The 144,179-nt window shown below is 48.5% G+C and overlaps 1 long non-coding RNA gene across 1 annotated transcript; it reads right to left on the bottom strand.

Annotated features, from left to right (window-relative positions):
- Positions 1-46,459: 46,459 nt before the first annotated feature.
- On the bottom strand, positions 46,460-130,264 carry LOC135178409 (uncharacterized). The gene is made up of 3 exons (XR_010303507.1): positions 130,182-130,264; positions 75,908-75,991; positions 46,460-46,711 (listed from the first exon to the last, which is right to left on the bottom strand). It is a non-coding gene; the product is annotated as an uncharacterized LOC135178409 (long non-coding RNA).
- Positions 130,265-144,179: the final 13,915 nt, after the last annotated feature.

Below are 144,179 nucleotides of genomic sequence, written 5' to 3'. Positions count from 1 at the left end.
TGCTGGGGGCTCCAGACCTATACAGCAGGCTGTTAATTTTCTGACCAAAGGACCATGTAATTCATACATTCTTTTTAAACACAGGACACCAGAACTCATTTGTAACTGCTTCACTCCTGAGACCCCACATTAGCACAGAGGTAGTAGAGGCAGACAAGGTAAATGCATGAGGGCAGGCAAAGCTAAGGGGGAAGAGAATAGTCCTTAAAGCCATATTGATTTTTTCCTAGAAAGCAGAAGCTTACCTATTAGCTACATTAGCAATGCTTTTATCCACTGGATCAATGACAAATACCCACAGATTAAAGTGGGCAGTTAACACCGTGTCTGCATAATGCTGCTGTTCACAAGCACATGACAGCAGGGACAGCACAATGAGGTAGCATCCACTTGACCTTTTCAACAACAAAAATTGCCATAGATGTCATTTATTCTTATTACTGCATCCAGTTCTGGAGCCCCTGGGACAAGAGGGATGTGGAGATGCTGGAGTGTGTCCAGAGAAGGGCCAAGAGGATGCTGAGAAGCTGCAGCAGCTCTGCTGTGAGCACAGACTGAAAGAGTTGGGGCTGTGCAGGCTGGAGCAGAGGAGGCTCCCAGGTGACCTTCTTGTGGCCTTCCAGGATCTGAAGGGGGCCTACAAAAAAGCTGGGGAGGGACTTTTTAGGCTGTCAGGGAGTGATAGGACTGGGGGGAATGGAGCAAAGCTGGAGGTGGGGAGAGTCAGACTGGACATGAAGAGGAAGTTGTTGAGCATGAGAGTGGTGAGAGGCTGGAATGGGTTGCTCAGGGAGGTGGTTGAGGCCCCATGGCTGGAGGTGTTTAAGGCCAGGTGGATGAGGCTCTGGACAGTCTGCTCTAGGGTAGAGTGTCTCTGCCTATGGCAGGTGGGTTGGAACTGTCTGATCCTTGTAGTCTCTTCCAACCCAGATTGATTCTATGTATATATATTTACCCCAAAATACCAAGTCAGCTTAGAAGAAAAAGGACTACAGAAAACCTCCCTGTTATTAGCTTATTGATCAGCAGATTGGTGCACATCATGAATTAGAATATATATATATATATATATACACACACAAAGTTGTTTTGACTAAGCAAAATGGAAGGAACTGCTCAATGAGACCTATTAAAGATAGGCAGCTGGACAGGAGAGAGACAAGTTAAGCTGGTGATGAAACAGGAGGTAGCAGGGACTATGTGTGCAACTGCAGACAATATTGCTACATGAACACAATATGAGAGTTTTGTTACTGTATTATTAACAACAGACATGGCTGTGCTCCTCTACCTTGAATACTATGTCCAGTAATCCTCTTTCTTTAAATAGACAGGCACTGAGTGGTCAGAGATATGGATTTTATACATGGAGAGGCTGAAAACTTCTTCTGAAACATGTGATTGTTATCTGCTCATTAGCTCAAACTTTGTAATACAGCAAGAATCAGAAAACCAGAATCACACAATGCTAGGTTGGAAAGGATACCTGGGGGTACTTGTAGACAGCAGCTGAGGATGAGGCAGCAGTGTGCCCAGGTGGGCAGCAGAGCCAATGGCATCCTGGCCTGGCTCAGGAGCAGTGTGGCCAGCAGGACAAGGGAGGTTGTTCTTTCCCTCTACTTATGTCTGGTCAGGCCACAACTTGAGTGCTGTGTCCAGTTCTGGGCTCCTCAGTTCAAGAGAGATGTTGAGGTGCTGGAAGGTGTCCAGAGAAGGGCAGCAAAGCTGGGGAGGGGCCTGGAGCAGAGCCCTGTGAGGAGAGGCTGAGGGAGCTGGGGGTGTGCAGCCTGCAGAAGAGGAGGCTCAGGGCAGAGCTCATTGCTCTCTACAACTGCCTGAAGGGAGGCTGCAGCCAGGTGGGGTGGTCTCTTCTGCCAGGCAAGCAGCAGCAGCAGAAGGGGACACAGTCTCAAGTTGTGCCAGGGCATGTCTAGGCTGGATGTTGTTAGGAAGTTGTTGTCAGAGAGAGTGATTGGCATTGGAATGGGCTGCCCAGGGAGGTGGTGGAGTCTCTGTCCTTGGAGGTGTTGAAGCCAAGCCTGGCTGGGGCATTTAGTGCCATGGTCTGGTTGACTGGATAGGGCTGGGTGCTAGGTTGGACTGGATGAGCTTGGAGCTCTCTTCCAACCTGGCTGATTCTATGACACCAAGGATCATTTGGGCCAACCTTTTGAGGTAATGCTAGAGCTGAAATGAGATGGCCCAGAGCCCTGGCAGGCTGAGTCTTAAAACTGTCCAGAGCAGGAGAATCCACTTCTTCCCTTGGGACATGATTCCAATCTCTGATCATTCCCATGGTGAAAAAAATTCTTCTGGAGTGCAGTTGGAATCCCCCTAGCACTAACTTGTACTGATTTAAAACCCCTAACTTGTGCCCATAAGAAAGAAAGCGCAAGAAAAAGACCTCTCAACTGTTTCATTTCGAAGCCCTGCCAACCCACAAAGCAAACAGAGGAGTTCATGGAAACCTTAACCACCTATCAGAAGTTTCAGCAGCATTGAGAGGGGATGGCCTGTGTTCATTTTGATGCATGCTATTGTAAATAGACCTCATTAAATACCCAACTTCTGCCTCAGAAGAGGGTGAATTGACCTTACTGTGTGTTTAGAAAGCAGAGAAAGGGTTTGGATGAAAACTTCTCAGTGGAAAAAGAGTTGGTAAAATTGCTTTTGTCAGATGCACCAAGGCCTGAAAAGTAATCTGCTAACTTCAAAGATGCACATAAGCACTCTACCAAAACACTATCAAAAGATGACTCTGGAAAAAGCTTAATGGAGTAAGATCATTAGCCTGGCATCTTCGAGTCAACACCACAAGAGTAAGAGGGGGTTTGTCATCCACAGAGCTGAGTCTTGTCAACATTGATCTGAATTTATGAGGCAGCAAGATAATCCCTCATGATTATCTGTCCTGTTGTTCACCATTACTGCATCTTCAAGGAGGCTGTTTTGTTGTGTGCTCTTTGTGTCGGGGCTTAGCTGAAGTTTAATTGACTTGAAGACCACCTATGCTTACAGCTTATTCATACACAAATTAATGGATGCTGGTGGAGCTGTACATCCACTCAGCAGAACATTAGCTTTTGTGGCATTCATTTATCTATCAAAGATCCTTTGTTTATCACCATTTTCCTGAAAGCTTCTTTGCCACTAAGAGGCCATGCTGGCAGCAATACTGCTGCCATCTAGGAATTCTATACAGAAAGTTTGAGAAATAAAAACTCCTAACATTGGCCTTTGCTTTGGTACATGATGGCCAGGAGCTAAGGGCTTCTCTAAGCTCTACTAATGAAAAGAAAATAGTTCAAAACACCTTGGTTGGATCCCTTTCTGGTAGAAAAAAAGGAAAAAGCACAGAGCAAAGCAGTCTCAAGCTGTGCCAGGGCAGGTCTAGGCTGGATGTTAGGAGGAAGTTGTTGGCAGAGAGAGTGATTGGCATTGGAATGGGCTGCCCGGGGAGGTGGTGGAGTCACCATCTCTGGAGGTGTTGAAGAGGAGACAGGATGAGGCACTTAGTGCCATGATTTAGTTAATTAGAAGGTGTTAGGTGATGGGTTGGACTGGATGATCTCAAAGGTCTTTTGCAACCTGGTTCATTCTGTGTGATTCATTCCCTGCTGTTACCTTGTCTGCTCTTTGCAAAGATATGCAGGACTGGAGGCTTGCACTGTAAAGCATTTAATCCAAAACATTCAAATAGGAAGGAACTGTACATATGCTCTCAATTGCTCATTATTTTTAGCTGATTCACTTCTCTGGACACCTGTTTCTAAACAAATTCACAACAAATATTCTTCCCTGTAAATTGTCTTTCACTGACAGATCAATGCTCAGAGGGAGGTGGTGGAGTTGCCATTCCTGGAGGTGTCCAAGTGGAGACTGGAAGAGGCACTTAGTGCCATGGTCTAGTTGACTGTATAGGACTGGGTGCTAGGTTGGACTGGATGAGCTTGGAGGTCTCTTCCAACCTGGCTGACTAGATGATTCTATGATGACTGGGGGACTTGCATATTCCTCCTATGAAGAAAGACCAAGAAAACTGGGGCTTTTTAGTCTGGAGAAGAGATGGCTGAGAGGGGATCTTACTAAACTCTATAAATATCTGAGGGGTGGGTGTCGAGCTGAAGGTGATGCTCTGCTTTTGGTCGTGCCTGGTGACAGGACCAGGAACAACAGGTACAAGCTGGAACACAGAAGGTTCCACCTCAATGTGAAGAAAAAAATTCTTTACAGTGAGGATGGTGGAGCACTGGAACAGGCTACCCAGAGAAGTTGTAACTGGAAACTTTCAAAGCCTGCCTGGGTGCGTTCCTGTGTGGGCTGCCCGAGATGATCCTGCTCTGGCAGGGGGGCTGCAGCAGATGATATCTGGAGATCCCTTCCAATCCCTAACAGCCTGTGATTCTAATTCCACTTGTAAAACCTATTCTTGCACTATACAGAGATGTCTCCCCTGCCTGGACACAAAATCACCAGAAAGATCAATCTTTAGAAACATTCAAGCTATCAGACTGTAAGCTCTCATACTGTCTTGAAATCTGCTCCAAGCAGCAGCTATTTTACTAAGTACTCATCACCTTTATTGATAACTACATGCTCAGTGAGTAGAGTCTGGAGAAGTGCATTTTACACAGGCTGATGTGGAATGGAGAGTTTATAGCAGATGTTCTCAATGGATCTTGATATATTTTATGCTTTGCAACGCTGTCTCAGTAATATCAGTAATACCTTACTGCCAGCATTCTCTAGCTAGAGACCAGAGAGAGACAGATAAGTCTAGTACTGAGGCACTATTATTTAACAAAACAAATCTATTATGCTTGCCTTATTGTAGATTTGTGGAATTAGGTGTAAATCTCAAGGATTTAGGTTCAATAGCTCTCTTGTGACCAGGCAGTAACACGAAGTGGTGTAGATATTCACAGATATCAGATCTTCTCTAGGCTTCGGGAGTTCATGGGAATGGGAAAACTAGACTTCGTATTTGGCAATGATCTTGTGCCCTGCAAAGACTGTGTTGACATACTCCAACCAGGTTGGAAGAGAGCTCCAAGCTCATCCACTTCAACTCAGCACCCAGCCCTGGCCAAGCAACCACACCATGGCACTAAGTGCCCCAGCCAGGCTTGGCTTCAACACCTCCAGGCACAGCAACTCCACCACCTCCCTGGGCAGCCCATTCCAATGCCAATCACTCTCTCTGACAACAACTTCCTCCTCACATCCACCCTAGACCTCCCCTGGCACAACTTGACACTGTGTCCCCTTCTTCTGTTGCTGCTTGCCTGGCAGAAGAGACCAACCTCACCTGCCTACAGCCTCCCTTCAGGTAGCTGTAGAAAGCAATGAGCTCTGCCCTGAGCCTCCTCTTCTGCAGGCTGCACACCCCCAGCTCCCTCAGCCACTCCTCACAGGGCTCTGCTCCAGGGCCCTCAGCAGCTTCGTTGCCCTTCTCTGAACACAGCACCTCAACATCTCTCTTGAACTGAGGAGCCCAGAACTGGACACAGCACTCAAGGGGTGGCCTGAGCAGTGCTGAGCACAGGGGCACAAGAACCTCCCTTGTCCTGCTGCCCACACTGCTCCTGAGCCAGCCCAGGATGCCACTGGCTCTGCTGCCCACCTGGGCACACTGCTGCCTCATCTTCAGCTCCTCTCTACCAGCACCCCCAGGTCCCTCTCTGCCTGGCTGCTCTCAGCCACTCTGTCCCCAGCCTGTAGAATCCCTGTTCATGTTTCTGGAACAGAGTCTCAGTATGCTTTACATTCTGAACTGGTTTAGAAAGAACTCAGCACTCCTCAGTATTTTCTGGAGTGAATGGTACCTGTTTACACTGGCTCCTACTGAGGTCCACAAGAGTCCCACCACTGATGGCAGCATTAGCACATTGTTGCTGTCTTTCAAAGGTGTTGTGTGAAAGAAATACGCAAATGATCACAGGAACGTCTAAAATCCATGTCTCAAAATCTTGAATCCTGATGGTTACCTGCTCATCCTGCTTATTTTTTTTCCTTTTAGCTCCTAAAGTCATGGTGCATTTAAATGCACACAGTCCCTGGGTTATTTCCAGGTAGCTCCTCGTAAACATTGCAAAATATTAATGAAGTTGTTAAGAAAGCACAAGGCACGCAGCACCAACAGTCATCACACATTTAAATCACTGGGTTTTTTTTTGTTCTTTCCCATTACAAATGCACTAAATGACAATATAATTATAACCTAAAGCTGTTAGTAATTATATGCAAAGTGCTATAATAGCAATGAAACCCTAATGCTGAGAGAGAGAAAGAAAGAGATCGAGGGAAGCCAGAGCCAAAATAACCATTACTCACTGTACTCCTGGGTACCCCCTAAACTGTTTGATTCTGATGGGTTACCCAACCTGCAAATTACCTGCAAAAAAATCAGGTCAGGTATAGAGAAAACAAATTAATTATCAGGGAATTACTTGCTGGTGTTCAGCTGAGTATTAGCTCATCAGCATTCAGCACCAGCAAAGGAGAACAATGTCGACTTGTATTAGGAGCTGAAAGCTGAGAACAGTAACCAGAAAAGTCTTACTGGAAACTCTACTTCTAATGTGATCACCTTTCTTCCAGCCAACTCTGAACTCAACATCCAATGCCAGGTTGTGAGCTACCAGCAAATCATTGTTCTTCTCACCTTCCTCCTTATTTGGACATCACAGTATCACAGGATATGAGGGGTTGGAAGGGACCCGAGGAGATCACAGAATCATAGAATCGACCAGGTTGGAAGAGACCTCCAAGCTCAGCCAGTCCAACCTAGCACTCTGCCCTGTCCAATCAACCAGACCATGGCACTAAGTGCCTCAGCCAGGCTTTTTCTGAACCCCCAATCCCCTTGCCAGAGCAGGACCATGCAACTTAGGAGAGATCACAGAGGAACACATCCAGACTGGCCTTGAGAGTCTCCAGAGAAGGAGACTCCACAACTTCTCTGGGGAGCCTGTGCCAGTGCTCTGTGACCCTTACAGCAAAGAAGTTCCCCTTGTGTAGGTAGAACCTCCTGTGCTGCAGCTTACACCCATTGCTCCCTTGTCACAGGGAACAAGTGAGCAGAGCCTGTTCCCCCCTCCTGATCAGCTTTCAGGTGTTTATAATAAACATTTATTAAATCCTCTTTCAGTCTTCTCCAGACTAAGCAGCCCCAGGTCCCTCAGCTTCTCCTCCTCAGCCATGTCCTCCAGTCCCCTCATCATCCTTGTAGCCCTCTGCTGGACCCTCTCCAGCAGATCCCTGTCCCTCTTCAACTGGGGAGCCCAAAACTGAACACAGTATTCAAGATGAGGTCTCAGCAGGGCAGAGTAGAGGGGAAGGAGAACTTCCCTTGACCTGCTGGACACAGTCTTCTTAATACATCCCAAGATCCCATTGGCCTTCTTGGCCAGAAGGGCACATTGCTGTACCATGGGTAACTTGTTAGCCACCAGGACTCCCAGGTCCCTCTCCACAGGGCTGCTCTCCAGCAGTTCACCTCCCAGCCTGTACTGATGCAGTTTATTATTCCTTCCCAGACACAGGACTCTGCATTGGTCCTTGTTAAACCTCATTTGGTTCCCCTGTGCCCAGCTACACTAACTGCCAGAAGCCACCCTCCATAGCACCTAGGGTGAGCCATCCTAGTGGGGACCTTCTCTGCATTATCTGGTCTCTGACAAGGCCCAGAGGATCCCACCTGGCAAAAATGATCCTTTAGCACTTGGACAGATTGTACCAGCAAACCAAGCAAGATCAAGCAAGTCTCAGAGATGAGCTGCATAGTAACCTAGATGTCTCTCATCTTAGCTAAACTCATTATTTTCTGGCAAGAAATGAGAGCTGGGCTCATACCATTTGTCAAGGGAATGTTTGACTTGTGCTTATTCTCTGTTTGCTGGAATGGGAAGGATATGCCACACAGCTATTGCTTCATTAGCAGATCAGCAATATGCAGCAGTATGCCCTAGAGATGGAACTTAATTGACATAAAGCACAGGAAAACTGTGAAATACTGACAGGTGGAATTGGCAGTCTCTGTTTCTCTGTAGTATGTACAGTATGCTACAGCTGAATTCAACATCTACAAATACAGCCAGAAAAGTCACAGCTCCTCCTACCTTCCTTGCCCTTGCAGACCTACTATCATGCTTGAATTCCTCCTGCCAAAACATATTTAAAAGAGGAAAAAAGCCCCAGAATCTGCAGCAGAACAGAGCAAAAAGCAGCACATGACTGGAAAGATTTTGTTCTGACCTGTCTGTAACTGTGTCTGAACTGACTCCTACTGTACTATGTTAGATGATTTAAAAGATTACTACTAGAATGGTTTGGGTTGGAATACCTTAAAGATCAGCTAGTCCTAATCCCCCTGCTCAAGGGCAGGGGCACCTTGCATTAGACCAGGTTGTTTAAAATCTCATCCAGCTGGGCCTTGAATACCTCCAGGGAGGGGGCACGCACAGTTTTGCTTGGCCAACCTGTTCCAGTGCTTCACCACAAAACGTGAAACAGTTTGCAATGCACAGTGCACATCTAGGTTTGTGTTCAGAAAGCACAGTCCAGCTCTTCCTAGTGGTGCTTTGAATCCAAGCTCCGGTTTGGATAACTCAGAAGATGCTCCTCTGTTTCTCAGTGGCCTCTCACCAGCTGGCAGCCACCAGGCTGAAATGACCAGCTACAAAGTGCTCTTTTCAAACCTCTCTCTCTTTCCTATGCTGAGAGCTCACAGCCCCCTCCCAGTCTCACCTGTTGAAAGGGCAAATGGCAAAACACATAGAGCCACTAGCTGACTGTGCCCTGCATCCGGTGCAGCACTCGATACCCACCCAGCACCCTGTGTCTGTGAGCTGCAAGCATTTCACTGGTGCAACAGATGGCAAACGGAGCTGTGCAGCAGCAGACAGGGAGAGAACATCACTAACTCCTTTATATTGAGCAAGTTCCTCACAACATGACTGCCACAGATTTTTGTTTAAGAGTATGAGAGACTTAGGTCATAGATTCATAGAATGGTTTAGGTTGAAGGGACCTCAAGGATCATCCAGTTCCAACTCCCTGCCACAGGCAGGGACACCTCCCACTAGAACAGGTTGCTCAAGGACTCATCTAACCTGGCCTTGAACACCTCCAGGCAGGGAGCAGCCACAACCTCCCTGGGCAACCTGTGCCAGTGTCTCACCACCCTCACTGCAAAGAACTCTTTCCTAACATCCAGTTTGAATCTTCCTTCTGCCACTTTAAACCCATTACCTCTTGTCCTGTCATTACAGGCCCTTGTCAACAGTCCCTCCCCAGCCTTCCTGTAGGGCCTCTTCGGATACTGGAAGGCCACTCCAAGGTCTCCTGGAAGCCTTCTCTTCTCCAGGCTGCAGAGCCCCAACTCTTGTAGCCTGTCCTCACAGCAGAGCTGCTGCAGCCCTCTCAGCATCTTGGTGGCCTCCTCTGGACTGGCTCCAACACTTCCATGTCCTGCTTGTGTTGGGGGCTGCAGAACTGCCCCCAGGACTGCAGGTGGAGTCTGAGGAGAGCAGAGCCAAGGGGCAGAATCCCCTCCCTTGCCCTGCTGCCCACACTGCTCTTGCTGCAGCCCAGCACAGGGCTGTGTTTGGGCTGCACTCATACTGCAGGCTCCTGTTGAGCTTTGCATCACCCCAGAGCCCCAGGTGCTGTTCCTCAGGGCTGCTCTCAGCCATTCCCCATCCAGCCTGGAGCTGTGCTTGGGATTGCTGCCACCCAGGTGCAGGACCTTACACTTGGCCTTGCTGAATGTCATGAGGTTGGCCTGGGCACACCTCTGTAGCCTGTCCAGGTCCCTCTGCATGGATCCCTGCCCTCTATCAAGTTGACTGTGCCACACAGCTTGGTGCCACCTGCACACTTGCTGAGGGTGCACTGATCCCTCTGTCCATATCACTGACAAAGATGTTAACCAGCACTGGTGCCAGCACTGACCCCTGAGGGACAGCACTTGGCACTGGTCTCCAGGTGGCCTTTGTGCCCTTGATCACCACTCTCTGTGTGCCACCATCCAGCCAGTTCCTTACCCATCAGTGCTCCACCCAGCCAGTCTGTGTGCTTACAGTTTGGTGAGCAGGATGTCCTGTGGGGCAGAGTCAAATGCCTCACTCAGGTCCTGGTAGATGATGTCAATTGCCCTTCCCTTACCCACTGTTGCCGTGACTTCCACAACAAAAAAAGCCACTAAATTATACATGGCTATCTAGACAAGGATCCTTCTGGACATGGAATGGAAAAGGGAGCAAAGAGAATAAACTGACCTTGCTGCTTACTTTCAAAGTATTTGCAGGACAACAGGATTGAAAAACAAACTTTATGATATCCAGGGACAATCACAGAACAGAGAATCAGAGAAAACACCAGGTTGCAAGGGGCCTCCAAGATCAGCCAACCCCAGCACCCTCCCCTAGCCAGTCAACCAGACCATGGCACCTCCAGGGACATGACTCCACCACCTCCTTGGGCAGCCCATTCCAATGCCAATCACTCTCTCTGACAACAACTTCCTAACAACATCCAGCCTAGACCTCCCCTGACACAACTTCACACTGTGTCCCCTTCTTCAGTTGCTGGGTGCCTGGCAGAAGAGACCAACCCCATGTGGCTACAGCCTCCCTTCAGGGAGTTGCAGACAGCAATGAGGTCTGCCCTGAGCCTTCTCTTCTGCAGGCTGCACCCCCCCCAGCTCCCTCAGCCTCTCCTCACAGGGCTCTGCTCCAGGCCCCTCACCAGCCTTGCTGCCCTTCTCTGGACACCTTCCAGCACCTCAACATCTCTCTTGAATTGAGGGGCCCAGAACTGGACACAGCACTCAAGGGGTGGCCTGACCAGCCATAAGTAGAGGGAAAGAACAACCTCCCTTGTCCTGCTGCCCACACTGCTCCTGAGCCAGCCCAGGATGCCACTGGCTCTGCTGCCCACCTGGGCACACTGCTGCCTCAGCTTCAGCCTACTCTCTACCAGCACCCCCAGGCATCTCTCTGTCTGGCTGCTCTCAGCCACTCTGGCCCCAGCCTGTAGTGCTGCTTGGGGTTGTTGTGGCCCAAGTGTAGAACCCTGCACTTAGCCTTGTTCAGTCTCAACCCACTGGCCATTGCCCACCCATCCAGCCTGGCCATGTCCCTCTGCAGGGTTCTCCTACCCTCTAACAGCTCCACACTTGCTCCTAGCTTGGTGTCATCTGCAAACTCACTGATGCTGGACTCAATCCTCTTGTCCACATCATCAGTAAAGACATTGAACAGAACTGGGCCCAGCACTGATCCCTAGGGCACACCACTAGTGACAGCTGCCAATTGGATGTGGCACCACTCATCACCACTCTCTGGGCCTGGCCTTTCAGCCAGTTCCTGACCCACGGCAGAGTGAATCTGTCCAAGCCAGCAGCTGCCAGCTGTGCCAGAAGCTGCTTGTGGCAGATGGTGTCTAAGGCTTTGCTGAAGTCCAGGTGAACTACATCCACAGCCTGCCCCACATTCCTCAGGTGGGTAACCTGATTGTAAAAGGAGATATCCAGGGACAACCAGTCCCTCCTCTGAGATGTTTCTTGGTCTCCACAGTTTTCTCAGGGAACATGGAATAACCTGGAACCCCTCAAACCACCACCATGAGGAACTGAAACAGGGTTATTTTTTAATAAAAAAAGCCCATGGGCCTCAAATTCATTTTCAACTAAAATCACTTCCTGCATTGGAATGCCAAATACTGATTTGTTTGCCTGTGTGCTCACTTGGTATGGTGTACAGGGTAGAGAAGCACTGAAATACGTGACCATGAGTGCAGAGCTGCTGTAAAAGATGACTGAATCCGAAAGGTTGTGGCAGATACCTGCTGTGCACTAATTTTGTCCTGGACAGATTATTATGTATGAGTCATAAATGCTTAAACCAGGAAATAGAATTACAGTCACCAACTCTGACTGCCTTCATTTTAGAGGTAGGTTTTCATCCAGTGCTTTCAGCTACATGAGAAAATATTTTTATTAGCCATGGATTTTGCTCAGAAATGCAAATAAAAGACAACATTATTTGAATAGGTTTAGGGACCTACCCAAAAATGAACATGCACAAGTAAAAGGAATATGTGTTTGAAAAGGCAGGACTCTAAGAATCATAGAATCAACCAGGTTGGAAGACACTTCCAAGCTCAGCCAGGCCAACCTAGCACCCAGCCCCGGCCAAGCAACCAGACCATGGCACTAAGTGCCCCAGCCAGGCTTGGCTTCAACACCTCCAGGCATGGAGACTCCACCACCTCCCTGGGTAGCCCATTCCAATGCCAATCACTCTCTCTGACAACAACTTCCTCCTCACATCCAGCCTAGACCTCCCCTGCCACAACTTCACACTGTGTCCCCTTGTTCTGTTGCTGCTTGCCAGGCACAAGAGCCCAACCCCACCTGGCTACAGCCTCCCTTTGGGTAGTTGCAGACAGCAATGAGCTCTGCCCTGAGCCTCCTCTTCTGCAGGCTGCACACCCCCAGCTCCCTCAGCCTCTCCTCACAGGGCTGTGCTCCAGGCCTCTCACCAGCCTCGATGCCCTTTTCACATTCAAGTTTTCTGGGATGAAGACACATTCAGTCCTTCAGGCTGTCTGAGAAGTGGCTGCTAACATGCTGAAGTGGTAGAGCAAGGAACTGTCCATCACACACTCAATATGAGGTAATGGACTTTTGCATAGGCTGCTGAGCTGCTGTCACCTATTTAGTCCCTCTCAACACAGGCTGCCTGGTGCCAGCACTGACCCCTGAGGGATGCCACTTGTCACTGTTCTCCAGGTGGACATTGTGCCAGAGAGAAGATTTTTACCATAGCCTGTAGTGATGGGGTAATGGCTTGGAACTAAAAAATGAAAGCTTTACGCAGGATGTTAAGAAAGAATCTTTTAACAGTAGGGTTAGTGAAGCTCTGAACAGGTTGTACACAACGTTTTAGACACCTCATCATCCGAAGTGTTCATTGTTTTGTTAGATGGAGCTTTGAGGAACCTGGTCTGGTGAAAAGTGTCCATGTCCATGGCTCTGGGGTTGGACTGGATATCTTTAAAGATCTCTTCCAATCCAGTATCACAGCATCACCAGGGTTGGAAGAGACCTCACAGATCATCAAGTCCAACCCTTTAGCACAGAGCTCAAGGCCAGACCATGGCACCAAGTGCCACGTCCAGTCCTGCCTTGAACAGCTCCAGGGACGGCGACTCCACCACCTCCCCGGGCAGCCCATTCCAGTGTCCAATGACTCTCTCAGGGAAGAACTTTCTCCTCACCTCCAGCCTAAATCTCCCCTGGCATAGCCTGAGGCTGTGTCCTCTCGTTCTGGTGCTGGCCACCTGAGAGAAGAGAGCAACCTCCTCCTGGCCACAACCTCCTCTCAGGTAGTTGTAGACAGCAATAAGGTCTCCCCTGAGCCTCCTCTTCTCCAGGCTAACCAATCCCAGCTCCCTCAGCCTCTCCTCGTAGGGCTGTGCTCAAGGCCTCTCCCCAGCCTCGTCGCCCTTCTCTGGACATGCTCAAGCATCTCAATGTCCCTCCTAAACTGGGGGGCCCAGAACTGAACACAGCACTCAAGGTGTGGTCTAAGCAGTGCAGAGTACAGGGGCAGAATGACCTCCCTGCTCCTGCTGGCCACACCATTCCTGATGCAGGCCAGGATGCCACTGGCTCTCTTGGCCACCTGGGCACACTGCTGGCTCATGTTCAGGTGGGTATCAATCAGCACCTCCAGATCCCTCTCTGTCTGGCTGCTCTCCAGCCACTCTGACCCCAGCCCAAACCATTCTGTGACTCCTCAGTGGTAAATATTAGTGAATGTAATTCCAGATTGCTCAAACACAGTTGTAGATCCTGCTTTGAAAAGTGACTCCACAATGGTAAATATAGAGTCATAGAATGGTTTAGGTGGGAAGGGACCTCAAAGCTCAGCCAGTTCCAACCCCCTGCCATAGGCAGGGACACCTCCCACTAGAACAGGTTGCTCAAGGCCTCATCCAACCTGGCCTTCAACATCTCCAAGGAGGGAGCAGCCACAGCCTCCCTCCCAGTAAATGAGGGAGTAAAATCACAGCAAATGTAATGTTGGGTCCCCCAAATATAGTTGTAGACTCTGCTTTGAAAAATAAGATATTGGGTAAGGTTGTTTCAGTTTTCAAAGGAGAAAAGCAAAATGCTTAGCCCACAGTCAGCCTAAGACATCCCATTAAGCCCAAAATAAAGCACCATGTAACAAATGTAAGGTCATTTAACTTCTTTCTGTTTGACTTTGAAGCTCTTCATGTGACAATGAAAGCATTTTATTGCTCAGGAGTTTAGGGAGAGCTCAGTCAGGGCCCCTGAGCAGTGACCACCTATGTCACTCTGGATGCAGTAACCTTTCCAGCCTCTGCCAAGCACATACAGTTCTCTGAAGGGAGCTTGGCTGGGTACGTGGGAGTTTATGGTCTGCCTTTTTGAGGTCACAACAGATGTGCTGACACAGTGAGACCCTGGTCACCTTTACCTTGATAAGGCCTCCAGCTGCAAATGCTACCCTTTGTCACTCTGACAAAAAACACTTCAGGTATCTCCCTCCTCCTTAATCTGGCTCCCTTTCTTGCAGGCACCTGTTTATATGCAGGGAGGGCATCACAAATCACACTGTTAGGCAGAAGCACGATTTACACAAAGCTAAAGTGGGAGTCTCTAAACTTAGGTAAATGGAAAAGTTTACACAAGGGATCAGTGCTGGGCGCAGTCCTGTTCAACATCTTTATTCACAGAATCAACCAGGTTGGAGGAGACCTCCAAACTCAGCCAGTCCAACCTAGCACCCAGCCATTGATGATCTGGAGCAGGGAATTGAGTCCAGCATCAGTGAGTTTGCAGATGACACCAAGTTAGGAGCAGCTGTGGAGCTGTTGGAAGGTAGAAGAGCCCTGCAGAGGGACCTGGCCAGGCTGCATGGGTGGGCAGAGGCCAATGGGATGAGATTGAACAAGGCCAAGTGCAGGGTTCTGCACTTTGGCCACAACAACACCAAACAGTGCTTAAAGGCTGGGGCCAGAGTGGCTGAGAGCAGCCAGGCAGAGAGGGAGCTGGGGGTGCTGGCCAACAGGTGACTGAATGTGAGCCAGTAGTGTGCCCAAGTGGCCAAGAAGGCCAATGGCATCCTGGCCTGAATCAGGAATGGTGTGACCAGCAAGACCAGGGAGGTTCTTCTTCCCCTGTACTCAGCACAGGTGAGGCCACACCTTGAGTGCTGTGTTCAGTTCTGGGCTCCTCAATTTAAGAAAGGTGTTGAAGTGCTTGTCCAGAGAAGGTGTTGTGGAGTCAGGAACAGATATAAGAACAGAACTCTTTTATGTTCCCCAAAAGCTGCCCCCAGAACTGTACACAGAAACTGACTCAGCTCTAACTGGCAGAGGCAGTGTGAGAAGAGCTTACAAGGACACCCCAGGTGAATGTGACCATTTCAGCAGCCAGGAGCGGGAGCAGGCTGAGCACTCCCCAGCACCAACCAGGCCGAGCAGAAAGCTCACTCCCAGCGAGCCAGGCTGGCTGAGAGAAAGGGCGGCCCAGGCGCCTGGCCCTGCTCTCTCGCCACAGGCTCCCAGGCTCGCCAGGGGCTGCCAAGCTGCACAGAGCAGCGCTTAAGGCGGGAGCCGTCCAAAGCAGGAGGCTGCTGCCCCTCAGGAGCTCGTCCTGCGCAGCGCCAGGGCACTCTCTGCAGCAGCTCCCCAGGCGTGGGGCACTCTAAGGCGGGCAGCCCCCCACTGGGGATCCCTTCCCCAGACGAAGGGCCGAGGCAGCGCTGCCTGGGCGGGAAGCACACAGCCAGTGCCAGCCCGGCCCCAGCGGGCACCGCATGGGCACCCTCCTGCCGGCAGCGCCCTGTGCCCCCTGCGCGCCCGCAGGGCAGGGGGGAGCAGGTTTGCCACACCTCTCCTCTCCCATCCAAACCCAGGAGGGAGAGGATTCCAGAGAAGGGCAACAAAGCTGGTGAGGGGCCTGGAGCACAAATCCTATGAGGAGAGGCTGAGGGAGCTGGGCCTGTTTAGCCTGGAGAAGAGGAGGCTCAGGGGTGACCTCTTTACTATCTACAACTACCTGAAGGGGCATTGTAGCCAGGTGGGGGGTGGCCTCTTCTCCCAGGTAACCAGCAACAGAACAAGGGGACACAGTCTCAAATTGTGCCAGGGTAGGTCTAGGCTGGATGTTAGGAAGAAGTTCTTCACAGAGAGAGTGATTGGCATTGGAATGGGCTGCCCAGGGAGGTACTGGAGTCACCATCCCTGGAGGTGTTTAAACGGAAACTGGACGAGGCACTTAGTGCCATGGTTTAGTTAATGGGAAGGGCCAGGTGACAGGTCAGACTCGATGGCCCTAGAGGTCTTTTCCAACCTGGTTAATTCTGTCAATTAGAAGGGTTTGGTGGTAGGTTGGACTGGATGATCCTAGAGGTCCTTTCCAACCTGGTTAATTCTGTCAATTAGAAGGGTTAGGTGGTAGGTTGGACTGGATGATCCTAGAGGTCTTTTCCAACCTGGTTAATTCTGTGATTCCGTGGAAAATGAAGTGAAACTGTATGAGGCACAGTGCCCCCCCACTGCCTCAGCCAGCTTCAGGGCATCCTTACAGGAGTTTCCAGGTGTAGTTGGCAGGAGGTTCCATGCCACCCCAAAGGTTTCTCTCACTTTGAGCTAATGGCAGCACTCCCCATGCAGCTCCCTGTTCCAAGCTTGGAAGAAACCTTGACTTTTCACAGCCTGATAGAGGCAAGCTGCCAGTCACTCAGCCTTGCACTGGATGATCCCATCACTAGGTAACCATCCATGAAAGCCACTTCTCCTTGAGGATGTTCACTTTATTGTTTAAAAGTATTTCATTTCACCTGACAACTCTCTTCTGTTAACCTTGTGCTGCTGGCCTTAGAATTATTTTCTGATGTGGAAGGAAGAGAATGACAGAAACCTGGCTGCATCATCAAAATGAAACTGTCCATTTGAATAAGAGTGCTGTAATCCAAACAGCCTACATAGCTGAATAATCCTACTGGTAAGAGTTACTGGGGGACACCAAAAGGCACAGAGCCTGGCCACATTTTCACTGTAGGTCTACACTGGTGACAGAGAAAATATTTTTTATGATATACTAAGCATTATAACTAAGCATTGTAAACATAAGTCCCATTTTCAAACAGGTTAGGAAGGAGGAGCTGGGGACCTCCAGGCCAGTCAGTCTCAACTCTGTGTCCTGTAAGATCATGAAGCAGATAGAATCATAGAATCATAGAATCAAACAGGTTGGAAGAGACCTCCAAGATCATCCAGGCCAACCTAGCACCCAGCCCTAACCAATCAACCAGACCATGGCACTAAGTGCCTCATCCAGGCTTTTCTTGAACACCCCCAGGGACGGTGCCTCCACCACCTCCCTGGGCAGCCCATTCCAATGCCAATCACTCTCGCTGTGAAAAACTTCTTCCTAATATCCAGCCTAGACCTACCCTGGCACAACTTGAGACTGTGTCCCCTTATTCTATTGCTGCTTGCCTGGGAGAAGAGGCCACCCCCCACCTGGCTACAATGTCCCTTCAGGTAGCTGCAGACAGTAATAAGATCACCCCTGAGCCTCCTCTTCTCCAGGCTAAACAGGCCCAGCTCCCTCAGCCTCTTCTCATAGGATTTGTGCTCCAGGCCCCTCACCAGCTTTGTTGCCCTTCTCTGGACACCTTCCAGCACCTCAACATCTCTCTTGAATTGAGGGGCCCAGAACTGGACACAGCACTCAAGGTGTGGCCTGACCAGTGCTGAGTACAGGGGAAGAATAACCTCCCTTGTCTGCTGGCCACACTGTTCCTGATGCAGGCCAGGATGCCACTGGCTCTCTTGGCCACCTGGGCACACTGCTGGCTCATCTTCAGCTACTATCTATCAGTACCCCCAGGTCCCTTTCTTCCTGGCTGCTCTCCAGCCACTCAGTCCCCAGCCTATAGCGCTGCTTGGGGTTGTTGTGGCCAAAGTGCAGAACCCTGCACTTGGCCTTGTTAAATCTCATCCCATTGGCCTCTGCCCACCCATCCAGCCTGGCCAGGTCCCTCTGCAGGGCTCTCCTACCTTCCAACAGATCAACACCTGCTCCTAGCTTGGTGTCACCTGCAAACTTACTGATGCTGGACTCAATGCCCTCGTCCAGGTCATCAATAAAGATATTGAACAGGACTGGGCCCAGCACTGATCCTTGGGGAACACCACTAGTGACAGCTGCCAACTGGATGTGGCACCATTCACCACCCCTCTCTGAGCTCTGCCATCCAGCCAGTTCTTGATCCAGCACAGAGTGAATCTGTCCAAACCATGAGCTGCCAGCTTGGCTAGGAGCTTCTTGTGGCAGACAGTGTCAAAGGCTTTGCTAAAGTCCAAATAGACTACATCCACAGCCTGCCCCACATTCACCAGGCAGGTAACCTGGTCATAAAAGGAGATCAGGTTGGTGAGGTTGTCTTGGAGACAATACTGAGACAGGAGAATAGTGAAGAGGTGATTGGCTACAATCAGCATGGCTTCACCAAGGGCAAATCCTGCCTGACAAACCTGGTGGCCCTCTGTGAACAGGTCACAACATTCATAGATGAGGGGCGAGCAACTGATGTTATTTACCTGGACCTGAGCAAGGCCTCTGACACTGCGCCGCACCACATCCTGCTCTCCAAGCTGCTCACACATGCGTTTGAGGGGTGGAGCACTGGATGCATAAAGAACTGGCTTGATGGCTGCACCCAAAGAGTGGCTGTCAATGGCTCCATGTCCCAGTGGAGGCCTGTGACAGGCAGAGTCCCTCAGGGATCAGCCCTGGGACCAGTCCTGTTAAACATCTTTGTGGGTGTCATGGACAGAGACACTGAGTGCAGCCTCAGCAAGTTTGCTGACCACACCAAGCTGTGTGGTGCAGCAGCCAGGCTGGAGGGCACGGATCCATCCAGGGAGAGATGGACAGGCTGCAGAGATGGGCACAAGCCAAGCTCAGGAGGTGCAGCAAGACCAAGTGCAAGGTCCTGCAGCTGTGTGGAGGCAATGCCAAGCACAAATGCAGGCTGGGCAGGGAGTAGCTGGAGAGCAGCCCTGAGGAGAGGGACTTGGGGGTGCTGGTGGATGAGAGGCTCAACAGGAGCCAGCAGTGTGCACTTGCAGCCCAGAAAGCCAAGCAGAGCCTGGGCTGCAGCAGAAGTGTGGGCAGCACTCTGTTCACAGCGGGGTTGGAACTAGATGATCCTTGTGGTCTGTTCCAACTCTGACAGATTCTACCATTCTATGTTATCCTCAGACCTCACCCAGATTCCACCAAGGGAAATAACTGTTTCCTTCAGGTGAACATCTCCTATTTACAATGTTAACAGAAAGAAACATCCTGACAGTGCCAGGAAAACTGCCTTGGCAGCATGTCTCCCATCCTGTACAAGTTAGGACAGCTCCACTATGCTTGATGCTTCACTTCTGTCAAATGCCAAATAATGCAGGATGCCTGACTCAGACAGTGGCCAGATCACCTTGACAATGCAGTTGCTGTGGTGCCCTTGGGCACTGTGCCCTGTGTGCCCTGCTGTAGGACTGAGGATGCAGAGTCTAGTGAGAGATGGAGATGTGGACATTGTAGAAGTCCTCACTGGACAGAGAAAAGGAAGAGCCTTAAGGGCCAGGAAAAACAGTGAATGATTGGCAGCAATAGGCATAGTCTAATTCTAATTGCTGAGTGAGTTTGGATTTGATAAAATTCAACTCTGGCTAGAAGCTGCCTGTTTGTTTTTATTGCACATTGTTATTTCTTCTGAAACAACTTGCCTGAGAGTACTGCTTTCACTTCTAATGACTTCTATGTTAGCAAATAAGAACATATCAAGTCAGAAATCATGAAGGCAATGGCACTGAAACTCCTTTGCTGATATTGATGCTGCTGGAACCTCAAAACTGTTCTAGAACTTTCATCTGAAAAAGCAGACAAACCAAAAAGCAGTACTTGCAGCAAACTGCAAAGAAGATCACAGAAACAAAATCAAGCAGGTTGGAGGAGACCTCCAAGCTCAGCCAGTCCAACCTAGCACCCAGCCCTATCCAGTCAACCAGACCATGGCACCGAGTGCCTCATCCAGGCTTTTCTTGAACACCTCCAGGGACGGTGACTCCACCACCTCCCTGGGCAGCCTATTCCAATGCCAATCACTCTCTCTGACAACAACTTCCTAACAACATCCAGCCTAGACCTCCCCTGGCACAACTCAAGACTGTGTCCCCTTCTTCTGTTGCTGCTTGCCTGGCAGAAGATCCCAGCCCCACCTGGCTACAGCCTCCCTTCAGGTAATGGTAGACAGCAATGAGCTCTGCCCTGAGCCTCCTCTTCTGCAGGCTGCACACCCCCAGCTCCCTCAGCCTCTCCTCACAGGGCTGTGCTCCAGGCCCCTCACCAGCTCCATCCCCTTTCTCTGGACACATTCCAGTATTTAAATGTATATGTGAGGCTGATTCTTGCTCTATGTAGAGTCATTTCCTTTCACCTTAATGCAATTATAAGCAGTGGTCTTTCTTCCCAGACAGAATAATTAAGAATCAATCACATTTTGCACTGAAACATAGACTACCCTGTAACCATTATGTAATTGGGAAGCAGCTATATTGCCATTTTGATGTAGTTACACTGAATTACACAATCATTACAGTGGACTTCTACTGAGAAATTACATGCAAATGTGTTCATATTAAGTTCTGCAACTGGAGGACTCCAATGCGAAGTAGCTGCTCACTTCAAGCAGGCTCTGTGTCTGATATGTACAACCCTGTGACTCAGAAGGGAAAGAAAAGGTCCCTCAGTAAGTTAGAATTGCTATCATTAGTATCTTTCAAGGTAAATGATTACATGCCAGTGAATTATTTCCCTCTATTATATTGCTGAGCTAGAGAAAAGGAACAACTGATAACAATGTCATGACACAATATCAGAAACTAGGAGCTCAAAAAGCTATCATCGAGTGCATTTGACTGGTACCTTCAAAATCCAAAAGATACTTAACATCAAATGGGAGCACTTCAAATCACTAATTTAGTTCACAGTGAGCTTCAGGGATTTGAGTAATTTTGTATTTGTACAATGTCTCTCTAATGCTGTGAAGTTAAAGTTGAGCAAGGTTTTTAGTTTCTAGTTTTGGCACGGTGGGATATAAAACACACCTACAGTGAGGGTATGCATGGAAAGATTTCATTTTGGACTGATCCAAAGCATGAATCTTACTCCAAAGTAATGGAAAAAGAAACACTTCAAAGGAGAACCCCACCTGAATGCAGCAGAAGGAGGTGTGCGAGTCAGGACAAGGGGCTGGCTGAATTCATGAAACAAGCTGTGACAGGGACAATTTCTTGCTCTACAGGGAGCTGATAACTCTGGCAAAGCTTGAAAACCTGAGACTAATACCTAGAAACATCAGAAGTGTGGCCAACAGGTCGAGGGAGATGATTCTCCCCCTCTACTGCACTCTGGAGTACTCCCACCTGGAGTACTGCATCCAGTTCTGGAGCCCCCATTACAAGAAGGATGTGGAGATGCTGGAGTGTGTCCAGAGAAGGGCCAGGAGGATGCTGAGAGGGCTGCAGCAGCTCTGCTGTGAGCACAGACTGAAAGAGTTGGGGCTGTGCAGGCTGGAGCAGAGGAGGCTCCAACATGACCTTCTTGTGGCCTTCCAGGATCTGAAGGGTCCTACAAAAAAGCTGGGGAGGGACTTTTGAGGCTGTCAGGGAGTGCCAGGACTGGGGGGAATGGAGCAAACATGGAAGTGGAGAGATTCAGACTGGATGTCAGGAGGAAGTTGTTGAGCATGAGAGTGGTGAGAGGCTGGACTGGGTTGCCCAGGGAGGTGGTTGAGGCCCCATGGCTGGAGGTGTTTAAGGCCAGGCTGGATGTGGGCAGCCTGCTCTAGGGTAGGGTGTCCCTGGGCATGGCAGGGGGGTTGGAACTGGCTGCTCCTTGTGGTCCCTTCCAACCCTGACCGATTCTGTGGTTCTGTATCAGCACTACACAACTGCAGCATTCCTGTGCAGACTACCCTAGGTGATGACCCTTGGCAGGGGGGGTGGACTTCACAGTCTCACAGTATCACCAAGGTTGGAAGAGACCTCACAGATCATCAAGTCCAACCCTTTAGCACAGAGCTCAAGGCCAGACCATGGCACCAAGTGCCACGTCCAGTCCTGCCTTGAACAGCTCCAGGGACGGCGACTCCACCACCTCCCCGGGCAGCCCATTCCAGTGTCCAATGACTCTCTCAGTGAAGAAGTATTTGCTCCCTATTTTTGGAAATGGCTTTGAAACTTGTTAATGAGACCCCATCTGGAGTCCTGGGTGCAGTTCTGAAGCCCCCAACATAAGAAGGACATGGAAGTGTTGGAGCCAGTCCAGAGGAGGCCACGAAGATGCTGAGAGGGCTGCAGGAGCTCTGCTCTGAGGACAGGCTGAGAGAGTTGGGGCTCTGCAGTCTGGAGAAGAGAAGGCTTCCAGGAGACCTTGGAGTGGCCTTCTAGGATCTGAAGGGGGCTGAGGAGGGACTATTGACAAGGTCTTGTAGTGACAGGATGAGGAGGAATGGGTTTGAACTGGCAGAGGGGGGATTCAAACTAGATGTTAGGAAAGGGCTCTTTGAAGTGAGGGTGGTGAGACACTGGCACAGGCTGCCCAGGGAGGTTGGGGAGCAGAGAATCAGCCAATGAGATCATGATCACATTTTGTGCTTCTGTGATCCACAACCTCTCTGGAGGTGTTCAAGGCCAGGTTGCATGAGACCTTGAGCGACCTGTTCTAGTGGGAGGTGTCCCTGCCTATGGCAGGGGTTGGAACTGGCTGATCCTTGCGGTCCCTTCCAATCTAAACCATTCTATGATTCTATGAGACAAGACCAGTAAAGGGGTAGATAAATTCAGGACTAAACAGCCTGCACTAAGCCACTCTATGGCTGATTTTAAATAAAATAAAATACAAAAAGAAAAAGTAAATTTTAAAATAAAAAATGGGGAAAAAAGGGTAAAATAATATATTTAAAAAGGAAAAAATATAAAAATACAGAAAAGATTTTAAATATAAACATTAAAAATTAAACTAATATAAAAATAATAAAATAAAATTAAATATATTTATTTAATTTAAATTTAAAAATTAAAAATTAAACTAATATAAAAAATTTTAAAATATAAATTATTTTTTAAATTGCAATTTAAAAATTAAAAATGAAACTAATAGAAAAATAATAAAATTAAATTAAAATTTTAAAATATAAGAAAAAAATAAAATAAAAGAATAAAATATTTTAAAAAAATAAACTAATATAAAAGTCATTAAAAAATTAAAAAAACAGAAGAAAAAAAAATATTAAAAATTAAAATTAAACTAATATAAAAATAATAAAATTTAAAATTAAAAACCATAAAAAAGACAATTTAAAAATTAAAAACTATTTTAAATTAAAATTAAATATTAAAATACAAAGAATAAAAGTAAAAATGGAACTAACATTAAAAAAATTAAAAATATAAGAAAAAAGTACAATTTAAAAGTTAATAATAATTTTAAAATTAAATATTAAAATATAACAAATAAGAGTAAAAATGGAACTAACATTAAAAAATAAATTAAAATTTAAATTAAAAAATATAAGAAAAAAGTACAATTTAAAAGTTAATAATAATTTTAAAATTAAATATTAAAATATAAAAAATAAAAGTAAAAATGGAACTAACATTAAAAAATATTAAAAATTAAATTTAAAAATATAAGAAAAAAGTACAATTTAAAAGTGAATAATAATTTTAAAATTAAAATTAAATATTAAAATATAAAAATTAAAAGTAAAAATGGAACTAACATTAAAAAAATTAAAAATTTAAATTAAAAAATTTAAGAAAAAAGTACAATAATAATTTTAAAATTAAAAAATAAAATATTAAAAATAAAAGTAAAAACGGAACTAATATTAAATTTTTTTAAAAAAATTAAAAATAAGACAAAAGTACAATATAAGTTAATGATAATGTTAAAATTAAAATGAAATAATAAATTTAAATTAAAATAAATTGAAAAAATAAAATTAATTTTAAAATAAAAATATAATAAATAAATAAATAAATAATTAAAATCTTTTAAATTTTGAAATTAAAACAAAATGAAAAGCTGTTAAAATATTAAAAAATAAAAAGTTATCATTAAAAACAAAACAAAATACCCTCTTTACATGAAAGGTTTCCCATGGCAACACAACCAGGGGAGATTTAGGCTGGAGGTGAGGAGAAAGTTCTTCCCTGAGAGAGTCATTGGACACTGGAATGGGCTGCCCGGGGAGGTGGTGGAGTCGCCGTCCCTGGAGCTGTTCAAGGCAGGATTGGACGTGGCACTTGGTGCCATGGTCTGGCCTTGAGCTCTGTGCTAAAGAGTTGGACTTGATGATCTGTGAGGTCTCTTCCAACCCTGATGATACTGTGATACAGTACTGTTATCTTTGATCAAGTTCTTTGCCAGCACCCCAGTGGCAGTACTGCCCCAATAATGGAAATCTCTGCCATTCTCTGTGCAACAGATCTTAAACCCCAAGATATTTAAACAGCCTTTAAACCTGACAAATTAGTGCTTTTGCCATTCTCCATCATCTCCATTTTGCAGGTGGGTAAACTGAAGGACAGAGTGGGTATGACTCATCTACTCCTAAGTCATACTGATTTTCACTCCTTGGCTTCAGCTGGCAGGACCTGCTCTGTCCCTTATGTCCCAGAGTATATCTGAGCAGCTATTTCATTAAGTTTCAGACATGTCTCATCCATGCTGTTCTCTGCTGGTCGTGGAAAACACAAAGAGACAAACTCATTTTGCATGTGCACCTATCTGACCTCAAATTTACCCTTTTCTTCTTCTGCTTGTGGAAGGTTTATTGTCAAAAAGATGACATCAAATGTTAAAAAATGACCCAAGAGAGTTTCCTTCACGTAATAGGGGACCTGGAATGGAAATCTGCAATCATAGAATCATAGAATCAAGCAGGTTGGAAGAGACCTCCAAGATCATCCAGTCCAACCTAGCACCCAGCCCTATCCAATCAACTAGAACATGGCACTAAGTGCCTCATCCAGGCTTTTCTTGAACACCTCCAGGGATGGTGACTCCACCACCTCCCTGGGCAGCCCATTCCAATGCCAATCACTCTCTCTGCCAACAACTTCCTAACAACATCCAGCCTAGACCTCCCCTGGCACAACTTGAGACTGTGTCCCTTTGTTCTGTTGCTGGTTGCCTGGGAAAAGAGGCCAACCCCACCTGGCTACAATACCCCTTCAGGTAGTTGTAGACAGCAATGAGCTCTGCCCAGAGCCTCCTCTTCTCCAGGCTGCACACCCCCAGCTCCCTCAGCCTCTTCTCATAGGGTTTGTGTTCCAGGCCCCTCACCAGCTTTGTTGCCCTTCTCTGGACACCTTCCAGCACCTCAACATCTCTCTTGAATTGAGGGGCCCAGAACTGGACACAGTACTCAAGCTGTGGCCTGACCAGTGCTGAGCACAGGGGAAGAATAACCTCCCTTGTCCTACTGGCCACACTGTTCCTGACGCAGGCCAGGATGCCATTGGCTCTCTTGGCCACCTGGACACACTGTTGGCTCATCTTCAGCCACTATCTATCAGCACCCCCAGGTCCCTTTCCTCCTGGCTGCTCTCCAGCCACTCAGTCCTCAGCCTGTATTGCTGCTTGGGGTTGTTGTGGCCAAAGTGCAGAACCCTGCACTTGGCCTTGTTAAATCTCATCCCATTGGCCTCTGCCCACCCATCCAGCCTGGCCAGGTCCCTCTGCAGGCCTCTCCTACCTTCCAACAGATCAACAATAAAAAATTTCTGACAGGTTCCTAGCTAAAAGCACCAGCAGAAGTGTCTGCTCTGTGCATTCCAACTCGTTGGGGCATTTCACATTCACTTCTGCTATGCACCCTCCTTTGATCTCACTGCCATTTGAAACCTTGGTTAAGAAGCAGCATAAAGAGCAGCTCAGGCATTTTATCCCTGTCCAAAACATACAACAGTGTCAGCCTCCAAATCTGCCATCAGATTTCTATTAGACATCCTGATGTAGCATCCAGCTGAATATTTCAGCTAAAATAGAGCAATTAAGATTGATATATGGGCTGGAAAATCTTTTCTCTTCTTGTGGGCACTAATTAAATAGGATGTGGTCATACATTTGATCTTGTTCATTCAATCACCACAATCCCCATGTAAACACTATTTTTACTAAGCATGCCTGTGCCTAATAACATTTGTTTTATATCCTAGCCATACTTTGGCTAACCATAAACAATTTATTACGGTGGCAATCTGGATCAGAGTCTATTGAAAACCTGTCCACGCTTTCTGTTCCATGAAAATATGCTTGGAATTATTCCAGTGATGTTTCCTTTCTGTGATACTACCCTGAGCAATGCAAAAACAAGGTCCAGGTCCTCAGTAACCCACAAATCACTCTGTGTCATTTGCTAGTGCAGTTGTGCCCAGTTGACTCAGTGGAGATGTCACGCAACAGTATGATCTTCAAAGCAACAGAATCATCTTTCAGCAGCCTTGCTATGTCTCTGTGGCATCTACTCAAGGGCACTATCAGCATTACTCAGCCAGTTATGAGTTTATCCATCACCATGACCAACTTTTGCAAGAGTGCAGCTCATTTAAATGGGCTCATGTCTAGTTTAACTGAGCTGCAATGGTGAAAGCAGCTGTAGCATCATTAAGCCTGCATCACTAACATCTGCAATAGCTTTTGCTGCAGCTCTGTACTGTGTAGAGCTAATATGGATGTATGAACTAAGGTGGCACCTTGGACCTGCTCCCCTGTCTCCCTGAATTCCTCTTCTGTGATAAGCAAAACAAATCTTTCCAATATGTAAGGCTGTGTGATGATTATGCAGATGTGCAGAGGAATAGGAGGTGTGGAACTTGAATACCATCCTGCCCCAGAACCACCCAGGCCCATCACAGGAGAGCATAAGCCTATAGTAAGCAGGCACTCTGTCAGGTGAAGAAACCTCAGTGACACAGGCAGAGGAATGCAGCCTCTGTCCAAGCACGCCCTAGGGTTGTCCCACAGAGTCACCAGCCTCAATGGTCCATCTGGGACAGGCAGCACCACATATCAATAGAAGAGGCTCTCTGGAGCATCTCAGTCTGAGGAGTATGGGGCACATTATGAGGTGCAGACAAGACCATTTAGGGGTTGCACAAGACTTGCTATACAATAAAGGCAGTCCTGTCTTCTTAACTCTTTTTCTGAGTAAGGGAAATCCCTATTCTATATATATATGTAAGTGCATGGAGGCCTAAACCCAAGCAGCTGGATTGAGCACCATGAGCACAGTTGATTGGACAGGGCTGGGTGCTAGGTTGGACTGGATGATCTTAGAATCATAGAATCAACCAGGTTGGAAGAGACCTCCAAGATCATCCAGTCCAACCTATCACCCAGCCCTAACCAATCAACCAGACCATGGCACTAAGTGCCTCATCCAGGCTTTTCTTGAAGACCCCCAGGGATGGTGCCTCCACCACCTCCCTGGGCAGCCCATTCCAATGGGAAATCACTCTCTCTGCCAACAACTTCCTCCTAACATCCAGCCTAGACCTACCCTGGCACAACTTGAGACTGTGTCCCCTTGTTCTATTTCTGGTTGCCTGGGAGAAGAGGCCACCCCCCACCTGGCTACAGTGCCCCTTCAGGTAGTTGTAGACAGTAATAAGATCACGCCTGAGCCTCCTCTTCTGCAGGCTGCACACCCCCAGCTCCCTCAGCCTCTCCTCATAGGATTTGTGCTCCAGGCCCCTCACCAGCTTTGTTGCCCTTCTCTGGACATGTTCCAGCACCCCAACATCTTTCTTGAATTGAGGGGCCCAGAACTGGACACAGCACTCACCTGCCTTTACACAAGTGCCTCTCAGAAGTACATGCACAGCCCTGCTACTGGCTGGGCTACAGAGCTACTGAGGCTGGGAAAAAAGTCAAGATCATCACGTTTAGCCTATGACCCAACCCCACCACATCAGCTAAATCATGCCACCAAGTGCCACATCCAACCTTAAAGACATCCAGGGATGGTGACTCCAGCACCTCCCTGGGCAGTCCATGCCAGTGTCTAATTCCCTTTTCCATCAGGAAGTACTTCCTAACATCCAACATAAGCCTCCCCCGGCACAGCTTCAGGCCATGCCCTCTTGTCCTGTCACAAGTTGCCTGGGAGAGGAGCCTAACCCTCAGCTTACTACAGCTTCCCTTCAGGTAGTTGGAGAGTGTGCTAAGGTCCCCCTTGAGTCTCCTCTCCTCCAGACTGCACACCCCCAGCTCCCTCAGCCTCTCCTCAGCAGCCTTCCCCTCCAGTCCCGTCCCCAGCCTCATCACTCTATACTGGATCCACTCCAGTCCCTCAATCTCTCTCTTGCAGCGAGGGCTCAGAGCTGCTGGAGGTGAGGCCTGCCCAGTGCCAGTACAGGGCAGAATGACAGCCCTGCTGCTGCTGGCCACACTGCTTCTGATACAGGCCAAGACACCTTCCATACCAGCTGGGCACACTTCTGGCTCATGCCCAGCTGGCTGTCACCCAGCACTGCCAGGCTGCTCTCCAGCCACTCATCACCCACTCTGCAGTGTTGTGTGGGGTCATTGTGGCCAAAGTGCAGGAGCCTGCACGTGATCCTGTTGACTCTCATACCACTGGAGCAGTGGCCTGCAGTTGTCTCACAGGAGCAGAGAATTGCTGGATTTAGCAACTCCCTAAAACTGTATTTTCTCATGAAACTACATGCCACCTATTACAGCTCTGGACTGCAGTACCTACAGAAAGCACTCAGTGAGTGACAACCTAGGCCTCCTTGCCACACCAAGCATGCAGATGAAAGTGCACAGCCACAGATTTCCCACTAAACTCCTTCTCCCACAAGTTTGCAAACACTGCCAGGCAGATCACCATTAGAAGGGCTGGGATTTGCTCCATTTCTGATACTATTCCTCCTGTGAAGGACAGGAGGAATGCAAACACAAACTAAAAAAACCCCAAAGGAACAGACATAGCCCTAAACAAAATTCTTTCCAAGTTAATGGGACTCCAGCTCATCACATTTTCAACCAAAGCTTTAAGCCTCTCTTACAGATGAGCTATTGTCTTTTGGTCTCCTTGTTGATGTTCTTGTGAAGTGCCTTGAGGATACCTGGTAATAAGGCACTCTATGAGTTGTGTTAGCTTGTTCAGTACTGCAATGTATTATTAACACCAAAGCATTATTCATTAAATGAATTATGAAAATACAAGCTGGGAAATTACAGTTTCTTCTTCCACTGCCTGTTTTAGTCTGATCCAAACAACTGATTGCTTGTGGGGTTATTTTGGTATGGATTTATGTTTGCTTCACACAAGAGAATGAGTATCAATACCCATTAACAACAACACAGAATCACAGAATCAGTCAGGGTTGGAAGAGACCACAAGGATCAGACAGTTCCAAATCCCCCTGCCATGGGAAGGGACACCCTACCCCAGAGCAGGCTGCCCACAGCCTGACTAACCTGGCCTTAGACATCTCCTGCAAGGGGTCTCAACCACCTCCCTGGGCAACCCATGACAGGCTCACACCACTCTCATGCTCAACAACTTCCTCCTCACATCCAGGCTGACTCTCCCCACCTCCAGCTTTGCTCCATTCCCCCCAGTCCTGTCACTCCCTCACAGCCTCAAAAGTCCCTCCCCAGCTTTTTTGTAAGCTCCCTTTCAGATACTGGAAGGCCACAAGAAGGTCACCTGGGAGCCTCCTCTGCTCCAGCCTGCACAGCCCAAACTCCTTCAGTCTGTGCTCACAGCAGAGCTGCTCCAGCCCTCTGAGGATTCCTGTGGCCCATCTCTGGACATGCTCCTTCTTGTAATAGGGGCTCCAGAGCTGGATGCAGGCATCCAGGTGGGGTCTCAGCAGAGCACAGTAGAGGGGAAGAATCATCTCCTTTAACCTGCTGGCCACACTTCTCCTGCTGCAGCCCAGGCTCTGCTTGGCTTTCTGGGATGCAAGTGCACACTGCTGGCTCCTGTTGAGCCTCTCGTCCAGCAGCACCCCCAAGTCCCTCTCCTCAGGGCTGCTCTCCAGACAGCCACTGCCCAGCCTGCATTTGTGCTTGGCATTGCCTCCACCCAGCTGCAGGACCTTGCACTTGGTCTTGTTGCACCTCCTGAGCTTGGCTTGTGCCCATCTCTGCAGCCTGTCCATCTCTCCCTGGATGCATCCCTGCCCTCCAGCCTGGCTGCTGCACCACACAGCTTGGTGTCATCAGCAAACTTGGTGAGGCTGCACTCAGTGCCTCTGTTCATGGCATCCACAAAGATGTTTAACAGGACTGGTCCCAGGAATGATCCCTGAGGGACTCTGCTTGTCACAGGCCTCCACTGGGACATGGAGCCATTGACAGCCACTCTTTGGGTGCAGCCATCAAGCCAGTTCTTTATGCATCCAGTGCTCCACCCCTTAAATGCATGTGTGAGCATCCTGGAGAGCAGGATGTGGTGCGGCACAGTATCAGAGGCCTTGCTCAGGTCCAGAGCACATTTGGTCAGGGTACCAGCGCCCTTCTTTAAAGGAGGGACCTGAGGTAGACAACACTGCTTGATGCATTTCATGGAAGCTTAAGCACTCATGCACAAACTGCTCAAAGAAACGTTCTAAAATCAAGTCTTTCAATTACAACATCTTCCTTCCACTTTTGGCTAGGAGCACCAGCACAGTCCTCCTGCAGACGCACTCTGCTAACAACGCTGGTTTAAGGCAAGTCATCCATTAGGGTATTTGACAGCAGAAGCACTGTGCCAAGCAAAACATGCCATGGGAATGGAATTTTGGACACTGCCCCCAAAGAACATTACAGTTCATCTCCAATTCTAAACTCAATTTCTTTTATACTTTGCCTTTTCTATCACACTGTGTTATTGAAGACTAATTCATAGCCTCAGGCTTCCAGTTTGCACAGCAATTGGCTGGGTTATTTTGTTATCAAGAGCATAAATGCTTCTATCAGAACCAGGATTTCATCCACAACGTTTCATCTGTAACATTATTAAGGAAGTAGGTTAGGAAAACAACGTTTACAGAGAGAAAATTCTTCTCACAAATGCTTCTTGCAGAGCCTAAAAGGCTACTGCCATAAATTGATGGCAGATGTCTAGATTATGGTCCTTTTCTTACTGTCCAGCTGTGTACACATGGATAAGTAACACTGGGAAAAATAAATAATAATCACTCCCCTAACTCAGTATTCTCACTTTCAAGCACTACACAAAGCCATTTAGCACAAAAATTGTCTGCAGTAAGGAAGACCAAGACCAAATATTTCTGTGTATCGCTGACTTTATAGAATCATAGAATTGTCAGGGCCGGAAGGGACCTCAAGGATCATCTAGTGCCAATCTCCCTGCCATGGGCAGGGACACCTCACACTAGATCAAGTTGGTCAGAACCACACTGGAAGGTGTCCAGAGAAGGGCAATGAAGCTGGTGAGAGGGCTGGAGTACAGCGCTGGGAGGAGAGGCAGAGTGAGCTGGGGGTGTGCAGCCCTCTGAGGAGAGGAGGCTCAGGGCAGACCTCACTGCTGTCTACAACTACCTGAAGGGAGGCTGGAGCCAGCTGGGACTGGGCTCTTCTGCCAGGCAAGCAGCAACAGAAGAAGGGGACACAGTCTCAAGTTGTGGCAGGGGAGGTCTAGGCTGGATGTTGTTAGGAAGTTGTTGGCAGAGAGAGTGATTGGCATTGGAATGGGCTGCCCAGGTTGGCGGTGGAGTCGCCATCCCTGGAGGTGCTGAAGCAAGGCCTGAATGAGGCACTCAGAGGCTAGCTGATTGGCCAGGGCTGGGTGCTAGGTTGGGCTGGATGAGCTTGGAGGTCTCTTCCAACCTGGCTGATTCAATTATTCTATATTTACTTACAAGAGCAAGGACTGTGCACATGCTTCATTGCTTGCCACATGAGAGATTAATTTGCATAATTCACACTAAGCAGTGTGGTACCTTTGCTGATTAAACACACTGTATGATTACCTCAAAAGGGTGATAATTCTAGTGATGCAGTGCTGCACTGCTGAACTTACTCTTTTTAAATGAGCTCATAATTGGCACACAGCCTAGGAGTACAGAGAACAGGAACAGGAAAGAGAAGATTAGCAGATTAAAACAGGAGAATGAGGAGTACTGCACAGACCAGCTTAATCTCAGTGTATAAAACTACTGCTTGGCATGCTGAGCAATGCTAGCCTAAAAGATTACTGCCTCCATCATTTTAATTCTCACAAGGTCAAGATGATGCAGTAAAATCAGTTCTTGCTAGGCATTCACAGAAGTAAGGGGACCTACAGGAAGGCTGGGGAGGGACTATTGACAAGGTTTTGTAATGACAGGACGAGAGGTAATGGGTTTGAACTGGCAGAGGGGAGATTCAAACGAGATGTTAAGAAAGGGTTCTTGGCAGTGAAGGTGATGAGACACTGGCACAGGTTGCCCAGGGAGGTTGTGGAGCACAGAGTCACCAAATGTGATCTTTGATCACATTTGGTGACTCTGTGCTCCACAACCTCCCTGGAGGTGTTCGAGGCCAGGTTGGCTGAGGCCTTGAGTGACCTGTTCTTGTGGGAGGAGTCCCTGCCTTTGGTGAGGGGACTGGAACTGGCTGATCCTTGAGGCCCCTTCCAACCATAACCATTCTATGATTCTAAGTACCCATGGGTATTTTTAAATCACACATCCATTTTCACACGAATTTTAGAAGTTTTTTTTTTTCCCCCTGAATGTTAATTGAATTAATCAATTCAAATCCACAATTTACTTTCAGTCCCATTTCAACATACACTTACCAAGATATATACTGGAGTCTAGGAAATGAAAGCCTGATTTTAAATCATTTGAGAAAGGGGTTTATTTTCAGTCACTTTCACTTAGAAAAGGATTCATATGTGAATTTGTTTGCTTTCATTCTTAGTGCTGGTCCTGAATCACAGAATTACTTAGATTGGAAAAGACCCTCAAGCTCCTCAAGTCCAATCATTAGTTTCACACTGACAAGTCCTTGACTAAACCAAATCCCTCAGCACAACATCTCAGCACTGTGAATCCCTATGGTTGGAAAGGACCACCAGCATCAGCCAGTCCAACCTTCATCCCAGCAGCCTTCACCACCAGACTGTAGCCTCAAGCTCCACATCCACTCTCCTTTTAAACACCTCCAGGGATGTCAACTCCACCACCTCCCTGGGCAGCCTGTGCCAGTGCCTGACCACTCACTCATGAGGGAGGAGTTCTGGTTTCAGAAGCAAGCACCAAATGGAGAAGGGTGAAAATTAGGACACTTTAATGAAAATATTTCCTTGTGAATTTCAACATCTTTCAAACTTAGAGCTGTCACTTTTAGCCAATATTTTTGTTTGTTTTGCAGGAGGAATATACATCTTCCCAGACAGTTGCTCCCTATTTCATATTCTCTCTCTTAAAAAAAACATCTTCAGTTTGCTCTCTCCCACTGACTTGTTTGCTGCTTTTTATTAGGCAGAATGTCAGAAAAGATTGATCTTTCTTTATCTTTGTAAGAGAGCTTGCTTTCTCTTTGAGTACTTGTTTATATAACAGATGAAAGAATATCAAGCACTAAACTAGAAACCTATCATTATGTTGAGAACCATAGAAGAGATGGACCAAAATATTTGTTATTGACACAGTCAGTTGCTTCATCGATCAGCTCAAAGTATCCTGTACACCTGCCCTATGCAGTTAGAGGACTCATTGAAATTGGAAGGCTGTAAATCATTTGGATATCTGCCACCTCAGCAGTGCCTCAAGTTCACCTCCTGCCAGCTCTAGGCCATTTTATGTTAATGCTATATCCCCACAAGTATGTAAAGGAAAAAAAAAACATCTCAATATCTTTCCTTGCTTCCCTTCCCCTCTCTGCACCAGACACCCTTGCTAATAAATGTCTCCTTTCAGGTGGGGACAGAACCACTGAACGTTAGGGGCTCAAAGGGACTTTGAAAGAGCAGTCCAATTCCCCTGCCAGAGCAGGATCATCTGCAGTAGGTCACACAGGAATGCATCCAGGTGGGTTTTGAGTGTCTCAAGAGAAAGAGACTCCACAGCCTCTCTTGGCAGCCCATTCCAGTGCTCTGTCACCCTTACAGTGAGAAGCTTTTCCCTTATGTTTACATGAAGCCTCCTCTGCTCCAGCTTGCACACCCTGTCCCTTGTCCTATTATTGGATATCACTGAGAAAAGCCTGGCTCAGTCCTCCTGACACATGCCCTTCACCTATTTACAAACATCCACGAGGTCACTCCCCTCCAAGCTAAAGAGTCCCAGCTCCCTTAGCCTTTCCTCTTAAGGAAGACGTTCCACTCTCTTCATCACCTTTGTGGTTCTGCACTGGACTCTTTAAAGCATTTCCCAGTCTGTCTTGAACTGAGGGGCCCACAACTGGACACAATATTCCAGATATGGCCTCACCAGTGCAGAGCAGAAGGGGAGGAGAACCTCTCTCACACCACCCCTTCTAAGACAGCCCAGGATACCTTATTGGCCACAAGGGCACATTGCTGGCTTGTGGTCTTCCTTCTCTCGACCAGGATCCCAGGGTCCCTCCCCTCTGCACTGCCCTCCAACAGATCAGTCCCCAACCTATACTGGTCCATGGGGTTGTTCTTTCCCAGGTGCAAGACTCTGCACTTGCCCTTGTTGTATTTCATTAAATTTCTCCCTGTCCAACTCTCAGCCTGTCCAGATCCTGCTGAATAGCAGCACAGCCTTCAGGTGTGTCAGCCACTCCTCTCAGTTTGGTGTCATCAGCAAACTGGCTGACAGTGCACTCTGTGCCCTCATCCAGGTCAATGAACATATTGAATTGTACTGGTCCCAGTACCAACCCCTGAGAGGCTGTACTAGATACAGGCCTCTAACTAGACTCCATCCCACTGACCTCAACTCAGTGACTTCTTTCCTTCATCCCATCTGCCCCCAGGTTGACAACTATAGGGTTAAAAACCCTCTGGGGACTAGAAGTCTGTTATTCAATGCCACAATTCAGCTAGCTCTTTATAAACTCATGGCAAGGCCAGCTTGTTCTCCTTTCCCCCCCCTCCTGCCCTGTGTCGAGTGGGAGCCACTCCATCGGACAAGCATGTAAGCAGTTGGCCTGTTTTGGGGCCTCCAGAGGCTTGTGTGTAGGCCTATGGATGGTGGAAGCACTGGGAGAGGGGGAGGATTGGAGCACTGGGGGTTACAGATTTAGTTTTGGGCTGGGGGAAAATTCAAGGGGGTTCACCACCATGACTGTTGTATCTGCTTCTGTAATTTCTTTTCTGTACCTCTCCAAATACACAATAATCTACTTTTTTCTCCAACTGGAGAGCTTCATTTCTGTCAGTTCTCCTTAAAAATCATGACACCATCACAATGAGAGAGTCATTGGACACTGGAATGGGCTGCCCGGGGAGGTGGTGGAGTCGCCGTCCCTGGAGCTGTTCAAGGCAGGACTGGACGTGGCACTTGGTGCCATGGTCTGGCCTTGAGCTCTGTGCTAAAGGGTTGGACTTGATGACCTGTGAGGTCTCTTCCAACCTTGGGGATACTGTGATACAATCCATGCATTTATGGATGTCTAGTTTGCTTCACTGCTCCCTTACTCAGGCCTCATCAACCAAGGGAAACTCCTCCTTTATCCTGACTTCCTCTGAGGCCTCAGGGGTTCGGGGCTCCCTGGGACAGTCTCCAGCAATATAGACAGAGACCAAGAAAGCATTCAGTAACTCCACCTCTGTTGTACCTCCTGTCACCAGGGCACCCACTTCATTCAGCAGTGACCCTCCATTGCCTCTTGCGTTTGCATTTTTCTGCAAGCCCTTCCTGTTGCCCCTGACTTCCCTTGCAAGGCTCAATTCCAAGGAGGCCTTAGCTTTCCTAGCTGCCTCCCTGCATCCTCTGACAACAGTCTTACATTCCTCCCAAGCAGACAGCCCCACCTTCCCCCTCTGAGAAAGGTCTTAACAACCCTGATGATGTGTGGGCCACACCACTGTCAAAGACCCAAAATTTGTGGTGGAGCCATGTATTAATGGACTGGATTTGATTGCTCATTCCAAGTCACAGGCAGTGACACTGAAGAAAAGATGACCAGTGCCCCAGAATCTCTCACCCTAAGGCCTTAAAGTCTCTTGCTATTGCTCTTGGACTAGCAGTCCTTACCTCCTCTCCACCTCTGGAAGATCAATAGTGGGTACCAGTCTGAGGACTGCACCAGGCTAGGAAATCTCCCAGTGATGTCCCTAACCCAAGGAGACTCTATGAGAAGGGTCTGACTAAATATTGGGCTCTCTGTTGCACTCAGAAAGGAGTCACCTAAGACTATGACCTTTCTTTTTTCCCTTATGGATGATGCCATACAGGACCAGTAGGCTTTTCTGAGTGTGGACATGTCTCTGGTGAGGCCCATTAACCATGTCTTCATTTGGCTGGTCTCTCCCAATCAGAGCCTCATACCTGAGACGAGCAGAGAAGGAGGTCATCTCCCCTTCTGACCAGGTCCATTTGTTCCCCTCCTCCGGGAAGAACGCAGGAGTCCTCTGATCCTGGGTACTACCAGGTGGGTGCCAGGGGGAGTGACTTTGACCCCAACCCTAGGTGGTCTTGACCCCTCCCCAGGTGGGTGTGCACACTAACAGGTGATGGTTAGCCCAGTCCCCGTTCCTGTCTATGCTATGAAAAGCAGGGGGAATGCTCTCTTCTCTCTCAGTCTGTGGTCCCTGCCTACCAGCATCACCATCCCATTCCTGGTTCTCTCAAACCTGCTGCCATCAAAACCTGGCTTTCTTTACACATTCTGTACCTTCTTTTCCCTTCCCTATACCTTTGTATCTTCCCTACCTCAGATACCTTTAATTTATTGTTAAACTTTTTCTCCTTTTAACATCCAAATCGCAGTGAGATTATTTACTGGGGTGTGCTTACCTCTCCTCTCTCTCTCTCCATCGAATTCCTTTCCTTTAGGAAAGAATCTGCACTGGTTAGACCACACCTTGAGTGCTGTGTTCAGTTCTGGGCCCCCCAGTTTAGGAGGGACATTGAGATGCTTGAGCGTGTCCAGAGAAGGGCAACGAGGCTGGGGAGAGGCCTTGAGCACAGCCCTACGAGGAGAGGCTGAGGGAGCTGGGATTGGTTAGCCTGGAGAAGAGGAGGCTCAGGGGAGACCTTATTGCTGTCTACAACTACCTGAGGGGAGGTTGTGGCCAGGAGGAGGTTGCTCTCTTCTCTCAGGTGGCCAGCACCAGAACGAGAGGGCACAGCCTCAGGCTGCACCAGGGGAAATTTAGGCTGGAGGTGAGGAGAAAGTTCTTCACTGAGAGAGTCATTGGACACTGGAATGGGCTGCCCGGGGAGGTGGTGGAGTCGCCGTCCCTGGGGCTGTTCAAGGCAGGATTGGACGTGGCACTTGGTGCCATGGTCTGGCCTTGAGCTCTGTGCTAAAGGGTTGGACTTGATGATCTGTGAGGTCTCTTCCAACCCTGATGATACTGTGATACTGTGAAGGGGAAAGAGGGAAGGGCACTCTGTAAATTGTTATTGGTTCTATCAGATATGCCTGAGTCTCTGGGAATTTAAATTAGAACCTGGCTCCACCTGTCTGTCTCCTGCTCAGCCTCCCTCGGACTCCTCCACCTTTCAACCTGCTCGGCAGCTGCGCCGCGAGGCCGCGCAGCTCTGCACCTGTTCCCGGCAGACACAGCCAGTCCTCACCGAAGTTCCAGCGCAAGGCCCTGGGCGCTCCCTGCAGCCTGTGACCTGCACGCCCGCCTCTTTCTGCGGGAGCTGAGCCTGGGCGGCAGCGCCTCTCTCGACCACTGCCTTCGGCCGGTTTGCGGCCGCAGCTCCACCTCACTACGTGCGCGCCCACCCCGCGACACCCGCCGAGGACTCACCGCTGTCCCTCCGCTCGACGCCGCTCGGGGCGCAGGTCGCTGCAGCTCGGGGCGCAGGTCGCCGCCGTTGGGGCGCAGGTCGCCGCCGCTGGGGCGCAGGTCGCCGCCGCTCGGGCGCAGGTCGCCGCCGCTGGGGCGCAGGGCGCTGCAGCTCGGGGCGCAGGGCGCTGCAGCTCGGGGCGCAGGTCGCCGCCGCTGGGGCGCAGGGCGCCGCCGCTCGGGGCGCAGGCCGCCGCCGCTCGGGGCGCAGGCCGCCGCCGCTCGGGGCGCAGGCCGCCGCCGCTCGGGGCGCAGGCCGCCGCCGCTCGGGGCGCAGGTCGCCGCCGCTCGGGGCGCAGGTGGCTGCGTGGCGGCTGCCGCCCGCTCGCGCCCCCGGGGTTTCCCCGCAGCGGGCAGGGGCGGCGCGGGCCGGGCGCGGGCGGCTCGAGCGATGGGCGCTGGCCGCGGGCTCCCGCCCAGCAGCTGCCTGGCGTTGGGGCGGGCGAGGCGCCTGCGCTCGGACCGCTCCGAGGAGCTCTGTCCTGGGCCCTTCTGTCACGGCCACCTGTAAGGAACCGAGGAAGGGAGTCAGCTGAATGTGATAAAGATCCCTGTGTGCGCCTGGCGCAGGAAGATTGAGCTTAGGAACAGAGTGAATTTGTGCAGCTGCAGTTGTGTAGTGCTGATACAGAGCCACAGAACCGGTCAGGGTTGGAAGGGACCACAAGGAGCAGCCAGTTCCAACGCCCCTGCCATGCCCAGGGACACCCTGCCCTAAATGAGGCACAGAGTCTCAGCCAGCCTGGCCTCAACCACCTCCCTGGGCAACCCATGCCAGGCTCTCACCACTCTCATCACCAACAACTTCCTCCTCATGGCCACTCTAACTCTCCCCACCTCCAGCTTTGCTCCATTCTCCCCAGTCCTGCCACTCCCTGACAGCCTAAAAAGTCCCTCCCCAGCTTTTTTGTAGCCCACTTCAGATCCTGGAAGGCCACAAGAAGGTCATGTTGGAGCCTCCTCTTCTCCAGCCTGCACAGCCCCAACTCTTTCAGTCTGTGCTCACAGCAGAGCTGCTGCAGCCTCTCAGCATCCTCCTGGCCCTGCTCTGGACACTCTCCAGCATCTCCACATCCCTCTTGTAATGAGGGCTCCAGAACTGGATGCAGTACTCCAGGTGGGGTCTCAGCAGAGCACAACAGAGGGAGAGAATCCCATCCCTGCCCCTGCTGGCCACACTTCTCCTGCTGCAGCCCAGGCTCTGCTTGGCTTTCTGGGCTGCAAGTGCACACTGCTGGCTCCTGTTAAGCTTCCCCTCCACCAGCACCTCCAAGTCCCTCTCCTCAGGGCTGTTCTCCAATCACTCACTGCCCAGCCTGGAGTTGTGCTTGGGATTGCCTTGACCCAGCTGCAGGACCTTGCACTTGGTCTTGTTGAAGCTCATGAGGTTGGTTTGTGTCCATATAGAAAGATAGTAAACTGGCATCCTCGCCTTGTGTAACATTTGCATGGGAGCACAGCAAACTTAGAACACAGAACTGCAATTAGCCTGTGCCAAGAGAGCCAGCCCCTCACTGTCACCCAATAAGAGTGTGAAAGACACTAATTTACCCAATCACTGTGTTCCATCACTTGTAGAGTTACCACACTTGGTGCCATGGTCTAGCCTTGAGCTCTATGGTAAAGGGTTGGGCTTGATGATCTATGAGGTCTCTTACAACCTTGGTGATACTGGGATACAACTTCTAGAATGGCAGATGAAAAGACTGACTGCTGCTATAACAATAAATGGCTTTGGCTTCAGCTGTTCTGTTTACATATTCTTGTGCCACTGTTATTTTGTCCATCTCTAATTAATACACACAGAGACAACTCCCTTCTCCAGTGTGGACTCGGCTGCACCGGAGCAGGTCTCGACAGGTCCACACTGCCGGCAGGAAAGGGAAAGCAACATTCCTCCCACTGCTGACTGTATGACAAATGACTACTTCTTTGTTTACAGTATCACAGTATCACCAAGGTTGGAAGAGACCTCAGAGATCATCAAGTCCAACCCTTTAGCACTGAGCTCAAGGCCAGACCATGGCACCAAGTGCCACGTCCAATCCTGCCTTCAACAGCTCCAGGGACGGCGACTCCACCACCTCCCCGGGCAGCCCATTCCAGTGTCCAATGACTCTCTCAGGGAAGAACTTTCTCCTCACTTCCAGCCTAAATTTCCCCTGGCACAGCTTGAGGCTGTGTCCTCTTGTTCTGGTGCTGGCCACCTGAGAGAAGAGAGCAACCTCCTCCTGGCCACAACCTCCCCTCAGGTAGTTGTAGACAGCAATAAGGTCTCCCCTGAGCCTCCTCTTCTCCAGGCTAACCAATCCCAGCTCCCTCAGCCTCTCCTCGTAGGGCTGTGCTCAAGGCCTCTCCCCAGCCTCGTCGCCCTTCTCTGGACACGCTCAAGCATCTCAATGTCCCTCCTAAACTGGGGGGCCCAGAACTGAACACAGCACTCAAGGTGTGGTCTAAGCAGTGCAGAGTACAGGGGCAGAATGACCTCCCTGCTCCTGCTGACCACACCATTCCTGATGCAGCCCAGGATGCCACTGGCTCTCTTGGCCACCTGGGCACACTGCTGGCTCATGTTCAGGTGGGTATCAATCAGCACCCCCAGATCCCTTTCTGTTTGGCTGCTCTCAGCCACTCCGACCCCAGCCTGTATCTCTGCATGGGGTTGTTGTGGCCAAAGTGCAGCACCAGCACTTGGAGCTATTGAAGCCATCCCCTTGGACTCTGCCCATCTGTGCAGGCAGTCAAGGTCCCGCTGCAGAGCCCTTCTGCCCTCCAACCCAGCCACATCTGCCTCCTGCTTGGTGTCATCTGCAAACTTGCTGATGACTGACTCCATGCCCTCATCCAGATCATCTATGAAGATGTTAGAGAGGATGGGGCCCAGCACTGATCCCTGAGGGACACCACTAGTGACAGCTGCCAGCTGGATGTGGCACCATTCACCACCACTCTCTGGGCTTGGCCCTCCAGCCAGTTCCTAACCCAGCACAGAGTGTTGCCATCCAAGCTGTGGGCTGACAGCTTAGCCAGCAGTTTGCTGTGGGGGACAGTGTCAAAGGCCTTGCTGAAGTCCAGATAGAGCACAGCCAAAGTGTGTTAAAGAGGCTTCACCTGGATTTGGGATGGAAAAATAGCGTAACTCATGATCTTCACTACTTCTCTACATGCTTCAGCAACTGTGAGCAGCATCAGGAAGGTAAGCATCAAACCCCAGATTTAGCAGTCACCCTGAGGAAATCGGGTAGTATGCATCTGTTATCCTCCTGCTAAATCAAGCTTTTTACTTCTCCAGTTTTCCCCTGATGCTGAGGAGGCTGGGTGAGGGCTAAATTTGGCCTGTCTGACTGCATTCAGAATAGTCTTCCATCACAAATAGGATCTTTTCTCGATTTCTTGTAATGAATGTTTACCACACTGCAAATTCTGAGGGCTAAACACATAGTTCTTGTCAAACCAGCAATTCAAAGCACTTATCACCCTCCAAAATTCTCTTACAGCACCACAAGTGTAGAATGTGGAGTGCAGAATACTAATTTCACCAAGAGGAAAGTGGGTCTTTAAATACTGGAAGCATTTGGTAAACCCATTTCCAAGCCCTGCTGCGACGGTGACTGAATCACAGAGGATGCATGAATGATCATCTGCATTCGGTCAGTGACTTGCTAGAATGCTCTTCAGGGGCTCAAAATCACTCATGTAGCCCTTTTCACTATTTCACTTTCTGTGAAGGTAACCTGTCTGAAGTTCTAGAAAAAACTCAGTGCTGATTGTCATGTGGTGGTATCAGACTACTTTCTCCAAATCACAGAAGCATAGAATCAGCCTGGTTGGAAGAGACTTCCAAGATCATCCTGTCCAACCTAGCACCCAGCCCTGGCCAAGCAACTAGCCCCTGAGTGCCTCATCCAGTCTTTTCTTGAACACCTCCAGGGATGGTGACTCCACCACCTCCCCTGAGCAGCCCATTCCAATGCCAATCACTCTCTCTGCCAACAACCTCCTCCTAACATCCAGCCTAGACCTCCCCTGGCACAACTTGAGACTGTGTGCCCTTGTTCTGTTGCTGCTTGCCTGGTAGAATAGCCTAACCCCACCTGGGTACAGCCTCCCTTCAGGGAGTTGTAGACAGCAATGAGCTCTGCCCTGAGCCTCCTCTTCTGTAGGCTGCACGCCCCAGCTCCCTCAGCCTCTCCTCACCAGCTTCATCACCCTTCTCTGGACATGTTCCAGTATCTCAGCATCTCTCTTGTTGCCTTATACAACAGAATGTCTCCTTACCACAGCGCTCTCTCACTCCCAGGTAACAGAGAAAGCAAACCATCACCCTACAATTTACCTGAAAGTGAGAAAAGGAAACACCACTGACTTTATGAAGTCTGTTAATGACATGCCTACAGCAACCTTGGTTATTAACAGAAAGTATGCCTTGGTACTGCAGTGCAAGCCACAGTTCCCAAGCCCAGCCCTGACAGAGCGTGATGGGAATGCCCCAGGAGCTCTGACAGCCTGAATACCTTTCGTTACAAGGAACACTGGAAATATTTGGGTGACTGAATGCAGCTTAGCACTGTGATATTCAGCAGTCCTTAGCAAACAATTTGCCCATCACAGGACACCCAGCTGAGATGCAGCCACACGTTGAGTGAGCATTTCACTCTCTTGGCAGATCTCTAAAAGCCTCACAGACTCTTCTCTGTGTCAAAGACTCAGAATTAACTGCTCCGTTACCGGGCTGGGGATAGCTGCTGCTGACCAGTACAGGGCTGCCCTCACAACCTTACATGAAAGAAAAGGTCTGCTCTATGTGGTCTAAGCTTGCTCCATTTTTAAGTTAGTATTAATGACTCTGCCTTGTTGATGCAGACTCTGTATCAACAGATACATAGCACCAGATACATAGAGAAAGGAGCAATACACGTTAAGTGCTGGTTATTATACCCTTATTACAGCATCACAGGTTTTCTTAGGTTGGCAAAGCCCTTCAAGCTCATCCAGTCAAATCAGTTTCACACTGACAAGTCCTTGACTAAACCAAATCCCTCAGCACATCTCATCACTGTGAATCCCTATGGTTGGAAAGGACCACCAGGTTCACCCAGTCCAACCTTCATCCCAGCAGCCTTCATCACCAGATCATAGCCTCCAGCACCACAGCCACTCTGCTTTTAAACACCTCCAGGGATGATGACTCCACCACCTCCCTGGGCAGCCTGTGCCAGTGCCTGACCACCTGCTCAGGAAAGAACTTCCTCCCAGCAGCAACCTAAACCTCCCCTGATGCAACTTGAGGCCATTTCCTCTTGTCCTAGCATTAGTAACTGGGGAGAAGAGACCAGCTCCAGCCTCACTACAGCCTCCTTTTAGGTAGTTGTAGAGGGCAATAAGGTCCCCTCTCAGCCTCCTCTTCAGACTACACACCCCCAGCTCCCTCAGCTGCTTCTCACAGGCCATGTTTGCCAGACCTCTCTCCCCATCCTCGTCGCCCTTCTCTGCACCACTCCAGCACCTCAGTGTCCCTCCTGTGCTGTGGTGACCCAAACTGGACACAGGACTCCAGGTGTGGTCTCACAAGTGCTGAGTGCAGGGACATGAGCACCTCCCTACTCCTGCTGCTCACACCAGCATTATGCTCTGTGTGATGTTTACTTTTCTTTCATTCCCAAGCCACATACTTGCAAAATGTAAACCAGCCAGAGTGGAAACAGGGGAATCAATTAGAAAGAGCACAAACACATCACTGTCCATACTCCAGCTAACTCAGGGCATATTTAATATGTGAGAGTAGAAAGTGAGGGAGTGGAATGCTCTGAACCCTTGCCTTTTGGAAACCACACTAGAACTGAACGCTGCTTGAATCCCCCAGCAAACTTTCACTTAAAATCAAAGTCTCCTGTGCCTTGCCTTTGTTACTGATCTCTTCCCAGCAGAAGGGTGGAGTCTGATCATTTCAAGACAGAAATAATGCTTTAAAATCAATTGTTGAGATAAACATGAGGCTCTTCTTAGAAGGAATTACAGACATTTCAGGGGATAAACTGTCTAGCTGTCCAAGAGCTTCGATTCACTTGCCCACCTGTATTGAACCAAACCTCATCAGAAAGGTTTTGGGCCACCAAGAGCAATTGGGTATTCAGCTACTTTGTCCTACAAGGCCTCAGTTTACAAGAAGCTGTTCATTCAATGGCAACAAAGATGACCTGCTGATCTCCAGTTTTCTGGAGCTAGTCAGTTCAAGGAATTTTCAGGAAGCAAGCTCAGGGAGGCAGCTGGGGGAGCAGAAGCTCTTCCATGGCTTGGCCCAAAGAAGAACCCCCCAGTTGGTCTTCTCATACTCTACACAACCCTGTTGCAAGCCTGTCATACTAGCCCACTGCTAGCAGCATCAACTTTGCACAGTGTTTATCATTTTTAAATGGCTGAATAGACATTACAGGGCAGTTAAGTTTTGGAAGAGTGAAGTTTTACTGGAGATGTTTCTACCTCTCACAGAGCTCTCAAAATTTGCAGCTGCCCAGCACTGTTGTGGATCAGTAGTAAAACACAGGGCATCAACAACCTTACAGCACACATACCTGGTGCAGAGATGGCACAAATAGCCACTCTCCCTAGAATAAAACTCACATGTTTTCAAAGAGGTGCTGACAGCTGGCCTCTTTCCTTCTGGAAAGGCTGGGACATCTCTGCTACAAGGACAGGCTGAGGGGGCTGGGGTTGTTCAGCCTGGAGAAGATAAGGCTCCAAGGAGGCCTAGTAGTGACCTTCCAGTGCCTGAAATGGGCTACAAGAAGGCTGCAGAGGAACTGTTTCCAAAGGTCTGCAGAGATAGGATGAGGGGTAACAGTTTGAAATGAAAGAAGAGGAGATTTAGGTTGGATGTTAGGAACAAGTTCTGCACCATGAGGGTGGTGGAGCACTGCAACATGTTTCCCAGGGAGGTAGTTGAAGGCCCATCCATGGAGCTACTGAAGTTCAAACTGGACAAGGCTCTGAGCCTCTGATCTAGTGGAGGATGTCCCTGCTGAGTGCAGGGAGGTTGGACTACATGACCTCTGGCAGCCCCTTCCATCCCAAACCATCCTATGAGTCACACCCAGCTAGCTAAACAAACAAGTGCTTTGACACTTACTGAGTGCACCTTGGAAAACTAAGGCTCTGAGATGCTCAGGTGCAGACTATGTGACCAGGCACTCTCTCAACACCTGTCATTCAAGCTGTACATATCTCTAAGATGATTTTCTTAATCTCTGTGGACCACTGTGTCTCAGGTCAGCCACAGGCTGCCAAATGTTGCCCTTATTATCTTTCAACTTCAAGCAAGTTATTTTATCCTGGAAGCCAAGAAGCTAGTTGAGGGCTGAGACTTTTAAGTGTGAGCTCCTAACAGAGAAAATGAGGGCTACATCCTTGCAATTTAATACAGTATACTGCCAGGCAACACACATACAAGCAAAATAAACCCCTCTAAGAGAGGCTGTATTAATGATCCATTCATTTATGTCTTTTGCAATGTGACAGAGGACTCTGCTTTCCAAGACATTGTGCCTATAGATCTAGATCTCTTTGTGCAGCATGTGTATAAATACATATACACAAATATCTGTCTATTAAAGATGGTTCTTCCCAGAATGTATTAATACCTTCAGTCCTCCTTCCACTTTTCAGACTCCATTTATCAGGAGCAGTGTGGGCAGCAGGACAAGGGAGGTTATTCTGCCCCTGGACTCAGCACTGCTCAGGCCACACCTTGAGTGCTGTGTCCAGTTCTGGGCTCCTCCATTCAAGAGAGATGTTGAGATGCTGGAAGGTGTCCAGAGAAGGGCAGCAAGGCTGGGGAGGGGCCTGGAGCACAGCCCTGTGAGGAGAGGCTGAGGGAGCTGGGGGTGTGCAGCCTGCAGAAGAGGAGGCTCAGGGCAGAGCTCATTGCTCTCTACAACTACCTGAAGGGAGGCTGTAGCCAGGTGGGGTTGGGCTCTTCTGCCAGGCAAGCAGCAACAGAAGAAGGGGACACAGTGTGAAGTTGTGGCAGGGCAGGTCTAGGCTGGATGTTAGGAGGAAGTTGTTGGCAGAGAGAGTGATTGGCATTGGAATGGGCTGCCCAGGGAGGTGGTGGAGTTGCTGTCCCTGGAGGTGTTGAAGCCAAGCCTGGCTGGGGCACTTAGTGCCATGGTCTGGTTGACTGGCCAGGGCTGGGTGCTAGGTTGGACTGGCTGAGCTTGGAGGTCTCTTCCAACCTGCTTGATTCTATGATTATAAATTAATAAATACAAAATGCCTTCCTTAAGCATTAAGACAGATTTCATTTTAACCTGGGATATCAGCAAGAAATCTATCAGAAACTGAATCACAAATTCAGCTCTTTCCCTTTTCAGTCAGTAGAAGACAGAGGCAGTGAAACAGCCATGCTAAGCACTTGGCACCCACAGCACATGCTCTTACCTGCTGTAGGTGAACCTGCTCTGGCAGAGGGCTTGAACTAGATGATCTCCAGCCTTTATCATTCTGTGATCTCCAGGGCTTTACTTCCTAGCCACGTTAGAATGGTATCATCAACTGAGAAGCCATCAGCAGCTGCAGCACCATGTGTGCCTCTGGATTGCCTCTTCCAGTTCAGCTTCATCCAAAAGGAGACTCTGCAGTGCCAGACCTCTCCACTGCAAAACAAAGCCAGCCATGGGGACGCTGAGGAGGCAAGCACCCTAATGTCTGCCATCACCTTCATAAAGCAACAGAACATCCCCTTAAACATACTAATTGTGCTTCTTCATCTCTTGTTAGAAGCATAACCCAGAACCCCACTGTAACAGTTTTCAAACTTCATATTTAATGGCATTAATTTGTACACATTTTGCTGCTCATTTGGGTTTTTTTTCTACCATTCAAGGTTCTTTGGTACTTTAGAACTTATTTCTCCATTCATTTGCAGCAACAAATGATGTTACCTTTCAGAGTTTATTTGCTAGGTCAACAAAGCCAATTCTTTAGTCCCTTTTTCTTCATTATTCCGGTCCCCTTTGCGCCTGCTTAAGCCTAAATCTTTCTTTTTGTCTCTCTTTTCTTCAGTATGCAGATGCACAGAATAGCACACACAGCACTGCAGATGAACCAGTGAGATACCTGCTGGCATTTCTAGCTCTCCTGGATACAGCTTGTCAAAAGTATGCTAGAACTGCACTTGCCTTTTTGATGGCAACGTGATAGGAGCAGCCCCTAATCACTCTATGGGCAACCAGCAGATTCAGATCCTTCTCCTCCTGTCTTCATCATTTCTGACTAATGATCTCCCTTGATATAGGCAGTACTCTGTTTATACATTACTGACTGGCTAAGCTCACACTTTAATGATAAGATTTCATCAGTTTTCCACACTGTGATCACCCAGGTCACCTAGTTCTGCCAGAAAAACATCCTCTCTGTACTGTTGCTACCTTTGACACTGTAGCAGCAGCAAACTTCCCCACAGTACCCTAACCTCTCAGGAACCCTAACATTAAATCATCGAATCAAGCAGGTTGGAAGAGACCTCCAAGCTCAGCCAGTCCAACCTAGCACCCAGCCCTGGCCAGTCAACCAGACCATGGCACTAAGTGCCCCAGCCAGGCTTGGCTTCAACACCTCCAGGCACAGCGACCACCACCTCCCTGGGCAGCCCATTCCAATGCCAATCACTCTCTCTGACAACAACTTCCTCCTAATATCCAGCCTAGACCTCCCCTGGCACAACTTGAGACTGTGTCCCCTTGTTCTGTTGCTGCTTGCCTGGCACAAGAGCCTAACCCCACCTGGCTACAGCCTCCCTTCAGGGAGTTGTAGACAGCAATGAGCTCTGCCCTGAGCCTCCTCTTCTGCAGGCTGCACACCCCCAGCTCCCTCAGCCTCTCCTCACAGGGCTCTGCTCCAGGCCCCTCCCCAGCTTTGTTGCCCTCCTGTGGACACCTTCCAGCACCTCAACATCTCTCCTGAATGAAGGAGCCCAGAACTGGACACAGCACTCAAGAGGTGGCCTGACCAGCAATAAGTAGAGGAAAAGAACAACCTCCCTTGTCCTGCTGCCCACACTGCTCCTGAGCCAGGCCAGGATGCCATTGGCTCTCCTGCCCACCTGGGCACACTGCTACTTCATATTCAGCAACCTACCAGCACCCCCAGGTCCCTTTCTTCCTGGCTGCTCTCAGCTACTCTGTCCCCAGCCTGTAGCACTGCTTGGGGTTCCTGTGGTCAAAGTGCAGAACCCTGCACTCAGCCTTGTTAATTCTCATCCCTTTTTTGCTGGCTTCTGGCTTTTTTGCCTGTCTGAGATAAAGAGGGAGAAAGAAGGAGGGGATAGCATTGAGCCCTTCTGGGCAGTTTCTTTGTCCAGGAGGGAGTTTGGATTTCTGTATTCTTTCTAATTTGTATATAATTGTAAAGAATTCTAAACACCTGTAAACATATTATATATAGATATATATACATGTGCTTGTAAATTTTGCTGTGCTGCAAATACAGCTTCATAGAATCATAGAATCAGCCAGGTTGGAAGAGACCTCCAAGATCATCCAGTCCAACCTAGCACCCAGCCCTAGCCAATCAACCAGACCATGGCACTAAGTGCCTCATCCAGGCTTTGCTTGAAGACTTCCAAGGACAGTGCCTCCACCACCTCCCTGGGCAGCCCATTCCAATGCCAATCACTCTCTCTGTGAAGAACTTCCTCCTAACATCCAGCCTAGACCTACCCTGGCACAACTTGAGACTGTGTCCTTTTGTTCTATTGCTGCTTGCCTGGAAGAAGAGGCCAACCCCCACCTGGCTACAATGTCCCTTCAGGTAGTCGTAGACAGCAATAAGGTCACCTCTGAGCCTCTTCTTCTCCAGGCTGCACACCCCCAGCTCCCTCAGCCTCTTCTCATAGGGTTTGTCCAAGCTTCTTACTTCCAAGCAAGCCTGGTGAAGTTCATACAGTGCAGGGGGAAGTTCCTAAGCTGTGTCACATACCAATTAACATACTACCATTAAACCACAACAACTCCATGGCAAATCACTGAGGAATCAGACTAGCTAAGGTGCCTTGGCATACTTTCTCTGGCCCCTTTCAGCCATACTTCGTGGCACTGTAACTGCTCTCACTGGGGATTAATTCAGTTTAGATTATTAGCACTAGCAGGTACCTCCCCTGCTGGAAGTAGTATTTCCCAAGTCCTAATGGTTTCACTGAACTGTAAAATGTGTCCTGATGTTTGGCAATCAAAATTACTTCAGGTCTCAGTGTCCATGTTTGTTGAGAATGTCCTTCTCAGCCTCTGATTTCTTCTTGTGCCAGAAAAATAACAGAGTCATAGAATGGGTTAGACTGGAAGGGACCTCGAGGATCAGTCAGCTCTAACCCCTGCCCTAGGCAGGGACACCTCCCACTAGGACAGGTCGCTCAAGACCTCATCCAACCTGGCCTTGAACACCTCCAGGGAGGTTGTGGGGCAGAGAAGCACCCAACGTGATCTTTGATCACGTTGGGTGCTTCTCTGCTCCACAACCTCCCTGGGCAACCTGTGCCAGTGTCTCACCACCCTCACTGCAGAGAACCCTTTCCTGATGTCTAGTTTGAATCTCCCCTCTGCCAGTTCAAACCCATTACCTCTTGTCCTCTCCTTACAAGACCTTGTCAATATTCCCTTCCCAGCCTTCCTGTAGCCCCCTTCAGATCCTGGAAGGACACTCCAAGGTCTCCTGGAAGCCTTCTCTTCTCCAGGCTGCAGAGCCCCAATTCTTGAAGCCTGTCCTTATAGCAGAGCTCCTGCAGCTCTCTGAGCATCTTCATGGCCTCCTCTGGACTGGCTCAAACAGTTCCATGCCCTTCTTGCATTGGGGGCTCCAGAACTGCACCCTGTAACTATTCTTGGCCATTAATTGCAATATTCTGTTTAAAACTAAAGGCATTATTTCCCCACTGTTTTACTGACAAAGGTTAATTGAATACTCTCCACACTCTCATGCAGTGATGATGCAATTACCATCATTTGACTATCACAGCTTACTCTTCAGTGGGTAAATCTTGCATTAGTGCCATTAAAATAAAGACTGAAATTCTTGTAGGCTAGAGAGAATTTGTTATGCTTTTACTGAGGCCAGTGAAATGTGCATTGCATTATTATGCCAGTGTGACTTCTTCACTTTACTCCTTCATTACAGCCCAGTAGAGGTTTCTGCAGCACAGCAAGACTTGCCTTTGTTTTCCCTTCCGCGCTGACTAAAGCTATGGGGACACAAAACCCTCCTCAGCAGAGCTGTATCTTGTCCTCCCATGTCCCCACGTTGTGACACTTCTGGGAACAGCTGTGATGTTTTGCACAGATTGGAATAATTTTGCTTCTTTTAAGTATTGCTGAACTGTACAGTGATTTCCCCCACCCCCCACTTTTCTTCATCTCAGTACAGCCATGCCAGAGAGTGTCTTACTCATTACAGAGAAACATTTCCCTTCTAGGCTACTTCCTGTGGTGATAATAGAACAGTTCAAGTTAGCCATGGAAATACAGCAGAATATGGAAAACAATTCAAATAATTGCTCAAAGACTCAAGATTTGGAATTGTCCTTCATCTTCTCCTGAGGCTATGGAAACAGAAGCCCCTTTCACTCCATGGATGTGAAGCTGCTTGAATAGATTTAGCTCAACAGACACCACAATTTTCATCAACAGCAGTAACACAGGACAGAGAGAGACATACACAGACAAGGTGGATGAGAAGCTCAATACGAGCCAGCAGTGTGCACTTGCAGCCAAGAGAGCCTGGGCTGCAGCAGGAGAAGTGTGGCCAGCAGGGCCAGGGAGGGGATTCTCCCCCTCTGCTGTGCTCTGCTGAGACCCCACCTGGAGTACTGCATCCAGTTCTGGAGCCCCCATTACATGAAGGATGTGGAGATGCTGGAGTGTGTCCAGAGCAGGGCCAGGAGGATGCTGAGAGGCTGCAGCAGCTCTGCTGTGAGCACAGACTGAAAGAGTTGGGGCTGTGCAGTCTGGAGAAGAGGAGGTCACCTCCCAGGTGACCTTCTTGTGGCCTTCCAGGATCTGAAGGGGGCTCAAAAAAAGCTGGGGAGGGACTTTTTAGGCTATCAGGGAGTGACAGGAGTGGGGGGAATGGAGCAAAGCTGGAGGTGGGGAGATTCAGACTGGACATGAGGAGGAAGCTGTTGATCATGAGAGTGGTGAGAGGCTGGAATGGGTTGCCCAGGGAGGTGGTTGAGGCCCCATGACTGGAGGTGTTTAAGGCCAGGCTGGCTGAGGCTGTGGGCAGCCTGATCGAGGGTAGGGTGTCCCTGCCCATGTCAAGGAGGTTGGAACTGCCTGATCCTTGTGGTCCCTTCCTACTCTGACTGATTCCATGATCCTAAATATTAGGAAGTCCCTCAAGGAGGGCTTGTAGATGCTCTGTTTTCATCAGCTTTGTCTCTCACTTGCTTTGAACTCCTGGCTTCAGTTGGCCGAATGGTATCTCAAACAAACAAGAACAAAACTCCTGCAGGCACAGATGCAGCACTCCAGAAGAAACCCTTGCTTCTGAGCTTCTCAATGATCCCTACATCCTTCTGCTCCAGCAGCACAAATTCCTGTCAGAGGAGCACTGCTGCTGTTCTTGTGCTTTATAAACTTTGTGGGAAGTATTTTTCTAAGGTATGACCCAGAGCTCCATTTTTCTCTTCAGTCTTTCACAGTGGGTTGAAATAGTATTTGACATTAGTAACAGGGCTTTTAAGTGCTCTGCAGTCCTACTCTGGTAGTCATGATAGTCTGAGGACATAAGCAATAGAAGGCTATAGGTGTAAGTAGCATATTTTCTTTGAGCAGTTGCTAAAGATTAAATACATCAGAGAAGATTTGGAGTCCTTCTTAGCATCTGGAAAACACACACAAGTTATAGTGCCTGAAACAAAGCCCCACGCAGCGGGGAACAGAAATGCCAGGGTGACACTAAACAAGAGCTCACTGAAGCTACTGAAGACAGAAAGGAAATCAGAGCAGGGCTTTTGAAAGGCAGGCTACAAACATGAAGGAAACAGAAGAATATTTGATGGGTCAGAATGTGACTTAGAATGCCACTGATTTGACACTGCTGTAGCACATGGGTTCCTGATGTGATGAATCACTTGAAACACTCCTGCCTGGAGGACTGGATTTATCCCTTTATTCTTGATGGAAGGCAGCATGCAGGCATAATTGGAGGATGTAGAGCAGTGCAGTTAAGAAAGATCAGTGGTTGGAGCAACTCTGCTGCAGTTAAGGCTGTTAATTCTAGTTCTGTTCTTCAGTTAAGGCTGGGCTGCTAATTCTAGTTCTGTTCTTCAGTTAAGGCTGCTAATTCTAGTTCTGTTCTTCAGGTAAGGCTGCTAATTCTAGTTCTGTTCTTCAGTTAAGGCTGGGCTGCTAATTCTAGTTCTGTTCTTCAGGTAAGGCTGCTAATTCTAGTTCTGTTCTTCAGTTAAGGCTGGGCTGCTAATTCTAGTTCTGTTCTTCAGTTAAGGCTGCTAATTCTAGTTCTGTTCTTCAGGTAAGGCTGCTAATTCTAGTTCTGTTCTTCAGTTAAGGCTGCTAATTCTAGTTCTGTTCTTCAGTCAAGGCTGCTAATTCTAGCTCTGTTCTTCAGTCAAGGCTGCTAATTCTAGTTCTGTTCTTCAGTCAAGGCTGCTAATTCTAGTTCTGTTCTTCAGTCAAGGCTGCTAATTCTAGCTCTGTTCTTCAGTTAAGGCTGCTAATTCTAGTTCTGTTCTTCAGGTAAGGCTGCTAATTCTAGTTCTGTTCTTCAGGTAAGGCTGTTAATTCTAGTTCTGTTCTTTTCATGCTTTTTCCCCCCCTTAAGTCTCTTTCATGTTCATTTCTTCTCATACTTCTTAACTTGCTAGCTATGCATGCTTTTCCTCTTGAGTTTCCCAAGGGGAGAGTGCAAGTTATCTGATATATTTGCAAGCACTCAAATATCATAGAATCAAAGAACCAACCAGGTTGAAAGAGACCTCCAAGCACAGCCAGTCCAACCTAGCACCCTGCCCTATCCAGTCAACTAGACCATGGCACTAAGCATCTCATGCAGTAATCTGGCACACTTCAAGCAGCACCTTCATGTGAATTAGTTTTTTCTCCATTTCCACTCCTCACCCTCCCCCACAACTAAAAGTGACATATAGAATCACAGAACTATCTGCTGAAAAGGACACTAAGGATCAGCCAGTTCCAACATCCCTGCCACAGGCAGGGACACTTCACACTAGATCAGGTTGCTCAGAGCCACATCCAGCCTGGTCCTAAAAACTTCCAAGGATGAGGCTTCCACCACCTCCCTGGGCAACCTGTTCCAGTGTCTCACCACCTTCATGATGAAAGGCTTCTTCCTAACATCCAATCTGAATCTACCCACTTCTAGTTCTGCTCCACACACAGGAAGGGCACAGCTGGGATGGGGCAGCCACCAAGCAATTATTCTCAACACCAGGCAAGTGTCAACAACTGCTTTAGTTCAAACAGAAAGATGGATGCTGCTGTGCTAGAAAGAGATGCACAGAGAAGAAAACTGCCACTTGGAGAGAACTCACTATTAATTCATCTTCGTGGGACTGTTCTGTGTCTTCCAAATACAAAGTGGCCAGACATTATAAATGGGATTCAATCTTCAGGGAAGAGGCTCTGGGTGATGCTTTTGCTGTTGGGAATATAGGATACAGAGGTCTCTTGTGAGAGCAGCCTGGAGTACTGTGTGCAGTTCTGGAGGCTCCAGCACAAGAAGAACATCAGACTGTTAGAGCAGGAGTCCCCACACTTTGTAAAGAGGGGCTGGTTCACTGTGCCCCGGGCACAGCTGGGGGCCAGACGATAGCTGGGTTCCAGCCCACTGGCGGCGGGCGCTGGGGGCTGTGGAGGCGGCGAGCACACTAAGGGGCAGCAAGTGGCTGCTTGCTTCCCCCCAACCCCGCGGGGGGCAGGGGCAGGGGAGTTCTGCAAATACTGCTGGCCTGGATTGAGGACCCTGGGGGGCCGTAGTTTAAGGACCCCTGTATTAGAGTGAGTCCAGAGGAGGCCACAAAGATGCTGAGAGGGCTGCAGCAGCTCTGCTATGAGGACAGGCTATAAGAGCTGGGGATCTGCAGCCTGGAGAAGAGAAGGCTTCCAGGAGACCTTGGAGTGGCCTTCAAGTATCTGAAGGGGGCCTCCAGGAGGGCTGGGGAGGGACTACTGACAATCCTGTCTTGTAATGACAGGATGAGAGGTAATGGATTTAAATTGACAGAGGGGAGATTCAAACTAGATGTCAGGAAAGGGTTCTTTGCAGTGAGGGTGGTGAGACACTGGCACAGGTTGCCCAGGGAGGCTGTGGAGCACAGAATCACAGAATATGATTTAAGATCAAAGATCACATTCTGTGCTTCTCTGATCCACAACCTCCCTGGAGGTGTTCAAGGCCAGGCTAGGTGAGGCCTTAAGCGACCTCTCTAGTGGGAGGTGTCCCTGCCTATGGCAAGGGGTTGGAACTGGCTGAGCTTTGAATTCCCTTCCAACTTAAACCATTCTATGATTACCTGGTATGTGTTACGAATATTTCTAATAGACTCTGAATTCTATCACTCAGACCAGAATAATCATCCTCTTGCTGGCTGCACTGCCTGCTTTCTCTTATAAGCAAATGGCACAGAGATAGAGGCATTCTCACAACTCCAAAGAATTCCTTCCTTCCTTCCTTCCTTCCTTCCTTCCTTCCTTCCTTCCTTCCTTCCTTCCTTCCTTCCTTCCTTCCTTCCTTCCTTCCTTCCTTCCTTTCCTTCCCTCTCTCTCTTTCTGTCTTTCTCCCTTTCTTTCTCTTTCTATTTCTCTCTCTTTCTCTCTCTTCCTCTCTTCCTTTCTTTCTCTCTCTCTCTCTCTCTCTCTCTCTCTCTCTCTCTTTCTCTCTTCCTTTCTCTCTCTCTCTCTCTTTCTTTTTTTCCTTTCTCTCTGCCACCCCATCTATTTCTATCTGCCCCAAATCTGGAGCTGGGTAATAGCAAAGCTGATAAGAGATACCCAAGCTGGGTTGAGAGCTTCTTCTGAAGTTGACCGTGCACAGTGTTACCCGAAATCGCACGGGCTCGTGAGAGGAGATAATGTGAACTGATGGAAGGGATCAGAGGGAGAAAGGGAAGCTCTGACATCAGCAATCTGCTGAAAACCCCAAAGACAACAATCCCATCATGAAACCAGGTTACAGATAAGAGTGGAAGGGGCTGCCATGCACTATATATATTGTGTACCTGGTGATCACAGCAGCCTGTCTGCTCAAATCTTCTGCAAGCCCTCTGTGAAAGGCTGGGAAATTACTCCTCAGTTTCTCCTTTTATAAGCATTCACTTTATCCCTATTGACACAAAATGGACAAAGCTAAATCACAGGATCACAGAAACGTTCAGGCTGGCAAAGCCCCTCAGGAGCACCAAGTCCAACCCAGGTCCCTGTTAAACCATAGCCACAAGTACCACAGCCAAACCACCCTTAAACACAGCCAGGGTTGGGCACTCCACCACCTCCCATGGCAGCTCATTCCACTCCCTGACCACGCTTGATGGGAAGAAAAATGTTTCCTAATGTCCAGTCTGAACCTCCCCAGGGGCAGCTTGAGTCCAGTCCCTCTTGTTCCATCACCATTTACCTGGCAGCAGAGCTCAGCACCAACCTCTCCACAACCTCCTGTCAGGTAGCTGCAGACAATGCTGAGCTCTGCCCTCAGCCTCCTCTCTTTCACACTACCCATGCCCAGCTCCTTCAGTCTCTCAGCAGATTCACTCCCCAGACCCTTCACAGCTTCCTTGCCCTCCTCTGCACTGGCTCCAGCACCTCCACAGCCCTCCTGTACTGCAGTGCCCATCACTGAACACCACACTCGAGCTGTGCCCTCACCAGAGCAGAGTCCAAGGGGACAATTCCCTCCCTGCTGCTGGCCACAGCATTCCTGATCCCAGCCAGGATGCCTTTGGCTTTCCTTGCCACCAAGTTCAGAGGGTATTTGGACTTCTCAAAGCCCAAGGCTCTTAGCACCGATTCCCACCCCTCCAGCACCGTACAGATAAGGAGAGAAGTATCTAATGAGGCCATCTGCCAGGGTGAGAGCCAGTCCTGGCACATGAAAGAAATACTGAATAGCAGCTTAAAGAACTCCTTCCTCTTCGAGTCCTGCTTAAAAGCCATTTTTTACCAGTAGATCCATTCTCCAAGGCATTTATTTTTAAGAGTTGTATTTTTATGGCTGGGCTCTACTTAGGTGATAAATAAGAAAGCTTAACAGAATCAATAACAAATTGCAAAGCAGCCTGCATCACTTCAACTGCACTGCATTACAGCTCTACCCTTTCTCACTTTGGCTTCAATTCATCAAAGTACTTAGCCTAAATCTAAGCACTAAAATCGGCCTTAAGGAGGTCTGATGGTCAGGCACATGTCCCCCTGCCCAGGTGCTCAAAGTTAGACACAGCCTTGCACACCCTGCTGTCCACAACTACCTGAAGGGAGGTTGGAGCCAGGTGGGATTGGGCTCTTCTGCCAGGCAAGCAGCACCAGAAGAAGGGGACACAGGCTCAAGCTGTGGCAGGGCAGGTCTAGGCTGGATGTTAGGAGGAAGTTGTTGGCAGAGAGAGTGATTGGCATTGGAATGGGCTGCTCAGGGAGGTGGTGGAGTCGCCGTCCCTGGAGATGTTGAAGCCAAGCCTGGATGAGGCACTTAGTGCCATGGTCTGGTTGCTTGGCCAGGACTGGGTGCTAGGTTGGACTGGCTGAGCTTGGGGTTCTCTTCCAACCTGGTTGATTCTATGATTCTATGACCCTAGTGAACAGGAACTTGGATGCAGACAGGAATATTGTGCACACCCTATCTGTAGGACACAGAGCGTTCTGGAGACGACTTCGTTACTTTGGTGCATTTGCAATGGGTTTATACAGTGCTTAGCTAACAAGCATTTAATTCAGAGGTTAAAGAAGGCAACAACCCTAGAGACTGGGCTTGTAAAGGGCTTGAAAGAATTCTGAGGCAGAAAGTCATCTTCTGCTCTAGGGAGTGGACTGTAAAGGGGTGAGGGGGATTTTATTAGCATCTTTAATTAAGCATTTATTTGAGTCCTTTATTTGGCATTGCATCAATTTGTCATTAGTTGTTTTGTTATTTAATTGGTGTGTTTAATTGCTGTAAATACTATTAGGGCTAAATCCTGTAGGTTGCTGAGAAATCTCACTGACTCCTCGGGATGTCAATTAAAACACAAGAAATTCCCCAAGGTGCAGGGAGGTGCTGCTGGTGACAGTCAGTGCCAGTGGAAGGAACTGAAGTGAAGGCTAGAGAAAGAGCTGAAGGAGGTTGACCATCCCACTTGTTGTGAGAGAAACTGCAATGATTAGAATAATTATACTTGAGTTGCTCTGGGGAGCTGAAGAAGTGACAGTTCCTTTTCTGGCACCGTTGCCTCTGTTTCAACCTACTCCACTGGTTTCATGCTAGCTTTAATCATAGAATCATAGAATCAGCCAGGTTGGAAGAGACCTCCAAGCTCAGCCAGTCCAACCCAGCACTAGACCATGGCACTAAGTGCCTCATCCAGTCTTTTCTTGAAGACCTCCAGGGAATGCCATCCTTTATCCCTGTAGCCATAGTTTCTATAGCAGAGACTAGGGCAGAATGGGACAAGCTGTCCTCTGTCTGCCTGGTCAGTGAATGCACCAACAGTGAGAGGCCTTACGTTATCACTCCTAGATAGAAACCTGCTAGCCAAGGTGTTAGCATAGGGTGAAGGAACGAGTTTAATAAGCTGTTTGGTGAGACCTGGTCCAAGAGGACTGTCATCAGGCTCATGTGTGCCATGATCTCCATAAAGCACTTCTCACACACTTCTCAGCTCTCACTTCTTGGCTGTGCCTTCTGTCTGGAGGTCTGGTCTCTGTGGCTGACTCTGCCTCTAACTCTCTAATCCACCTAACCCTTTTCCCCTAACCTCCTTGTTGTTTGGGGCTTTTTTGACATCTGTGAAAGTCTAAATCCTCTCTCCCTCGTTCATCAACAAAGATAAGGACTGCCATCATCTCTCCCTAATCAACAAAGACAAAGATTGCCTTTGTTGACCTCCCGGGCTCAGAGGAGGTGCCTGGCAGAAAGCTCAGGGATGCAAATCAACAGGCAGTGGCTGTGTGGAAATTCCTGGACCTCAGGCTGGCTTGAATGCCCAGGCTGTGCACATCTTATGTCAGCTACCCCGAAGAGAAAAGGCTATGTGTATTTGGGGTGTGGACAGGTAAGCAGTGCAGGGAGGGGACAGAGGCCCTCCCCCGGTGCTGCCGCAGGACCCCTGCGAATGCAGGAATACACAGGCAGATTTCCTGGGGAGCTGCACCTGGACATCCATCTAAAAACCTGTATAAAAAGACAGGAGCAATGCCTGCCAGAGGGTGCACCTCCAGGAGTGCACCTCCACCAGAGCTGCACCTCCACCAGAAGAACTCCTGATGAACTCCACAGAAGAACATCCTTGCACCACACACCCATCTCTCTCTCTCCCCACCCCCCAATCTGTGGCTGATGGTCACTGCTGTCTGCAGCTACCTGAAGAGAGGCTGGAGCCAGGTGGGGTTGGGCTCTTCTGCCAGGCACCCAGCAACAGAAGAAGGGGACACAATCTCAAGTTGTGCCAGGGGAGGTCTGGGCTGGATGTCAGGAGGAAGTTGTTGCCAGAGAGAGTGACTGGCATTGGAATGGGCTGCCCAGGGAGGTGGTGGAGGCACCGTCCCTACAGGTGTTGAAGCCAAGCCTGGCTGAGGCACTTAGTGCCATGGTCTGGTTGATTGGCCAGGGCTGGGTGCTAGGTTGGACTGGCTGATCTTGGAGCTCTCTTCCAACCTGGTTGATTCTATGAATCTGTGATTCTTTAATCTACATTTCACTGCACTTCCTCTGCAGATAGGCTAGGCTGAGGCAATCATGCACTGTGTTAGATTCATTAGATTATTAGCTAAGATGATTGTGCACCTATGTTATCACATCCATTCAGTAAACTCTTTTCTCTTTATCTCAACCCCACATTTTTGTGTGTTACTTTTCCCACACTTCTATGTTGGGGAACAGGCAGGTTAACCCTTTGTGCTAGTTTGAAGCAGGGTAGAATGTTTTGGTGAGAAGAACTAGATCATAGGCTATGAAAGGAAAACAATGGTGATGGCTACTCCCCTCTGAGTCTTGTTGAAGAAGAAAGGAAAACATTAGATAACACTCTCACCATTTTGTCTCACACTCTGCCTTGGGCTGCTGACTGAGCTACATCTCTCACACACCTTCCACTCACCTTTGCTTCTTTAACCTCTTGGCTGAACCTCTATTCTTCCTTAGGACTGGGGTAAGGTTGAGAGGGGCAGGGGGAAGGTGCAGGGGTGGTTGAGAGCCCCTCCTGGGGACTCAGGTTTCTGGGAGGGCTGCTGTGTTTCTGTATTACCTTTTACCTTGTATATTTCTGTCTATAACTGTATATACTGTAAATATCTGCTTGTATATTGTGCTACTGCAAATAAATAGCTTCATTTATATTCCCAGAGCTGGCTGAGTTTAGTCTGGGTAACTTCTAAAGTATGGGGAAGTGGGGAACACCCAAACCATTATACCCTTGTGTTAACTCATTGCACCTTTCTAAGTCTGCAAAAGAAACAGGTCATTGGGAAAGATCCCACAAGAAAGGGCTGAGATCTCTGCTCTGGGATACAGAGAAAAAACGCCTGAACATGAGCCAGCAGTGTGCCCAGGTGGCCAAGAGAGCCAGTGGCATCCTGGCCTGCATCAGGAATGGTGTGGCCAGCAGGAGCAGGGAGGTCATTCTGCCGCTGTACTCTGCACTGCTTAGACCACACCTTGAGTGCTGTGTTCAGTTCTGGGCCCCCCAGTTGAGGAGGGACATTGAGATGCTTGAGCGTGTCCAGAGAAGGGCAACGAGGCTGGGGAGAGGCCTTGAGCACAGCCCTATGAGGAGAGGCTGAGGGAGCTGGGATTGGTTAGCCTGGAGAAGAGGAGGCTCAGGGCAGACCTTATTGCTGTCTACAACTACCTGAGGGGAGGTTGTGGCCAGGAGGAGGTTGCTCTCTTCTCTCAGGTGGCCAGCACCAGAACAAGAGGACACAGCCTCAGGCTGTGCCAGGGGAAATTTAGGCTGGAGGTGAGGAGAAAGTTCTTCCCTGAGAGAGTCATTGGACACTGGAATGGGCTGCCCGGGGAGGTGGTGGAGTCGCTGTCCCTGGAGCTGTTCAAGGCAAGGTTGGACGTGGCACTTGGTGCCATGGTCTGGCCTTGAGCTCTGTGCTAAAGGGTTGGACTTGATGATCTGTGAGGTCTCTTCCAGCCTTGGTGATACTGTGATACTATGAGAAAGTAGCATCAAGTAACTGAGTGACTCACCACAGAAGAAAAATATGGTTTGGGATTAATAAACATAATCAGTGATTGAGGAAAAAAAACAATTCATGGGAAACTGTCTGCATTATTTCATGAAAGGCAAAATATTTCACTGTAGCATCTTCAAACCAGAGGGGTTTCATTTCTGTTTTGAAATGAGTTTTCATTTGAATTAAAAGTAAAAACCCCAAGAAAAAAAAAACAAACAGAACATTTCAATTTGATTTCCATGATATTTAACTTCAGCTTACGTTTCTGTTTTCTCATTGGGTTTCCTTTTTGTTACACAAGGGGAAAAAAAAACCCTAGAGAAAATGTTGTTTCAGAGTAATCCAAACTGAAAGATGATCACAGGTTTTCTTTCTAGCTACTGCCACAATCAGTGTCTATCCCATGCAGCTTTCCCCACCACCGCTCTGCTGAGGCTGCTGGCAAAGCACAGGAAGCGAGAAGAGAAATGATGCTCAGACAGGATCCAAACTGTTGAGAGGTCAGAGGAGGGATTTGGGTTCAGGAATAGCTGAAGGCAGGAGAGATCACAGGAAGCAGAATGCGAAGCCAAATAAAATCAGTGGGAGATTCTCCACTGACTTCAGCAGGTGTTGAATCTGCACCAAACCGACAGAGAGGCGTGAAAAATGAACAATGGGGCATGAGGAAGGAAAGGACAGAGAGTGATGTGGAGTGGGGGAAAATACCATCTGCTCGACTTGCTGCAGCTCTAGGAAAGGAAGTACATTCTTTTGGCTGTCAACACCATCTCAGCATTCCTCTCTAACTTAGTGAATTGTAACACTGAGCACACATGCGGGAGACGGAGGAGTTTTCAGCCGCTGCTAACGGCACGCTGCTCAAGCCTGGAGACCTTGTTCATGTATAATATGCTACCAGTTTCCTCTGCATTTACTGTAAAACATGTAACCTGAAAAGCTTTTGCAGAGTTAAACAGACCAAGCAGATGGACAGGGAAATTAAAAGAAATTGGCAAGGTAGAAAAGATAAATGGTCAACTGAGATTTGAAATGAAGAAGAGAATCAATGAGGCAGAGAGCCACAGTGAAGTTATTCCAGATGGTAGGGGCTTCAAAGAAGGCAGCTCTCAAAACACTGGTGAAATTCAGACTCAGAGAGGTCCAGTGGCAGAAAGGGCATGGAGACTCTGAATCCATCTAGTGCTGTGATGACATTTGGGTCAGAAAAGCATTCGCACCCCAAGAGGAGGACTTGAGCGATTCAGCAGCGGCCAAGCTGCTTCTCCTGGACTATAAAAATCCAGCACACGCATTACACTGCCCACTCTCTGTCTCACATTAAACTGCTTGCTGCTATTACCTTTTCCTCATGAATCAATGGACAAGATCTTTCTACATGGGAGAACCAAAAAAGGTCAGAAGTAGCTGTCCAAATAAAAAGCAATTCTGAATAATGAGGGTGTTCGAGGTCCAGACTCGTGCTCACATCTGGCTGATCTTTTCTTCAGAGTGGCTTTTTCCTCTGTCCAAACAGCAAATTGGTGTGAAGGTTGTAAGATGGTATCCTCACCCTGTCCTGCACAGATGTCACAGTACCACAGTATCACAGTATCACCAAGGTTGGAAGAGACTACCTGAAGGGGCATTGTAGCCAGGTGGGAATTGGCCTCTTCTCCCAGGTAACCAGCAAGAGAACAAGGGGACACAGTCTCAAGTTGTGCCAGGGTAGGTCTAGGCTGGATGTTAGGAAGAAGTTCTTCACAGAGAGAGTGATTGGCATTGGAATGGGCTGCCCAGGGAGGTGGTGGAGGCACCGTCCCCGGGGGTCTTCAAGAAGAGACTGGATGAGGCACTTAGTGCCACGGTCTGGTTGACTGGATAGGGCTGGGTGCTAGGTTGGACTGGCTGATCTTGGAGGTCTCTTCCAACCTGGTTGATTCTATGATTCTATGATTCTTAAGACCTCACAGATCATCAAGTCCAACCCTTTAGCACAGAGCTCAAGGCCAGACCATGGCACCAAGTGCCACATCCAATCCTGCCTTGAACAGCTCCAGGGACGGCGACTCCACCACCTCCCCGGGCAGCCCGTTCCAGTGTCCTATGACTCTCTCAGTGAAGAACTTTCTCCTCACCTCCAGCCTAAATTTCCCCTGGCGTAGCCTACTCACAGCACTTGAGCACCTCAAAGTGGAAATTGCCACCTGACACCTCCAGTGGCCAGCTACGTTCTGCAATAGAGTATAGCAATCTGCTCCGAAGTCCCTTCCTGTCACTGAAGTGACCTGACAGGGATGGGAAGCTGAGGTCTCTTTCTCTTCTTTAACACTCTTTTTAGAGGTAATCCTAAGAAGGTGAAGGGTTATATTGCTGCAGACCATTGCACCCCCTGCACAATTTTACAGCTCCACTTTGTGGATCCCCATAACTGAACCTTCAACATCAATTTCCTTGATTATAAGTCTGTGTCACTGAGCAAATGGCCATCAAAAGCCTCTCCTCCTACTTCTGATTTCCTGAACTTTAAAATGGAATATTAAGTGCCATTTAGTCACTGACAGTAGCAGTACCCCATTCATCAGCCTATTAGGTGCAGCAAGTAGCACTAATGGGGGTGAATGCAGAATACCAGAAGCCCAGCACCCATCTTGCTTTCTCCTTGCTGAAAGGGCTAACTCGGTAACGATCGATCATGTCTCGTTTAACAGCACGGTCAGAGGCTAGGAAATGGCATTTCAAGGGGCTCCATTAAGCACCTGCTGTTCTGTTTTTGTTTTCATTCTATCTTCTTGCATACTCTAGTGGACAAATTTCATTGCAGGAAGAACCCCTTCAGATGCTTCACTCGGAAACCTCGAGATTTCTCCCATACTCCGAAGCCAGAAGAGTGGGTTTGAGACACAACCTGTCACTCCCCACACCCTGAGGCTGCTGCCAGACCTGTTGTTTCCAGGCAGTTTGATAAATTGCTATTTTGGTGAAGCAAGCAGGAACACTAAGCCTGTGCAATCCACACCACAGCACAGGCTTGGTAAGAGATCCTCTTTTGATGATGGTCACCTCAGCAGGAAACCACATTATGCCTAGGAGAGGGACTGAGTTATGCACAGCAATTACCAACCAGGCTGTCAGCTACTGTAAATCATTCTGCTTATTTGAAACAGAAACTTTGCTCAATTAAATCCAGTTCTGGGGCCCCCATTACAAGAGGGATGTGGAGATGCTGGAGTGTGTCCAGAGCAGGGCCAGGAGGATGCTGAGAGGGCTGCAGCAGCTCTGCTGTGAGCACAGACTGAAAGAGTTGGGGCTGTGCAGGCTGGAGCAGAGGAGGCTCCCAGGTAATCTTCTTGTGGCCTTCCAGGATCTGAAGGGGCCTCCAAAAAAGCTGGGAAGGGACTTTTTAGGATGTCAGGGAGTGACAGGACTGGGGGGAATGGAGCAAACATGGAAGCGGAGAGATTCAGACTGGCCGTGAGGAGGAAGTTGTTGATCATGAGAGTGGTGAGAGGCTGGAATGGGTTGCCCAGGGAGGTGGTTGAGGCCCCATGGCTGGAGGTGTTTAAGGCCAGGCTGGCTGAGGCTGTGTGCAGCCTGCTGTAGGGCAGGGTGTCCCTGGGCATGGCAGGGGGTTGGAACTGGCTGCTCCTTGTGGTCCCTTCCAACTCTGACTGATTCTGTGATTCTATGATTCTATATCATGAATATATCCAAGTATTTATATCTTAAACCTGGCTTTATGGCAACTAAGGACACAGAGGAATCAGTGCTGCAACACCTATCCTATTGTTGCCTTAAGACATAGAATCATAGACTCATAGAACGGTTTGGGTTGGAAGGGACCTCAAAGCTCAGCCAGTTCCAACCCCCTGCCATAGGTAGGGACACCTCCCACTAGAACAGGTCTCTCAAGGCCTCATCCAACCTGGTCTTGAACACCTCCAGGGAGGGAGCAGCCACAACCTCCCTGGGCAACCTGTGCCAGTGTCTCACCACCCTCACTGCAAAGAACCATTTCCTAACATCCAGTTTCAATCTCCCCTCTGCCAGCTCAAACCCATTACCCCTTGTCCTGTCATTACAAGACCTTGTCAATAGTCCCTCCCCAGCCTTCCTGTAGGCCCCATTCACATACTGGAAGGCCACTATAAGATCTCCTGGAAGCCTTCTCTTCTCCAGGCTGAAGAGCCTCAACTCTTTCAGCCTGTCCTCAGAGCAGAGCTGCTGCAGCCCTCTCAGCATCTTGGTCACCTCCTCTGGACTGGCTCCAACACTTCCATGTCCTTCTTGTGCTGGGGGCTCCAGAGCTGCACCCAGGACTGCAGGTGGGGTGTGAGGAGAGCAGAGCCAAGGGGCAGAATCCCCTCCCTTGCCCTGCTGCCCACACTGCTCTTGCTGCAGCCCAGCACAGGGTTGCTGTCTGGGCTGCACTCCCACTGCAGGCTCCTGTTGAGCTTTGCATCACCCCAGACCCCCAGGGCCTGTTCCTGAGGGCTGCTCTCAGCCATTCCCCACCCAGCCTGGAGTTTTGCTTGGGATTGCACCCAGTCAGGTGCAGGACCTGACACTTGGCCTTGTTGTGTGTCATGAACACATGAACACATGGCATTACACCTCACACCACGTCCCAGGCAACCAAACGAACTCCCTCTATTCCATTAGGAAGCAGTCACAGAAGATTCTGGGCTCAGCAAAGTTCTTAGTGTATCAAACCACAAAAGCTAAAATGCTAATGTCCCATGTGAAAACTGGATGGCATCTCTGTGCATCTGCTTTGCAGCAAGCTTCTCCCACCTTGGTCACCTGTGGGCATATGGACAGTACTGCTCAGCAGCCAGCAGGGCATTTTCACTGACACCACAGAAACAGCCAGGCTGGCAAAGCCCCTCGGCATCACCGAGTCCAACCCAGAACCCTACTCTATAAGATCCACCTTAAACTATATTCCTCAGCACCACAGCCAAACAACCTTTAACCACACCTAGGGTGGATGACTCCACCACCTCCCTGGGCAGCTCATTCCAGTCCCTGACCACTCTCTCCATGAAAAACTGTTTCCTGATATCCAATCTAAGCCTACCCAGTCTCAGCTTGAGGCCATTCCCCCTTGTTCTGTCTCCAATCAGCTGTGAGAAGAGCCCAGCAGCAGCCTCTCCACAACGTCCCCTCAGGTAGCTGTAGACAGCCATGAGGTCTCCCCTCAGCCTCCTCTGTTTCAAACTACCCATCCCCAGCTCCCTCAGCTGCTCCTCATCAGATTTGTTCTCCAGCCCCAGCTCCCTCAGCTGCTCCTCATCAGATTTGTTCTCCAGCCCCTTCCCCAGCTTCCTTGCCCTCCTCTGGACCCACTTCAGCACCTCCACATCTTTTTTGTATTGCAGTGCCCAAAACTGATTACAGTACTCAAGGTACTACCTCACCAGAGCCAAGTCCAAGAGGACAACCACCTCCCTGCTCCTGCTGCACACAGCAGTTTTAGTCCAGGCCAGGATGCCATTGGCCTTCTTGGCTGCCTGGGCACACTGCTGGCTCCCATTCAGCTGCTTGTCTATTACAATCCCCAGATCCCCATTTTGAAGAACCTCTACCAACTGGCCCTGCTTCAGCTGATATCACAAAGTGGCCACAGCACAAGCTGACTATATTTTGAGTCAGATTAAACTAGAATAATTCTTCCAGGGCTTTATCTGATACGCTCAAGCCACTAAAGGGCAGCTGTAGGAGCATGGCTACAATCAGTACAAAGTAAACCTCTTAAAATAGTTGCACCATGCATCTGGGGATCCTGGTTGTAATCTTTTTGCTGTAGAACTCTGTGAAGGATGCAGTATTTTCTAAACTCAGTTAAAAAACTCCAGTGGTGTAAACACTGCAACAGAGCCAGGACAGCAGGAAGATGTATCATGTTCTAGGAAAAAACCTGACAGCCATCCCTGGAGGTGTTCAAGAAGAGCCTGGGCAAGGCACTCAGAGCAGATCTCATTGCTGTCTACAACTACCTGAAGGGAGGCTGGAGCCAGGTGGGGTTGGGCTCTGCTGCCAGGCAAGCAGCAATGGAACAAGGGGACACAGTCTCAAGTTGTGCCAGGGGAGGTCTAGGCTGGATGTTAAGAGGAGGTTGTTGCAGGGAGAGTGATTGGCATTGGAATGGGCTGCCCAGGGAGGTGGTGGAGTCACTGTCCCTGGAGGTGCTGAAGCCAAGCCTGGATGAGGCACTTAGTGCCATGGTCTGGTTGACTGGCCAGGGCTGGGTGCTAGGTTGGCCTGGCTGAGCTTGGAGCTCTCTTCCAACCTGGCTGATTCTATGATTGAATTTAGCTCTGGTTTGCATTCAGGCAGCCCCTTCCTAATACTCTCTGATTCTATTCTAAGCCTAAAGATCATATGGCTAGATGAGAATCCAGGCTACTTCAGTGCTTAGGCTTAAGGGAAATTAATAAAAGCTTTTCATGACTAAAATAATCTGCTGGTGTAATCAGCAGTGCCACAGGGTGGGAGAAGTTAATCAAACCGCCTGTGGTGTTGCGTAGTATGACATCAGAGCCTGGATGTTTTGATCTGCAGAGGGGCTCTCCCCTTCAGCTCCAGCTCCCCCAGAAATCATAGAGATTTCTAGAACCTCAGTTCCCTGCAAACACAGCTTACAGACTCAAATCAATAAGGTAATATTTACTTACAAAACCAATTCAGGTCTGGAGAAGACAGAAATCAACTACAGCAAAATATGCCTGATTCAGCCTGATGCAGCCAATGCAAGAGGCCAACAAGAAAAACCAGCTCTGTCAGGCTAATTCAACTCCCTTCTACATAAATACATAGATGATAGATCACCACCAGAGAGTGGTGGGGAATGGTGCCACATCCAGTGGGCAGCTGGCACTAGTGGGGTGCCCCAGGGATCAGTGCTGGGCCCAGTCCTGTTCAATATCTTTATTGATGATCTGGACCAGGGGATTGAGTCCAGCATCAGTAAGTTTGCAGATGGCACCAAGCTAGGAGCAGGTGTGGAGCTGTTGGAGGGTAGGAAAGCCCTGCAGAGGGACCTGGCCAGGCTGGATGGGTGGGCAGAGGCCAAACGGAGGAGACTGAACGAGGCTAAGGGCAGGGTTCTGCACTTTGTCCACAGCAACCCCAAGCAGTGCTACAGGCTGGGGCCAGAGTGGCTGAGAGCAGCCAGGCAGAGAGATGCCTGGGGGTGCTGGTAGAGAGGAGCTGAAGCTGAGGCAGCAGTGTGCCCAGGTGGGCAGCAGAGCCAGTGGCATCCTGGGCTGGCTCGATAAAGACACTGAACAGGACTGTGCCAGCCTAGTACCTGTGGGCACCACTAGTGACAGCTGCCAACTGGATGCTTTTTCAATGAAGCTATCACCAGGTCACATCAGATAAGCTTTTATGCTATTTCTTAAGTCTCAGTAGAACAAAGGTTTCAGTCCAGATGTCAAAAAGGCAAAGTGAATTTCCCCCTTTTTTCCCTACAGAAATGAAGAGTTTTAATTCTTTGCTTTCTCCACTGCTAATTCGAGAGCAGATATTTAAGAAACAGCAGTGAAAGTCAGTAAGTTGAGCAGCTCTTAACGTTGTAATTAGAATCATTCTGGTGGAAGGAATCCCAAGAACAAACTGAAATGAAAAGAACCTCACTTTTAATTAAAAACAAACAAACAAAGTCAGGTTTCTAATTTGAGGACTGTCATTAGTTTGCTTATATGGAGGCTTTACCCTCGGTTCTGAAAAGCCAAGGTCAGTGTAGTTTATTACATTTGATACTCTTGCAAAGTTATGAAAAGGATCTCATAACATTTCATCAAAGTCCCTAACAAGTAATATTTTGTCTGCTCCTCCAGAGGCCTAGGATTTCTCAAGTTCCAGTTGCATAAAGCTTACGAACTCACAACATCACACAACGGGAGAGGTTGGAAGAGACCTCTGAGATCATCTGTTCCAACTGCCCTGCCAGAGCAGGATCACCTAGGGCAGGCCACAGAGGGACATGTCCAGCTGGGTTCTGAAAGGTTCTGGACAAGGAGGCTCCACAACCCCCCTGGGCAGCCTGTTCCAGTGCTCTGTCACCCTCACCACAAAGAAGTTTCTCCCCACATTGTGGTGGAACTTACTGTGTTCTACTCTGCATTCATTATTCCTTGTCCTATCACTGGGAGCCTTGGCCCCTTCCTCCCAATTCTGGGCCCCTCAATTGAAGAAAGATGTTGAGGTGCTGGAAGGTGTCCACAGGAGGGCGCCAAAGCTGGTGAGGGGCCTGGAGCACAGCCCTGTGAGGAGAGGCTGAGGGAGCTGGGGGTGTGCAGCCTGCAGAAGAGGAGGCTCAGGGCAGACCTCATTGCTGTCTACAACTACCTGAAGGGAGGCTGTAGCCAGGTGGGGGTTGGGCTCTGCTGCCAGGCAACCAGCAACAGAACAAGAGGACACAGCCTCAAGCTGTGGCAGGGGAGGTCTAGGCTGGATGTTGTTAGGAAGTTGTTGGCAGAGAGAGTGATTGGCATTGGAATGGGCTGCCCAGGGAGGTGGTGGTCGCTGTGCCTGGAGGTGTTGAAGCCAAGCCTAGATGAGGCACTTAGTACCATGGTCTGGTTGACTGGCCAGGGCTGAGTGCTAGGTTGGACTGGATGAGCTGGGAGGTCTCTTCCAACCTCCCTGATTCTATGAGCCTATGATTCTGTGATAGCTCCTGCAACTGCCAGGACATCTAAGAACTTAAGGGGACAGGGCTCATCAGCACTTTTGCACACTAAGCAGTATTGAATCTTCCTTTGAAGAGGTGCACAAAAACTGTTAATTGGTGGAATACAATTATTTCATCTCAGCTATCATAAACAGCATTCACAGTGAACAGTACTTCAGGACCTTGATTGTGAGAGCAGGAGAAAGGGAAGTCTTGCACACTGGTGCACCAGTACATCTCGTTTCAGTTTGTTCACAGCAGAAATCTTCATTCTACAGACTCAAATCCTGCTATTCTTACAGCAGCAGGTACAACTGCAGAAAGAAGAGGATCCCTCAGCACTCATCCATATCAGACAGGGAGCAGAATTTGCCTGGCACTAATGAAAGGAACTCTTTTCTTCCAGCCTATCCCCACACGACTCCCTTGCAGCGAAGGGACAATTTAACGGTACCAGTGCTTCCCACATCCACCAGCAGACATCCACTCGTCTCAGGGGGACTCTGGCTTGAGGCACTGACCTCTATTATCTGAAATGTCAAACTGTCATAAAGCTGTCTGCTCACTTCCTTCCTCCCATGGCTGTGGCAGCTCCTGCCCCAGCCTAGTTTTCAGGCACTTCCACATTATTTCTACAAAACACTGTCCTGAAAAGAGCTCAGTGAGAGACTGTGATGGAGGTGTGGCAGTGTGCACAGTCTGTAGGGTCTAGAGAAGGGCAACAAAGCTGGGGAGGAGCCTGGAGCAGAGCCCTGTGAGGAGAGGCTGAGGGAGCTGGGGGTGTGCAGTCTGCAGAAGAGGAGGCTCAGGGCAGACCTCATTGCTGTCTACAACTACCTGAAGGGAGGCTGTAGCCAGCTGGGGTTGGGCTCTTGTGCCAGGCAAGCAGCAAAAGAAGAAGGGGACACAGACTCAAGCTGTGCCAGGGCAGGTCTAGGCTGGATGTTAGGAGGAAGTTGTTGGCAGAGAGATTGATTGCCATTGGAATGGGCTGCCCAGGGAGGTGGTGGAGTCACCATCCCTGGAGGTGTTCAAGAGAAGACTGGCTGGGGCGCTTAGTGCCATGGTCTGGTTGACTGGATAGGGTTGGATGATAGGTTGACTGGATGAGCTTGGAGGTCTCTTCCAACCTGGTTGATTCTATGAAAGGAAGTATTTCTGTCTTTCTCCCTCTCCAGTGCACAGAATCTGCATGCTGGTGTCTGAAAAGAGGAGACAGAGGCTGAAGAAGAGCCTGACAGCTCTTTGGCATCAGCCAAGCATGGCAGGCTATTTTTTACACCAGTACCACATCCCCAGCTATCTCCTGCTAAGTGACTTAAACCACTAATGAACTGTTCTGTAACTTACTATGGAAACGACACCATGGCTTGAAAAGCTGCAATGTCACTTGACATTCTCCAGCTGCAAAACAAAGGTGTTTGGACAAACATTTCCAAGAGCTGACATGAGCAACATGAGGAAGGGCTCAGCAGAACACAAGGAAGCTGATACACTGCGAGCAAATGTTGCCTAAAGTAAATCCAGGAGCACACATGCATTGCCACGAGAGACACCAACTCAGAATCACAGAATCAACCAGGTTAGAAGAGACCTCCAAGCTCAGCCAGTCCAACCTAGCACCCAGCCCTGGCCAATCAACCAGAGCACAGCACTAAGTGCCTCATCCAGCCTTTTCTTGAAGACCTCAAGGGATGGTGCCTCCACCACCTCCCTGGGCAGCCCATTCCAATGCCAATTACTCACTCTGACAACAACTTCCTAACAACATCCAGCCTAGACTTCCCCTGGCACAACTTGAGACTGTGTCCCCTTCTTCTGTTGCTGCTTGCCTGGCAGCAGAGCCCAACCCCACCTGGCTACAGCCTCCCTTCAGGTAGTTGTAGACAGCAATGAGGTCTGCCCTGAGCCTCCTCTTCTGCAGGCTGCACACCCCCAGCTCCCTCAGCCTCTCCTCATAGGGTTTATGTTCCAGGCCACTCCCCAGCTTTGTTGCCCTTCTCTGGACACACTCAAGCATCTCAATGTCCCTCCTAAACTGGGGGGCCCAGAACTGAACACAGGACTCAAGGTGTGGTCTAACCAGTGCAGAGTACAGGGGCCATCTGTTCATCTTTTCTTTTTGTCTTGCCATGACTTTGCCCTCCTTCACTGAGGACTGGAAGTCTTCCACTGAATGGAAATATCCCCATGGATGTATTGTTGCCACCTGGTAGGAATCAAATACCTTCCACTTTGCTATTTTGCCATCTTTCCAGGTGGCTTTTGTGCAGTAGTCTTAACAAGGCAGCAGAACAAAAATGAAGATGGATGCTGGCCAAAACACTAACAAAGGACGAAAGGGAAGATACAGAATAAGGTGGAAATTATCTGTACTTATCTCTGGGTCACATGTATTTGGTGGTGTAAACATACATCTTAAAGCTACTGTAACCTTGCTGGGCATGCAGTGATTCCCTTCTACAGCAGATCTTATACAGGGGAATATGGATAAGTTAATATCCTCAGAGCAATTCCAGCCAAAATCAAGGCAGTGGAATTCTTTACCTTAGATGTAAACATGGCTGAGCCTTCACACCCATATTTAAGCATCTTGCCTTTACAACAGCAAAGAACCAAACTGAGGGAGGCAAAGAGAAGATGCTTGCAATATTTTGCTGTTAGACTCAGCAGCCCTGGTTCAGGGGCCTGAATGTTTTCTGACTTTAAGGACTTGTTGCATTTAATCCACTTGCACATACAGGAGACTCTCGCAGCATTTTGTGCTTATAAATTATCCAACTGAGGATAACAACCTGCAGCAACAAAGGGTAGTGCAGGCAGCTACAAAGGCGAGAGCAGTTCTGCCCACACCTCACCCTGGCATGACAACCCACCCTACATTGAAAAACTGCACGAAGTTAGCCAGGCACTAAGGCTCAGTGGCTAGCCCCAGCTCAGCACCCTGGCTGCACGGCTTCTGCTCACCTTGGACACCACTCTTGAGACCTATGGGGGGCTACATCAACTTCAGCTCACAAATAAATGAGACCCTCAAGAGTGCTGCACTTCTAGAAGGTCTTGAAAATATGTCGTCACCAAGAAAAAGAAAGAGAAAGAGAGAAAGGGAAAGAGAAAGAGAGAAAGGGAAAGAGAAAGAGAGAAAGGGGAAGAGAAAGAGAGAAAGGGAGAGAAACAGACCAAGAAAATGAAAGAAAAAGAAGGAAAAGTGAAAGGGAAAAAAAGTGAAAGAGAAAGGAAAAGAGAAAAAGCAAAAGCGAAAGCAAAAGAAAAAGAAAAAGAGAGAGAGAAGGCGAAAGAGAGAAAGGGAATGAGAAAGAGTGAAAGAGAAATAGAGAAAGGGAAGGAGAAAGAGAGAGAAAGAGAGAAAGAGAAAGAGAGAAAGGGAAAGAGAAAGAGGGAAAGAGAAAGAGGGAAAGGGAAAGGGAGAGAAAAAGAAAAAGAAGGAAAAGTGAAAGGAAAAGGAAAAGAGAAAGAAAGAGAGAGCAAGAAAGAAAGAGAAAGAGAAAGAGAAAGAGAAAGAGAAAGAGAAAGAGAAAGAGAAAGAGAAAGAGAAAGAGAAAGAGAAAGAGAAAGAGAAAGAGAAAGAGAAAGAGAAAGAGAAAGAGAAAGAGAAAGAGAAAGAGAGAGAAAGGGAAAGAGAGAGAGAAAGGGAAAGGGAAAGGGAAAGAAAAAGAACAAGAACAAGAACAAGAACAAGAACAAGAACAAGAACAAGAAAAAGAAAGAAAAATAGGGAAAATTGAAAGGGAAAGGAAAAGAGAGAAAGAGAGAGAAAGAGAGAGAAAGAGAAAGAGAAAGAGAGAAAGAGAAAAAAAAAGAGAAAGAACAAGAAAAAACAAGGACAAGAAAAACAAAAAGAAAAAGGGAAAAGAAAAAGACAGAACTTTGCTCTGGGTAGGATTTCAAAGGCAAGCATTTTTCTTTGTATTTACTTCTATCCCTGCAGCTGTACTGAATTATTTAAGCAATATCTATCTAATAGAGGATTTGAGGTCTTTATTTGTTTGTCTATTTCATCACAGGCTGCTTACAAGAGCAAGTGTGCTGAGTCAACACAGGTGTAGATCGCTGCACTTTCAGTCGGGGGGACTAGGCAGACCAAGACCCATCAGACAGCAGACCTTAGTGCAGGGCAGTTTTTCAGTGGGTTATGAACGATGGAATTGTTTGTGCTGTTTCTCAGGCAAGAGGGTTGGCGAGGTGTGCTCTCTTTGTTTTGTTTTGTTTTGCTTTGGGGGGGTTGGTGGTGTTCCTTTTGTTTGTTTCTTTCATTCACAAGAAGGACATGGAACTGTTGGAGCCAGTCCACAGGAGGGCCACAAAGATGCTGAGAGAGCTGCAGCAGCTCTGCTGTGAGGACAGGCTACAAGAAATGGGGCTCTGCAGCCTGCAGAAGAGAAGGCTTCAAGGAGACCTTAGAGTGGCCTTCCAGTATCTCAAGGGGGCTACAGGAAGGCTGGGGAGAGACTATTACAAGGTCTTGTAATGACAGGATGAGGAGGAATGGGTTTAAACTGGCAGAAGAGAAATTCAAACTGGATGTTAGGAAAGGGCTCTTTGCCGTGAGGGTGGTGAGACACTGGCACAGGTTGAGAGTGATGAGACACTGGCACAGGTTGAGGGTGGTGAGACACTGGCACAGGCTGAGGGTGATGAGACACTGGCACAGGTTGAGGGTGATGAGACACTGGCACAGGTTGAGGGTGGTGAGACACTGGCACAGGTTGAGGGTGGTGAGACACTGGCACAGGTTGCCCAGGGAGGTTGTGGAGCACAGAATCACCCAATGTGATCAAAGATCACATTGGGTGATTCTGTGCTCCACAACCTCCCTGGATGTGTTCAAGGCCAGGCTGGATGAGGCCTTGAGTGAGCTGTTCTAGTGGGAGGTGTCCCTGCCTATGGTGGGGGATGGGAACTGAGTGATCTTCGAGGTCTCTTCCAACCTAAACCAATCTAAGATTCCATGATTTTTTACTTGTTTGTTTTCTTACCCTCTCATTCATTTATGACAGCAAGAGAAACCTCAAATATGTTCAGTGCACCAAAAGAACTTCTAGTTCAGCACAGAGTGAACACCTTTGGTTAGTACTCTTCAGGTAGGCTTAGCACTGTGAAATGTGCTGCAACACAGAAATCTCAGAGCCAGCTGTGAATGAGCTGCTCTAGCTCCTTGGCAGAGCACTTCTCTGCACACAAGGGTTAGCTTGCTTTCTAAAAGCAGCCAAATTACATCAGTGCTGCCTTCTGCTAGGACTGACTGACTCAGCACAGCACCCCACACAGGTGGCTGTGTGGCTTCTGGCTCTAGAGAGTGTTGGTTTGGATATAATCGGTTGTACCTCTTTATGGCTCTCACTCTCCTACTTTAGACCCTCCTCAATGAATCTGTGCCTAGCTGCGAGATCCCCATTGGTTAAGGTTCACTTACAAGTCAGCTCTACCTACAGGAGAACCATAGAATCAACCAGGTTGGAAGAGACTTCCAATATCATCCAGACCAACCTAACACCCAGCCCTAACCAATCAACCAGACCATGGCACTAAGTGCCCCAGCCAGGCTTTGCTTCAACACCTCGAGGGTCAGCGACTCCACCACCTCCCTGGGCAGCCCATTCCAATGCCAATCACTCTCGCTGCCAACAACTTCCTCCTAACATCCAGCCCAGACCTCCCCCAACAGGTGTCTGCAGTCTGTACTTGACTACAGACTATTTCTTAGCATTAACTACATAATAAGAATCACAGAATGATAGAATTAACCAGGTTAGAAGAGACCTCCAAGCTCATCCAGTCCAACCTAGCACCCAGCCAAAGCCAATCAACCAGACCATGGCACTAAGTGCCCCAGCCAGGCTTGGCTTCAACACCTCCAGGCACAGCGACTCCACCACCTCCCTGGGCAGCCCATTCCAATGCCAATCACTCTCTCTGTCAACAACTTCCTCCTAACATCCACCCTAGACCTCCCTTGGCAGGAGCCTGCAGTCTGTACTTGACTACAGACTATTTCTCAGCACTAACAACATAATAAGAACCACAGAATCAACCAGGTTGGAAGAGACCTCCAAGATCATCCAGGTCAATGAATTCAGTGTTGTCAAATTGTGTGATGGAAAGACCCTCCACCAGAGAGCAAAAGAATGTAAGGTCATGCTCTGCACTGGCAAACTGGCACTGGAAACAAAGCAAGGGAAACACTGATGAGATCATAAGTGGTTTGTGTCCAAGATCTAAGGTAATCTGTGGATGACAGTGCTGGCTCCTATCAGTACTCTCTTGGCACTAGGGGGCAAAATACGTGGACTGGAGGCAGGGCTGGAGTCCAAAGAGTGACTGTAAGTCTAGCTGGCATGAAGACACCTTGAAACCCTCATCAGCTATGACTATTTATAGCAGCACTAATACTAGAGGAGCTACAGAGATGCAAATCACAGCTGGCAGTCTGGAGCCTGGCATTGTTTGTATTGTTTCTAGCAATGAATTAAACAGCACTTGTCTAAGTTTCTACCAATGCTCTGAAAATGTAAACCACAATAACAACCTTCTCTGCTAAATCCTGTACTTCAGCTGATGAGTGAAGGGTCTGAGCTTAGATGAGTGCCACATGAAACATGCAGACTTCCAGGTATTGTTACTGAATGGGTAATGGGTGACAGTAGTGCACTGCCTTGCCACAGCTACCCTTCATTCCCTTGCTGCAGCACACACGGCCTGGCTTTGGTCACTGCACATGAAATGAATCACAGCTGTCTTGCTGGCATTTCTAGGCCTGCTGAGACATTGCTCCTTACCTGAGCAGTTCTGGGGGGTGAGAGCCATGCTGTCATTATTACTGTCTGAAGAAGACCACGATTGCTGCTAAGGTCCTGCTGTCTCTACAAAACAAAACAGCAATATCAATTCCAGCATCCTTTGAGGTATGACTTTGCAAGTTATCTGCCTGTTTATGCATTTCCCAGTACTGACACCTAAAATTATCAGTGCAAGACTGCTAACAAATCCAGATTTACTGGAGAGTCCTGGTCAATGAGACAGAGTCTAGCTGCAGGCCTGGAACTAGTGGAGCTCCTCAGGGGCTGGTACTGGGACTAGTATTATTCAATGGATTCATCAGTGACCTGGATGAGGGCATGGAGTGCACTGTCACCAGGTGTGCTGATGACACCAAGCTGCATGAAGTGGCTGCCACATCAGAGTTGTGCTACCATTCAGAGAGAACGAAACAGGCTGGAGAGCTGGGCAGGGAGAAACTGAATGAAGTTCAACAGGGGCAAGTGGCACCCCCTGCTAACTGGTGGTATCCTGCACCACATTCCTGCAGGAAGCATCCACAGCTAACATGACATTATCTAGACTTCAGGTTTACATGTAGATATACATTTATCTAAACATTTCATGATGGTATCTGTCCTGATGATCTGGATGAGAGGATTGAGTCCAGCATCAGTGAGTTTGCAGATGACAACAAGCTAGGAGCAGCTGTGGAGCTGCTGGAAGGTAGGAGAGCCCTGCAGAGGGACCTGGCCAGGCTGGATGGGTGGGCAGAGGCCAATGGGATGAGATTGAACAAGGCCAAGTGCAGGGTTCTGCACTTTGGCCATAACAACCCCAAGCAGCACTACAGGCTGGGGACTGAGTGGCTGGAGAGCAGCCAGGAGGAAAGGGACCTGGGGGTACTGATAGATAGTAAGCTGAAGATGAGCCAGCAGTGTGCCCAGGTGGCCAAGAGAGCCAATGGCATCCTGGCCTGCATCAGGAGCAGTGTGGCCAGCAGGACTAGGGAGGTTATTCTGCCCCTGTACTCAGCACTGGTCAGGCCACACCTTGAGTACTGTGTCCAGTTCTGGGCCCCTCAATTCAAGAGAGATGTTGAGGTGCTGGAATGTGTCCAGAGAAGGGCAACAAAGCTGGTGAGGGGCCTGGAACATAAACCCTAAGAGGAGAGGCTGAGGGAGCTGGGCTTGTTTAGCCTGGAGAAGAGGAGGCTCAGGGCAGACCTCATTGCTGTCTACAACTACCTGAAGGGAGGCTGTAGCCAGGTGGGGTTGGGCTCTTCTCCCAGGCAACCAGCAACAGAACAAGGGGACACAGTGTCAAGTTGTGCCAGAGGAGGTCTAGGCTGGATGTTAGGAGGAAGTTGTTGGCAGAGAGAGTGATTGGCATTGGAATGGGCTGCCCAGGGAGGTGGTGGAGGCACTGTCACTGGAGGTGTTGCAGCAAAGCCTGGATGAGGCACTTAGTGCCATTGTCTGGTTGATTGGATAGGGCTGGGTGCTAGGTTGGACTGGATGATTTTGGAGGTCTCTTCCAAACTGGTTGATTCTGTGATTCCATGATTTGACTGAGCACTGCTGAGTGCTTCAAACTAACATTCAGACGAATTCAAGTTCAGTTCTTCTGCAGCTCATAGAGCATTAGATTAAAACTAGATTTAGAGCAAGATCCCAGGGGCTACAAGAAAAAGATGTTGTAGCTAAGGCTCATACAGTCACAGTTTATTAATGTAGGCAGTAATGCATAATGAAATGTCATTAATTCTCACATATAATATTGGTTTCTAATTTGAGGAATTGTGTCCAATTATCTGTAGTTCAGTTATTCAGATTTATAACTTGGCAACTCAGAACAAGAAAGTGCTGGATCCTTCTCCATTATCTGAGAAGTCAGAGAAAATAAAACACCTGTTCCTTGTAAGGGCAGCTTGGATATTTCTCAAGTCTTTTTGCTGTTGCAGGTTTATGATTTAGTTCTCCAAGGGAGTTACTGAAAAGCCAGCTGGTAACTTCACTGCATACCTTATTTCAGAGGTTTGGGTTTTTTTTCCCCCTTTGTATTAAAGGTTTTATCCACAACAGGGTATTTTATTTCAGTGCCACTTTTTAGGGGCTATTGTTTCAGCACTCTGAGGTACCTTCCAGAGAAATATGTCAGGCTTTCTACCCGTTATTGGAGGTTAACAGCTTTACTTTTAGTGTCTCAGACCATGCATTTCTCTCAGGCAGCTAAGGATGTAGCAACATAATGCCAGCCAAGCTAGTACTTGTTATTGCCAAGGGTCACTCCTCAAAAACACCCACTGGTGTTTAATGTATTCTGCTCCTTACCTGGAGTCAGGCACACTGTCAAAGCTCCTTGCTGAAATGACTTAAGAATTAGACCCTTTAAATAACATTGAAAAAGCAAAAACCCCCAAATCTAAGTTGCTCCCTGCAGAAAGCACTGCTGATCTCAGCTGCAAGGCTTCCTCAGCGGGGAAGCATGAAGATGTCAGGTAAACATAATCATGCTATTTGTGGAAAGTGTGAGATGAGAAGGAGGGAAGGTAATGAAGCATAGAGAGAGCAATTCTCTTTCCCAGCCTATTTAGGTAGATTGTCTTTCTCTAATTGTTTTTCTCCCTGGAGGTACAAACACAGCGAATTTCGATACCATAAAGTTGAGCTTTATTATTGCAGCTTTCAGCCCTTTCACCAAGAAATATGTACTGTATTATAGCAGGGCCTGGTAGCAATGCTGCAGTTAAGGATGTGTCAGCAGTTGAGCTGCAGACCTCTATTTTAGCACGAGATGTAAAAACTAGTTTTAGGCTAAAATTAGGCATGTAAGGTAGGTGTCTAGATTGCTATCAGCTTATGGAGGGAAAAAAAAAGGTCCCACCAAAAAGTCTTTCATGTGCCCTTTGGTCATTGCAGATGATTACAATCCCCCTCCCCCCAAAATACCCTGAGACATTATCATCTCTATTACAAAAGGTTGGATAGATACAAATTAAATGTATCATTTTTCAAGTGTTTAAATATTGCCCCTGGTGACTTCAGTCATTATCTTTGGTATGAAATGAATTTCATCTCAGACCTAAATTTTAATAGGCTTTGTCCAGCAGGATCATAGAATCATAGAATCAACCAGGTTGGAAGAGACCTCCAAGCTCAGCCAGTCCAACCTAGCACCCAGCCCTATCCAGTCAACCAGACCATGGCACTAAGTGCCTCACCAAGTCTTTTCTTGAAGACCTCCAGGCACAGCCACTCCACCACCTCCCTGGGCAGCCCATTCCAATGCCAATCACTCTCTCTGTGAAGAACTTCCTCCTAACATCCAGCCTATACTTTCCCCTGGCACAACTTGAGACTGTGTCCCCTTGTTCTGTTGCTGCTTGCCTGGGAGAAGAGGCCAAACCCACCTGGCTACAATGTCCCTTCAGGTAGTTGTAGACAGCAATGAGCTCTGCCCTGAGCCTCCTCTTCTGCAGGCTGCACATCCCCAGCTCCCTCAGCCTCTCCTCATAGGATTTGTGCTCCAGGCCCCTCACCAGCTTTGTTGCCCTTCTCTCGACACGTTCCAGCACCTCAACATCTCTCTTGAATTGAGGGGCCCAGAACTGGACACAGCACTCAAGGGGTGGCCTGAGCAGTGCTGAATACCTGAAGAAGAACCTCCCTTGTCCTGCTGGCCACACTGTTCCCGATGCAGGCCAGGATGCCATTGGCTCTCTTGGCCACCTGGGCACACTGCTGGCTCATCTTCAGCCTGCTATCTATCAGCACCCCCAGGTCCCTTTCTTCCTGGCTGCTCTCCAGCCACTCAGTCCCCAGCCTGTAGTTCTGCTTGCGGTTGTTGTGGCCAAAGTGGAGAACTCTGCACTTGGCCTTGTTCAATCTCATCCCAAGAAGCAATCCAACAAAGCATGTTTTTATCTCATTAACACTTAAATGTGTGACCAGGTTGAAACTTTCAGGACAAGACTGATCATCACCTCGCAGGACAGAGTTCAGAAGAAAACTAAACGCAGGCAGGCTTTAAACAGACACTCAAGGACACAATAGTTCCGTGTCCTCTTGCTGTATTTGAGAGTGAAAATTAGCAACTGTAATAACTGAAGAGCTTGTTAGAAGTCCTTAGGCAGGCAACAAAGACTCGAAGGAAGTTTGTTCTAAAAAGTAAGGTCAGTAAGCTTGTTTTTATGTTTAGATCCTGGGTATGCACTGCCATCCGAAGCTATAGCCCGTGAATTCAAAACACCAGCAAAGCAATTAACTTCAAAGCAACAGAGAAGAAAGTGAGCCCTGAGGTTAGATGTAACGACTGTCAGGAAAGCAAATTAATGAAGTAGTAAGACCTAACTCTTATGACTAGATCTTAAGAGTGCTTTCCAAGCAGTTTGATAGCATCTCACAGAGAGGGAAAGCATAGGCGGACTGAGGGGTTCAGGCAAGGTCAGCCACTAGGCCGATGACAAGAGTTAGGAGCACTAACCCAGCAGACTGGCACCAGCCCAGGCACTGCCCCTCTCAGGCTTGTTCTCACAGCCAATGAGCTGTGCAGATCAGCTGCCTGTCTGAACCACTGATGGTGCATGCCAGCCTGAACCTGAGCACTTAGAATCATAGAATCATAGAATCAAGCAGGTTGGAAGAGACCTCCAAGACCATCCAGTCCAACCTAGCACCCAGCCCTATCCAGCCAACTAGACCATGGCACTAAGTGCCTCATCCAGGCTTTTCTTGAAGACCCCCAGGGACTGTGCCTCCACCACCTCCCTGGGCAGCCCATTCCAATGGGAAATCACTCTCTCTGTGAAGAACTTGCTCCTACCTATGCCATTAAGAACTCACTAGCTACTAAGTGCTTACCACAAAGTGTAGAAGCCTGCCCTGGGGTGGCTACCAAAGCAGAAGTGATGAATGGCAACCTACTGGCCTGTGACAAGCTGGCCTAGGATGTGCACTTCCTTCTCTAAAGCAGGCACCCCTAGTCCAGCAAGGCTACAGCTGAGGACTGGGTAAGGTGGTTAGACCTAGGGCTGGCACAGCTAGGGCAGAAGGGGAGGGCAGTGGAGCTGGGAGCACACATCAAAGGGAAACTGGCTTCTGATGGGCAGGTTCCTAAGGGTGAAGTTGTTGCAGTGAATTCTCTGGGGACCAGGGACTGCTCTCACACATGGGAAGCCACACACCAGGTACAGTTTCAGCATCTTACTGTAGCTTAAACACTAAGTCCATAATGAGAAGGGTACTGGAAAGCACCATACTTGTGGCTTCCATGCTACAGCCACAGAGAGCAGAGCATATGGAAGAAACAAGATGTGCCAAACCATCCCGAGCAGCTCTACTGATCGAAGGGCAGGCTATAGCCATGCTCACCTATCCCCCTGGCCAGCAAAGCTCCCAAGATGTGCAGACAGCAGAGCTGGTCAGCTGCCATCTCAAAAGGCAGGCGTCCCCAGCGTGGGCCAGCACCTGCCCAGCAGAGAGTGACTGCCTTTGGAATGGGCTGCCCAGGCAGGTGGTGCAGTCACTGCCCCTGGAGGTGTTGAAGCAAAGCCTGGATGAGGCACTTAGTGCCACAGTCTGGTTGATTGGCCAGGGCTGGGTGAGCTTGGAGGTCTCTTCCAACCTGCCTGATTCTGTGGCTCTGTAATTCCATGAACAACATTACAAGTATAAGCACAGATCTTAGTTTTGGTGGAGCTGATTTCAAACTGTTGCTACTATTTAATTATTGAAGGTGAGGGCTTGCACTTGGCACAGATTTTACCTGCCACCAGGCTTTGTTTCATAGAACCATAGAATCATAGAATCAACCAGGTTGGAAGAGACCTCCAAGATCATCCAGTCCAACCTAGCACCCAGCCCTAACCAATCAACCAGACCATGGCACTAAGTGCCTCATCCAGGCTTTTCTTGAAGACCCCCAGGGACGGTGCCTCCACCACCTCCCTGGGCAGCCCATTCCAATGCCAATCACTCTCTCTGTGAAGAACTTCTTCCTAACATCCAGCCTAGACCTCCCCTGGCACAACTTGAGACTGTGTCCCCTTGTTCTATTGCTGGTTGCCTGGTTCTTTGATGAGATGACAAAAGTGCCCTTCTAACTTCTATACTTGCTGTTATAGGAAACCACATTTATTATGTAGCTCCACAAAAGCCAAGGGTAAGATGGCTCCATTTATAAATCTAGGGATGTCAGGAAGGGTCACAAAAGCCTTGCCCTCAATAATTCAGAGACTTTTCATCCTAAATCCTTAGAGTTTAGAGAGTGCTGACTCATCTTATGCTCAGCATTGTATCAAAAAAATAAAAACCAAGAAAGAAAACCCCCAAAATCAAACCACAACCAAACCAGACAAACTTTTCTCTGTGTCTTAATTTAACAGGTGACAACAATGTAAGACCTGCTTAAAATTCACCAAACTTCCTGGAAGGAAAGGACTGTTTCACAGCGAATGCAGTGTGGGATGTCAGAGGCAGATTAATTCCAACACTGCAGAGTTGAAACTCATCAAATATTTAGCAAACTCAGAAGCAAGGAGGAATGCTACCAGCTAATCTGACCTCTTTTGCAGCATTAATTACCATTTAGTGCTCCTGCTATTGTCCAGGTGCTCATGCAATTATCTCTCCGGGAAGTTACCAAAGGAGGTCTGGAGGAAAACTGAAGGATTCATGTATTAAATGCTTTTAAAAACACATCATTGATTAATAGATGCAATGGCAATGAATCATAGAATCATAGAATTAACCAGGTTGGAAGAGACCTCCAAGATCAGCCAGTCCAACCTAGCACCCAGCCCAATCCAATCAACCAGACCATGGCACTAAGTGCCCCAGCCAGGCTTGGCTTCAACACCTCCAGGCACAGTGCCTCCACTACCTCCCTGGGCAGCTCATTCCAATGCCAATCACTCTCTCTGTGAAGAACTTCTTCCTAACATCCAGCCTAGACCTACCCTGGCACAACTTGAGACTGTGTCCCCTTGTTCTATTGCTGGTTGCCTGGGAGAAGAGGCCACCCCTCACCTGGCTACAGTGTCCCTTCAGGTAGTTGTAGACAGTAATAAGATCACCCCTGAGCCTCCTCCTCTCCAGGCTAAACAGCCCCAGCTCCCTCAACCTCTCCTCATAGGGTTTGTGCTCCAGGCCCCTCACCAGGTTTGTTGCCCTTCTCTGGACACCTTCCAGCACCTCAACATCTCTCTTGAATTGAGGGGCCCAGAACTGGACACAGCACTCAAGGTGTGGCCTGACCAGTGCTGAGTACAGGGGCAGAATAACCTCCCTTGTCCTACTGGCCACACTGTTCCTGATGCAGGCCAGGATGCCATTGGCTCTCTTGGCCACCTGGGCACACTGCTGCCTCATCTTCAGCTACTATCTATCAGTATCCCCAGGTCCCTTTCCTCCTGGCTGCTCTCCAGCCACTCTGGCCCCAGCCTGTAGTGCTGCTTGGGGTTGTTGTGGCCAAAGTGCAGAACTCTGCCCTTGGCCTTGTTCAATCTCATCCCATTGGCCTCTGCCCACCCATCCAGCCTGGCCAGGTCCCTCTGCAGGGCTCTCCTACCTTCCAACACATCAACACCTGCTCCTAGCTTGGTGTCATCTGCAAACTTACTGATGCTGGACTCAATGCCCTCGTCCAGGTCATCAATAAAGATACTGAACAGGACTGGGCCCAGCACTGATCCTTGGGGAACACCACTAGTGACAGCTGCCAACTGGATGTGGCACCATTCACCACCACTCTCTGAGCTCTGCCATCCAGCCAGTTCTTGATCCAGCACAGAGTGAATCTGTCCAAACCATGATCTGCCAGCTTGGCTAGGAGCTTCTTGTGGCAGACAGTGTCAAAGGCTTTGCTGAAGTCCAGGTAGACTACATCCACAGCCTTTCCCACATTCACCAGGCAGGTAACCTGATCATAAAAGGAGATCAGGTTGGTGAGGCAGGACCTGCCCTTCCTAAACCCATGCTGGCTGGGCCTGATCCCTTGGCTATCCTGTAGGTGCTTTGTGATGGCACCCAATGCTTAAAAAACACCCCAACAAGCTGTGTGCCAAGATCTGAATGGAGTACAGAAAGGCTGAGATGTAATCGCTGTCCCTGGAGCTGTTCAAGGCAGGACTGGACGTGGCACTTGGTGCCATGGTCTGGCCTTGAGCTCTGTGCTAAAGGGTTGGACTTGATGATCTGTGAGGTCTCTTCCAACCCTGGTGATACTGTGATGCTGTGAATCTAAGCCATACTTTATTTTAGAAATGAACCATACACAGTTCAAAAATTAATGGGAGCAAAACTGGTTCTGTAGTCATGCAGCCTGCAGAGCAGTTCCTACTACCCCAAATGTGGTTGGGAGTGGAAAAACTAAACAGCAACCAAACAACCATAAAGCTTCTTTTTTCCCCAAGATGGGTTCAGAAATGGCACATCTTGTCAGCACTACCATTCAGTCCATCACTGCTGTGACTACATTTGACCTCATATTTTATTCCTACAACTTCAAATTGCTGTTTTCTTCTGCTACCATGAGATGCTGTCCAGCTGATGCCCATTAGGGAACTTAACCTGGGGACACTCACAACTTCTTAGAAATCTATCAATATTGACAGCAAGCTGTGGCCAAAGAAATACAGGTCTAGATACTAGAATGTATGAATTAATTGCTGGTTTCCTTTAGTTTGTACTCACATAGAGAATCATAGAATGGTTTAGGTTGGAAGAGACTGGAAGGTGTCCAGAGAAGGGCAATGAAGCTGGGGAGGGGCCTGGAGCACAGCCCTGAGAGGAGAGGCTGAGGGAGCTGGGGATGTGCAGCCTGCAGAAGAGGAGGCTCAGGGCAGAGCTCATTGCTGTCTGCAACTCCCTGAAGGGAGGCTGTAGCCAGGTGGGGTTGGGCTCTTCTGCCAGGCAAGCAGCAATAGAACAAGAGGACACAGCCTCAAGTTGTGCCAGGGGAAATATAGGCTGGATGTTAGGAGGAAGTTGTTGGCAGAGAGAGTGATCAGCATTGGAATGGGCTGCCCAGGGAGGTGGTGGAGTCACCATCCCTGGAGGTGTTCAGTGAAAGCCTGAATGAGGCACTTAGTGCCATGGTCTATTTCTGCCTGGCTGCTCTCAGCCACTCAGTCCCCAGCCTGTAGTGCTGCTTGGAGTTGTTGTGGCCAAAGTGTAGAACCCTGCACTTAGCCTTGTTAAATCTCATCCCACTGGCCCCTGCTCACCAATCCAGCCTGGCCAGGTCCCTCTGCAGGGCTCTGCTACCCTTTCAGTTTGTTTGTGCTGAGTGAGTAGAAGCTCTTTAATTAAATTACTGTATTAATTGTGTTGCCTTAGTTTAAATCTCTAATCTCTAGGGCAAATTTACTTTCATTTATATCCATTAAATCTTTGTAAAAATAGTCAGGCTGGCTTCTGTACAAAGAATGAGCATCACCAAAAGCTCAGCCAGCCTCAGACACGTCAGAGTGACACCACTGAGGATTTTATTTGAAGCTTAGATCATTTTCCCATCACACTTTTAGGACTGCTCTACGATTGCCCATCAGATCCTGAATGGCAATGAGAAGACTGCAGCGCAGACGACACTGCAGCTCTGGTATATGGGTGTTACACTAAGGTCAGTGCCAGAGCAAAGCAATGCAGCCTTGGCAGTGCTCCTTATTTCACAAGTGTGCTGTATTTCAGAAGGAGAGAGATAATCTATATTGGAAATACAAACACAATTCAGCCATACACTTTTGTTGCTTGGTAGTTGTTATTTTTCCTCCCGGTGTGCTGGACATGCTTGGCTAACAGATGAGCTTGCTTCAAGTTTCATAACACCACCAAATAAACAGTGCTCTAGTCTGTGCAGTTCCACACAAAAACATCATGACATTCAACTACTTTAATGTAAAGCTTGGCTTGGGTCCCTGACTAACCACAGCACAAAACCCAAATCAAACCAAAAAATCCAAATCACCAAACCAAAATCCATTTCCTCAGTGACATCTGTGTAACAGTTCAGGAATAATCAAACTCTGAATTTTGGGTGCCACCTGAAGCTGAAAGAACCATACAATCATAGAATCAACCAGGTTGGAAGAGACCTTCAAGCTCAGCCAGTCCAACCTAGCACCCAGCCCTGGCCAAGCAACCAGACCATGGCACTAAGTGCCCCAGCCAGGCTTGGCTTCAACACCTCCAGGCACAGCAACTCCACCACCTCCCTGGGCAGCCCATTCCAATGCCAATCACTCTCTCTGACAACAACTTCCTCCTCACATCCAGCCTAGACCTCCCCTGCCACAACTTGAGACTGTGTCCCCTTCTTGTGTTGCTGCTTGCCTGGCACAAGAGCCCAGCCCCACCTGGCTACAGCCTCCCTTCAGGTAGCTGCAGACAGCAATGAGCTCTGCCCTGAGCCTCCTCTGCTGCAGGCTGCACACCCCCAGCTCCCTCAGCCTCTCCTCACAGGCTGTGCTCCAGGCCCCTCCCCAGCCTTGCTGCCCTTCTCTCAACACCTTCCAGCACCTCAACATCTCTCTTGAATTGAGGAGCCCACAACTGGACACAGCACTCAAGCTGTGGCCTGAGCAGTGCTGAGCACAGGGGGAGAAGAACCTCCCTTTTCCTGCTGGCCACACTGCTCCTGAGCCACCTCTGCTGCCCACCTGGGCACACTACTGCCTCACATTCGGCTCCTCTCTGCCAGCACCCCCAGCTCCCTCTCTGCCTGGCTGCTCTCAGCCACTCTGGCCCCACCCTATAGTGCTGCTTGGGGTTGTTGTGGCCAAAATGTAGAACCCTGCACTTGGCCTTGTCCAGTCTCATCCCATTGGCCTCTGCCCACCCATCCAGCCTGGCCAGGTCCCTCTGCAGGGCTCTGCTACCCTCCAACAGCTGCACTCAATCCCCTGATCCAGATCATCAGTAAAGACACTGAACAGGACTGGGCTCAGCATTGATCCCTGGGGCACACCACCAGTGCCAACTGCCAGCTGGATGTGGCACCATTCACCACCACTCTCTGGGCCCAGCCCTCCAGCCAGTTCTTGACCCATATCAGAGTGAATCTGCTAAGCCAGGAGCTGCCAGCTGTGCCAGGAGCTTGTTGTGGCAGATGGTGTCAAAGGCTTTGCTAAGTCCAGGTAGACTGCAAAGTCATCAGCTGAGAGCCTGGTTGACAGTCAGAGTCCCCTCAGACCAAAGGCTTCTGGAAAAAAGTACTGGTGAGGTATTTGTGTGATGATGGTGCCAGGTTTGGTTGTTCTTTGATTTGGTTTTCCCTCAGTACTGTGCATCGAGAATGTTTTTCTTGCCAGCTCATTATGTGCCTTGGCATCTTGGCAGGAACAGAGTGGCCAGCAGCAGGGCTGCACTGGCACTGGGCAGGTCTCACCTCCAGCACTGTGTGCAGCTCTGGGCCCTCACTGCAAGAGAGACTGAGGGGCTGGAGCAGGTCTCACCTCCAGCACTGTGTGCAGCTCTGGGCCCTCACTGCAAGAGAGACACAAGACTGGGGAGGGGGCTGGAGGGGAAGGCTGCTGAGGAGAGGCTGAGGGAGCTGGGGGTGTGCAGCCTGGGGGAGAGCAGACTCAGGGGGAACCTTAGCACACTACAGCTACCTGAAAGGAAGCTGTAGTATGGTGAGTGTCAGGCTCTGCTCCCAGGCCACTTCTGACAGGATGAGAGCCCATGGACTGAAGCTGTGCCAGGGGAGGGTCAGGTTGGAAGCTAGGAAGCACTTCCTGATGGAAAGGGGAATTAGACACTGGCATGGACTGCCCAGGGAGGTGGTGCAGCTGCCATCCCTGGAGGTGTTTGAGGAGAGCTTGGATGTGGTATTAATGCCATGGCCTGGTCAGTGTGGTAGTGTTAGGGCATAGGCTGGACTTGATGATCTCAGAGGTCTGTTCCAGCTTCAACGATTCTGTGATTCATAAAGTTTTGGTTTTGAAGACAGGCTTATGTATTTTTGCTGTTTCATAGCAGCATCCTCTCCACAGTAATAACTGTGCATTGTTTGCCCATCTGCCAGTAATTAACTTGCAGAGCTGCATTCCTTAAGCCTGCACTTCTCAATGCCCAGGAACATAATCTGCTAGAATTACTCTTCCCTCCTCTGGCACAGTTTGTTGCAGATTCTTCCTATCAATGTAGGTTACACTCATGTCAAAATGCATGGATTTATGGATTTTCTCTCATGAGATCACAGGATGCTAGGGGTCAGAAGGGACCTCTGGAGGTCCCTTCCAGACCACCCCCCCTACCAGAGCAGGACCAGAGAGTCTGGTGCAGGTCACACAGGAACACATCCAGACAGGGCTGGAAAGGCTCCAGAGAAAGAGACTCCACAGCCTCTCTGGGCAGCCTGTGCCAGGGCTCTGTCACTCTTAGAGTAACAAAGCTCTTCCTCATGTTGGGGTGGAATTTCCTGTGCTGCAATTTCCATCCCTTGCCCCTTGTCCTATGGCAGGGCACAGGTGAGCAGAGGCTGTCCCTGTGCCTTCCTTCCTGATCTGCAGCCCTCAGCTATTTACAGACGTTGCTCAGATCCCCTCTCAGCCTTCTCCTCTGCAGACTAAGCAGCCCCAGGGCTCTCAGCCTTTCCTCCTCAGGCAGTGCTCCAGTCCCTTCAGCATCCTTGTAGCCCTCCCTTGAACTTTCTTGAGTAGATCTGTCTCTCTTGAAGTGGGGAGCCTTCCATCTTATGGTACCTATAGCTGCAGGTATACACCCGAGGCTGTTCTCACCTCCCTTCCAGTGTATTTCATTGCCACCACAGTCTCTTCAATAAGCATGAGAACCCATGACTGTGTCTATATCTCAGTCAACAGCTCACCCACCTGTACTTCAAGTACCATGCTTCCCTTTTCCTTTCTCTTCATTTCAGCCTACATGGAAGGCAAACATCTAGATATCACAGGCTCACAGGATGTTAGGGGTTGGAGGGGACCCAAGGAGATCATTGAGTCCAACCCTCCTGCCAGAGCAGGACCACACAATCTAGCTGAGAGCACACAGGAACACATCCAGACAGGCCTTGAAAGTCTCCAGAGGAGACTCCACAACCTCTCTGGGCAGCCTGTGCCAGTGCTCTGGGATCCTTACAGTAAAGAAGTTTCCCCTTGTGTTGAGGTGGAACCTCCTGTGCTGCAGCTTACACCCACAGTTATGGTTTAAAAGGATTAAAACTTAACTCAGGAAATCTTCAGTCTCTGTTGAAAGACCTGAAAGTTAATACCAGTGGACAATATGCCTCATATATGTAGTGACAGAATCACAGAATAGAATCATAGAATCAACCAGGTTGGAAGAGACCTCCAAGCTCAGCCAGTCCAACCTAGCACCCAGCCCTGGCAGATCACCTAGACCATGGCACTAAGTCCTCCTTTCCTGTTGGTGAATGTGCAAAGGGTTTTTGTTATTCCATTTACTGCATATTTTGAATCATTAACTTACCATTGGTGAGTAATTCTAGCACTGCACTGCAATAGAGCAAGTTATCAGGTTATTATCCTTTGGATTTCTGTTTCTTGCACCTGAGTTTCAAACTCTGTCAAAAAAAAACCCAAACCCTTCTATGCTGTAGTGAGAAGGAATAGCTCAAAGTCAAACAGAAGTGAGCTTTCTGCCTCTTTTCAGTGAGAAACACTTCAGCAGGAAGAGTTTTATCCACTTTTTGGAGTGAAACAGCCACTTAGCTTTGCTGAGTGTGATACAAAATGCTATTCATAGAATCATAGAATGGTTTAGGTTGAAAGGGACCTCAAAGCTCAGCCAGTTCCAACCCCCTGCCATAGGCAGGGACACCTCCCACTAGAACAGGTCGCTCAAGGTCTCATCCAACCTGGCCTTGAACACCTCCAGGGATGTTGTGGGGCACAGAACCACAGAATGTGATCTTTGATCACATTGAGTGATTCTGTGCTCCACAACCTCCCTGGGCAACCTGTGCCAGTGTCTCACCACCCTCACTTCAAAGAGCCCTTTCCTAACATCCAGTTTCAATCTCTCCTGTGCCCGTTCAAACCCATTCCTCCTCATCCTGTCATTACAAGACCTTGTCAGTAGTCCCTCCCCAGCCTTCTTCTAGGCCTCCTTCAGCTACTGGAAGGCCACTATAAAGTCTCCTCAAAGCCTTCTCTTCTCCAGGCTGCAGAGCCCCAACTCTTGTAGCCTGTCCTCAGAGCAGAGCTGCTGCAGCCCTCTCAGCATCTTCGTGGGCCTCCTCTGGACTCACTCTAACAGTTCCATGTCCTGCCTGTGCTGGGGGCTCCAGAACTGCACCCAGGACTCCAGGTGGGTCTGATAAGAACAGAGCAAAGGGGCAGAATCCCATCCCTTGCCCTGCTGCCCACATTTCTCTTGATGCAGCCCACAACCCTGTTTTGTCCACTTTGCTATTTATTTGATTACATTCTAAAGCATTTTGGTACTCCATGGGTAGGGAAATGTATCATACAAGACTGAAATTAAATTGTCTACTCTGTTGAAGATGAAACATTCTCTTAAGTGCTTATCCTGCTACAGCCTTAGAGCTGTGTAGAGATAAGTGGGTGTTTTATAATTACTGAGCTTGAATACTACTGTCAGCTTTATATGTTTAATAATATATCAAATATTTAGATCCACAGGGTGCCATATAAAAACAGAGGAATGAAAAACAGATCTCATTAACTGGTGTTTTTCTTCTTTACAGCATCTTGCTACTACCAAACACTGAGACTTGCCTGAAAAGTTCAAATGGCACTTTGGTGGGGAAAAAAAGCAGCAGCTTTAAGCTTTGTCCTTGTCCACTCTGCTTTAAGCTTTGTTCTCAAAAATCCTTATCTGCCTCTAGAAATGCTGCTGCAGATTTAAAAGTTGAGAATAAGCAATAAAACTGCAGCTGCCCCTGGAAGCTGAGGCAATCTATTGGAAAATACACCCAAGGAGCTTCTCTTTCATCTTTCCATTACTCCTAAGACTACTTCTTGAGTCAGTGGCTCTTGCAAATGACCTTTATTTGGCAGCAGCAGGAAAATAACACACAGTGTCTACCTCATCTTGGAGGTCTCGTCCAACCTGCTTGATTCCATCATTCTATGATCCAATGGATGGCAGCAGACCTGTGCAGTTGCCATCCCTGGAGGCCTTTAAGCACTTTGTGGACCTGAAGCCTTGGGACATGATTTAGGGTTGACCCTAAACTGGGTCGAGGATTGGACTGGATGAGCTTTGAGGTCTCTTTCAATTCTGTGATTCTGAATCAAACAGAACTTTAGCAACCTTCTTTGGAGTCCTTCATGGCCTGTCTGGATGTGCTCCTCTGTGCTCTGTGTTAGATAGGATTGTCCTGCTCTGGCAGGGGGTTGGACTCTATCTCCTTGGGTGCCTTCTGGCCCCTAACATCCTGTGAGCCTGTGCACCTCCTTTGCAGTTATTGTCACCTACAAGTTTAGGGGCATGGGGAGCATGGCAATCTTTCTTTGGGCTGCACAGCCACAATTTAGTTCCTGCTATTCCTTGTTTCTTCCCTGCAGCACCAAAAAGGTGCAGGATGCAGCCACAGTGAGAAGGTTCAGGGACCTCCTTCCTACACTGACAGGTAAGTGAATGACCACAGGAAAAGAACTACAGGAACTATGAACTCATCAGCAGCAGGACCTTGCCTCTCTGAATTAAGGCTTACAGGACAACTCATAAGATTCACTCTCTTTTAACATGCCTGCAGCACACAGACTAATTACGAAGCAGGAAGAAAAGGCAGAAACAGAGAAAGTGTTATGAGAAAAAGACAAAAAATCCCAGCCAAGAGCTAATTCTTTCATGAGAAATGGTCTGCTCCAGCTGATGTTGGCCAATATGGGCCATTGTGTTTTCCATGGAGTTTACCTACTGCCAAAGAAATCCTACAACACCAGGGAAGAGTTTTGAGTCCTAGAACCACAGAATCAGTCAGGGTTGGGAGGGACCACAAGGATCAGACAGCTCCAACCCCCCTGCCATGCCCAGGGACACCGTACCCTAGATCAGCCTGGCCACAGCCTCATCCAGCCTGGCCTTAAACACCTCCAGCCATGGGGCCTCAACCACCTCCCTGGGCAACCCATTCCAGCCTCTCACCACTCTCATGATCAACAACTTCCTCCTCACCTCCAGCCTCAATCTCCCCACCTCCAGCTTTGCTCCATTCCCCCCAGTCCTGTCACTCCCTGAGCACCTCAAAAGTCCCTCTCCAGCTTTTTTGTAGCTCCCTTCAGCCACTGGAAGGCCACAAGAAGGTCCCTGCCCTCCAGCCTGGCTGCTGCACCACACAGCTTGGTGTCATCAGCAAACTTGCTGAGGCTGCACTCAGTGTCTCTGTCCATGGCACCCACAAAGATGTTGAACAAGACTGGTCCCAGGACTGATCCCTGAGGGACTCTGCTTATCCCAGGCCTCCACTGGGGCATGGAGCCACTCACAGCCACTCTTTGGGTGCAGCCATCAAGCCAGTTCTTTATGCATCCAGTGCTCTACCCATCAAATCCATGTGTGAGCAGCTTGGAGACCAGGAGGTGGTACAGGACAGTGTGAAAGGGCTTGCTCAGGTCCAGTTCCTGCAGAACTGTCACATTAAGTTCCTTACTGGCTTCAGTCTCCCTTCTATAATTTCAGGATACAAAACTGTCTACTCCAAATAATTAATTTACTCAAGGATTTAGCCACAGTCTGAGGTCCACTTCAAAATAATAACAGAATGCTTTAGGTTGGAAGTGACCTTTAAAGGTCATCTAGTCCTACCTCTGCACAGCAAGCAGGGATCTCATTGCTGTCTACAACTACCTGAAGGGAGGTTGTAGCCAGGTGGGGTTGGTCTCTTCTGCCAGGCACCCAGTGACAGAACAAGGGGACACAGTCTCAAGCTGCACCAGGGCAGGTTTAGGCTGGATGTTAGGAAGAAGTTCTTCACAGCAAGAGTGATTGGCATTGGAATGGGCTGCCCGGGGAGGTGGTGGAGTCGCCGTGTTGGAGCCAAGCCTGGCTGGGGCACTTAGTGCCATGGTCTGGTTGATTGTCCAGGGCTGGGTGCTAGGTTGGAGTGGAAGAGCTTGGAGGTCTCTTCCAACCTGCTTGATTCTAGGATTCTATGGGACAGCGTAGGCCAGTCTGCAGAGCACATGACCAAGGGCTTTGGCAGAGCTCAAAGTCCCAACAGGACTGATCTTTTTGTCCTGTTGGCTCAGGCAGTTGCCTCTGGCATCCAGAGCTATGAGGAGAATCTTTTCTTAGAGGCTTTCAGGCTCTGCTTGGTACAATCAGTTTCCAGTTTTCCACAGGTCTGCATTATCAGCACTATGTTGCCTAAAGGTACTGTGATTGATACCCAGACTCTCTTGTGCATCAAGGTATGCTCAGTGAGTTTTATGTGAGCAGGATGAGAGAAAGGTGGTGAGGTGACCACCCCTGGAGGTGTTTTAAAAGAGGCTGGATTAGGCATTTAGTGCCATGGTTTAGTTAATTAGAAGGGTTGGGTAATAGGATGGACTTGATGAACCTAGAGGTCTTTTCCAACCTGGTTAATTCTGTGGTTCTGTGCTTTGTTTCTGCAACAGAACTAGATCTGAGAGGATTAGGTTGGTTAAAGTCACCTGTGGAAAAGCAGAGGTATTATGGAACTGACCATAAAACAGCTTACTGACTGACAAAACTAACAAAGCATTTCCTTTGTCTTCATAGACCTGTGAACTACTCACCAAGGAAACCTGAACAGTGTTTTGTGAACGTAGTGGATAGGGCTGGGTGCTAGCTTGGACTGGATGATCTTGGAGGTCTCTTCCAACCTGTTTGATTCTATGATTCTGTGACTTAAGAACAGGTATTTTATAGAAGTGATTAATACTTCCCCTTTACAACCAGCTCAGAAATGTTTGGATTCAATGGCCAGGAAGTGTTATTCCTTATCTACCACTCTCAGAAGAAGAGCAAAATGTGTTTCTTTCCCCAAGAAACTGTCAAAAAATTGTCATGCTTCCTGGAAGATTTGAGCTGAAATTTAGAATGACAGAATGATTTGGGTTGGAAGGGACCTTAAAGACTATCTAATTCCAACCATCCTGGCATGGGCAGGGACAACTCCAGTAGCCCAGGTTGCTCACAGTCTCATCCAACCTGGCCTTGAACATCTCCATGGATGGGACATCCAAAACCTCCCTGGGCAACCTGAACCAGTGCCACCCAAAACCATCACTGTCAAGTACTTCTTCCTAATCTCCAGTCTCAATTTGCCCTCCTCAAGCTTCAACACATTCTCTCTCAGCCTATCACTACAAGCCTTTGTAAAAAGTCCCTCTCCAGAAGCCAAAACTTCTACCTCATCCTGCAATTCTCTATTTATATATATGTGTGTGTATAGATATATATGCACACACCTGCTGAGAAGAACCACAGAACCAAGGAATGGTTTAGATTGGAAGGGACCTCAAACCTCAGCCAGTTCCACAAGCAGGGACACCTCCCACTAGAGCAGGTCGCTCAAGACCTCATCCAACCTGGCCTTGAACACCTCCAGGGACGTTGTGGAGCACAGAAGCACCCAATGTGATCACATCAAAGATCACATTGGGTGCTTCTGTGCTCCACAAGCTCCCTGGGCAACCTGTGCCAGTGTCTCACCACCCTCTCTGCAAAGAACCCTTTCCTAACATCCAGTTTCAATCTCCCCTCTGCCAGTTTAAACCCATTACCCCTCATCCTGTCATTACAATGTCAATAGTCCCTCCCCAGCCTTCTTCTAGGCCCCTTTCAGCTACTGGAAGGCCACTACAAAGTGTCCTGAAAGCCTTCTCTTCTCCAGGCTGAAGAGCCCCACCTCTTGTAGCCTGTGCTCACAGCAGAGCTGCTGCAGCCCTCTCAGCATCCTTGTGGCCCTTCTCTGAACACGCTCTAGCAGCTCCATGTCCTTCTTGTGTTGGGGGCTCCAGAACTGCACACAGTAAAGAAATCTGTTGCATATGATCCTTAAAAATGTGTTTTGCAATCCTACCAAATTAATGGGCCACTTGACAAATATTTCTCCTTAAGTGAACTCAACACAGAGGTAGATCGATATACCCAGTGGTTAAACACTCAGGTTAATCTGCTTCCTTCTTTGTAGCAGAGAAAAGAACAAGTGACAACTGCTTTATCTGCAGCAAAGTGGCATGGGAAGCAAATTCAGCAGAGAAGAATTCCCTAATTCTCACTTTCAGAAGTGGATATTGGCAGGGGAAATGGTACTTGAAGACAAAAAGCAGCCTGCAGAGGAGTGTGAGATACATCATACAATAAAAGCAGCACTTGCCCACCACACCTCTCAACTTCTTACATGCCTGCCCAGTGCTCCAGTAGATCTTTGGTACAACAGAGCCATGGCAGTGGAACTGAGACAACTGGTGTACATAACAGCTCTCCACCAACAAGGCTGGCTTCAAATTGTTGCTTTACAGCGCTTGGTTTTGAGACTTGGTGAACAAAGTGGCATTGGCAGGTAAGAGGGGAGGAATCCACATTGTTTGGAGCTGCTCTTACTTGTCAACAGCCTAACTGGCCAACCAGGAACCTCTTTGCAAGGCTTTCACAGAGTCACACAACTGTCAGGGTTGGAAGGGACTTCAGTTCCAACCCCTTTGCCATGGGCAGGGACAAATCATGCTAGATCATGGAATCACAGAATCAAGCAGGTTGGAAGGGACCTCCAAGCTCAGCCAGGCCAACCTAGCACCCAGACCTGGCCAATCAACCACACCATGGCACTAAGTGCCCCAGACAGGCTTTGCTTGAACACCTCCAGGCACAGCAACTCCACCACCTCCCTGGGCAGCCCATTCCAATGCCAATCACTCTCTCTGACAACAACTTCCTCCTAACATCCAGCCTAGACCTCCCCTGCCACAACTTGAGACTGTGTCCCCTTCTTCTGTTGCTGCTTGCCTGGCAGCAGAGCCCAACCCCACCTGGCTACAGCCTCCCTTCAGGGAGTTGTAGACAGCAATAAGCTCTGCCCTGAGCCTCCTCTTCTGCAGGCTGCACACCCCCAGCTCCCTCAGCCTCTCCTCATAAGGCTTGTGCAAGTTGGCCAGAGCCACATCCATCCTGGTCTTAGAATCTTCCAGGAATGAGGCTTCTACCACCAACCTGGACAACCTGTTCTTGTCTCTCATCACTTGCCTGGTCAAGAACTTCTTCCTAATGTCTAATTTAAGTCTGCTTTTGTCTAGCTTGGCTCCATTCCCCCAGTCCTATCATACAATCATAGAATGAACCAGGCTGGAAGAGACCTCCAAGCTCATCCAGCCCAACCTAGCACCTGGCCAATTAACTAGACCATGGCACTAAGTGCCCCAGCCAGGCTTGGCTTCAACACCTCCACGAATGGTGACTCCACTAGCTTCCTAAAAGTTCTCTCACCTACTTTCTGGTAGCCCCCTTCAGGTACTGGAAGGCCACAATAAGGTCTCCTCAGAGTCTTCTGTGCTAGTTTGAGGCTAATTGGAATATTGAATGAGAAAAAAATAGATTATAGGCAGTGAAAACAAACACTGGTGATGCCTACTGCACTCACAGGCTTGCTGAGATGTATAAAACCAAGAACACCAACATAGATAAGACAGAGTGGGAGAGTCAGAGCGTGTGTGGCTCTCTGTCACAGTTCATGCCTGTGCTTTTCTCCCTGGGCTGCTTCTGTGTAACCAATCCTTCTGCTTCTAACCCCCCTTGCCAATCCTCCAAACTCACCTTGCATGTCAGGCAAACTCTGGGATGAGGTAGAGAGGTGGAAAGAAGGTGGCAGGGTAGTTGGGAGCCCCTCCTGGGGACTCTGGTTTCTAAGAGGGCTGCTGTGTTTCTGTATCACCTTTAACGTGTCTGTTTCTGTCTATAGCTGTAGCTGTTGTAACTCTCTGCTTGTGTATTGTGCTCAGCTGTGAATATAAAGCTTCATTCCTTAACTGCCAGCTGGCTGAGTCTAGCCTGGGTGATTTCATAAGAGCAGGGGAGTGGGTCACTCCCAAACCATCACACCTTCTCCTCTCCAGACTGCATAACCTCAACTCTCTCAGCTTGTCCTCAGCTGGAGAGGAGCTCCAGCCCTCTGATCATCCTCCTGGCCCTTCTCTGGACATATTCCAGCACATCTTTCTTGTAATAGAGGTTCCAGACTGTAAGCACTAGCGTTGCTCTGAAGTAATTAAGTGTATATGAGTTCTGAATGATTATTTTCTTCCACAAAAGCAAGCAAACCAACAAAACAAAACAAAACAAAACAAAAAAGAAAGTCAGTGACCTAGAAAATTGTGTGATGTGCAAATGACAGGGAGGCTTCTCAAAAAGAAAACAAACCCAACTTAGCAGCGTACCAGCAGTGTTCTAAAGGGAGCATGACTGAGATTACTGAAAGATAATTTGCCTTAATAAGAGTGGGAAATCACTACAGCCAAGACTGGGCTTCATCTGTAATTCAGATTACAGACACACAGCAAAACAGGGTAAAGCTTTCCAATTACTCAGTTGGCTACCTGACACGGCCAAGCCGTGACTTCCTCAGGACGTTACTTTTGCACATGCACACCAGTATGGGAGAGCTTTGTTCAGCAGTGTGGCTTGAAATGAAAGGGGAAAAGGGTTAAACAGAAGAGGCAGTATCATAGAATTGTAGAATCAGGCAGGTTGGAAGAGAGCTCCAAGCTCAGCCAGTCCAACCTAGCACCCAGCCCTAGCCAATCAGCCAGACCATGGCACTAAGTGCCTCAGCCAGGCTTGGCTTCAACACCTCCAGGGACAGTGACTCCACCACCTCCCTGGGCAGCCCATTCCGAGGCCAATCACTCTCTCTGACAACAACTTCCTCCTAACATCCAGCACAGACCTCCCCCAGCACAACTTGAGGCTGTGTCTCCTTGTTCTGTTGCTGCTTGCCTGGGAGAAGAGGCCAACCCTACCTGGCTACAGCCTCCCTTCAGGGAGCTGCAGACAGCAATGAGCTCTGCCCTGAGCCTCCTCTGCTGCAGGCTGCACACCCCCAGCTCCCTCAGCCTCTCCTCACAGGGCTCTGCTCCAGGCCCCTCCCCAGCCTTGCTGCCCTGCTCTGGACACCTTCCAGCACCTCAACATCTCTCTTGAATTGAGGAGCCCACAACTGGACACAGCACTCAAGGTGTGGCCTGAGCAGTGCTGAGCACAGGGGCAGAAGAACCTCCCTTGTCCTGCTGCCCACACTGCTCCTGAGCCAGCCCAGGATGCCATTGGCTTTCTTGGCCACCTGGGCACACTGCTGCCTCATAGTCAGCTCCTCTCTACCAGTACCCCCAGATCCCTTTCTTCCTGTTAGCTAACTGAAAAATCAAGAGGATCCAAACCTATCCCTCATGAAAGCTGACTTGCCATCAGGCAGCTGTGATAGTCCTCCAACTCCACGTGCCCCAATTTACTTACCTAGGCATCAGCATTCCGTAACACCATTCCACTGCACTCATACTGCCTTATGAACCAGCATGGGCAGTGCAGAGGGAAATAAATCATTACCTAAAGACTATTATTCTGAACGTGTACAGCGAGGATAACTTGCTTTTATAGACCAGTAAAACAATGAGATCACAGGAGTAATTCTAGATCAGAATCTGTCAAGAGTCACAGAAGACCTGATAAGGTGACATTCTGCCTTAATCTTCTGGAATGCATTTTTCCACAGCAAAACCTGTTTCACAAATGGGGTGTGTGTATATATATAGGTATGTATATACACACATATAGATGTATATACACATATATATGTGTATATTGGCATGGACAGAGTCACTGAGTGCAGCCTCAGCAAATTTGCTGACCACACCAAGCTGTGTGGTGCAGCAGACAGGCTGGAGGGCAGGGATACATCCAGAGGGAACTGGACAGGCTAAAGAGGTGAGCACAAGCCAAGCTCAGGAAGTTCAGCAAGATCAAGTGCAAAGTCTTGCATCTGAGTTGAGGCAATCCAAAGCACAAATCCAGGCTGGGCAGTGGCTGTCTGGAGAGCAGCCCTGAGGAGAGGGACTTGGGGGTGCAGGAGCCAGCAGTGTGCACTTGCAGCCCAGAAAGCAAACCAGAGCCTGGGCTGCAGCAGCAGAGTGTGGCCAGCAGGGCCAGGGAGGGGATTCTCCTCCTGTGCTGTTCTCTGCTGAGACCCCACCTGGAGTACTGCATCCAGTTCTGGGGCCCCCATTCCAAGAGGGATGTGGAGATGCTGGAGCATGTCTAGAGCAGGGCCAGGAGGATGCTCAGAGGGCTGCAGCAGCTCTGCTGTGAGCACAGACTGAAAGAGTTGGGGCTGTTCAATCTGCAGAAGAGGAGGCTCCCAGGTGAGCTTCTTGTGGCCTTCCAGGATCTGAAGGGGGCTACAAAAAAGCTGGGGAGGGACTTTTGAGGCTGTCAGGCAGTGCCAGGAGTGGGAGGAACAGAGCAAAGCTGGAAGTGGGTAGGTTCAGACTGTATGTGAGGAGGAAGTTGTTGAGCATGAGAGTGGTGAGAGGCTGGAATGGGTTGCCCAGGGAGGTGGTTGAGGCCCCATGGCTGGAGGTGTTTAAGGCCAGGCTGGCTGAGGCTGTGGGCAGCCTGCTCTAGGGTAGGGTGTCCCTGGGCATGGCAGGGGGGTTGGAACTGGCTGCTCCTTGTGGTCCCTTCCAACCCTGACTGGTTCTCTGATGTACAGATACATATGTATATACAGATATATGTATGTATATAAAAGAATACATTACTTACAAATTATGGAAATACCTGGTAAACAACAAACAACTGCCCCCTTCCCAAAAAAAAAAGCCCCAAACAATGCAAAATCCAAACCAAATGAACAATAAAACCCAAGCAAAGCCCAAGAAACCCTTTAGCTGAAACCAAATAATGGTTTCAAACAGCAATTATTACTGTTTTCCTATAAACTTTGAAGAATAGAATCAAGCATTCACAAGAATGGGGCTGGTGAGAGGCCTGGAGCACAGCCCTGTAGGGAGAGGCTGGGGGAACTGGGGGTTCCTGCAGAAGAGGGGGCTCAGGGCAGAGCTCATTGCTGTCTGCATCTACCTGGGGGGAGGCTGTAGCCAGGTGGGGTTGGGCTCTTCTCCCAGGAACCCAGGGACAGAACAAGGGGACACAGCCTCAAGTTGTGCCAGGGCAGGACTAGGCTGGATGTTAGGAGGAAGTTGTTGGCAGAGAGAGTGATTGGCATTGGAATGGGCTGCCCAGGGAGGTGGTGGAGGCACCATCCCTGGAGGTGTTTAAGAGGAGGCTGGCTGAGGCACTTAGTGCCATGGTTTAGTTAATCAGAGTGGTTAGGTGACAGGTTGGACTCGATGACCTTAGAGGTCTTTTCCACCCTGGTTAATTCTGCGGTTCTGTGAAGAAGGCTAAGAAGAGGGAATGTTTTCTTTCTTTGCATTATATAAAGAATCAGCCAAGCTACCTGTCTTTAATTTTCTACCAATTCTTCAGAGGAATATAAGAGCCTTCCCCACTAGTGTACAGACTGCCTGCCTTTAGAAACTGTGCTGGCATGGTGTGACACAGCTGCGTGATCGCAAGGAAGGCTTGGGTGGAAATTCTTCCAGGTAGAAAAAAGGGATGAGGTTTGGAGAGAAATGAAATAACCCCAAAGGGAGAGAAAGGAAGGGCTGTGGCCAGGCACTTTTGTAGAAAACAGCTGCAGATCTAAGCTAAACCAACACACGGGATTAAAGAAATTACTGAGCTTCAGTGAAGGACCTCAGCCCTATGAAGAAGGTTTCAGTGTTCCAGTACTCAAGGAAATTAGAGAATCATAGAATCAACCAGGCTGGAAGAGACCTCCAAGCTCAGTCAGTCCAACCTAGCACCTATATATATATATATATATACACACACCCCATTTGTGAAACAGGTTTTGCTGTGGAAAAATGCATTCAAGAAGATTAAGGCAGAATGTCACCTTATCAGGTCTTCTGTGACTCTTGACAGATTCTGATCTAGAATTACTCCTGTGATCTCATTGTTTTACTGGTCTATAAAAGCAAGTTATCCTCGCTGTACACGTTCAGAATAATAGTCTTTAGGTAATGATTTATTTCCCTCTGCACTGCCCATGCTGGTTCATAAGGCAGTATGAGTGCAGTGGAATGGTGTTACGGAATGCTGATGCCTAGGTAAGTAAATTGGGGCACGTGGAGTTGGAGGACTATCACAGCTGCCTGATGGCAAGTCAGCTTTCATGAGGGATAGGTTTGGATCCTCTTGATTTTTCAGTTAGCTAACAGGAAGAAAGGGATCTGGGGGTACTGGTAGAGAGGAGCTGACTATGAGGCAGCAGTGTGCCCAGGTGGCCAAGAAAGCCAATGGCATCCTGGGCTGGCTCAGGAGCAGTGTGGGCAGCAGGACAAGGGAGGTTCTTCTGCCCCTGTGCTCAGCACTGCTCAGGCCACACCTTGAGTGCTGTGTCCAGTTCTGGGCTCCTCCATTCAAGAGAGATGTTGAGGTGCTGGAAGGTGTTGAGAGAAGGGCAGCAAGGCTGGGGAGGGGCCTGGAGCAGAGCCCTGTGAGGAGAGGCTGAGGGAGCTGGGGGTGTGCAGCCTGCAGCAGAGGAGGCTCAGGGCAGATCTTATTGCTGTCTACAACTCCCTGAAGGGAGGCTGCTTGCCTGGCAGAAGAGCCCAACCCCACCTGGCTACAGCCTCCCTAGCACCAGCCCTGGCCAATCAACCAGACCATGGCACTAAGTGCCTCATCCAGGCTCGGCTTCAACACCTCCAGGCACGGCAACTCCACCACCTCCCTGGGCAGCCCATTCCAATGCCAATCACTCTCTCTGCCAGCAACTTCCTAACAACATCCAGTCTAGGCCTCTCTATGCCCTTTCATTCTCTTCCTCAACTCTATTCTAAAGTAAGGATTGAATAAAGAAGATCTAAATCAGTTATGTGGACAGCTGATCACTGACCTCAGAAACTACTTTGTTTTTCCAAGCAACTCAAGAGGTTCTTGAAAAACATGGGACAAATAAGCAAACAAACAAACCAATCTCTAGGTTTGCCAAAAAAAAAGCTATTTTTCCAGGAGGAGATCATAAACAACTAACATTTATAGTTAATAAAACTGTGCTTCACTGGGATTGTGTCATAGCTTATAGCAAGCTCACAAGCATGGTTGTAAAAGAGATTGAGAGAGTAGAATTGCATCATTTACGATAGGATGTCGAGAACCATTCTGGACATGATAGTGAAGTGAGTCTCTCGTGTCATCTGCTTAGCAAATACTTAAGGAATAAAACAATCTGTGTTGTTGTGGAAGGAGTCTCCACAACCCCCCTGGGAAGCCTGGTCCATCACCTTGACAGTGAAAAGGTTTTTGCTCCTGTTTCCATGGAACTTCCTATGCCTCAGCTTCTGCTCATTGCCCCTTGTCCTGCCACTGGGCACCACCGAGCAGAGCCTGGCTCCATCCTCTTGGCACTCACCCTTTACATGTTTATCAGTCACCTCTCAGGCTCTTCCTCTCCAAGCTCAAGAGCCCCAGCCTCAGGCTCTCTTTCTAAAGAAGATGTTCCACTCCCTTTGTGATCTTTGTGGCTCTGCGCTGGACTCTCTCAAGCAGCTCCCTGAGGTCCTCTGGAACCGAGGGGCCCAGAACTGGACACAATATTCCAGATGCAGCCTCATCAGGACAGAGTAGAGTGCAAGGAGAACTTCTCTCCATCTACTAACCACAGCCCTCCTAATCCATCCCAGAATGGCACTGGCATTCTTGGCCACCAGAGCACACTGCTGGCTCATGGTCAGCCTTTCATCCACTAGGATGCGTAGGTCCTTTTCACTGCTCTCCAACAGCTCAGTCCCCAGTCTATACTGATCCATGGGGTAGTTCTTTCCTAGGTGCAAGACTTGCCTTATTTTTACTTCATCATAAAGTCACAGAATCACAGAAACACAGAATCAGTCAGGGTTGGGAGGGACCACAAGAAGCAGCCAGTTACAACACCCCTGCCATGGGCACCCTACCCTAGAGCAGGCTGCACACAGCCTCAGCCAGCCTGGCCTTAAACATCTCCAGCCATGGGGCCTCAACCACCTCTCTGGGCAACCCATTCCAGCCTCTCACCACTCTCATACTCAACAACTTCCTCCTTATGTCCAGTCTGAATCTCTCCACCTCCAGCTTTGCTCCATACCTAAACCTCCCCTGGTGCATCTTCAGGCCATGCCCTCTTATTTTGACTATGAGAGTGACGTGAACTCCTGTAATGGAGAAACACTGCACATAAATAGTTTGCATGCATCACTTAAAGGGAAAAAAAACCACCTCTGCATGTTGCAACAACAATAACAGCAACAGCACAGGATACATGAAACAGAGATTATTATAGAATCATAGAGTACTGGGTGTACAATGACACCCCAATTTAGGAGGGACATTGAGATGCTTGAGCATGTCCAGAGAAGGGCGACGAGGCTGGGGAGAGGCCTTGAGCACAGCCCTACGAGGAGAGGCTGAGGGAGCTGGGATTGGTTAGCCTGGAGAAGAGGAGGCTCAGGGCAGACCTTATTGCTGTCTACAACTACCTGAGGGGAGGTTGTGGCCAGGAGGAGGTTGCTCTCTTCTCTCAGGTGGCCAGCACCAGAACAAGAGGACACAGCCTCAGGCTGCACCAGGGGAAATTTAGGCTGGAGGTGAGGAGAAAGTTCTTCACTGAGAGAGTCATTGGACACTGGAATGGGCTGCCCGGGGAGGTGGTGGAGTCGCCGTCCCTGGAGCTGTTCAAGGCAGGATTGGACATGGCACTTGGTGCCATGGTCTAGCCTTGAGCTCTGTGGTAAAGGGTTGGACTTGATGATCTGTGAGGTCTCTTCCAACCCTGATAATACTGTGATACTGTGATACATAGAATTGTAGAGAAACAATTGGATTGGAAGAGACCTCCAACTCATCCAGCCCAACCTATCACCCAGCCCCTGGCCAATCAACCAGACCATGGCACTAAGTGCCTCAGCCAGGCTTGGCTTCAACACCTCCAGGCACAGTGCCTCCACCACCTCCCTGGGCAGCCCATTCCAATGCCAATCACTCTCTCTGTGAAATATCTTCACCAAAAAAAAAAAAAAAAAGCAGCAGAATTTAATGTTTCTGAGAGTGAACAATGATTATTATCTTTTTAAATCACCAAATGTCAGTGCATTAGATGGAACTCAGCTCACCAATTGTCCTGTTAAAAGAAAACTCAGCTACAACTTGACTGAAGAGGGAGGAAAAGGAAAGCACGAGCACACATTCAACCCCCATCTCCTCCCACCCAGGAACAGAGACATAAATTTCAACTATCACAGAGATGCAGTGGGAAACATTAGAGCTTTAAAAAGATGCTAAAGGTCAATCCATTCAAGAAATTTATGGAAAATTTGATAATACTGAACTACCCCAACCAATCCTTCAGGTCAGATTTCAATTATTGAGAGACCTTTATGTCAGAGGAAAATAATTCCCAGCATTGGTAGCATGTGACCTGTCAACATAAATCACCAGCACTGGATAGAGATGCAGCCACCTGCACTTCTCGTGTCTGCAGAACCTGAAATCTGTGCTTCTACCTTATTCTGCTTACACAGCTGCAGGAATTTCCTTGGCCTCCTGCCTGACCATGTCAGCTTTACCTGACCCAAGGTTGTACAAGTCCATCTCTTGCTTCTCTCTAATGGAATTAGGGATTGTGCTAGTTCGAGCCTAGCAGGAATGTTTTGGTGAGAAGAATTGGTGCCATGGTCTAGCCTTGAGCTCTGTGCTAAAGGGTTGGACTTGATGATCTGTGAGGTCTCTTCCAACCCTGATGATACTGTGATACTGTAATTAGATGCTAGGCTGCAAGAAGGAAACAATGCTGATGTCTGCTGCACTCATAGGCTTGCTGAGATGGATAAGAACAAGAATATACACATAGATAACAGAGTTGTTTGCCCTCTGTCTTTGGGGCTGCCCTTTTCCCTCTCTCTAACCTGCTGTCTGTGTGACTAATCCTTCTGCTTCCTAACCCCCCTGGCTGACCCTCCAAATTCATCTTGAGCATAAGGCAACATCTAGGGTAAGGTAGAGAGTGGAAGAAGGTGGCAGGGTGGTTGAGAGCCCCTCCTGGGGACTCTGATCTATGGCAGGGCTGTTGTGTTTCTGTACTACTTTTTTTAACTGGTGTATTTCTGTCTACAGCTGTAGAGACTGTAAATATCTGCTTGTACATTGTGCTAAGCTCTAAGTATACAGCTCCATTCAATTTCCAGCACCTGAGTCTAGTCTGGGTCATTTTACTTAACTGGGGGGGGGTGGGGGGTGGGAAGACCCAAACCATCACAGAAATGCTTTTCTTCAGGATTGTAAATGGATAAATTTTTAGGCAGAGATATTTAACCTCCCTTATAATGAGTGTAAAGCTTAATGACAAGACATTTGCTGGCTTTCTCTTCCCATCTGCCCTCAGGTCCTGCAGCTTTACTTCATAAAGGAATGGGGGAAAAAAAAGATGGAGACAGGAATTCACACAGAGCTTTGGTATGTGTAACATTTAAATAAGAGGGGATAAAAATAAACCTATAGAATAATTACTGCAGAGGCAGGTTTCACACTATCAGAGTATCACTAAGGTTGGAAGAGACCTCAGAGATCATCAAGTCCAACCCTTTAGCACAGAGCTCAAGGCCAGACCATGGCACCAAGTGCCACGTCCAATCCTGCCTTGAACAGCTCCAGGGACGGCGACTCCACCACCTCCCCGGGCAGCCCATTCCAGTGTCCAGTGACTCTCTCAGGGAAGAACTTTCTCCTCACCTCCAGCCTAAATCTCCCCTGGTGCAGCCTGAGGCTGTGTCCTCTTGTTCTGGTGCTGGCCACCTGAGAGAAGAGAGCAACCTCCTCCTGGCCACAACCTCCCCTCAGGTAGTTGTAGACAGCAATAAGGTCTCCCCTGAGCCTCCTCTTCTCCAGGCTAACCAATCCCAGCTCCCTCAGCCTCTCCTCGTAGGGCTGTGCTCAAGGCCTCTCCCCAGCCTCGTTGCCCTTCTCTGGACATGCTCAAGCATCTCAATGTCCCTCCTAAACTGGGGGGCCCAGAACTGAACACAGCACTCAAGGTGTGGTCTAAGCAGTGCAGAGTACAGGGGCAGAATGACCTCCCTGCTCCTGCTGACCACACCATTCCTGATGCAGGCCAGGATGCCACTGGGCTCTCTTGGCCACCTGGGCACACTGCTGGCTCCTGTTCAGGCGGGTATCAATCAGCACCCCCAGATCCCTGATTTACTGCCTTAACTGGAAGTATTAGAAACACACCCTGGGAAAGACACAGCATCAGCCTGTGACTAAACCTGGCTACAGAGTACATGCCACACAGAGGGTGGGTTGTAAAGGGAGGCTCATCAGGTTTTGGCATGAAGGCAGGCAGCCTGGAGCTTGCATTGTGTGCCAAAAAGCCCACCTGGCAAACAGGCTGTTACGCCACCTTCGAGTCAGACCTTCTGCAGCAAGTATGAGAGTCCCATTCCCACTCTTTGAGGGAGACCTTTTAATAGTGAAATGGAGGTCTCCTGACTGCAATACTTGCTTTCACTCTGTGATGGTACCCACTCTTATGAAATCACCCAGGCTAGACTCAGCCAGCTGGCAGTTAAGGAATGAAGCTTTATATTCACAGTTTAGCACAAGATACAAGCAGAGAGTTATAACAGTTACAGTTATAGACAGAAATATGCAAGTTAAAGGCAATGCAGAAACACAGCAGCCCTCCCATAGATCACAGTCCCCAGGAGGGGCTCCCAACCACCCTTCCACCTTCTTTCCACCCCTCTACCTTGTCCCAGAGCATGCCTTATATGCAAGGTGAGTTTGGAGGATCAGCAAGGGGGAGTTAGAAGCAGAAGGATTAGTTACACAGAAGCAGCCCAGGGAGAAACACAGACTCTGACAGAGGCACACTCTCTGTCTTATCTGTGTTTGTGTCCTTGTTTTTATCCATCTCAGCAAGCCTATGAGTGGACACCACCACTGTTTCCTTTTCACAGCCTAGCATCTATTTTTTCTCATTAAAAGATTCCAGTTAGCCTCTAACAGAATGTGAAGCAGCAGCAACAGGGGAGAATGAGAGCCCTGGCCTACGTGGCTGACCTTTCAGGTGCTTGACAAAAGCCATCAAGTTACTTAAGGGGAATTCTGGTGGTGTCCCAGTATGAAAGCCTACAAAGAGCTTCCACCATAAATGCAAATGAGGAAGTCACATCTGTCACGTTTCTGCCCAATTTTACTCCCATTTAGTGCTTAGCATCAAACCAAAGCAATAACACTCATCACAAATTTCACAGCAGAGAAAGCCTGCATTAGAGGAAAAAGCACATTCCCATCAGAATTACAATACAGGGAATACCCAGGACATCACCTATTAAAATCCTAACCTCCCTGATGCATAGCAAGTGTCAAGTGATCACCACAACATGCTCCTTCTCTGCAACATTTGGCTTTCCTGCCTGATAACCTTAAAGATTCCAACGGTAATGCCCTGCACCATGTGAATCTGCAAGGTTTGCCTTTGTAACTGTTAGCTGAGACAACAGAAGCAAAAGATCCAGAGAAAATCTGCTGATTGACACCCGCCTGAACATGAGCCAGCAGTGTGCCCAGGTGGCCAGGAGAGCCAGTGGCATCCTGGCCTGCATCAAGAATGCTGTGGTCAGCAGGAGCAGGGAGGTCATTCTGCCCCTGTACTCTGCACTGCTTAGACCACACCTTGAGTGCTGTGTTCAGTTCTGGGCCCCCCAGTTTAGGAGGGACATTGAGATGCTTGAGCGTGTCCAGAGAAGGGCGACGAGGCTGGGGAGAGGCCTTGAGCACAGCCCTACGAGGAGAGGCTGAGGGAGCTGGGATTGGTTAGCCTGGAGAAGAGGAGGCTCAGGGGAGACCTTATTGCTGTCTACAACTACCTGAGGGGTGGTTGTGGCCAGGAGGAGGTTGCTCTCTCCTCTCAGGTGGCCAGCACCAGAACGAGAGGACACAGCCTCAAGCTGTGCCAGGGGAGATTTAGGCTGGAGGTGAGGAGAAAGTTCTTCCCTGAGAGAGTCATTGGACACTGGAATGGGCTGCCCGGGGAGGTGGTGGAGTCGCCGTCCCTGGAGCTGTTCAAGGCAGGATTGGATGTGGCACTTGGTGCCATGGTCTGGCCTTGAGCTCTGTGCTAAAGGGTTGGACTTGATGATCTGTGAGGTCTCTTCCAACCCTGGTGATACTGTGATACTGTGAAAACCTGCAGGGTGGCACAGTCCTCTGCAGCCCAAACTTCAACACTGAATGAGAGAGACAGCAGGAACATAGGGGAAACCTGCACAATTACTGTGGACACTACTTATCTTCCCTTACAGGCCACGGTGCAAAACTACCTCTTCACATCAACTGGTTTGGAAAGCTGAAATCTCAAATCCAGCACAAGTGTAAGGCACAGCCTGACTTTGGCTGCATAAAGCACAGAGCTTCTGAGCACCGAAAATGGCAGGCTTGCACATTGCAGTGCAGGAGCAGCTTCTCAAACAGCTTACAATGAAAGTGCAGCTAACATTTCTTACCTGCTGAAGAACTGTAAAAATCATTTATTGGTGAAAGCTTAACTGTAATGAGGTTTCCCAACTTCATTAAACAGTCTTATTTATGCCTGTTTTATCAAAACAAATTCCTACAAACAAATCTGGCCCTGAGGAGGTGTGCTGGAGGTGTCAGTTCTGCTCAGCAGTGAGTGTTACAGCCTGCAGCAGAGCAGGGCTCCAGGCTACATTGGTTCTGCCTGCATGTCCTCAGACTGAAGCCTGAAGGCTTCAGAAGTTTCTTCACTACATCACAGTTGATAGCCAAAAGTGCATGCCAGTGGTGGGGGTCTGAAGCATTAACTTTCTTTATTACAATAAGAATTAACATTATTTTTTGTTTGTCCAATATATCTTCTAGTTCAGAAACACAAATGTTCTGTCAAAATGGTGTGCTGACATTCATAAAATCACAGGATCAAGCACGTTGGAAGAGAGCTCCAAGCTCAGCCAGTCCATCCTAGCACCCAGCCCTGGCCAAGCAACCAGACCATGGCACTAAGTGCCCCAGCCAGGCTTGGCTTCAACACCTCCAGGCACAGCAACTCCACCACCTCCCTGGGCAGCCCATTCCAATGCCAATCACTCTCTCTGACAACAACTTCCTAACAACATCCAGTCTAGACCTCCCCCAGCACAACTTGAGACTTTGTCCCCTTCTTCTGTTGCTTCTTGCCTGGCAGAAGAGCCCAACCCCACGTGGCTACAGCCTCCCTTCAGGTAGCTGCAGACAGCAATGAGCTCTGCCCTGAGCCCCCTCTTCTGCAGGCTGCACACCCCCAGCTCCCTCAGCCTCTCCTCACAGGGCTGTGCTCCAGGCCCCTCCCCAGCCTTGTTGCCCTTCTCTGGACACCTTCCAGCACCTCAACATCTCTCCTGAATGAAGGAGCCCAGAACTGGACACAGCACTCAAGGTGTGGCCTGAGCAGTGCTGAGTCCAGGGGCAGAAGAACCTTCCTTGTCCTGCTGGCCACACTGCTCCTCAGCCAGGCCAGGATGCCAAGGATGCCATTGGCTTTCTTGGCCAACTGGGCACACTGCTGCCTCATAGTCAGCTCCTCTCTACCAGCTCCCAGCACCCCCAGGTCCCTTTCTTCCTGGCTGCTCTCAGCCACTCTGTCCCCAGCCTTTTCCACTCCTCAGGGTTGTTGTGGCCAAAGGGTAGAACTTTGTGTGGATCAAAGATTCTAGACTGGCCTTTCAGGGAGTGAGTTCAACACCTTATAGGGACACTGGCTAGTTTTTTATTACTACTATGAGACACAAGGCATGGAATTTTCATAAAGAGTTTTTTAACACAGTGAAGAAAAATAAGATCCTATTTCAGCCTGACATGGGTAAAAAATTGCACAGAAACTGTTTTTTTCCGCTGGAGTGATCTGCTGTAGGAGTTAGCCATATGCTTTAAATGTGACTGACGTGTCTCTGAATTTAATGTGTCACCTGCTGAGTTCAGGATCTGCTGTCTAGCCCTCCATGTGTAAAAAATGGATTGCTTCAAAGTGATTTATTGCCAGCAAAATAGAATGTGAAAACAACAATAGGAAGAGTGCTGTAAAGGCATCCTTCATTTAATGGCGCCGGTTGACGAGTAAATTATTTCACAAATACAATCATTCTTATTGTGAAACTCCCAGCCCTGAGAAAGCTCCTGCACTGGCTTCCTGATTCATTAAGAGCTGAGGCTATTAAGAACATGGAAAAATGCAGCATTAACCCCCTGGGTTGAATTGCAGCCTGGAAATCCATGCAAAAAAACAAAAGACAGGGTTACGGTTTCACCCACAAGCTGAGGGATTCACCTCTTGGATTGCATTTGTCCTTCCTCTGCTGTGAGGTATCTACTGGCTACAGAAATGGGCTGGGAATGGGCTGCCTGGGGAGGTGGTGGAGTCGCTGTCCCTGGGGCTGTTCAAGGCAGGACTGGACGTGGCACTTGGTGCCATGGTCTGGCCTTGAGCTCTGTGCTAAAGGGTTGGACTTGATGATCTATGAGGTCTCTTCCAACCTTGGTGATACTGTGATATCGTGATACAAACCTGTGTCTTGCTTTACACATCTCTCCCCTGATGCTAGCAAAGGCTTGGCACACAGAATACTTCCAAAAAAACATGGGCTATCCTTCCAAAAAATGTTAACAAAATGGAACAGATTGAGGTGAACGTTTCTTATTCTCAATTTTTAACTTTGCAGAGATTAACAGAAATTGAAAACAGTAGTAGGCAGAACTATACAGAAATAATTGTAATCATACAGGGATAAACTGTGAGCAGCAGTAGGTAGAACCATACAGAAATAATTGTAATCATACAGGAATAAACTGCAAGCAGTAGTAGGTAGAACCATACAGAAATAATTGTAATCGTACAGGAATAAACTGCAAGCAGTAGTAGGTAGAACCATACAGAATCAACCAGGTTGGAACGGATGTCAGTGATCACCCAGTTCCACCCCCCTTGCAATGGGCAGGGACAACTCACACTAGATCATACAATGAAGCAGGTTGCAAGAGACCTCCAAGCTCATCCAGTCCAACCTAGCAACCAGCCCTGGCCAATCAACCAGACCATGGCACTAAGTGCCTCAGCCAGGCTCGGCTTCAACACCTCCAGGCACAGCAACTCCACCACCTCCCTGGGCAGCCCATTCCAATGCCAATCACTCTCTCTGCCAGCAACTTCCTAACAACATCCAGCCTAGACCTCTCTATGCCCTTTCATTCTCTTCCTCAACTCTATTCTAAAGTAAGGATTGAATAAAGTTATGTGGACAGCTGATCACTGACCTCAGAAACTACTTTGTTTTTCCAAGCACTATCAGCCAGGCACTGCCTTACAAGCTGTGAAACCAGAGAGCAGAAGAGAACAACACCACAATATCCTGGGGTGAGCAGGTCTGCCCCCTGGGACAGGATTTCATCTCTGCACTTCTCTTAAGGGGACCTGGGACTCTCCCCAGACTACCACAATGCTCACAGCTTCTGAAAGTGACACTTCAGTCAACTGCCATCAACTTCATGGTCATACTGGAAGGTGTCCAGAGAAGGGCAGCAAGGCTGAGGAGGGGCCTGGAACACAGCCCTGTGAGGAGAGGCTGAGGGAGCTGGGGGTGTGCAGCCTGCAGAAGAGGAGGCTCAGGGCAGAGCTCATTGCTGTCTACAACTACCTGAACGGAGGCTGTAGCCAGGTGGGGTTAGGCTCTGCTGCCAGGCAAGCAGCAACAGAAGAAGAGGACACAGTCTCAAGTTGTGCCAGGGGAGGTCTAGGCTGGATGTTAGGAGGAAGTTCTTCACAGAGAGAGTGATTGGCATTGGAATGGGCTGCCCAGGGAGGTGGTGGAGTTGCTGTGCCTGGAGGTGTTGAAGCAAAGCCTGGATGAAGCACTTAGTGCCATGGTCTGGTTGCTTGGATAGGGTTGCATGATAAGTTGGACTGGATGATCTTAGAAGTCTCTTCCAACCTGCTTGATTCTATGTTTCTATGTCCTTAAAAACAAAGAATAACTCCTTGCCTCCCTTTCCAGGCCCCATTCGTGTCAACCATACCAATAATGCTTGCCAGAGCACAAAAAAAAAACCTCAGAGAAAATTACTGTCTTTGTTTCTTGTCAAGCATCTCACCAAAACCTCCATGGGTAATGAAACCAAGTGCTACATACTACATATGGTGTACTTGAGGATGCCCCTGCTGATTGCAGGGAGGAACTGGATTTACATGACCTTCGGAGATCCCTTCCAACCCAGACCATTTTATGGCTAGGTATTCCTTGGCTACCAACATAAACCAGTTTAGTTACTTTTACTGCTCTGTGATCACTGGGTTGCTAAATGACTCAAGCTTAGAATCACCACCACCACTGGACCCCCATACCTCTCCCTTCGTGCGACTTCTGTCTCACGTTTGGGATTATAACCTCCAAAAATAGCAAAATGTGGTTGGGCTATAAAAGATATAACAACCCTGTGACTTACACTCAACCAAACAGCAACAGAGCCACAGAATGTCAGGGGCTGGAAGGGACCTCCAGAGATCACCCAGTCCAAGCCCCCTGCCAGAGCAGGATCACCCAGAACAGATCACACAGGAACGCATTCAGGCAGGTTTTGAATATCACCAGAGAGGGAGACTCCACAATACCCCCGGGCAGCCTGTTCCAGTGCTCTGTCACCCTCACAGGGAAGGAAATCCTCCTCATGTTTTCCTATGCTTCAGCTTCCACCCCTTGTCCTGCCATCAGACATCACTCAGCAGCTCCTGGCTCCCTCCTCCTGGCTCCCTCCTCCTGGCACTCAGCCTGCACATCTCTATAAACATTGATGAGTGTTGAGTTGCTCCTTATTTGCTTTTGCTTTTTCTTTTTCTTCTAGCAGTTACCAATGCTTGCTTTTCATTTTCTTCCAGTAGTTATTGACAGTGGGAGGATACAGGTTGATTTTGCCTGACATGGTTTGTTGCTGATTGGTTTTACAGGCAACAGAAGTGCTGAGTATGAACGACAGTGATAGCTTGCCAACTCATGGTAGGTTATTTTAAACATTCACAAGACTCAGCTTCTTGCCAGCATTTAAATTTATCCACTGCCTTTCAAGACTTACTTTCTCTGGGTTTTGAACATTAACACACTTTTCTACCTACAGAGGAACCCTGACATTTTAATGACTACTCATCACAGAAGCAAGACTGGAAAGTGGGAAGGGAGAGGAAAGGATCTACTTTCTGCAGTATTTCTCTCTTAAATATGTGCAGAAGTCAGGAGGGACCCAGCTGCTGGGTCTGGGTTTTTTAGTTTGCTTGTGATATTGAAACTAGTAGCTCCTATGGATAAATAAACACTGCTGAAGCCCTCAGTATTAGTTACAGCTTCCAAGTACAATTGCAATCACTTTGTGATGTATGACAGTGACTGGAAAATTTACTTTAGAAGACTTCCAACACAGACACATCTTGGAAAGAAAAACACAAACAAGCACAGAAGAAGAGACCAGCAAAGTGAATTTACCCAGCAAGTTTGCAGATGGCATCAAGCTGTGTGGCACAGTCGATTTGCCAGAGGGCAGGGATCCACCCAGAGAGACCTGGACAGGCTGCAGAGCTGTGCCCAGGGCAACTCCAAAACATTCAACAAAGCCAAGTGTAAGGTTCTGTACCTGGGTGGGCACAATCCCAGGCACAACTCCAGGCTGGGTGGGGAATGGCTGAGAGCAGTCCTGAGAAACAGGCCCTGGGGGTCTGGGGTGACGAAAAGCTCAACAGGAGCCGGCAGTGGGAGTGCAGCCCAGACACAACCCTGTGCTGGGCTGCAGCAAGAGCAGTGTGGGCAGCAGGGCAAGGGAGGGGATTCTGCCCCTTGGCTCTGCTCTCCTCACACTGTTAAAGTTCTGAAAGTACTTAAGTGCTTGTTTTTCTCTTCCATCACTAATCAGCCTGCATTAATGTGCCACTTGCAGCTCATAGAAATCTGGAAAATACACTGAATGCCACAGCAAATCAGCAGCAATAGATTACATGGGCTTTAATCATCTCCAACAGCAAAACATCCCAAAGAATCCTGCTGGAATATGTAATTTCACCAGCAGTAATCTTACAAAGAAGTGCCATGTCCAAACAGATGCAAGTTCTTTGCAAGATCTCCAGCTTAAACTGGTTTTGTAAACAAGAAATTAGTTTCCTAGAGTTACTTCAGAATGAGCTCTGTCAGATGTAATAGATGCAGTTATATAGGAAGAGGTGGATGGGTACAGATCCATTCACATATCCATTCAGCAGTGAGTAAACAGGCAGGGGTACTCCATAGGACACCCACATTCTTCAGAGCTTAGCAGACTCTGGGACTGCAACCAGATACGTGGTGAGGGAAGGAAAAACTGTCTCCTTTTATTCAAACTTGGGTCCTAAAATCACAGAATGTTAGGGGTTGGAAGGGACCTCAAAAGCTCATCCAGCCCAACTGCCTGGCCAGAGCAGGATCACAGGATGTTCAGGGTTGGAAGGAACCTCCATAGATCATCAAGACCAAACCCCCTGCCAGAGCAGGACCATAGAATCTAGCACAGGTCACACAGGAACACAACAGATAGGTCTGGAAAGTCTCCAAAGAAGAAAACTCCACAACCTGTCTGGGCAGCCTGTTTCAGTGCTCTGTTACCCTTACAGTAAAGTTCTTTATCATAGAATCATAGAATCAACCAGGTTGGAAGAGACCTCCAAGATCACCCAGTCCAACCTAGCACCCAGCCCTAGCCAATCAACCAGACCATGGCACTAAGTGCCCCAGCCAGGCTTGGCTTCAACACCTCCAGGCACAGCGACTCCACCACCTCCCTGGGCAGCCCATTCCAATGCCAATCACTCTCTCTGTGAAGATCACTATAGTGGATCACACAGGAATGCACCCAGGTGGGTTTCGAATACCTCCAGAGAAGAAGACTCCACGACCTCCCTGGGAGCCTGCTCGAGTGTTCTGTCACCCTCACATGGAAAAAATTCCTCCTCATGTTTTGTATACAGTAATTAGAGTTCTGCATTTTAAGGCATTGCAAGCAAAGAAAGGGTTTTGCCAGCTTTGTGGAAAGACTGCCAGCTTAACTACTAATGCACTTGTGAGCAAGGGGAGAGAAAAAGCTCTTAAAGCACAGGCCTTGCCACAGTCACACTGGCATGGAGTATGAAACAACAGGATTTCATATTCTATCAGTTAGCATGTTCAACCACAGAATATGCTACCTTGTTTCCTGGAAGGCCTCCCTTTTCTCCAGAAAAGGAATAATCACAGAACTACAGCAGTTGGAAGGGACCTCCTCAGAACAGTGAGTCCAGCCTCCCTGCCAAGGCAGGATCACCCAGGGTAGTCCACTCATGAATGCACCCAGGTGCATGCCCCCTCCACTTGACACCCACCCCTCAGATATTTCTACACACTGATCAGATCTCCTCTCAGGCTTCTCTTCTCCAGACTGAACAGCCCCAGGGCTCTCAGTCTCTCTTTGTAGGGGAGATGCTCAAGTCCCCCACAGTCATCCTTGTGGCTCTCCTCTGGACTCTCTCCAGCAGATCCCTGTCTCTCTTGGACTGGGAAACCCACAGTTTGACACAGCATTGCAGGTGTGGTCTCACCTGAGCAGAGCAGAGGGCAGAATGAGCTCCCTATCCCTGCTGGCCACACTTCTCCTGATGCACTCCAGGCTGCCATCGTCTCTCTTGGCCACAAGGGCACATTGCTGGCCCATGCAGTACTTGCTGCCCACCAGCACTCCAAGGTCTTTCTCCAGGGAGCTGCTTTCCATGAGGGCAGACCCAACCTGTACTGGTGCCTGCTGTTATTCCTCCCCAGATGCAGGACCCTGCACTTGTCCTTATTGAACTTCATAAGGTTTGCCTTCACCCAGCTCTCAGCCTGCCCAGATCTCATTGGATGGCAGCACAGCCTGACAGAAAGGCTTGATAGAAAGGTAGTGGCTTGCTTTTTGCTGCAGGGGCTGAAGAGAGGTTGTGGGTGGTATTTTGCCAAAGAAAATCATGTTTCATTAGGAGGCATGAAATACATCAGTTTGGTATGCTCACCCACCCCACGATGGAGGCCAGGGATGGAAAAATGTCTTAGTTCTTTTATTCCAGATGTAGACATAAACTCACAGAGATAGTAAGACAGGAGATACCAGGTCAATACATTTTATGTTGCCCCATAAATGTCATTCTGTCTATTTTCATAGAATCAACCAGGTTGGAAAAGACCTCCAAGATCATCCAGTCCAACCTAGCACCCAGCCCTGGCCAACCAACCAGACTAGAACAAAAGATGGAACAAAATGCTATTCTTTGAGAAGTGAACAGAGGGATGTCAAAGCACAAATTACTAGAGCAGTTCTATAGCCTGTATGAAAAAGTGATCATCATTTATCTTTTAGCAGCACTAATCACACTAACCCAATTATTTTACTCTTTCTTTCGAGCAAGGAGACATTTCCAGTATGTCTTTACAGAAGTATCACAGAAACATTCCAGTTGGAAAAGACCCTGAGGATCATCAACTGCAACTATTATCCCTACTCTTCACAGTTCACCCTTAAATCGTATCCTCAGGAGTCACATCCCAACGACTCTAAAACACACCCAGGGTTGGTGACTCAACTGATTCCCTGGGCAACCCATTCCAGTGCCTGACCATGAGCTCTGTGGTAAAGGGTTGGGCTTGATGATCTATGAGGTCTCTTCCAACCTTGGTGATACTGTGATACCACTTCTGCTGTGAAAAGGGTTTCCTAATGTCCGCTCTGAACTCAGCTAGTCATAGCTTGAGGCCATTCCCTTTTGTTCTACCACTGGAAGATGAGACCAGCATCAGCCTCCCCACTACATCCCTTCAGTTAGTTACAGACAGTCATGAGGTTTCCCCTCAGCCTCCCCTCCTTCAAACTAAACAGCCCCAGATCCCTCAGTCACTGTTCATAAGACTCATTTTCCAGGCCCTTCACTACCTTTGTTGCACTCACTCCAGCATCTCCACATCCCTCTTATAACCTGTCCAAAACTGAACACAATACTCGAGATGTGACCTCACCAGAGCCAATTACAAGGGGACAATCACCTCCTTACTGCTGCACTTTAACTCTGTGCCACTTCAGTACTCTCACAAAATAATATCAGATCAAACACCCAGGGCCAAGAAACTCAAAATCCTGCAAGATCCTTATTGATAAATAGAAACTGCAGTGGCACTTCAAGATGCCCAGTCCTGTTCAATATCTTTATTGATGACCTGGATGAGGGCATTGAGTCCAGCATCAGTAAGTTTGCAGATGACACCAAGCTAGGAGCAGGTGTTGATCTGTTGGAAGGTAGGAGAGCCCTGCAGAGGGACCTGGCCAGGCTGGATGGGTGGGCAGAGGCCAATGGGATGAGATTGAACAAGGCCAAGTGCAGGGTTCTGCACTTCGGCCACAATAACCCCAAGCAGCACTACAGGCTGGGGACTGAGTGGCTGAGAGCAGCCAGGAGGAAAGGGACCTGGGGGTACTGATAGATAGTAGCTGAAGATGAGCCAGCAGTGTGCCCAGGTGGCCAAGAGAGCCAATGGCATCCTGGCCTGCATCAGGAACAGTGTGGCCAGTAGGACAAGGGAGGTTATTCTTCCCCTGTACTCAGCACTGGTCAGGCCACACCTTGAGTACTGTGTCCAGTTCTGGGCCCCTCAATTCAAGAAAGATGTTGAGGTGCTGGAACATGTCCAGAGAAGGGCAACAAAGCTGGTGAGGGGCCTGGAGCACAAATCCTATGAGGAGAGGCTGAGGGAGCTGGGCCTGTTTAGCCTGGAGAAGAGGAGGCTCAGGGGTGATCTTATTACTGTCTACAACTACCTGAAGGGACATTGTAGCCAGGTGGGGGGTGGCCTCTTCTCCCAGGTAACCAGCAATAGAACAAGGGGACACAGTCTCAAGTTGTGCCAGGGTAGGTATAGGCTGGATGTTAGGAGGAAGTTCTTCACAGAGAGAGTGATTGGCATTGGAATGGGCTGCCCAGGGGGGTGGTGGAGGCACCGTCCCTGGGGGTCTTCAAGAAAAGCCTGGATGAGGCACTCAGTGCCATGGTCTAGTTGACTGGATAGGGCTGGGTGCTAGGTTGGACTGGATGATCTTGGAGGTCTCTTCCAACCTGGTTGATTCTATGATTCTATGCCACACATCTTATAGTGGTTTGTTAAGTGTTAGGTCCCTCATAAATGTGATGCAGCCTAACCATTATAGGCATGCCAGCTGCTGGGCTGTGCAGGCAAAGGTTGGTTGCAGTGTGCTCTCCTGTTAGCTGCCCTTGCCAATATTAAGCAGACTGTGACTACTATCTCCACCTTCCTCTCTCTAGGGCATTCTTAAGAATTTTTTAATTAGCTTTTGTTTCCAAGCAATGCTTTCAGTTTTCTTGATAAAGCTTTTGGTTTCCCAGGTTTTATTGACTTCAGATTAGGTTCCACATTTCCTACAGTCATTACAGTAAGCATATGAAGCTTTTAATAATATATGAAAACTAACAGAGAGAAGGATCTGGTGGCGGTTAAGAATGAGCTAGTTTAAGGGCTGCTCTCTTTTATGGTTTTAATTTTGCCACTCTCTTGCAGAGACAGTGGTTCTGGGTGGAAATTCAAATGGGAGAAGCCCATGAAAAATGGATGAGTGGCTGAGCCATCCTGACAGAAAGCTTACTCCAAAAGAGAGCTGCTATTCTTAACCCACTTACTTGACTTCTCCTGGTCACTGTGAAAGGACACTTGCCAAGGGCTGTGTTTATTTATCCTTTGCTAGATCTGTCTCCATTTGGGGCTCAGTATCGCTGTGCTAGGTTATGATAAGAGTAATAAGAGCATATTCCATGAGCTGCCAAGAGGATGCAAATCAAGGCCAGAGTATAGTTTAGTGTGATTTCTACCTTCTTTGCACTGCAAGAGCCCAACGTGTAAGCTCTCCAGCTACAGATGCCCTAGAAACTCAGTTTGCCAGTCTGTTCATTCATTTGTTCTTTCTCTCCCTCTTTCCTTCTTCTTTCCTTCTTTCTCTCTTTCTTTCTTTCTATCTTTCCTTCCTTCCTTCTTTCTCCTTCCTTTTCTTTCTTTCTTTCTCACTTTCTCTCTTTCCTTCTCCTTCCTTCCTTTTCTTTCTTTCTCACTTTCTCTCTTTCCTTCTGCTTCCTTCCTTCTCTTTCTCTCATTCCTTCTCACTTTCTCTCTTCCCTTCTCCTTCCTTCCTTTTCTTTCTCTCTTTCCTTCTCCTACATGTTCTTTTTTCTATCTTTCTCTCTTTCTTTCCTTCTTCTTCCTTTCTTCCTTTTCTTTCTCTCCTTCCTTCCTCCCTTTTTCTTTCTTTCTTTCTCTCTGCCAGTTTCTCCAACTGGCTCCAATCAGAATGACACATTCAGTGACACAGGTTTTAACTTATTTTTTGGTACTAGCAGTCAGATTTCAGTCAGCACACTTTTCTCCAAATTAAAGCACCCAAGCACTAGCCATTTACCCTTACAGATATAAACAGTGGGTTTGCCAAGCAACAATATTAACTATTATCTTATATATACATAAAATGTTTATTAATGGTATCTCATTGCCTGTCACAGCAGGGTTCCTCAACCTCCTTTCCTGTAATGCCTGAGCTAGCATGTGACTCTAGGAAGGGATGTTAGCATTATTCATCACAGTACTCCACCAGAGCTTCACCAGAAAGCAATAAAGAACAAAAGGTGTCTTCTAAAGACCCTCATTCTCCTCTAAACGCTGGAATTAAGTTGCAGGCTGCTGTATTCTGAGGACTGAGTTATGTCCTAAAGCAACACTTTGGAAGTGCATCATGCCTGGGAATTGGGCTCTGATTAAGTTCTGACTTTTTCAATGCAGGCTTCTGCTTTTATGCAACTGTAGCTGCCACTGGGTTTTACATTCTGGCATGGGGATTCTTTCTGCCACCTGAGAGAATGAGGAATAGTTGTCAGAGCAGCTCCAAGCACTTATTTTCTCTTCAACAAGAACCACAGTCAATACCATTTAGGCACAGGAAAGCACCACTACAAGAGAAATGCAAGGAATGCTTCTTTTTTTACCACAGATTCCAGCTACTAAATTGTAGCTTTTCCACAAGCTTATTTGCATTGCTGCCGTGCAACTTTATCGATGATCTGGATGAGAGGACTGAGTCCAGCATCAGTAAGTTTGCAGATGACACCAAGCTAGGAGCAGGTGTGGAGCTGTTGGAGGGTAGGAGAGCCCTGCAGAGGGACCTTGCCAGGCTGGATAGGTCGGCAGAGGCCAATGGGATGAGATTTAACAAGGCCAAGGGCAGGGTTCTGCACTTTGGCCACAACAACCCCAAGCAGCACTACAGGCTGGGGCCAGAGTGGCTGAAAGCAGCCAGGAAGAAAGGAACCTGGGAGTACTGGTGGAGAGTACCTGAATGTGAGGCAGCAGTGTGCCCAGGTGGGCAGCAGAGGCAGTGGCATCCTGGGCTGGATCAGAAAGAGAGTGGCCAGTAGGACAAGAGCCCCTGTGCTCAGCACTGCTCAGGCCACACCTTGAGTGCTGTGTCCAGTTCTGGGCTCCTCAATTCAAGAGAGATGTTGAGGTGCTGGAAAGTGTCCAGAGAAGGGCAGTGAATTTGGTGAGGGCCTGGAGCACAGCCCTGTGAGGAGAGGCTGAGGGAGCTGGAGATGTGCAGCCTGGAGAAGAGGAGGCTCAGGGCAGAGCTCATTACTGTCTACAGCTACCTGAAGGGAGGCTGTAGCCAGGTGGGGGTTGGTCTCTTCTGCCAGGCAAGCAGCAAGAGAACAAGGGGACACAGTGTGAAGTTGTGCCAGGGGAGGTCTAGGCTGGATGTTGTTAGGAAGTTGCTGGCAGAGAGAGTGATTGGCATTGGAATGGGCTGCCCAGGGAGGTGGTGGAGTTGCCATCCCTGGAAGTGTTGAAACAAAGCCTGGATGAGGCACTTAGTGCCATGATCTGGTTGACTGGCCAGGGCTGGGTGCTAGGTTGGACTAGCTTGGAGCTTGGATCATAGAATCTGGTTGATTCTATGATCAAGCACACTGCTGAGAAATTGCTAAAGAAAGCCATTGTGCTAGTGTGTGATAATTTGGAATCTTTTAGCGGGAGAAATTAAATGATAGGCTGTGAAAAGCAAACAATGCTGATGTCTACTGCACTCATGGGCTTGCTGAGATGGATAAAAACAAGAACTCAAAACATAGATAAGACACAGTGTCTCTGTCTGTTGGGAGTGTGTGTCTCTGTCTCCTTGGGCTGCTTCTGTGTAACTAAGCCTTCTGCTTTCCAATCCCCCTTGCCAATCCCCACAGCTAACCTTGCACATAAGGCAAACTCTGGGATAAGGTAGAGGGGTGGAAAGAAGATGAAAGGGTGGCTGGGAGCCTCTCCAGGTGACTGGTTTCTGGGAGGGCTGCTGTGTTCCTGTATTACTTTTAACTTGTATATTTCTACATATATTGCTGTATATATTTGTCATATGTTGTAAATACCTGCTTGTATATTGTGCTAAGCTGTAAATATGGCTTCCTTCCTGAACCTCCAGCTTGGCTGAGTCTAGTCTGGGTGATTTCCTAAGAGTAAGGGGGGGTGGGTAACTCCCAAACCCTCACAGCCATCAGTTGCATCGCTGCAATCAATAAAGCATAGAAGATAATAGGAAGTGCAATTGCCATCCTTGTAGTCATAACCTAGGAGAGCTCTGTGCTGCCTGGAATCTCCCTGCATGCTGCACAAGCGTTTCACCACCTTTGCCTACTTGGAAAGGAGACAAGAAGCTCTTGCTTCTGTGCAGTGCAATATGTACATCTGCAAACCCCCAAGTTTGAAATGCGGCATGCAGCCTAGCATCACAGAAAGGAATGGTGTGCAGGATGGAAATCTGGCACAGAAATTATGCACAGGAGCCCCTGCAGCCTGCAGAAGAGCAATCATAGAATCAGAATCATTGAATCAGTCAGGGTTGGAAGGGACCACAAGGATCATGTCATTCCAACTCCCCTGCCATGGGCAGGGACAATAAAAACCACCCCGTTCCTGCACTCTCTGCTATTGTGATGGCTTTGGAGTTACCTGTCCCTCCACACTTAAGAAAATCACCCAGACCAGACTCAGAGAGCTGGAAGTTAAGGAATGAAGCCATATTTACAGCTTAGCGTGATATACAAGCAGACATACACAACTATTTACAGTTATATACAAGTTAAAAGTAACAGAGAAACACAATCCCCCTCCTAGAACAATCAGATTACCAGGAGGGTCCCCCACCCAAACCACCTCCCTCTCCCTTTTTCCTTCCCTTCAGAAATAACCAGATCAATCCCTGTACATCTCACGTGATAAATCTGGAGAGATCTGAGGTGAGATGTCACAAAGAGAACAAGGAGCTTAGAGGAAAAAAAAGGGTTAGGTCAGATTAGAGCTAAGGCAGAGACAACCACACAGAGACCAGCCAGCCAGTGAGAAGGAGCAGAACTGAGAGCTCAGCAGTGTGTGAGATGTGAGTGTCTTATCTGTATTTTGACTGGCTGCATTTCTCAGCAGGAAAACTGAGAGACAGAATTTACTGTTGGGTTTTTTTTTTCTTTCTTCTCACAGCTAAGGATTTCATTTCTCTCAGTAAAATAGTCCAGTTAGCCTCAAACCATGCTTTAGACAGGGATAGAATCATAGAATCAACCAGGTTGAAGAGACCTCCAAGATCATCCAGTCCAACCTAGCACCCAGCCCTAGCCAGTCAACCAGACCATGACACCAAGTACTTCATCCAGTCTCTTCTTGAAGACCTCAAGGGATGGTGCCTCCACCACCTCCCTGGGCAGCCCATTCCAATGCCAATCACTCTCTCTGTAAAGAACTTCCTCCTAACATCCAGCCTAGACCTACCCCAGCACAACTTGAGACTGTGTCCCCTTGTTCTGTTGCTGGTTTCCTGGAAGAAGAGGCTACCCCCCACCTGGCCACAATGTCCCTTCAGGTAGTTGTAGACAGCAATGAGGTCACCTCTGAGCCTCCTCTTCTCCAGGCTGCACACCCCCAGCTCCCTCAGCCTCTCCTCATAGGGTTTGTGTTCTAGGCCCCTCACCAGCTTTGTCACCCTTCTCTGGACATGTTCCAGCACCTCAACATCTCTCTTTAATTGAGGGGCCCAGAACAGGACACAGTACTCAAGGTGTGGCCTCAAACCTAGGTTGCTCTGCCTACAACTCTCTTCCTGACTGTTACAACAGGGCAGCCCTGCTTGGGCTGGGCTGAGCCTGCGTGGCACAGCAGCACACTACCACATCCTTCTGGGGAGTCCAGCACTAAGCAGCTGAATGTGCCAAAAACAAAAGACCAAGAGATTCATGTAGCTACCAAAGCCTACTTCTAGGGCTCTGCCTGCCGTGCAGAACAGGGTAATGTCTACGCCTTCTGCTAATACTGATCTGAATCTTCAATGAAGCCACTCAGGCTGCTGCACCTGCGCAGCTGACACTGGAGCCAGTGAGCTTTAAACCAAAGGGGAAAGACAGAAAGATTAACTCTCTTTAGTCCTCCAGCTGTTAAGAAGAGATAGCCAGGAAGGTGAGTTGTTTTGCACAACTCCGTGACCCTTGCACACTAAAACTTCCCTATATTTTCACTGGTCACTGACAGTCCATTACCGGAACACTGGCATCCCACTGCTGTTCCCATCTTGGTCCTTACCAGTTTGTACCAACAGTATCACAGTATCACCAAGGTTGGAAGAGACCTCATAGATCAAGTCCAACCCTTTAGCATAGAGCTCAAGGCTAGACCATGGCACCAAGTGCCACGTCCAATCCTGCCTTGAACAGCTCCAGGGACGGCGACTCCACCACCTCCCCGGGCAGCCCATTCCAGTGTCCAATGACTCTCTCAGGGAAGAACTTTCTCCTCACCTCCAGCCTAAACCTCCCCTGGCACAGCCTGAGGCTGTGTCCTCTTGTTCTGGTGCTGGCCACCTGAGAGAAGAGAGCAACCTCCTCCTGGCCACAACCTCCCTTCAGGTAGTTGTAGACAGCAATAAGGTCACCCCTGAGCCTCCTCTTCTCCAGGCTAACCAATCCCAGCTCCCTCAGCCTCTCCTCGTAGGGCTGTGCTCAAGGCCTCTCCCCAGCCTCGTTGCCCTTCTCTGGACACGCTCAAGCATCTCAATGTCCTTCCTAAACTGGGGGGCCCAGAACTGAACACAGCACTCAAGGTGTGGTCTGATCAGTGCAGAGTACAGGGGCAGAATGACCTCTCTGCTCCTGCTGACCACACCATTCCTGATGCAGGCCAGGATGCCACTGGCTGCAGAGTATCTCACTAGCCACTAAACACACAGATGCTTTCTTAAACAACAGTAACAAGGCAAAGAAGAAAAAGAAATGGAAGAAAGAAGCACACAGCAGACCTACATCCTCATTTTAGAAAAGGTTTTTTGATAAGTTAATTAGCATGAGATGCAGATTGGGAGTCAGCATCCCCAGAATTTGGAATCTAAAGGAAGATGGCACTCTGCAGCTATAAGTCAGCACAGAACAGCTGAGAAACAGAGCCCTTCAGCAGGGGTATGGCAAGCAGCTTCTGAGCATCTGGGAACCTACAGGCTGCACACTGCCAAAACAACACTGCTTTGTCAGGACACATTCATCTTCTCTTTTCCCATTCCCCTGCACAGCCAAGCAGCTTGCTGGATGCCGTAACAAGAGACGAAAACAGCACAGCTGAAGCATTGCATCATGCTTACTCCTTGCTTTTCCTCCCAGAAGGCTGGCAGAGCCCTGGGTGCAGCGTGAGGGTGACGAAGCCCAGCCTCAGCCCTCCCAGGCATCAGGCACTACTTACACAAGCAGTAAGTGGGAAGGGCTCCGTTTCTTTACAAGTTCACTGCACTGCTGGCTAGAGGCCAAGCAGCTCTCATCAGGGCAGGTGTTTCTTTCTTTTTTAGGTCACATCTTTTCAGGCTTTTGCTGTTTTCTGCTGGAAAGCTCTGTTGCTTGCCTATCTAGCACAGGGTTTCAAAAGCAGCCTGCTAGAGCAGCGTGCGCTCCTGACACGAAGCAAACTTTACAGTACCCTTTGATGTGTCAAATCAGATCAGCAAATATCAACAGCCCTTTCCAAAACACAGCATGCTTTTCATGCCTAAAGTTCTTGGCAGAAGTGTGCCAAAGTTGCTGTGAACAACTTGCTAAAAAATAAAATAATGAAAAAGGGAGGAGTTTGGGGGCTGTTTTTAACAGGTCTGTCAAGGCTCCCAGCAAACTGTCTGTATACAGGAGTCGTTAGGCGTCGCTGAATGTAAAATGTAACTCATCAAACCTAAATCAGCAACTCACAAAAGGCAAAATAATTATTCTCTTTCAAGACAAAAGGAAATAGAAGCCTTATTTCTCTTCACAGTGAGGTTGGGAGGAAAAGCTGTTGCAGGTACACTGAATTATGTCAATATGAAGCCCAAGAAGATGACCATAATTTGATGAGCTTCTTTCAGAGAGCCTATCTGTAAAAAAAATGATGTCATGTTGTCCACAACTCAGTGCCAGAGTTTGTATTAATACTGATTCATCTTTGGCATTGGACAGAGCACTCACATCCATTGAGTTCCTCACAATAACTTTCTGCAGGGATTATTACCTGCTGCTTGAGTCATTGCCACCAAGTGATCCCTCACTGGATCATTTCTTATGAGTAAACCATTGGCAAGGCAGAAAGCAGAAAAGAGGCACCCTTGGTCAGGTGTTTTGTCTTCAGCCACAATGATCAATGCTCACAGAATCACAAATCCTTAAAGGTTCTGGACCACTCGATGGATAAAGAACTGGCTTGATGGCCATTCCCAAAGAGTGGCTGTCAGTGGGCCCACGTCCCAGTGGAAACCAGTGACAAGTGGAGTCAGTCCTGGGACCAGTCTTGTTAAACAGCTTTGTTGGAGCCATGGACAGAGGCATCGAGTGCAGCCTCAGCAAGTTTGCTGATGACACTGAGCTGTGTGGTGCAGCAGACAGGCTGGAGGGCAGGGATCCATCCAGAGGGACCAGAACAGGCTGCAGAGGTGGGCACAAGCCAACCGCAGGAGGTTCAACAAGCCCCAGTGCAAGGTCCTGCAGCTGGGTCAAGGCAATCCCAGGCAAAAATCCAGGCTGGGCAGTGAGTGGCTGGAGAGCAGTCCTAAGAGACTTGGGGGTGCTGCTGGATGAGAAGCTCAACAGGAGCCAGCAGTGTGCACTTGCAGCCCAGAAAGCCAAACAGAGCCTGGGCTGCAGCAGCAGAAGTGTGGCCAGCAGGGCCAGGGAGGGGATTCTGCCCCTCTGCTGTGCTCTGCTGAGACCCCACCTGGAGTACTGCATCTAGTTCTGGGGCCCCCATTGCAAGAGGGATGTGGAGATGCTGGAGTGTGTGCAGAGAAGGGCCAGGAGGATGCTGAGAGGCTGCAGCAGCTCTGCTGTGAGGACAGACTGAAAGAGTAGGGGCTGTTCAATCTGCAGAAGAGGAGGCTCCCAGGTGACCTTCTTGTGGCCTTCCAGGATCTGAAGGGGGCTACAAAAAGCTGGGGAGGGACTTTTTAGGCTGTCAGGGAGTGGCAGGACTGGGGAGAATGGAGCAAAGCTGGAAGTGGAGAGATTCAGCCTGGATGTGAGGAGGAAGTTGTTGAGGATGAGAGTGGTGAGAGGCTGGACTGGGTTGCCCAGGGAGGTGGTTGAGGCCCCATGGCTGGAGGTGTTTAAGGCCAGGCTGGATGAGGCTGTGGGCAGCCTGCTCTAGGGTAGGGTGTCCCTGCCCATGGCAGGGATGTTGGAACTGGTTGATCCTTGTGCTCCCTTCTAACCCTGACTCACTCTATGATTCTAGGTTGGGAAGGGACCTCCAGAGATCATCGACTCCAATCTCCCCTGATCATGAAGGATCCTCTAGGGTAGCTCACACAGGAATGCATCCAGAGGGGTTTTGAAAGCCTGCAGAGAAAGAGACTCCACAACCAATCTGGGCAGCCTGCTCCAGGGCTCTGTCACCTTCACTGCAAAGAAGTTTCACCTCATGTTTTGTTGAAACCTTCTCTGTTCCAGTTTCTATCCATTGCTCCTTGTCTTATTGCTGCACACCACTGAAAAGTGATTGGCCCCCTCCACTTGACACCCACCCCTCAGATACTGATAGACATTGCTCAGATCCCCTCTCAGCCTTCCCTTCTCCAGACTAAACAGCCCCAGGGCCGTCAGGCTGTTTTTACAGGGGAGATGCTCAAGTGCCCCAGTCATCCTCATGGTTCTCCACTGCACTCTCCCCAGCAGGTCTCTGTCTATCCTGAAGTGGGGAGCCCAAAATTGGACACAGTATAGCAGGTGTGCTCTCACTAGGACAGAGTGGTCTCTGTCAAAAGGTAGTGGTGGCAGTGACCAGCCAGATGAGCTATTTTAAGTAAGTTTTATGGATGACACCTACTTGGTTGCAGATGAAAGGAAGCCTGCCCTCCTCAGATTTCCTGTGACTAGCTTTTTTCCTTAACAGTGAATACATCTGCACTGGAGAGATTAATGGGTTTTGTTTTGACATCTAATGAACAGAACTCTCTTATAGTACAAATGTATGGAGCTCATCAAGCAGCAGTAACATTTAATTAGCAGCCGAGATGCCTAAAACATAGAACTTTAATTCACAAAGACAAACAAACAAACAAGCAAACTGCTGTATGTTTAGGAGTAATTCACACACAGAATGGTTTAGGTTGGAAGGGACCTCAAGGATCATCCAGTCCCAACCCCCTGCCATAGGCAGGGACACCTCCCACTAGAACAGGTTGCTCAAGGTTGAATCCAACCTGGCTTTGAACACCTCCAGGGAGGGAGCAGCCACAACCTCGCTGGGCAACCTGTGCCAGTGTCTCACCACCCTCACTGTAACCTAACATCTACTTTGAATCACTCCTCTGACAGTTTAAACCCATTACCCCTTGTCCTGTCATTACAGGACCTTGTCAATAATCCCTCCCCAGCCTTCCTGTAGGTCCCATTCACATACTGGAAGACCACTATAAGGTCTCCTCGAAGCCTTCTCTTCTCCAGGCTGCAGAGCCCCAACTCTCTCAGCCTGTCCTCAGAGCAGAGCTGCTGCAGCCCTCTCAGCATCTTTGTGGCCCTCCTTTGGACTCACCCTAACAGTTCCATGTCCTTCTTGTGCTGAGGGCTCCAGAGCTGCACCCAGGACTGCACGTGGGGTGTGAGGAGAGCAGAGCCAAGGGGCAGAATCCCCTCCCTTGCCCTGCTGCCCACACTGCTCTTGCTGCAGCCCAGCACGGGGTTGTGTCTGGGCTGCACTCACACTGCAGGCTCCTGTTGAGCTTTGCATCAGCCCAGACCCCCAGGGCCTGTTCCTCAGGGCTGCTCTCAGCCATTCCCCACCCAGCCTGGGGCTGTGCTTGGGATTGCTGCTACCCAGGCACAGGACCTTACACTTGGCCTTGTTGAATGTGCTAGGGACAACTGTAAAGCTTAGTTGAGAACACAGGGACTAAGCTCCACTTGTGAACATGGTCTGCACAATATATTAACCTCGGGCTGTTAGAACCTCCTGTTATGAAATTCCAGCTCACCTTGCAGCTTTTCTTGTGATCCTATATTATGGGGAAGTCTTGCAATCCTTTTGTAAATTCTGGGTTGTTACTTCCTTTCTTATTACTACTTTTATTTGTCCTCATACTTCCTGATTTATTTCACCAAGAAATGAGGAGTTCAGAAAAGGCCTCAAGACAGAGTGGTGCATCAATAGTTCTGGCCTAAACGGAATTAGGACGCGATAGGATCTTGCTACCAATTCAATTTCAGCTCTTCCCAGTTGTCAGCTCAGCACTGAGGACCTCCAAATTTTGTTGTGTTTCTCTACATGCCACAGAGGAAATCAAAGAGGAACAGGAGTGAGAGAATTTCATCAGGAGACAGAAAATCCTATCCACACACCGTGCTGGCTCGCACCAACAGACATCCACAATCGATGCTTATGAACTCAGGATGGAATCTGAGGAGTCAAAGGTTTTTTGAGCTCTTTATCTAAACCATGATTTGAGGCTTTGTTTAAATTTTGTTCCTTCCTTGACATGTTTGCCTGGCAGTTAAATATAGAGTGTGAAATCGATTGGGAAGTATATTCTTCAGAAGATTACAACATAGCAGAGAAAATTGCTACCTAGAACCAGCAATAGCATTTCCAGCACCATAAGCCCTGGGCCTCACGTATTGCAAGACCTATGCCCAAGCTAAGCAGAGCTCTACATCTAGGTGTTTAAGGCCAGGCTGGATGAGGCTGTGAGCAGCCTGCTCTAGGGTAGGGTGTCCCTGCCTGTATAGGGTTAACACTCCAGGGGGAGTAACCCTTAACCTGACCCTAGGGATCTTGACCCGTTCCAGGGGTGGGTCACACCAGGTGATGTTTAGCCCACTCCCCCCCACTTCCTGTCCTATAAAGGAGGGGGAACTTCCTGTTTCTCCCTCTCTCTCACCACACACCTCACTCTTCACATCTCTGCCTGCATACCAGCATACCCCGTGGCAAACACGAGGCAGACAAAGCCACCATCACAAACTCGGGTTGCATTTATACCTTTTGTATTTTGCTATTTCCCCTTCCCTATCCCTTGTAAACTTCCTTACCTCCAATACCTTTCTAAGTTATTGTGAAACTCTTCCTTTTAACTTCCAAATCGAGTGAGATTGATTTATTTGGGTGTGTTTACCTCTCTCTCTCTCTCCCCCTATATCTAATCCCTTCCTTTGGGAAAGAAGGGGAAAAGGGGAGGGCACTCTACAAATTGTTTTTGGGTCTATCAAATTAATGAGAGTCTCTGGGAATTTGAACGAGAACCAAAGACACTGCCCATGGCAGGAGGACTGGAACTAGATGATCCTTGTGGTCCCTCCCAACCCTGACTGATTCTGTGACCATTTTCTGGCACTATGAAATTTCTATATAGGCATGAAAGTAAAAAAAGGGGGGAAAAAAGAAACAAAGCAAAAAGTAGTCTGATATGTCTTGGGTTGTAAATGAAAACTTGCATGGTGATGCTGCAGTAAGGTCATTAAGTTTGTCATTGTGTCTACTCCAAATTCTGGTCACTTTTTGCACTAAAGCATGAAGCATCAAGGAGCTTCCTGTGACCCACTGCAAGCCTGAACTGTGAGCAACTATCCCACGTATTAAAAGTTTCTCCATACCTCCTTCAGCTCCACAGCTGCTCTGCAGGTGAAACCTTTCCTACTGCAGCTCTTCAGCAGGCTTAACACGGTTGGAGTTCCCTTTAAATAAATAAAAAAAGCTGTTAGAAGTCTTGATAAATAAACTCATTCCAACCTCTGTGATGGTTTGGGAGTTACCTGTCCCCACACACGGTGAAATCACCCAGACTAGACCCAGCTGGCTGGGAGTTATGGAATGAAGCTATATTTACAGCTTAGCACAGTTTACAAGCAGATATGTAGACCATATTTACAGGTATATACAAGTTAAAAGTATATACAGAAACACAATATCCCTCCGAGAGCAATCAGATTGCCAGGAGGGCTCCTGCCCCACATCCCTGCCCCTTTCCCCCTCTTTCCCTCCCTTCAGAAATAACCAGATAAGCCCATGTGTATCTCACATGATATACAAACAAGCTGGGGAGGGACTTTTTAGGTGCTCAGGGAGTGACAGGACTAGGGGGAATGGAGCAAAGCTGGAGGTGGGGAGACTCAGACTGGCTGTGAGGAGGAAGCTGTTCAGCATGAGAGGGGTGAGAGCCTGGAATGGGTTGCCCAGGGAGGAGGTTGAAGCCCTGTCCCTGGAGGTGTTTAAGGCCAGGCTGGATGGGGCTCTGGCCAGGCTGATCTAGGGTAGGGTGTCCCTGCCCATGGCAGGGGGGTTGAAACTAGATGATCCTTGTGGTGCCTTCCAACCCCGATGGATTCTATAAATCTGGAGAGATCTGAGGTGAGATGTCAAAAAAGACAACAAGGAGGTTAGAGGGAAAAGGGTTAGGTCAGATTAAAGAGTTAAGGCAGAGGCAGATCCAGTCCATAAGAGAGAAGGAACATGTCTCTTTCAACTTGGTTGATTCTGTGATTCTGAATGAGAGCTGAGCAGTGTGTGAGAAGTGAGTCTTATCTATATTTTGACTAGCCATGGCTCTCAGCAGAACAAGGAGTGATACAGGCTGCTGTTGGGAGTTTTTTTCCCCCATTCTTCTCACAGCTAAGGATTTAATTTCTCTCAGTAAAATATTCCACTTAGCCTCAAACCAGCACAACAGCCCAAAACCCCTTGAATGGAGTTCTAGTCTACATGTGACATGTCATGTAGACCAAACATCAGCAAAGATGGTAGGCAGGGATGTAAAAAAAAGAACACAGTAATAGTGTTGGCTTTGGTAAACCCATGTTTGTCATCACACTGTGCTGAAGCTTAGCCACTTCAGAAAGCTCATGTTTTACACAACACCCAGCCTCTCTCCTCTGTGAGACAGTCAGGCCACTAAAAGCCTGCTGAGGCAATGCTTGACTTCAGCCCAGCACAGGTGCTGCACATGAAGGATGCTCTCACTACGCAAGAGAAATAGGTCTTAAGTCATGTCATTGTGATCACTCTTTTGGCATTGCTCATTTAAGCAGAGCATTTGAGAGTGTTCCTTTTCATCTCATCTTACTGATGCGTAAGAAACCACCTAGAAGTCTCTTCCAACCTGGCTGATTCTATGATTTAGATGGGTTTTTTTTTAGTTTAAAAGCTGAGAATAAGCAATAAAACTGCAGCTGCCCCTGGAAGCTGAGGCAATCTATTGGAAAATACACCCAAGGAGCTTCTCTTTCATCTTTCCATTACTCCTAAGACTACTTCTTGAGTCAGTGGCTCTGGCAAATGACCTTTAATTGGCAGCATCAGGAAAATAACACACAGTGTCTACCTCATCTTGGAGGTCTCGTCCAACCTGCTTGATTCCATCATTCTATGATCCAGTGGATGGCAGCAGACCTGTGCAGTTGCCATCCCTGGAGGCCTTTAAGCACTTTGTGGACCTGGAGCCTTGGGACATGCTTTAGGGCTGACCCTGAACAGGGTTGAGGATTGGACTGGATGAGCTTTGAGGTCTCTTTCAATTCTGTGATTCTGAAACAAATAGAACTTTAGCAACCTTCTCTGGAGCCCTTCATGGCCTGTCTGGATGTGCTCCTCTGTGCTCTGTGTTAGATAGGATTGTCCTGCTCTGGCAGGGGGTTGGACTCGATCTCCTTGGGTGCCTTCTGGCCCCTAACATCCTGTGAGCCTGTGCACCTCCTTTGCAGTTATTGTCACCTACAAGTTTAGGGGCATGGGGAGCATGGCAATCTTTCTTTGGGCTGCACAGCCACAATTTAGTTCCTGCTATTCCTTGTTTCTTCCCTGCAGCACCAAAAAGGTGCAGGATGCAGCTACAGTGAGAAGGTTCAGGGACCTCCTTCCTACACTGACAGGTAAGTGAATGACCACAGGAAAAGAACTACAGGAACTATGAACTCATCAGCAACAGGACCTTGCCTCTCTGAATTAAGGCTTACAGGACAACTCATAAGATTCACTCTCTTTTAACATGCCTGCAGCACACAGACAAATTATGAAGCAGGAAGAAAAGGCAGAAAGAGAGAAAGTGTTATGAGAAAAAGACAATTTGGTTCCTTTCTACAGAAAGATAAAACAACATAAAATCCCAGCCAAGAGCTAATTCTTTCATGAGAAATGGTCTGCTCCAGCTAATGTTGGCCAATATGGGCCATTGTGTTTTCCATGGAGGTTACCTACTGCCAAAGAAATCCTACAACACTAGGGAAGAGTTTTGAGTCCTAGAACCACAGAATCAGTCAGGGTTGGGAGGGACCACAAGGAGCAGACAGCTCCAGCCCAGATTGCTTGTGGAGTCTCTTTCTCTGCAGGCTTTCAAAACCCCTCTGGATGCATTCCTGTGTGAGCTACCCTAGAGGATCCTTCATGGTCAGGGGAGACTGGAGTCGATGATCTCTGGAGGTCCCTTCCAACCTAAAATCATAGAATCAGTCAGGGTTGGAAGGGAGCACAAGGAGCAGCCAGTTCCAACATCCCTGCCATGGGCAGGGACACCCTACCCTAGAGCAGGCTGCTCACAGCCTCATCCAGCCTGGCCTTAAACACCTCCAGCCATGGGGCCTCAACCACCTCCCTGGGCAACCCAGTCCAGCCTCTCACCACTCTCATCCTCAACAACTTCCTCCTCACATCCAGGCTGAATCTCTCCACTTCCAGCTTTGCTCCATTCCCCCCAGTCCTGCCACTCCCTGACAGCCTCAAAAGTCCCTCCCCAGCTTTTTGTAGCCCCCTTCAGATCCTGGAAGGCCACAAGAAGGTCACCTGGGAGCCTCCTCTCCTCCAGACTGCACAGCCCCAACTCTTTCAGTCTGTGCTCACAGCAGAGCTGCTCCACCCCTCTGAGCATCCCCGTGGCCCTCTTGTACAGCACTGCCACGTTGTGAGTAGCGATCCACAAGCAGATTTGAATAGGTTAGTAGCAAAAGTACTGAGACACAAAAAACTGTTAGCAGTACAACACAACACTTATTAATCTCTCCTCTGTGAAATGCATTCCTTGTTCTAGCAGATAAAGGGGTTGGATAATTTTATTGTGAAGGAAAGTGACTTATCAGTGAATAAATCCTTCATCCTCTTTTTATTGGTTTCAGTCAGAGATGCTATTAGATCTGACCTCTGGCAGCCTTTCTGTACCGAAAGCAGAACACTATCTTAAATTGGATGCCAAAAGATTATGGCATTATAGCTTTTGTGAAGCAAGCTTAAATTGTTTTCCAGAGCGACGCAGAGCTAAGGCCAGAACAACGCACAGACTCGCCACGTTCAGGAGCAGCCCTGAACACAGCAGGAGGGACTGTCTTCCAGCAGTGCTCTACTCCTTGCTTCCTGTAATTTGTGCCCCTAGATGATGGCAAGAAATTTTACACACAATATTATATTTACTGTGTCCAGTTCTGGGCTCCTCAATTCAAAAGAGATGTTGAGGTGCTGGAAGGTGTCCAGAGAAGGGCGACAAAGCTGGTGAGGGGCCTGGAACACAAACCCTGTGAGGAGAGACTGAGGGAGCTGGGGGTGTGCAGCCTGCAGAAGAGGAGGCTCAGGGCAGAGCTCATTGCTGTCTACAACTACCTGCAACCCCCTACCTGGCGGGGGGGAGGTGGCCTCTTCTCCCAGGCAACCAGCAAGAGAACAAGGGGACACAGCCTCAAGTTGTGCTGGTGAAAGTATAGGCTGGATGTTAGGAGGAAGTTGTTGGCAGAGAGAGTGATTGGCATTGGAATGGGCTGCCCAGGGAGGTGGTGGAGTTGCTGTCCCTGGAGGTGTTGAAGCCAAGCCTGGCTGGGGCACTTAGTGCCATGGTCTGGTTGACTGGCTAGGGCTGGGTGCTAGGTTGGACTGCATGATCTTGGAGGTCTCTTCCAACCTGCTTGATTCTATGATTCTATAAACTCCAAGAGATTTGCCAAGTGTGAGGAAGACTACTCAGGGCAACGTTAACAACCTCTGCCAAAGCTGACAAGCAGCTCAGGAAGCATCCCCCAGGGCCAAAGAAGGTGGAATAGTCTGTGCCCAATTTCCCTGGTGTTTGCTGTAAAGCCCCACAGAACTAAATGTGTGTGTTCTCCTCTTTGATGTCACCCAGGAGAAATGTGTTCCCTACTAACTTCCAGGGCAGTTCCTGAGACCATCTTATATAGCCCTTTGGGGCTGTTCAAGGCAAGACTGGACATGGCACTTAGTGCCATGGTCTAGCCTTGAGCTCTGTGGTAAAGGGTTGGACTTGATGATCTGTGAGGTCTCTTCCAACCTTGGTGATACTGTGATACTAATGACAACGTCAAGCAGTAAGAGAGCACTGGAGACAAACTGCAGAAGTCTGTACCCATGCTGGATATGATGGTTTGGGTGTTACCTTTCCCCCCACACTTATGAAATCACTCAGACTAGACTAAGCTGATCTGGAAATTGAAGAATGAAGCTTTATATCTACAGCTTAGCACAATATAGAAGCAGATACTTGCAACATATACAGAACCATACAAGTTAAAGGTAACACAGAAACACAACAGCCTTCCCAGGAACCTGAGTCCCCAGCAGGGCCTCCCAACCACCCTGCCACCTTCTCTCCACTCCTCTACCTTACCCCAGACTTTGCCTTACGTTCTAGGTGAGTTTGGAGGGTTGGCCAGAAGGGTTAGGAAGCAGAAGGATTAGTCAGGCAGCAAGTCAGAGAGAAAAATGCAGCCCAAAGCTCAGAGAGACTCTGTTATCTGTGTTTGTGTTCTTGTTCTTACCCATCTCAGCAAGCCTATGAGAGCAGCAGACATCACCACTGTTTCCCTTTCACAGCCTATAATCTAACTCTTCTCACCAAAATATTTTAATTAGCTTCTAACTAGCATACTGCTGAGAGTGATTTTACTGGAAAGAGCAAATCAGCACAAGCCTCTGTTGACTAAGGTACAGTCAGAGCACAGATCAGAGGGGAGATGTGCCCAGGGCAGACACAGAGCAAGCGTTCAAAATCATGGTAATGCAGTGATGAGTGAAACTAAGTCACGTTCAGATTCCCTTCTGCCGAGTATGAAAACAAGCCAGGGACTGCAGTTAAGCCCAGAGCTTATCAGCTTCAATCTTGTCTCTGCCCATACCATCCTATTTGTTACCCCAGTTCTAAGCTTCAGCAGGCTTCAGCGATCATGGTCACTGTGCTTCTGTGCCTGTATCTCTATGTGTGTGTTCCTAACTCACAGGTCTCAAGGATAAGGTACACAAGTTTAACAAGGGTGGCTGCATGGATGTGGATGGTTAATGCCCTACCAGGGGAGAGAACAACAGCCTGAACAGCTCACTGGCCATTAAGGATCCCAAAATAGGAGGAAAAATTGGGTACATGCCCAAGACCCTTATGCTAAGTTTACTTATTTATGAATCATGGTCACAAAGTAAAAAACAAGCTTTATTTGTTCTAGTCTCCTCAAAGCATCTTGTTCATGCTGTGTTCTTGTACTCCATGGAGTAATCCTGCAAAAGGCCTGCTGTCTACTGCTCCTTAGTATGAGCAACTGCATCTCAGGCTCAAAACTGCAAACTGTGAACATTTACAAGAACAGGGTTTGGGGCTCTAGGGAACTATTAAAGTTTGATAAATCTCAGCCAAGGTAAGAAAGGAGCTGAATAACTTGGTCATTGCTTAATTTCTTCTGTACATGATTGTTGCATTCATGCACTTGCCTCAGAGCAAAACCAGTTTGGATTAATAAATCCTGACCCCACAGAAAAAAGAAAAAGGTTTGGTGGCTGTAATTGCATCCAATAAATCTGGAGTCTACTATACAAGTGCAAAAGTCATTTCCATTTTCTTACAAATACAACTTACTTTTGCTTCCTAAGTAAACAATATGGGGGGGGGGGGGGAGGGGAGGGGGAGGAAAATCCCCCCCAGAAAAGCCCTGATTATGGTTTTGAATTCTGAACTCTGGATTATTTAATATCAAAGACAAATTATGGGTCTTTGGGTTCGGATGACAAATATAATGCTATAGGATGATAATTAATTCCCTTCTGCTTGAATTAGATTCAACATGAAATAAAAGCTAGCTTCAAAACAGCCACTGTGATAAGGAGATGAGCTAGGAGAAACTGCTCTGCTCTTCAGATCAAGTTTTTTCTGCTGATGAAAGACTCTCAATGTAGACTTAGATGTTCTAGTTAGAAAGTGCAGCCTTGTTTTCAGAGAGATGGAGCATGTCCTAGACCTACTTAAAACACTGTGGGTTATGGTTCCTGCTTCTTGCATCTGAAAACCTGGCTTTGACAAAAGGAAGAGAAGCAAGAGAATGAGACAGATCCCATGCAATCTACATTTTCAGAGGGGGGAAGGCAAGATTAAACAGAGTAGACAATTTTTAGTCTCAGGATCTGAGGATGCTAAGTCACTTACTTCACCCTAACAGCTTTCCTTGCTCACCTATTGCCTAAGTGTTTGAATCCTCACCGCAATGCAGCTGCAGAAGCTCCAAACAGGAGTGTGCAGAATGATGTAATAAATCCCATGCTTTAACTGAGGATTAATTTAGGATGTAAATGCTTCTCTAGGTTACATACAACGTGCTGGCCTCATTTCAAGGTGCTATGCAAAGGGACAGAGGTTACAGCAAAGCAGTTACAGGACTATATGTTGAAATAAGGCTGCGCATCCCTACGACAGACTGAAAAGATACGAGAGCTCATCACAGCTCACCCAAACTCCAGTCTTCTACAGCACAGGGCTACCCTAAATAAATAAATGCAGCCACAGTGTGCTACTTTGAGACTAACTGGAATATTTTCATGAGAATAAATAGATGATAGGCTGTGAAAATGAAACAATGCCAATGTCTACTGCACTCATAGGCGTGCTGAGATGGATAAAAACAAGAACACAAAACACAGATAAGACAGTGTGTGACAGCCTCTCCTCTGTCTCTCAGAGTTGGTGCCTATGCTTTCTCCCTGGGCTGCTTCTGTGTAACTAATCCTTCTGCTTCTAATCCCCCTTGCCAATCCTCTAAATTCACCTTGCATGAAAGGTAAACTCTGGGATAAGGTAGAGGGATAGAAAGAAGATAGCAGCATGGTTGGGAGCCCCTCCTGGGGACTCTGGTTTCTGGCAGGGCTGTTGTGTTTCTGTACTGCCTTTAATTTGTCTATTTGTGTCTATAGGTGTAAGTACTGCAAATATCTGCTCCTATATTGTGCTAGGCTGTAAATATAAAGCTTCATTCCTTAACTGCCAAGCCATCTGAGTCTAGTCTGGGTGATTTCATAAGAGTGGGGAGGGGACAGGTAACTCCCAAACCATCACACACATTCACAGACAAGTAGGTCAACAGTGACACTCTCCAGGATTTTTCAGAGCTAGCAGTAAATTTGATCATCAAGTAGATTCTTACAGAATCAACCAGGTTAGAAGAGACCTCCAAGCTCATTCACTCCAACCTAGCACCCAGATCTACCCAATCATAGAATCAACCAGATTGGATGAGACCTCCAAGGTCATCCACACCAACCTTGCACCCAGGTCTACCCAATCATAGAATCAACCAGGTTGGAAGAGGCCTCCAAGATCATCCAGGCCAACCTAGCACCCAGCCCTGCCCAATCAACCAGACCATGGCGCTAAGTGCCTCAGCCAGGCTTTACTTCAACACCTCCAGGGACAGTGACTCCACCACCTCCCAGGGCAGCCCATGTGCTTTTAGGTTGACCACTGCTCCTGCTTCTTCCCAGACTGGTACAAATTAGCCAGTCATGCAAAACTGCCAGTAAAGGCAGACAAGGCAGGCAGTACTCCTTTCCTATCACAACGAATCCTCTTAGCAGACCACAGTAGCCAACAGTTCTGCCATTCCATCTCCCTTTCTTAAGTCACTCTAACTACTGCAGTGAACATTATGAACAGGTTACTATGTCTTTCACAGGAGTAGCAGCACTGGTGAAGGTGATTTCCAAAACCAGACAAGAGTTCTCAATACCAAGCAATTGGAATGCCTGGGCCAGGTGCCAGGCTTTGGAGACCGATGCCTTTTCCTCACCTACAGGCAGGAAGCGCTTACACTGCTGTCGTCCCCCCTGCAACGACCCATTCATTTGTCTCACCATTTGTGGCCCAGAGGCTTCTTCCAAGAAAGAGAACATAGTTCCTAGTCAATTTGCAATTGACAGTGGCCCTCTCAGATGCTCTGATGAACGAGAGCACTTTGTCGTGGTCGTGGCTCTTGATGAAAAGCAATTCAGCATGAAAAAAAAAGCTGCTAGGACTAATTTGTTTCCTATAAACCAGCCCAAAGCTTATCCTCCGTTTCTGCCACAGTGGGGCAGGTTTAAACTGGCAGCACAGCAATAAATGTCTGCACTGTAAAATGCCTGAGCCATCCAACTTTATGCTTAAGAACAGGTTTTTTATTTCACTGTAATCATTCTTTCATTTGTTTAAGAAGGGAAACTGTCGATTTTGAAAGGCTGTTCTTGCTCCCCTTGATGTATTTTCTCCTTCCTGACAGCAAAATACCTCTAAAGCAGCTCAGGCAGGAAAAGAATAACGTAAATAGCTCAGGCATTACTTTTTCTTATTTTAAAGAATGATTTTTAATCTTGTCATCATGTCAGGAGGTCTAATAATCACATGCCAGATGCAAAATAATTATGCCCATGCCTTTCTGTAAGCTGGGGGATAATTTGGGTTGACAGCCCAAAGCCCTTCAATTATAAGAAGGTGGACATATCAACTCAGGGAGGGGCAATTTATTGCTAGACTGAATATTATTCTGGCATATTCATATGCCCTAGGGAATTCATCTTCAGCTATCATCAGTGAGTCTACATGGTTACAAGTTCAGTCAGAAAAATTAATAATTCCTCCATGTGTACTGAGTAAAAGATGCCACAAAGAACTTGAAGGCCCAAGCAAAGCAGTTAGAAGGTGAGGGGAAGAGAAAGAATCTCTTTGCCCTGCTACAAAACCCAAAATGACACCGAGGGAATCAATTGATTCTACTGGAATCAATCAAGGTGGCCAATAACGTTTGTCTGCACTCTCAGTCTCGCACATCTAGTGCCTGCAAACGAGCTTGCAACAAAACAAAGCCATTTTGTTCCACTGGAGAAAGCTGTTTTCCCCAAGGCTCTCCTGAATCCTTTCAGTCCCCCTTCCCCCTGCTCCCTCACCCAGGCAGCCACTATTTCCCTGACTTACACTCTGCTTCCTCCATGAGATCCCCACACCCTTATACCAAAACTACTCATAACCAGCCAGTTAGGCCTTGCAATCTCCCAGCCCTTTCAGGCCATCCCTGATGTCATTAAGATACTGCTTCTTTATTACCGCCCTCAGAGCACCAGTGCTGATAAAGACAGAGCCAGAAGAGGCGAAAGTGATTCCTCCCATTCACCTTCCCAGTGGCTGGCAAAGAACAGAATTAGGCTTGGGACACAGCTGCTCAGACAGGAATGCAGCAGAAAGAAATTGAGAGGGTTTTTTTCCCTCCAAGCCACAGCACTGTCTGAAGCACAATGATGTAAGTAATAAGAAAACAAGCAAACAAAACCAACATACCTAAACCATTAAAAAACCCCAAACGAAAAAAACAAAACCAACCAACCCAAAACCACAACAAAACCAAACCAACATCAACAACAGAAGCACAGGCACAAAGAAAACCCATCAATGCTAAAAATGTTGCTCTTCAAACCAGGGAAAATTAACAGAAAACATAAGTAACTTTATCTATGAGCCCCATGAGGAGAGGCTGAGGGAGCTGGGGGTGTGCAGCCTGCAGAAGAGGAGGCTCAGGGCAGAGCTCATTGCTGTCTACAACTCCCTGAAGGGAGGCTGTAGCCAGCTGGGGTTGGTCTCTTCTGCCAGACAACCAGCAACAGAAGAAGCCTCAAGCTGTGCTGGGGGAGGTCTCGTCTGGATGTTAGGAGGAAGTTGCTGGCAGAGAGAGTGATTGGCATTGGAATGGGCTGCCCAGAGAGGTGGTGGAGTTGCTGTGTCCCTGGAGGTGTTGAAGCCAAGCCTGGATGAGGCACTTAGTGCCATGGTCTGGTTGCTTGGCCAGGGCTGGGTGCTAGGTTGGACTGGATGATCTTGGAGCTCTCTTCCATCCTGGCTGATTCTATGATTGGGTAGGGCTGGGTGCTAGGTTGGATGGATGATCTTGGACATCTCTTCCATCCTGGTTGATTCTATGATTCTATTCTATGATCTCTGGAAAGAAACTAAGCCTGACCAGTCAACTAAAAGTAAATCAGAGAACACAGTCCAAACTGATTCCAATGAAATAGTGCTCAGGAGTTTCCAATTAATTATGGCCAGCCAGCAAACATGTCTTCAGTACTGTCGATTTTTGTTCAAAAAGAAAATGACAGTTAGAAGGAAAACACCTCTAGTGTCTTTAGCACTGTTATGAGAAGTGTCTTGTTACACAAGGTGAAAACAAACAGCATCTTGCACTGCAGAGACTGACCAGATGAGAGGAGTTGTGGGAGAACGGGGAAGTGGAAAAAGCTGTCTTCTTATCTCAGTATTAAACCATAAAAAGCAATCAAAACTTTCATCATGTCACCTTTCAAAAGAAGTACTATGGGGAGAAGCCTTAAGAGCTAGAAGTGATTTTTTTTTTTCCCCCCACAGCAGAGATCTGCTAAGAAGGACAGAAAAACAACACAGAATTTCATCCAATTTCAAGATACTCTCTACAACTACCTGGACTACCTGAAGGGAGGCTGTAGCCAGGTGGGGTTGGGCTCTTCTGCCAGGCAAGCAGCAACAGAACAAGGGGACACAAACTCAAGTTGTGCTGGGGGAGGTCTAGGCTGGATGTTAGGAGGAAGTTGTTGGCAGAGAGAGTGACTGGCATTGGAATGGGCTGCCCAGGGAGGTGGTAGAGTTGCTGTGTCCCTGGAGGTGTTGAAGCCAAGCCTGGCTGGGGCACTTAGTGCCATGGTCTGGTTGACTGGCCAGGGCTGGGTGTTAGGTTGGGCTGGATGATCTTGGAGGTCCCTTCCAACCTGGTTGATTCTATGACTCTATGACACCACCAGTAAAATCACTGGAAGGGCATTGTTTTTAAACTGAAGCACAGTAGATTTAGGTTAGACCTAAGGAAAAACTTCATTACAATGAGAATGATAAAATACTGAAACAAGTTGCCCAGGGATATACCTGAGGCCCCATTCCAGGAAATACTCAAGGTGAGGCCTGATGTGGCCCTGGGCAGCCTGACCTAGTTGAAGGTGTCCCTGCTGACTGCAGGGGGTTTGGACAAGATGGCCTTCAAGGGTCCTTTCCAACCTGATGCAATCCATGAACCCATGTATTGCAAGTGCTTTGTTTATTTGGTGAAGTATTCTGGTCAATTGACAAAGGCCTAAGAATGCTCTCCCTTGCCCCAGACAATCCCAGGAGAAAAAAAGCTTCAGAGCAGATCTCCTGTTTCCTGTGCTTTATTCTCAGGTCCATGTCCAGATGCAGACAGTGGAATGCAAGGCTACATTTTTTTTGCTGCCTTCTGTAGCATTTATTTCTGACCATGCTGGACAGGGGTACTGGGACTGAAGTGATGGCAGCTTAGGTGCTCAACAAAGCATTCGACAGGCACATTTCATCATGGAGTCGTCATCAGCTTACAGATTGCTATCTGAGAATTAAACACATGAGAAGCATTTCCTCATGCTGCCTCCTTTTTTCAAGAGTTTGAATGCATTTTCTCAGTTCTCATATTGAAACCAGACACAGCAGCTTTTGCCTTTGTTAGCTCTAGGCCTAGAGCACTCAAAGTATCATATGAACATCCAGTGAAAGATGTTGGGTTTGCCCAGACTATTATGTCTATTATACACAGAGTTTACAAGACACTAAAGTGGATCTTATCAGTAAAGCAAGAACCTTGGAGGCTCAGTATTACTGGGAATGTATTTGCAAATCTTTAAGAGTATAGGGCTAAAAACCAGATCCTTAAGAATCAAAGACAGGTGTTCTCCTACCAAAAAGCCAGCAGAGAGACCAAATTACTGAGAGATGATATTCTTGCAAGCCACAGCAAAGAAGTGGCAACTGGTCACCAGGAGTGCAGCAATCAGAGCACCTCTGCTACGAGGACAAGCTGAACTACCCCAGCTCCCTCAGCTTGGAGAAGGCTGCAGGGAGACCTATCGGCGACCTTCCAGTGCCTGAAGTGGCCTATAAGAAGGATAGAGAGAGACTGTGCACAAAGGCCTGTGGTGATGAGGGCCAATGGCTTTAAATTAAAGCCCAGATTTAGATGGAATGTTAGCAACAAGCTCTGCACCATGAGGGTAGTGGAACACTGGAACAGGTTGGTCAGAGAAGTGTAGCACCTCCGCTACAAGGATAAGCTGAGGGAGCTGGAGTAGTTCAACCAGAAGAGAAGGCTCTGGGAGGACCTAGCAGTGACCCTGGTACCTGAAGGGGGCCTGTAAGAAGGATAGAGAGAGACTGTGCACAAAGGCCTGTGGTGATAGAATGAGGACAGCAGCTTCAAACTAAAGAGCAGCTTTAGACTGGATGTAAGGAACCTGTTCTGCACCATGAGGGTAGCGGAACACTGGAACATGTAGATCAAGGAGGGGGTTGGGGCTCCATCCCTGAAGACATTTAAGGCAAGGCTCAACAGGTCTCTGGGCAGCTTGATCTAGCTGGGGATGTCCCTGCTGACTGCAGAGGGGGTTGGACTAGATGATCTTTGGACATCTCTTCCAACTGTTGTGGTAGGCCTGATAGGCCAAAAAAGGCTTATCCCATGTCCCTGCTTGCCCAGACATGTTTTTTCTGCTCTCCCACCTTCTGCTACAGGGAGAAGCAACTGTGGGGAAGAGGACAAAGAACCTGGAGCCCCTGAGTCTAAGGACTCAGGCTTGCCCAGACATCTTCCCCTGCTCCCCCTCCTTCTGTGCTGAGGGAAGCAACCACAGGAAAGAAAACGGCAGCTCTGGCTCCACCTAATATGGTCAGGCTTGGCAAAGTGCCATTCTGATTGGCTACTCTCTGTCCAGAGGCCCATGAGTCTTGGGCTGTGTTGACAAAAAGGGATGAGCAGGCAGCACAGGGTGTGCTGCTGCTGCCTCGCTGCATCCTGGACTGCCTGGGAACTCCACTGCCTCGAGTTTACCAGGAACAGGCTCTAAATGCCTGCACACAATCAGCCTGCACAGCCAGTGTGACACTGTGCCAAGGCTGCACATCACACTGCATCCTGCCTGCCCTTCTGCAAGGCTGCTGAATTGGGACTCAAGAGGAACCAGGTCAGAGATTATGACTCCCAGCTTCCTGAGAAAAGAGCCTGGGAAACTCCAAAGCCTCTAACAGCTTCGAGATCACTCACAACAACCCCTCATGTGCTTTGGGTACTGTCTGATACTATTTTGTGAGTAAATACTTAAAGCCTCTTCTAATTCACTAACTGCCTTCTGTCATAAGCAGAAAGGAGCTTCCTGTGTGCTCTAGTGGAGAAGTGATACAAATAACCACAAGAACCTTCTCTTCCAGTATAATATTTGTGTTTGCCACTTTAAGAAATAAGTGTTCTAGTTTTGCCTGTTCCCTGTGTGTATAAATCTCCAAACCATGCATTTTCAAC

This window comes from Pogoniulus pusillus, chromosome 9, assembly GCF_015220805.1.
Source record: "Pogoniulus pusillus isolate bPogPus1 chromosome 9, bPogPus1.pri, whole genome shotgun sequence".
NCBI classification, from domain to species: Eukaryota; Metazoa; Chordata; class Aves; order Piciformes; family Lybiidae; genus Pogoniulus; species Pogoniulus pusillus.
This window is presented reverse-complemented; position numbering and strand designations above follow the sequence as displayed.